At 38.5% G+C, this 116,183-nt stretch overlaps 3 protein-coding genes across 5 annotated transcripts; 2 read left to right on the top strand and 1 right to left on the bottom strand.

Annotated features, from left to right (window-relative positions):
- The first annotated feature begins 13,803 nt into the window (after nt 1–13,803).
- Nucleotides 13,804–26,411, top strand: TMEM33 (transmembrane protein 33). Of its 2 annotated transcripts, none has more exons than XM_036381793.1 (8): nt 13,804–13,883; nt 13,975–14,039; nt 15,360–15,454; nt 15,904–16,091; nt 17,048–17,115; nt 17,834–17,967; nt 19,902–19,985; nt 21,365–26,411. In XM_036381793.1, the coding sequence occupies exons 2-8, from the start codon at nt 13,983–13,985 to the stop codon at nt 21,492–21,494; spliced, it is 756 nt and encodes a 251-aa protein (XP_036237686.1). In that variant the 5' UTR covers nt 13,804–13,883; nt 13,975–13,982; the 3' UTR covers nt 21,495–26,411. The 2 variants fall into 2 exon arrangements, with proteins under 2 accessions (XP_036237686.1, XP_036237687.1); XM_036381794.1 differs by having other exon boundaries at nt 13,852–13,869.
- A 6,079-nt stretch (nt 26,412–32,490) lies between these two features.
- SLC30A9 (solute carrier family 30 member 9) lies at nt 32,491–67,673 on the top strand. The gene is made up of 18 exons (XM_036381657.2): nt 32,491–32,669; nt 34,440–34,616; nt 36,968–37,030; nt 39,781–39,880; nt 40,689–40,781; nt 40,998–41,080; nt 42,118–42,176; nt 42,874–42,941; nt 44,251–44,353; nt 45,766–45,821; nt 47,138–47,273; nt 47,710–47,749; nt 48,200–48,271; nt 48,725–48,832; nt 49,765–49,930; nt 55,373–55,502; nt 58,329–58,442; nt 59,907–67,673. Exons 1-18 carry the CDS (start codon nt 32,573–32,575, stop codon nt 59,949–59,951), a joined length of 1,710 nt encoding a protein of 569 aa, XP_036237550.1. The 5' UTR covers nt 32,491–32,572; the 3' UTR covers nt 59,952–67,673.
- Nucleotides 67,674–71,088: 3,415 nt separating this feature from the next.
- On the bottom strand, nt 71,089–102,674 carry BEND4 (BEN domain containing 4). Of its 2 annotated transcripts, none has more exons than XM_036382839.2 (5): nt 102,243–102,674; nt 92,962–93,528; nt 81,540–81,631; nt 77,995–78,235; nt 71,089–74,795 (listed from the first exon to the last, which is right to left on the bottom strand). In XM_036382839.2, the coding sequence occupies exons 1-5, from the start codon at nt 102,604–102,606 to the stop codon at nt 74,578–74,580; spliced, it is 1,482 nt and encodes a 493-aa protein (XP_036238732.1). In that variant the 5' UTR covers nt 102,607–102,674; the 3' UTR covers nt 71,089–74,577. The 2 variants fall into 2 exon arrangements, with proteins under 2 accessions (XP_036238732.1, XP_036238733.1); XM_036382840.2 differs by having other exon boundaries at nt 74,692–74,795; nt 78,066–78,235.
- Nucleotides 102,675–116,183: the final 13,509 nt, after the last annotated feature.

Raw genomic sequence — 116,183 nt, 5'->3', positions numbered from 1 at the left:
ACTGAAATAGCCCATTAGGACAGTTAGCCCAGAACCCTGCCTTGCCAGGTTCATTGCTTACAGTCAGGAGCAGAGGTATAATGCAATTATGTGGCTGTGTATTCTGCAACATCTCAGGAAAATATATCTGATCATAAGCCTGTTTTTCTCTGGTAAAAAGAGCTTGTGGACAGCTTGATGGCAGAATATGGCTGGTCTTTGTGTGTGGCGATAGCCAGACTGATTGCAAGAATTAAAGACAAAACACTGCAATTGCCTGTAATTTTATTTAGTTTTGAGTAACATTTGGAGTAATTTTTATATCTAAGGGGGGCTGTATATTTGCCCAGATCTATTCAGTTTTTACAGTGCTCGTTGGCAGCTTTTTGGCCCATTCCAAGGGATGGACGTTATTTTGGGGGAAAATATGTACCTGGGACTGCTCCTAATAAGTAGTCCTGGCAGGGTATATAGGCAGGGTTTGTGTATTTTATCTGTATGCCCAGAAAAAGACCCAGGTCAATTTTATTTACTTATGTTGACAGCTATTTTCTCATAGTATCTTTTATAAATAGCTGGAAAATGAAGTAATTTCTTCTTATCTGATTGTTTAATTTTGAGGGGATCTTTAGGTAAAGGTGTTGGACCAAGTAATTTCCTGCCATGCAGTTAAACATTCAGGAGGAACTAATTCCATTCTGACAGAATCAGAGTTTAGAGTATGAATAAGTTTTCATTTGCTTATAGCTTTTGTAAAAAAATCTTGCAGCAGAAATGTCTTTAATTAGTACAGCAATTATTAGCTCATTAAGACCAGTTTTGATCTTGAATGAGAATTTCTTTTGTGCTGGGAAATTTCTTTTGAAACTTACAGGAACTGCATAGAATTGATAGTGCTGATTTTCCCAGTTAAAATGTTCCATCAATAAAGCCACCTTGAGCCTTGTGGATGGTATGGATATGGAAAAAAAGGATCAGAATACAGAATTTCTGTTATCTCTACAGCTTCTTAGTGTTTTTAATGGGCAAGAGCCCTGTTTGCTCAGGATAAGTCAGAAGGTGCCTGAGTACCAGTGTCTCTGAAAACCCTCACAGGATAGGTAATCTGTACTGCTAAATTTAAAAGGGCTAGGCAGTATGACTGACTCCAAATGACCAAACAACATTTGTCCACATGAGTTTCTGTCTCCTTTACAGATTCTCTTTGAAGAAAATTTATGGAAGTAATCTAAAGCAGAACAAGGACTGAAAGTGAACGGGTAGTGTGGTCAGTCTATCATAACTGCTCAAATTCACTTTATGAATCTTTTTTATTAAACAGCTTAAATGCCCTCTGCATCATCCTGACTATCCTGGATTTCTGGTGCAATGAGAAATTATGCAGTGGATTCAGCACGTGAATCTTTTAAAACTTGCATTTATACCTTCTATGCTGGTCCAATCCAACCTCATCTAGGGACTGCCAGATGGTTCTGTGGGATGGATTGCAGAGAGAGGCCAGGAGTCCAAACTTCCTGAAATAGATAGGAAAAGTAAGTTTGCAGATAGGCCTTTGAATTAGGACTGCCATCACATTTTGTAAGGATATCCTTCAGCAGCCTCATAACAGATAGTAGACTAAGGCACAGGGTTTCTGTCTTTCTCACCTAATGATTTACAATTGAACCTCCTCACACATAGTTTCTTGTGATAGTTTAAACCATCATCCAAATTCTATTTCGTCTAGAAAAATATTTGTCTTTTCTAGTTGTTTTTACTTTTAGATTGAGTAACACACTGAATTGTGTGGAGACTTGTTACCTGGACAAATATCTACAAGGAACAAGTAGGAAACCACTAAGCTGAATTTCACTACTGGTTTCAAAACCAGTAGATAGTCCAATCAAAGATTAAAACCAAGTAAATGTTTGGTATTAGCCTTAGGAATTTGTTCCTTCACAAAATAAAGCTCTACTGTGATACCAGGTGTTAATGCCTTTACTGAAATTGATCTCAGCTGATAGCATTACTGAAAAAGTTTTCAGCAACTAATAGAAATTGAAACACTGTCTCTATTCATGTATAACTAATACATATGGTAGACATAATTTAAAGTATTTCTCAAACTAGTTGGCTTGATATTCAGTATTCAAATAGGAAAGAAAAACTATTCACACTGATCTCCAGAGGAGAGCAAAATCAGATGACTAGTGACTGAGCAAGCTAGGTTCATGAAAACAATCTTTTAATATTATGGATTGAATATAAAGAATGCACAGAACAGATCAAATCCAGAATGCAATACTGTATTTCTATTCACTGGATATCAATGTGCCCCTTTTATTGGCCTTGCAGAATCTGAGGAAGTCGTGATTAGATGGCATGAGTATTCCATCTGCAAAAGAATAGATAAATAGCATGAAAGTTCTCTTATGACTTTAAGAAGAAATTCCCCCCACACTATTTCTGGTTCCTAGTAAACTTTGCTGTTCTTTGAGAAATACCATTCCTACAAGATATCATGCAATTCAACATCTGCAGATGCCAGAAATACTGGGATGCCAACACCACTGAAAAAGTCCTTCAATATATAAAATTCATCTCCTAACTATCCTTCTTGTAATAAATATTATTCACTATTCATTTCTAGTGACCTTTTTAGCAGTGTTAGATTGTTTTATACTTTAAACAAGAAGAATCTTAGTGTGAGGGTCTCCAGTGAAATTTTATGAGATAATTATACAATAAATGATGAACGTACCATTTGCAGTCATCACTGTTCTGTATTTTAATGCTTTTGTAAGCACTACCTCTAAAGGCCTCAAATGAGGCTAGTGAGACTTTGTTGAATGCTGCACTTACTCAGATTAAAAGAAATCTTGGTGTTTTCTCTTTTGTTCCTGGGCTTTTGCAGTCTGAGGCCCTGACTGAAGTAGGTGGGTCTATATCAACCAAGGTAAGTGCACCTCTAAGTGCTCACTGAAATTGTACAAATGTACTGGTCTACCTAGTTTTCAAAACCAATGAGTAGACATAATCCAGTTTCTGGATAATTAGACATCTGGATTATTATAAATGACCTTACTTAAAAGGCATGGTAGGAGTTAAAATATTTAATTTTTCAGTGCACATAGAATACAAACTGTCAGATCATAATGCTTTAAATCTCCGTTAAACCAAACCCTGAGAAAACTGTAGAAACAAGAAATTCACCCATGTTCATCACCCATTTACTGTGTAAGAGTTCTCTTATTAACTCCAGAATAACCAAATGCATTTCAAAACCAAGGTCACCACTGATTTGCTGTGTTACTGAGGTTCATTCACTGGAGTTTAGTGAGAGGAAGACTTGAATTGTCTGATATGATCTTGTTATCACAACAGAATCAATTGTGAGGTATTCCAGCACTGACAGGGACATAATGAAAACAGATCTGTCTTCTGGCCCTGCTATCTCTTGCTGAGCAAGGTGTGGTATCTTCAGAAGAGATCTGAAAACCCAGCTTATTCTTTTGGCATAAAATAATATATTTGACCACTAACCATGCCTTTCCCTTTACCTGCTATTTGGTCCTCCATTCTTATTTTCATCAGTTTTGCAGCATCTCATCTCTTCTCTGGGCCATGCAGTAGTACACAGGATATCACCCTGACAGGAGGACATAAAAGACATTTGTGCCCTCATGATAGCCATGTATTTGACCAAGTAAAGAGGACAACAATCTATTTATTTTCTTAGGCTGATTTTTTTCATGTATCACAAGGCTATTTTAAATTATATTCTAATTAAAGGTAAAACCACTTTAGGAATAGAAATGTACTAACCTGATGATTCACTCATAATTTTAACATTAATAAAAAGTCACAGTTAGATCTCAAAACCGTTAATTTTATTCTTTTTTGACTCATCCATGTTTTACCTCTGAATTTTCTTTTCCAGTTCTATTGTTACATGATAAATCCTCTGATAAGCATATGTAAAGCCAAGACAAATAAACATTTGATTGACACACGTTTTATTTTGTTGCATGAGCTGATGGTTACGGCTGAAAAGAGTTAAATTTTACAGTTTATGCCTGAGGCACCTCTGGTAGAGAACTGTTGTAAAATACAGATCATGTTTAAGAGTTAGAAGTGTACACTGCCACTATGGCATAGTAAGGTCATTAGACTAGCAAATGTTACCAATGTTCATATTTTTTTCTGGAAAAACATCTTTAGTTGTTTCTTTTGAGCTAAGTCTTCATAAAACCAGACACAGTAGAAAACATTCTTGAAGAAGCAGGTTCTGTGAACAGTCAAGACCTTTACCATGTTTTGAACTCTAGAATTCTGACAGCATCCTCATCTGAGTCATGGGCAACTCCACCATGTTAATTGAATGAATGTTTGGTGTCCTGGCCAAAAGTGTCACATCTTCATTGTGAATTTCAAGAGGACAAGCCCTGTGACCTGCTCACTGTCCATATTTCACATATTTCATCAGTGCCTCAGGTCCAAAGCATCCATGTGCTACTGAGGAGAAGCTGATGAATGAGGTGCTGACTTTCTTGGTGCCCAAAAGAGATCCAAAAGGAAGCCAATGACTAGAAACTCAGTGAAGTTTGGGATATTGATGTTTGGAAATTCAGACAAAAGTCAAGATTTTACCTTGTGCTTGGAGACAGCATTGACAGACTGTTCTCATGCCTTGTGACTTGTTTTTTAGACACTTCTAAGAGGATTCTGTCCCCAGCTTGAAAGCAGGGGGCAAATTTTTAGGGAAATTTTAATTGTTGACTATGGAATCCACTATGCCATCTCATTTTAGTCACAGAACCTCAGAGATGCTTTTTTACAGACATTTTGCAAAATTGTTTTCTCTCAGAAATTGCAGAATTGCAACATTTCTGAGATTATTAAAATAAAATCACAAAAGAATAAATATGCATGATGGAGAAACACTTTTGCTATGAAAAATTAATAATTATTTAGAGTTTTAGCGTGGCAGCACCAGCAGCAGCAGTTCTCAAAGGATGAACAAAACACTGAAATCCTCTTCATTTTGTGGGTTTGTTCATAGTGTCCTTCAAAATGAAACAGTAAAAACAATCATGTTTGATGCTGTTCCAAGCCTCCCAATGAATGGGTGAAATTAATTCCAACCCTTTATGGATGATTCAGAGACTTTCTTCTTAGCATCCCAGAAGGAATCATCCAGAAATTTACTAAACTGCATTTTAAGAATATTTAGATGCTTTTAATTCCACTATTTTCACTGTAAGGATCTTACAGATTCTTCTTGTTTCTACTCTAAATACATGATTAGCAACTTATACTCCTTTATTTTTACATCAACTTCAACCAAATTGCATGCCTGTCCTGCTGCTACCTAATACAGAGCAATTCTCTTCTACTGTCCTCTCATAAAATCTGCTATGCCTCTGAAGAATTCAAATCTTTAAAATCTGTTTCAGTTCCCTATTTTTTAATGTATGTCACCAGCCTACACTCCCTAATATTGAGATTTTTTTTCCCTCCTGGCCATTTTAAGAGACTGGGAAGGGGTTACAGAGATTCTGCTGCAGCATATATAATTTTTTCTTTTCTTATTTTACTTTTAATTAAATTTCTCTGAATGGATGACATCACTGCTAATTTACTTAATTTATTGACGGATATTCTTGTAAAATATAAAAAGCTTAGAGAAATATCTTTTGTTTATTCAATTTATTTTGGACCATGTCAACTTGAAATTGTTTAATCCAGTGTTATTTTCAACAAATAGTTAGAATACAATTTTTTTTTTTTTCCAAACTCAAGATTGGTGCAGCAGCTCAGCTTTTCGATGCAGTATTGATGAGGAAGTTTGTAAGCTGTAGCATTTCAGAATAGCTGTACTGTATGAATACAAATAACTGTATTCTTGTGCCTGTATCTCAGAAATCAACACTTCTCATGATGATGGAATTCATTAAAGCATTTATTCTGTAATTAACCTTCACTGTTACTCATCACTTTATTTCCTATGAATCTTTAAGACTCCTTATCCTTCAGTATCTCTTAACAACGTCTGCTACTCCATGAGGTATTTGCTATCCTGACAAAGGTGGGTGCCACACCCAGCACTAGTTGTTCCACTTTCTTCCTTTTTGCTGCTTAAGATTCTCACTTTGCACAAAACCAAACAAATATTGATTGGAAGGGATCCCAGGGACTAGGTGGTCCCACTCCCCCCTTGAAGTAGGACTATAGCTGAATCTTGAAAATCTTCAAGGACACAGATTCATATCCTGCTGCATGTAAATTATTCTCTCATTTCTTATTGTTCATCTCTCATTTGTCAAGCACATTCCTGTCACTAAGTCTGCTACAGCTTTCTTCTTACAACTCAGCCTTCTCTAGACTGACATTTCTTTTGCTATTTTAATACCTCTATTTCTCTGGTTTTGGGGGATTTTTTAAAATTGTGTTAAAATTAGTATACAAATTAAAGTTTTCCCTTTTCATCTTCTTCTCCCACCTTCTTTTTTTCCCACATTGTCAATCTTAATCCTAGAATGCTGCCCAAAATCCTTATATTGAATAACTCCTAGTGGCCAAACATCTTCCCCTGTTTCCTACCTCTCTCATCACGAATTTATCTGCTGAGGATATTTTCTCATAGCTTCGGTCTCCTCAATGGGCTGACAGAGAATCATACTGAGAACTGTCTGGGTTTCTTTTCCTTTAAGCATCTTGCCTGGGATATTATCCATGCAGTCATTGAATTTTGTCACATCGGGTGAACTGCCAGAACTTTTTTTCCAGCTTCTGTCAGAATTATTTTAAGCATTGCATCTGCACATTGTTTCTTGCTGCAGATAAAAGACTCTGAAGGAATCACGTGATGAGCTTGCCAGAGTTTTTAATATTTCAAGGTTTTTAATAGACCCTCTTCCTAATGTCATCCATGAAGATTAAAACAAAGGTGAACTATATAGCCATAGCCTGAATTCCTTGTGTTTCTCTTCCCAAGTCACTGACTGATAATAGATTAACTATTAAATTTCAGAAGCTATCGTACATGTCAATAATCTTGCTCTGTGTTTAACTCTTCATTTTACTTGTGACCCTCTCCAGACTGCTTACAATTTTCCTTGTGTAAATGCCAAATATCTCCCTTGAACTCAAACCTCCCTGTATTTTACCTTCCCAATGAAGTAATTTCTACTGGCTCTATATAAACAAGCAAAGATTGCTAAAGAAGAAGTGTTAGGCAGGACATTTCTGCAAAAGTCACAGCATGGAATTCAATAAAAAGTTACAAGCCTCAAAGAATATCCTTCCATTACCAGTCACTCTGGTCAATATATAAATCAGAAGCTTTGTGACTGAGCAAGAAGCTTATCCTTGACTTATCAAGTAGACTATCTGACTAATTGGTATCCTTGAGGATTTTTATATCTCAGTAAGAACATTTTCTGGGCTATGGACAGCTTGATTTCATTCAATTTCATGCCACTTCAGCACATGATTAAATCAGATTTAAATGGATGGACTTTACCTATGAGTGTTTGGAAGGACAAATTAAATTAACCTGATTGTCTTTCCATGTATTCTTTATCTTTTATAAGTTTTAAGCTGTTACTGATTATCAGTAGCTACAAAAACCAGTTGGATAAAATATACATATACCTTTTTTTTGGCAATGATAATAAACTTAAATTAATCTAACTAAATTATATAGAATAAAACTAAAAGTACAGAGAATAATTTTATAAACTGGAACACTTGCCTGCTATGTCTGGAATTGCATATGCTGTGAATGAATAAACACCAATGAATAAAATTACCCCCACCTCCAAAATAAGCAATAAAATATCTGTGGAACATGTCAGTGGACATGTCAGTTGACTGTGCTTTAAATTTAATATCCATTATTGAAGGTTAAAAATACTTCTATGTATTCCTATCATGTAATCACCCATCCAGTTTCTGCCACTGAATTTCTGAATGGGATCTCTCAAAGAATTTAGAAAGTTACTGACTTCTGAGTTTATCTGTATTGCAAAGTGCCTTTGAAAATTCAGCACTCGTAGTATGTATTAAAAGATCAAGAACAATTTATACAATATAATAAATGAGATTACTCAAACCTACCCTGGTTAGTAAAACATACCTGTAAAAAACTGTCCAAAATCTAAAGCTTTTCTCTGAAGCCTCCTCTAATTTTAATAAGGTCTTCTATATATACCTGTATACCTTTACTGCCTAGGACATTTATAATAATGGTTAGAGTACAGATGATGCAGACAGACATGATGAAAGGTCTAAAGATGCTTGTAAATGAATCCAGAGGCAGTTTTGTGGGTGCAGAGAACAAAAAAGTGCAGCCCATTTGTTGCAGTTGTGTGAGAAAACTTTTGTATGTGAATGGAATGGGATTCCCAACATACTGGCTAGTACACTTTCGTCAAAAGAAGTGTTTGGCTTTGTCACCTTCAGATAAAAGCAAAAATATTTCTCAGTGGTTCATTTCTATTCGGTTTATACAGCTTGCAACCCCAATCATTTGTCTGCAAACTTCTGCTTGCACTGAATGAGTGGCAGAATGTAATAATAATATCTCTGCTGAAGAAAACAGGACCACAGATTACAGTGTTATTAGTTTTTAGTTATTAGTGCAGAACCATGTTAAGTGTTGCATCAATCTTGATGGAGTTTTGCTCAGGTCATGTAACAGACAGTATTTTAAAAAGTGACTTACTTCATTTCACATTTCTCTGCATAGATAGAGGTAACATTCTTTGTATTGTAACAGAACTTCTTCTGGGGAAAGCTCATAGGTTTGGGGTTTTGTCCTTTATCCTCTATTGATTCCCTCATTGTAGCCTGTGATCAGTATGAGATAAGGAAGCCATTTACCAGCAACCCAGTACTGAGTTCAGCATTGATCAATACACTTTCAGATACTCTTCTGAACTTGGAAGATGATGCTTATCAATCTCTCCTGCTGTTGTATTTATAATCAAACACTACAGGTAGTCGAAAGTTTACATCTATAATTCACTATAATTCACTATCCCTCCATTTCTTGATATGGTCTCTTGCTGCAGATTTCTAAAATCTTCCTAATCTTCCTTTAATTAATTTTTAAAAGAACACTCGCCCATCTTTCTTTCCATTCTTAAATTTTCAATATTTTTCATGTCATTAATGGGTAGGACATTGCAAATAAAATACACTGGCAAGGCTGCTCTCTGATTCAATCACAATCCTTGTGCCATGCCTTGAATCCTATAAAACACATATAGAAAATTATCATATTTCTTTATGTACTGTCTTAAGCTTACACTTGAAGCTTCTGTGTCATTTATTTTAATAACATAGGGATATAACAAAATGCTGAGAGTTATGAAAATGCTGACACAGAAAGCAACTGTAAGGAATTTTGCACATCTATTTCACACATCTTCAAAAACTGTGGTTTCTCTTTTTCACTGTTTTGGCACACACTCAGTAATTAAAAGAGTAATGCTTCCAGGAAGGGTGAGTAAATGGAAACTCCAGCTGTGAAGGAAAAGAAAAAAGAACATATTTGATATTGCTACAGACCATCCAGCAAAAATCACAATCCAATCTGCTAGAGACAGAAGACTTCTGTTTCTTTTTCTGAAAAATGTAACAGGCATTTACCCAATGTCCTTTATTGTTTCTTGAGATTTGGATAGCCAGCTTGAGATAACCTCAAACAAGAACCAAATTGTTCATTAGAACTTGGCATAAAAACTTATTTTGTCTTTGCATTATACACTACTGATACAAATAATGGAGCTAGTTTGGCTACGAGAAACTATAATCCTATCAATCTTGGAGGAATGTTCTCTCTTTTATTTGAAATAAATGAAAACTGCATAGAGATGTTAGCAACAGTATCTTCTTTCAAATCAAAGACAAAGGAGATAAGTCATCATTTGAACCTCAAGTGCCCCTTGCTGCAAGGTGATGAACACCACCTAAACAATGCTATGCCATCATCTGTTAAAATGATTGAGAACTGATGCCACTGGAGATTGCATACTTGTGATGGTGATGCTATTAAAAAGACAATAAAAAATCAAATTTCAAACAACTTTTAATGCAAAATATCAGTTCTATAAGGTATTTATTTTGGCTTTCAAAATGCATTGACAAAGAATTATTGTTTATAAAGTATTTCCATAGTGTCTGTAATGAGGTTCTCAGTAATTAATTTGAACACCATCAGAGTCTTCTTTGGATCTTCAAACTGGCTTCAAATTGTCTAGGAGTTTTGCATATGATTTCATCTGAAAACACATAGTGACTAAGAAAACTGGCAATGCTGGCTCTGGAGTTATATATTCCATTTCTACCCATATGCTACTGCTTGTGTGCCTACAAGTATATTACTAACTTTTTTGATCTGAAGTCTTCATTGAACTTCATCTAATTAATGGCAATGTGAGCATTAGTAAACTTGCACTGCCTCTGGAGAGTCTCAGCCTTTCAGTCTCAGCCTTGCTAAACAAATGTAAAGCACTGCATTCATATTTTCTTCCATATAATTCTAAAATGTGTGACTTATTTTTCAGACATACTAAGGTGCTTTTTTTTTTCCCCAGGAGATATCAAATGGATTAGTGGAAGTAGGTGTATTCATCTGGGCATAAAAGGTCAAAATATACCCCTTTGCATCCACAAATTTTTAATTAAGAGCAAGCTGCTCCCAGGTATCATTACTGTCAGTAATACTCTGATAGGTGTATAAATTTTTGGGGGGAAAACATGGAAGTGCTAGTTACAATTTCAGCTGTGTCTGTGCTGATTGTGTTGGACTGCCACAGTGGAGAAATGGGACTGTACTGCTAATGAGGTAGATAAGTCCTCAGCAATTACAATGACACTCTTATAAACATCTGAACTATCAATTACCAATGAAAGCAAGCGGGTGCCTTGATGGTATGGAAGAATCCTCTTACAACTGTTGGAAACAAAATCATTCATAACACACAGATCAATTTCTGCTCCTCCTCTTGGCTCAATCAGTAATATCATAGCAGAGGAGAACTGGGAAAAGGAGGAGCCAAGAGCTGACACTTGATTTCTAAAAATATAATTTAATGTCTTCTTGCAAGTTAAACTAAACAGTAGCATGGTCTGAAGTGTTCAACAGAAGAGACTACATCGAACAAGAAGTAACAAGAGGTGCAGAACAAAAGGGCAAAGTCAGAAGAGCAAAGACTGGTATGAAGGAAAAGGGGACTAGTTGCAAAGGGCGTAGAGGGACATTTCGTATTAAATCTTCCAAAGTATGACATTTTTTAATCCATGAACTTTCAGAAATAAATAATGGTTTAACATTCTCTATAAATGAAATTAAGGCAAAATTATGAAAGACAACTTTTGCTGTTATGACCAAGAGACCAAACCAGAATCTAAAAATTAATGCTTTGCATAAAGGTGCATTGAGCACTTCCTAAATTACAAGTGCTAAGAAATGAAAAGGCACTCTTGCTAAAGACATGGAGTTGTCATCCTAGGTTCATTTAAGAAATACAAGTAATCTTGAACACTGGCCAGGTTTTTATCTCCTTGTGACATTTCAGTTAAACATTCAGTGGTTTTCATGTTTCAGTTGCATCTAAACAAATCTCCTGGATATATCAATATTTCAATTTGAAATATAGTAATCTGGAAATGGTTCAACTTGAATTTACTGGGCTATATTTGTAGTCTTAATTTTGGTTTAGCATAAGTGTTTGTCAGTGTTTTTATTACACACCTGAGAATGCCCAGCAGACACACTGAGAGTCCTAATTCTCTACTGCTGTTTAGTAGAGTCTCCTCCACCTGCAGAAAAATCAACTCAAAGTAGGAGGCAGTTCTTGAGTCTACTTCTCAGTCACCTAAATGAGAGATGAATGGTTGGGAGAGAAATGGGAAATCAGGTTCTGCATCTTAAATTTAAAAGTGTTAACTAGCCTAAGACTGCTTAGATTATTTGTAATTGTTATGGTATTAGAATCCCTATCAACTGACTCTTTTGCTCCTTTCTTGTCAACCTACTTCATTAAATATTCTTCCTGAGTGTCTTCCAATCAATCTTCAGGTTTAATTACCATAAGTCAGCGTAGTAAACCCCACAGATTTAGGAAAAGCACCATGGAGAATCTGAATAATAGGGATGATGAAACAGCAAAGGAAATTCCTGTCCTCCGCCCTTAACCTATCTATGTAACCCTATAAGGCAATATCATGTTACCCTTAACTATTGGGTCATTTATGGATACCCCTAAACCTTTACTATTGGTCAAGTTTGGATCCTATCCAACCCTATAGAAGAAGCATGCTGTAGCCCATTAGTCAGAAGAAGAGCTGTCGCTGGGACCCTTCCCGGACCTCCCCAAATAAAGCCATCTCCGTGGAACAGCCTGTGCCTCTCCTTCCCCTCTCTCTCTGTCTGCTGCAGCCTCAAGCCAAGGGCAAACTTACCTAGCAAGCAGGGCTGATATCCTAAGAGCTTGCCTTCACTATAAGAGCTGAGAATCACTGAGCTTGCTAGGGGTTTGACCCGCGGCGTTGGCATGAGCGAACGAGCTTCGGGCACCCGGTCCCCACTCGGGGACTGAGCTCCTGAGCCCTACTGCTCTGCCTTATGATAAGGCCAGAACAGAGGCTTTATTAAGTCAGAAATAAGGATGATTGCAGATGTTGATTCCCAGCATCCTTGGTGACAGGAATATGTCTTTCTTGCTGTTAAAGAGTAATTGAATTGAAAGCCTCTGGGAACGACTATTAGAGCCTGGAGTAGACGGCTTGCTGTCCTGAACCCCGTGCTGCCAGGAGGGGGAACCTGCTGCACATCCTTGAGAGAAAGCCAGAAGCACAACTACATGAAGCCACAGCAGCCCAAAGTCAAAGGTGTCGGTCACCAGGCTTGCATTTTGTTTTGATGCCACTTCAGACGAGTTACAGACTTCCAGCTGAGAACAGAAACATGTTCACATAGCTATCCGGCATAAATAATTTAAAAAACCCATCAATATTAAAGGCAAGGGGAAGATTAACGAAGGGAGGATTAAACCTTTCCAAGACCTTGCAAATTACATAAGCTACATGTTGGAGAGCGAACAGAAGGCTGCTTCTGCTTTGTGCCATCCTTCTGTCAGAGGTGGCTGATATACCTGTACCTGAGTAAAGCTCCCTAATTTATGATTTGATGATTATTGACCAAAGATTTCAGAAACTTGTTTCAAAAATCCTGCTTTTTAACATAATACCATTGACAGTGTTTAGGCCTACGTGGCTTTGAAGAGGTGCGTGTTTGGGTTTTTTCTCCCATCTTTTTACATTATAGGGAAGCAATGACACTAAAACACAGGGGCACAGCCTTGCACCATTTTTGTTTGACGCCACCGGGCCACCGCAGCACCAGGAACTGCGGAGCGCCCTACACGGGTCCTGTGACGCTACGATTCCCATTTATTTCGCTGATGCTCAGCACTGAGCCTTGCCAGGCTGCTGTGGAAATCCAGAGCCCTGGAAATCCAGCTGGCCCTCAGTGAGCAAACACTCCCCAACCGGGGCCGAAGCGAGCATTAATACTGTTGCTGTAGCTGTCACCACACACAAGTGCCCCTGAACAGACCCTACAGACGGAGCCAAGCACTGACGTCCGGGCTGCTGTACACAGCGGAGCAGGGATCAGCGTCCCGCCCGGCGGGCTCGCCCGCAATCGCAGCCCCGCGCCCGCCGCGCTCCCGCCGGGCCATCCCCGCGCTGCCTCCCAGCGCCGGCCCGCGACGCCGCCAGGCGCCGTCGGGAGCATCCCAGACACCGCCTACATTGCCCGGCAGCCCCGCGGCCCGCGGGAAGTGGCGTCCGGCCGCATCCGGGAGTACGGATCTGCCGGAGCGTGTTCCGTGCCCGGTGCGGCGCTTGCGGTGGGTCGCGGCCGGGCCGGGAGCGGGAGCTCGGGAGGCGGCGGCTGCGGTCGCCCGTGTCCCACGAACTGAGGCGCTTCTCTCCCCGCAGGTGCGGCCATGGCGGACTCCACGCAGAACGGGCCCATGCCAGGCGGGGCCGGCGGCGGGGCCGTGGTAAGGAGCTGCCGGAGCTGCCGGGCCTGGGGGCCCGGGCCGGCCGCGGTGCTGCTCCGGCGGCGGGCGGGGGGTCCTGCTGGGGGGACGGCAGCGGGCACCGCTCGCCCGGGTGCGGGCAGGGGCGAGCAGCTTTCGCTTTCCGATCGAAAGCGTGCTGTTGGTGTGCGCCGCTCTAGAAAATGGCTGAATTGAAAGTAATTCAGTGTGCTAGCATCTGTATTTCACAGATTCATAGAATATGTTGAGTTGAAAGGGACCCACAAGAATCATCGAGTCCAACTCGTTGGCCCTGCACAGGACACCCCAGAAGTCACACTGTGTGCCTGAGAGCATTGTCCAAAGGCTTGTACTCTGTCAGGCTTGGTGCTGTGACCACTTCCCCGGAGAGCCAGTTCCAGTGCCCAAACACCCTGTGGGTGAAAAACCTTTCCTGATAATCTAACCTAGCCTTGACACAGCTTCATGCCATTTCTGTAGTTATATTGTGCAAGTAAGATACGAAATCGTATTATGAAGATGCTGTCGGTTTCTGGTTATTTCCATAGAGGTGCACTAGAATTATAGAGAAAAAGAGGAATCTTCAAACGCTAGTCCAAAAAAAATGGAAAAAAATATGAACTCTATCAGAAGGAAGGAAGCTCTTGTTTAGACTGGTGCACATAGAGCCAAAAGCATTCTGTGTTTCATTAGAGCCTTTAGGGCACTTTGGCTATATCAAGACTGAGGAGGGCAGTGGTTAGGGAAGAGAGCTGCAGGATTACTGTGAAAAGTTTTCTGCTTTTTCAAGGTCAGGAATATGTAAGCCAAAACGATTTCACTTTCCTTGTAATGTGGTTTTGCTAGCTTTACCTGACCCTGTATTTTTCCCCCTTAAATTGGAAGAATTGTGGAGATTTAGCCCCAGGTTTGTGCATTGAATTATAAAAGAAACCTTGAAGCAAAAGTCAGTCAGGTCTAGAGACCCTACATGATAACATTTGTGAAGCTGACGGTTTAGTGAGGCATATTTGGATAGAAAAACAATTTTTTTTTAAGTTTTTACCACTGTATTTGATTGTAATGTACAAAGGAAACTCTTGGTTTTGAGGAAGCTAAGCTATTTTTGATCTGGCTAGTAACATCATATGAGCCAAGTATTATAGAACTAAAAAAAAAGCTTTCTGCCTCAGGCTATAATTTGCTTATATTTGAGGTTGGAGAAAGATTTGAAATTTAATAGAGTTGGGAAGAATGTTCATTGTATGCAAGTATTAAAATACCAACTTCTGGTGGGGCTGGTCTTTTTTTTTCTTTTTTTTTTTTTCTTTTCCAATATAGCAATTTCTGATGGCTAACAAGTTGGATACAGCAATGTGGATTTCCCGCTTGTTCACGGTTTACTGCTCAGCTTTATTTGTCCTGCCTCTTCTAGGGTATGTACTCTAATAAAAATATAAATATTACATACTGAAATATAAATGTAAATATTTACAAACAACTAGATTCTCTTTGCACAGAATTGTTTTTTCATGTAAGGTAAATTGCTGTTATTTGGGTTACTTAGATGCTTTTTGTCAGGATAGCTTACAGATTTTAGATTGGTTTAAAACACTAATAGATGTGTTTGGAAAATGTATTGAAAAAATGTAAAGTAGTGGTAAATGCATGTTTTTGTGTATAAATGGAGTATTATATTGAGTTGTCTTAGGCACCTGCAGTAAAGTCAGTGTTAAACAGCCTTTGAGTTATTTTCTGGGAATAGTGCTTATGTACAATAATATAAATAAATACTTCAGGCATTGTTCAGTTGTGATGCAATTCTCGAAGGTAGAAGACTTCTGAGCTTGGTTCACATGGTAACATCTCCTCTGATGATTTGCAGGTTGCACGAAGCAGCAAGCTTTTACCAGCGTGCCTTGCTGGCAAACGCTCTTACCAGTGCCCTCCGACTACACCAAAGGCTACCACACTTCCAGCTGAGCAGGGCTTTTCTGGCTCAGGCTTTGCTGGAGGACAGCTGCCATTACCTGTTGTACTCCCTTATCTTTGTGAATTCCTACCCTGTTACGAGTATCCTTTTCTTGTATCATCCTGCTAATGTTTTTAAATATGTTAAAAACATGATTCTTTCATCACCTTTGCCATGATTTGAAAAGCTAGTTGAACTACTTTGATATGTTTGCTATTTATAGAACATACTCTGTCTAAAATATGAGAGGCTTATGTTGATTGATCCATATTCAGTTTAATCAGCTCTATAATTAGAGCACTGCATTCTCTGTCTACTTAGATTTTCTTTTTTTGAGGCTTAAGTTAGTGGATTTTATGACCAGCCTCCAGTGATATTTGGAGAAGATGGTATTTCATTTATTGCCAGTGCAGGGTTTATATGTCTTCTCACTGTAGTAGACATTCATCGTGTAGAGAGATAATTATTTAGTAGTAACTTTCTCAGATAAGTTATTAAACTGATAAAAGTCTGCAAAATTTGCTCTGTGGATTGTCAAAGTGACATGTCAGAGCTGACATTTCTTAATGCCACATGATATATGCTTAATGTCCTACTCTTAAAATCCTTCTGGCAGAGTAATGCCCACATTCTTGATCTGTAAAATCAGAATGGCTGGCAACTGCATGTTCTTTGGTAAAGAAATTAATTTTGTAGCATCTTTTAACCAAAGATATGACTACACATATTTCAGAGGTTTTCAGTAGTAAGCTCAGGTGTGCCTTCTGTACAGAGAGAACACATTTCAGTAGAAGTGCACTGCTGTCTAATGGTGTGTGTTATACTTTTGCATACTTGCAGACACCCATATTTTGAAGGTAATAAAAGTGCATAGCAAAAAAGTGTAAGAAGCAGAAGGAAGAGCTATAAATATAGGTCATAGACTTAGACATATCTTCATCCAGTATAGGCCATTCCAGCCAAACTTTTGCAAAGATCATCAAGCTGTCACTGGTGTAACATCATGGAGAAATGAAGCACTTGCACAGCCTGTAATTTTCCTTATGGCTTGCTTCAGTGAGTATTTTTCCAGTTCTGCTGTTCTCTTTGCTTCATGCTGCCACATACACAAAGAAGGTTCTTGATGTAAGTATGATATGTATGTGTTACAACGAATACAGTTAGTATTCTTGGGGTTTATAAACAGGTTTGAGTTGCTGCTCTGGTTTGGTTTTCTTTGGCTGCATTGGAGGAATTAGAATGAAACTGTAATATAGAATCTCAGCTAATTATTTATCTCAGCTAATTATTTTTCTCACTAATTATTTTTCTTCAAATGCTTTTCTTTGAAGAAACAAAATCTGTGGAACAATTAAGTTGAAACTTACAACATGTCTTTTTCAAGCTAAACCATAGCCTCTGAATTTTATTGTTCTATTTCAGTAATAAAGTAACAAACTGCAGGATGAGACTAGCAAGCAAAATACTTGCCAGTTGGACTTGCTGCTCAATGCCTTGTGCATGTTAACATAACTCCAGGCTTTGGTGTTCCTGTGGGCTGTCTTGCTACCATGGGCACTTCCTCCTAGTGGACTGAACAAGGCTCGTGGCTGTCTCTGTGCAGTTGAACCTAAAATTGGTGGGTGAGGGAATTGCAACATCTGATGCTTTTAATTGAACTCTATAAATTATGGAGTTCCAAGCCTGCAGTAGTTTTCCTTAGGATATTAATCTCAAAACTGATGAGGTCTTAAAATGTTGAAACGGGTGGTAAATAGCAATTGTTTGCATTTTGTTTTCTCTGTACTAATGGAGATAGATGTAACTTTTATGTTTTCTGTAAATAAATTTTTCTTCTTTAAAGGCACGAAGTTCAAATAGTTTGCCCTTTTTGAGAAATCTCTTAGAGAAACTGAGTGCTAATCAACAGAATATTCTAAAATTCATTGCTTGCAATGAAATTTTCCTGATGCCAGCTACAGTTTTTATGCTCTTCAGGTAAGAATAATGGTAAATATTTCAATAATTAGAAACTTGCTACACAAGACTGCTTTTTGCAAATGAGTTCTATGTGGCTCATAGTACTCCATTTGTACAGTTCTGGCTGACAGAGGCTTGAACTTCAAATAAAATTTAAGTGATTCTTAGGCTTCTTAAGTTGGTGCATCCTGACATCAAAAGGCATTCACTATGATGTAACTGAGCACCAAAAAACCTTCCCTTTCATAGTGTGGGTGATGTGTCACATGGGAGTTTTTCAGGCTTGACACTTGAATTCGCCTACATTTCTATCAGTACATTGTTCAGTAAGTTCAATTTTGGTTCGTTTAGTAGAATATTAAGATCTTCAGCTTCACTTAAAGTGAACTCTTATTTTTGACAATTAGATTCCTGAAATTTAAATGGCAAAGTTTCATTATGCAAAAAGTGTGCAAGCAGGAGTAGGTTGCATTCTCTCCTATGCTGCTTCTGAGCATTGACCCTTCTGGGTTTTTTTATTCCGTTTGATTGAGCTTGTTGTGTTGCCTGTTGAAGTCATTTTAGGGATCTCAAACATGTTGGAATCCTACTGAAGTTGTACAGGCATAATGACCTGCCAGTCACAGAAGTTTGGGTCATTGCCTTTTAATATTTGGAAGGGGAATGCAGCCTTTGTTATAGCATAGTGGGAACATTTCTCATGAGTGGTCTCATAAACAGTAGAAAGGAGGCTTTACCTTCTTGGATAGGATGCATAATTTGTCTTTATCTTTTTGATATATCAGCTGAAATTTCAGTGCTTCAGCCCTCAAGGACTGCATTCCATCTGAGACCACTTCCCAGCTGACAGATACACTCTGTCCAGTATCTGAAACTTTCAAGTGCTTTGAACTTAGTACAGCTTTTTTTTTTTCCTTTTCCCTCTCTGTGGAGAATGTTGTATGTGAAATATTGCTGCTTGATATGTCATCTGGTAGATACTGAACCTTGTAAAAGGTCATATGCCAAACTTAAAAATAATTGAATTGCTAAATGCAGCTATTGTGAGATTTTGTTCTCTAAATGTTGTAGCATATTAAATTGTTTGTCAGTACTGTATAAGTTTCAAGATTTCCTCTTTCTTTCCTCCTGTAGTTCACTTTCACTTTATATTTTTCTTTTGGCTAAAGATGCTGCTAATACTTGAAGGAATTCTACTTACTGGAACTTACTTATCATCATGCTTAAATTCAAACAGAATTTTTCAATAATGTGTTATTTAAAGTGACTTCAGTCACTAAAACTTAGGGCATTTCTGAGCTTCACTGTGTATGGTTTGTGTGCTATGTTTCCACTATTTCACAGCACAGCCATGTCAAACAGCAGTTTTGTGAACTACCAAAGCCTAATTTCACTGTGACTGAAATAACTGGATATTAGCTTGGCATTATAGACTCATTATACATCTGTAATTGTCTGCAGTGTGTTCTGAAGAGTTTTGCAAAAGATGCTAGAAATATGGTTCAGATATTCAAAGTGCTGCAATTAGATTGAACAGGGTCACTGAAACTGGAGTGCTTATGTCAGCCAGTTTCTGGGCTTACCAGCAAGTGTTTTCTTGCTATGGAACACGTGTCCACCGTCATTCCTGTAATTCTTTGCACACCACCAGAAATGAGGCATATAAAAACGCTTCATAAATATAAAATCAATACAAGAACAGCACTTCTTTAACTGCTTCGTTGAGCAGTTTTATTCTATAATGTTTGTGCATTTGTAAGTGTATAGTTAAGTACTTTTGCTTGTCAGATCTAGATTTTCTGATCCAATGTGACCCAAATCTTAACTTGTTTTGGAGACCAAGTAGTTTACTTGCTTTTCTTTAAAAATTTTCATAAAATTTCCTGGGTTTGGTGTTCTATTTTGGTTTTTTGTTTGTCACTAGTAAGCTCTACTGAACTATTCTCTTTCAGTGGACAAGGGAGTCTGCTGCAGCCATTCATTTACTACAGGTTTCTTACATTACGCTACTCCTCTCGGCGAAATCCGTACTGTCGGTAAGTGCTAAATTGATTTTGGAAGTTTGTGCTTAACTGCATGGTGCTTAGGCATTCAGAAACTTCTCATTCTAAAATGAATGCAGAACTCATAATACTACATCTGCAAATGGCAGTTGTAGAATGTGATATACACCTGGATGCTAAATAAAACCCTGGCTGGTTAAAGGTTAGATTTATTTAATGTAAGTGATCAGCAAAGTACCACCATTCTTGAATGGGAGCTTTCAGAACATGCTTGTGTAATTAAAACTACACTTTAGGAATAGAAAGTCTTTCTTATCAGAGAGATATCCTTATTTTTAGATTCTAGGTACATCTGAGACTAAGCCCAAATATGAATAGGCACTTAAAAACTTGTGTAATAATGAGAGAAAAAAGTTTCTATGGATGATCTTAAACATGTTCATTACCTTCTTTAGTTAAATTCAAAATAAAGCCAATTCTATTTGAAATAGAACCTTACTGATTTTGAAAGTTGGTCAAGCCAATATTATTGCTTTAGACTTTGAAATCCTAAATATTCCTATAAGTGTTTTCTCAGGTGAGTGCTTTTTAGAAATTTTCTTATGAGCATGGCATAGCATAAGATTTTGTGAACAGACTTTCCAGTCTACTTGATCAGGAAATGGCTTGCTAGAGTGCCAAGAAAGTGGCTTTGGCTGCCATGATATGCAAGGACAGGTGTGAGAATCATAAGCTTAATTCTCTTCTATTCCCTATTTTTGTAAGAAATCAATTGTTCCATCCTACTACATGTATTTTTTTTTTAACAACACCAACAACATCTATGAAGTTGCTTTACTACTTTGGTATCTAAAAATAATTTAAGCTGTACAATACTAAAATTGACATTCAGTAGAACTAGTTTATCCAAAATGTTCTGCTGGCATTTTTGTAGTTTTAAGGGAAATTGGTGATGAGAGTTTTATTTCTCATATCTGTCTTCTAATAGTTGCTTCTGCAGTGCAGGGTTCTTGCATATTGCCAAGAAGTAGCACAAGCACAATAGCCTCCCAGCTCCTTACACTATTTGTGATAAAGCATTATTCCTTTTTTTAATAGTGCTTGTGTAGCCTTTATAGTCTTTCTTTTTTTTTTCTTTTGTTTTTTCGCTTGAAGCTGGAATTTTTCTGCTGTCTCTAGCTCAGTAACTTCCAGCTGGGGATAGAGTTAGTTGAAATGTTAATGTTTAAAAGTCAAGAATTCTGAAGCTCTTGGAAGCAGTACCGAGTTGGTCTAAAGAATTTAACTTAAAATGTGTATGTGAGTGTGATATGGAGAAAAGAAGTTAATGAAAAAGATATATGTGGATAATACTTCTGATAAATGCTGTAGGATTTTAAAACTGATTTTTATCTTTAAATCTGATTTTTCAGGACTCTCTTCACTGAGCTCAGGATTGTTGTTGAACACTTAATAACGAAGCCCTCGTGCCCTGTTTTTGTAAGAAGACTATGCCTCAGTGGCATTTCCTTTATAAGCAGATTGGCACCAACTGTTGCATAGCCAAATTCAGGCACTCATGTTTTGTGAACATTATGAGCAGCTGGCACTTCTGCTGATGATTGGAAATTCCTGGTTTTACACTGCTTTCACTCCAGGCTGTATAAAAATACATGAATGCTTTTCTTGGAGATAATATGAAATTTAGCATATCAAAAACAAATAATAGAAACTTAAATTAACCGTGCTGTATTGTTAATTGATGAAAAAAAGTAGCTGCATCCTACCTAAAGATGCCCTATCATATGAGTTTGTTGTTTTGTTTTGTTTTTTTAAATCAAGGATTGTTTGAGATTGATTGAAAATTATTATAAGAGATCTGTACTCTCTAGGTTTATGTTAGTTGGAACTATAGCTACTTTAGGATGTCTCCAGTGGATAGCAGTTGATCCATATACCTATGCAGTACACTTTGGACAGTATTCTTCTGCTTACTAAATGTATCTGTAGAACTATTTTGTCCAATTTGCTATAGTCAGTGTGGAAATATGGCTCACTTTGAAGTTAACACAAGGGATTAAAATCTATCAAGCTGACAGAGATAACACTCCTTTCTGAAGGAGAGGCTATTTTTATTAATAATACTTCAAAAGAACTCTCCCATGTTTCTACTTTGTAACATAATCTTACGTTACGCTGTTGGAAGAAATACCAAGACTGATCACAGGAAACTGTGCAGTTTTCTTGTCATAACAAGTTGTTTTACCAAGCCAAACTGCTGACCTGTAGGATTTTAAGACTAAGATGCAATGCTTAAACTTTTAACCATGTCTCAAATGAACTAATCAATGTTAATGAAGTAACTTTTGCAGAGTCATTGCAGATTTGATCCCGTGTCCACACAAATGTGAGACTGCAGTAATTCAAGCATGTTAGCTTTTTAGAAAATTAATCTGTAGGTAGCTCTGTATAAATTGTTATTCCAGTTTCTGAGACCCTCATTGTGATGAGAGATTTTCGTAAAGAATTGCACCTCTTTAGGCAGCTTCTGAAACAAATGGGTGTAGGATTTCTTGGCATAAATCCATCTGATGACTGATCTGAAGCCAGTGCCATGACTACAGAAGTGAATATTAAATTAAGTGCATAAATTAATTACACTGGTTATGCATTCACCCAGCAGCTGAAGGGTAGGTCATGGAAAAATAATACTGCGTGAACACAACTTCTTTCCAGAAATTCAAGGCAAAATATTTGCCAAATTTTCTGTAGTTAGTGTTAGTATTCTAATTGCATAAGTAAGAGCTTTCATTGGCCTTTTGTAAAATTCTGTAGCACTCAAATATTCTTCCACAGTCAGAGAAACTTTATGAGAAAACAGTTTCAAAAACAGTCTCGAAGCAAAGTATTTTCCTGTAACTATTGAGTTATCTTGTTTGTGATATGGATATCATTCCGACTTTCCAGTTGTATTAGTTTTTAGATCAGAGCTATGTATTTATAAACTTATTTAATTTTTTTTTTGCTCAACCTCTTGGTACTGATGAACCAGTTGGTAATTGAATATGATATTCTTTGACTACTTGTCTTGCTCTCTGGACGTGATTAGCTATTTATAGAATACTTGCACACTGCAGAAGCAACTGCATGCAGTTAATGCTCTACAGCTGCTAAAGACTTGCAATGAGATTGATTATGTGTATATCCTGTAATTTGAGGATTTGATAAAAACTAAAATTTCTACTGCAATAAAAGGAGTGTTAAATGTAACTCGCTAGGCTCTTCAGGCTCATTTTCTCTCTTTAACACAACTTACTGATGCTTGAACCTGGAAGTTGAGCAGAATGCTGTCCTGTGTGTATGTGTGCATGTTCTTATATTCCCACTGCTGCTTCTGAATTGGGATATAATGTCTTATGCATTTCTAAATTATTTTATAGGGAATTTTTGCCTTCTAAAGTGCAAAAATGTATGACTTTTTCTTCAAAATCTAACCCAAGAATAAGCACTGCAACAATGGTATCTAATCAGAGAAAAATCCAGACCTACTTACTACTGTTTCAGTTTCTCAGCATGATTCTAGACCCTCTGTCATGTTGCATGATGTGTTTTCTGAATGGTGACATCAGATTCTCTTCAGCTGTTGGCACCACTGCGATGTAAAAATGAATTTGGTCATCTAAGTTGATCCCCCATCCTGGGAGTGGAAAGCAAATAAATCTGTAATTACAGTAAGCAAAATAACATGTTACTTCTGAGCAAATTTTTGTGGTCTGACTGCTGTTATGGGTGCATTCTACTGTTCCCTAATTGTATGATGGTACTAAATTAGAGAGGAGTCTAAACTGGATCCAATGTAATGCAGCTGTAACTGAAGGATGCTAAATAGAGATCCAGCTCAATGAATGCAGGAGAAGGATTAAAAGGAGTAAGTGAATGACAATGCTGTGAGTAAAGAGTTGGAAGACAGTCCTGTGAAGTAGAACTTAGATGTGAATACTGAATTTATCTCTTTCTGTTAAGTCTTGAAAATGGACCAAGAGGAGGAAATTCCATAAAAGGGATTTGATTTGGTTATGCTAGTAGCATATTCTTATCTTTCTTAGTAGCATATTCTTAGCCTGACAAATGAGCAGCTTGTGGCCTGGTAAAACTTACTTCTCTGATGTGCCGAGAAAACATGGAACAGTGTTGTAAGAATAATGTTTAAGCCAAATAAGCAGGGCAACTGACCTGTGCTCTGCATCAACTTTGATTTTTACTGTAGCCTTTCAGCTGCCTAAGTGATAACATCGAGTTTCCTCAGTGCTGGCAAAAGCATTCTATCCTTGACCCTGCTTCCTCACCACAGTTTGTGACTGTTTCTATTCTAATGATTAAATTGAATGTAAAATGCTGGTAGTATCCTGATAGCTTGAGGGTTTTTTTTTGATGAAGAGAGCTGTATGTTCATGCTGCTAATGCTGTCAACAGCTAGCTGTGATGGAGAGGCTGTGACAGAAGTCTGTGATTGTAGAGAAATTTTGCAACTGACCATAAAGTGCCTGCCAATCCCAAAATGAAGCAGAAGAGTTTTTGTATTACTGAAAGGTTTCCTACCTAATGTGATAACTGTTTCCACTGGCATAAATCATACTGCTCATTGCTTTTTGTCGTCTTAGCTTTTGTATATTAACAGCATTGCACAGATTCTGTGGGTAGACCAACCCCTTGCTCTGTACAAGCTTTCTGTAGAAGTGATGCTCCAGCTTAACACTTGTCTGTTTTCATCTGTAGATAAAGTATCAGGAGCCATTGGGTCTGTTGGAGCAGCTAATGCCAGCTAGGAATTCTTACACACAAAGTAATTCACCAATACATCCATCCTCTCCTTTATTGCCTTTTATTTGATTTTGTACATATATTGTCATTTCTGTGCAGCCAGTTTTATGTTTTGCTCCTTTCTTTGATGAGTGTTTAAGTGGAGCAATATCTGTGAATGTTCTAAGGATTTAAATAAAAATTATTATAATTATGAGCCACTATTTCTTCCAACAGTTTTGGAGCTGCTAACTATGTATGTGATTGTACTGTCCAAACAAATAACAAAGCCAATTATTTTTTACAGTCTGTGTTAGACCCTTTTACCATTAAGCACCTGTATTCTAACATTTGCTGTACAGATGCTGTGTTTATTAAGGAAGTTCTTACCCATTTGAAAGACAAGAATGGAGACATGGAAGGAAAGAGCACTTGATGTAAGAGTTTTGGCAGAGCAGGAAATAGAAAAGAGTTGGAGAGGTGCTCAGATGAAACTGATTTGTTCCTGCTCTACATAAAACTTGTTAGTCCTGCTCCTAAAACTATTGTAACTGTGGTCTTAAATACTTTAAAAAGTACTGTACCTTACCTTGCTCAGATAAAAAGTGCTGTACTTTACAGTACTCAGATTAAGGGGAAAGAAGATAGTGTGCTAGAACAACACGTTCTTTTAAAGTCAAAATTGATTTTCACGTGCAGTGCTAGGTATGGCCCTTGTATCATCATCTCTGACAAAAAATTAGCATTAGCAGCAAAGTAAGATCCCGAACCCTTAATGTGCTAGATGGTAGTAGGGTATGCTAATCTGTTTTAATTGTCTATCATTTTTAATCGCTGTCATACATCTATTTGTGATTAAACTATATATACACTGAAATTGGTTAGTGTATCTTTGTATTGTAACTTCTGTAGTGCTATAATTTTCTTAAAGTCACAGGAACAGTCAGGCCTTGCTGTTTTAAATCACCTTTTAAGGACAGAACCTTAAGCAATTCTTTATTCCAAGTTGGAAAGATATCAGTATGGATAGTGTAATAGAATTTAATCTTGAATGTGGATTCAAAAATCTTTTTCATAAAATCTCAGCATTACTTTTTAACTTCTCTGCAGAAGCTAGCTCTGTGATAATGGCAGATGTTGTGGAGGTAACGGAGTTTCATCGCTTAGTTCTGTGCCATCCAGATGGTATAAACTTTTAAAATTAATTGAAAAATTCATCTTTTACTTGTATTCAAGGACTGAGGCACAAAATGCTAATGTAAGGGCTCAGAGGGGAAATATAGTTCTCCTGCATATTTGAGAAAATGTGAAGCCCTTTCAAGAAAATCTAATAAACATAATAATCGCAGGCTGCTGACACTAAGGAAAAAGCACCTCATTCGCTCTTTCTTTTATGCAGCGATTTACTGGTCCCTACTGATTTTCAAATTGGATCACTGCAGTAAATTGTCCATACCAGTACCTGTGAAAGAAAGCACTGGGATCCATATTTGTTCAGTGCTGTGCTTAAATCAGCAAGAATGATAAATTTGATGGTATGAAATTGGAAATACCAAGGGCTTCTCTCAGTGAATGAGCAAGTAGTTCCATTTGTAATTTATTGTGACCCTTTTTCGCTGTATGTGCTTTGTATGTCAAATATTTATTTTGAAACAAATTAAATAGTTTTCTGTATTGATACCTATTGTTTTGTTGATGTTCTTGAAATCAAACTGTGTATTGCTTCTGGATTTTAAATATTACCAGTGTGTGTTGCAAAACAGCACTTAAGTTCAAATCTCTGAGTGAGTTTGAGTTACTGACCAACAGCTTCGTGTTAAGTGTTCCAGGTGCATGTTGGGTGTTGTTTTTTTGTGTATGGGTTTAGAATAGTGCAGAATGCAGTGAGCTACTGCAGCACCTCATTTACTATTTCTAGAGAAACAGGAAGATTAAGGTGTATACCAAAACAAAAAAAAAAAAAAAAAAAAAAAGAGCTGATCTTTGCCTTTTGTCTTGGAACTATTCTGCTTTATATCTGGCATAGATAATACCAAGTCCTGTGGGAAAAAATCTTACCTATGTGCCCAGTCTACTGCCATATTTTCAGTGCAGGTGTTAGCAGAGAAATTTGTATACCTGTGTTTTGGCTTGAGGAAACTGCTTTCCCTGAACAAGTGCAGATCATGGTATTTTCATTTGTTATGTGTGCCCCTATGAATATTCACTCATGTTACTTTGCCAGTGTTAAAAGTATGTTAGATGAAGATGATGCATCAGTTCAGATATTTCACAGGAAAATGAAGCTGAAGTTCAGATATTGTAAAAGATGCAGGACTAGACTATCTGTAGGATTTAAAGCAGTATCAACTACAGTTTTCATGAAAGTAGAAATGCAATAGAAAAAGAAGGTAGAAGAATGGGGAGAAAAATAATGAGAACACAGAAAATCACAGAATCATAGAATGTACTGAATTGGAAGGGACCAATCAGGACCAATGAGCAAGTCCAGTTCCTGGCCCTATGCAGGACACTCCAAGAGTCACACCAGTTCTCTGATATAAAGATGTCTGGAAATCCTGCTGGATGCTCTGTTGCTTTCACAAACCCTGTTTCACCATTCATGGTTTCATGCCATCAGTATCCTCTGGATAGTACTTAAATTTTCAAGTAAATTATGTATAATTTATTTTCCATTAAAATACTGTTGAAATAGCCACAGTGTACAGGAGCAGACAGTCTAATCTTGATTTACTTAAAATGGAAAACAGCTGCAGTGGAATTGTGTGTGCTTCTCTTATTTTGTTTGAAAGTTCTGCAGAGAAAAAGTAAAGAAAGAAATAATCTGGGCTTCTTGGCCCTTTTTTTTTTTTTTTTTGGCTTTTCTCTTTCCATGTTGCTTTGCTATATTTTTCTTGGCAGTCTGGGGGAAGACCTTGTATGTGCAACTCATGAGTTTTGTCCTGATGTATGTTTGCATAGAACACGATATAACTTAGTTTTAAGTTATAACACGATGTAACTTAGCATTTTAATATTTTGGGATTAATTTGTTTTAAATCTAGAAAATCTGACCAAACGGATGTCTCCATACTATGATCCCTTTCAACATACTTTCTGGTGTAACAACTTCAGTTATGTTCTGACTAAAGCACAGCAAAAATAATTGTGAATCCTTTCAGTGATAAAGTTTAAATCAAAGCCATGGATGAAAAGTTTTTTGTAATGGTAGATGGAAATCTGAGGTTGACTTTCTGAATTTTCATATGTCTAATGGCATTTTCAGCTGTGTAACTGTATAATACAGAGAAACATTGAAGCCTTAGAAAACTACAGGTACAGCAACAAGCATCAAGTTCAGCATGCATTTGAGCATCCAATGGCTCTATTCACATTTCTAATGATCTCAAAATTTTTAACATCACTCTGGGGCAGAGGTAAGATGTTCACTTGTATTAATATGTATGTACTGTGGATGGATGATGTGTATATATACTTACAGCAGTAGATAAATGACTAAATAAAATGTAGTACTTTGGGGTTTTTTTCCCCTTATTAGAAATGGTAATACACTTCACACTTCATGATGAAACAGCCTCTTCCTGTCCTCTGGCATCCTTCTCTCTCTCCCTTACATTTGTAAGGGAAATAGTTGTTAAAGAAGATTGTTGCACTGCACAGGTGTTTCTAATATACTGTCTTTATGCACTTGGAAACTACTAATTGAGGTTATTTCACATTCTTGTAATTCTTTTTTTGCTCCTTACAAGCAAAAGAATCAAGCTGCTTTTAAGCTGGTCCTTGGTTGGTTCATGCAAGAAATTATAGGACAAGGAGCAAGAGACTGGAGCTGATTATAGAAGCTTCCTCCAGTCCTGTGTTCTTATGCATGTCTATATATTACTGTAAAGAATGAGTAGTTGTTTCAGTATTTTATGTATTATGTACCTAGTATTGTTTTAAAGAATTTTAAGCTAGCTTTCTTGCTTTTGGATGAAGTTAAGTGCTGCTAACCTTAAGAGTTCTTTTTCCTTACTCAGAGGCTGGAAATTTTATTTGATTGTATAATTTGTCTATTTGAAATGAAATTGAATTCTTCCTCCATGTGCTAATTTTATTCCAAACCACTGACCTCTAGTGGCTGGTTTGCAACTATGAAGCTAAAAATTTTAGTAATGTAATGTGCTCCTCCTGAGTCTATTGGCTACAGGAAAGTAATTTTCAGTTTAAATTTCTCAGGAGAATAATGCCTCTTCACGATTTACTGTCCTTTGGCAGTTACTAGCTGCTGCTGGGGGGTTGAACTGTCTTGTTGAGGACTCCTGCTCCCAGTTTAAGAAACTGCAGACTGCTGATGTTAAGGTGAATGAACTGCATGTGAATAACTGGAAACACTTATCCATGTGCTGGAAATGAAAATGTTTACTTTTGGTTTATGTAGATCTTTGACCTAATGACCATGAAATAGCTTTACAGAGCTGCATGACTCAGTGGTGCTATGCAAGCTTCTGAAGATGCACCATTCCCTGCTTCAGAAGAGTCATTCCCCTCGTGCACCTGCCTGTCACAAAATATTGTCTCATTTTCTGTGAATTTAAATGGTTTCCCTGAAAAACTTAAAGGCTGTTTGGGATCACTGGACATTACGTATTCACACTTTTTTCTACTATTGGTATGTATCTGCTTTGTGTTAACTGTATATGTGTAGGATCATAAAAGGTACAAAAATCAAAAATCTTTCCCTTTTCCTTTTTTCCCCTTGCTATGCTATATGAGAGACTCACAAGGCAGGATATGATGGGAGTCCTGAAGGGTAATTTAAACTATATTAAGTCAATATCATCAGCTCTTCCAGTGGATCTGGGGACATTGCAAATATCTCTCCACTGTATGAACTTGAAATTGTTAATGAATTTCAGATTAAAAAATATTCAAATTTGCTTTATATTACTTCATTTTTCATACAAGGAACACTAAAAATCCTTCATTTCTTGTTAGGCTTTACATATCACATATTTCTTGCTAGATAATAATACTGGAGAACCATGATGGACTGTTGTAGCTAGAGTAGTACAGTCAGTTACTGAGTTATTTTAAATAAACAGGGATGAGGAAAAAAGATTTCAAAGACCTATATTTCAATCCAGTCACCTGTCTTTCCTGGTCTGCAACCGGTTCTATGCAAACTTTTCTAGTGTCTCCGTAAAACAGGTTCTAAATCTTAAAACGTTGTAATCATAGTCCCTGTTCTTCCTGAAGACCTGGTAAGGCAACTTAACCCTGTAATTTTTTGTAGGCAAGGTAATATGCTGTATAAAAAAGGGTTCTAGAGTTTTTGCAAAAGGAGGCCTGAGGAAATGACTGATATGGTAGCAAGTCTCCCCCCTCTTATGAGCAACACACCAAGATCTTCACACAACTGTCCCCTAGACAGAGGTTCAGGTGGCACAAAAGCCCATATACAAGCATGGTATATAGAAATAATATTTTTTATCAGTTTAGCATTTAGCAACTTGAATGTAAATGAGACTTTTTTTTTTTACTAACTTGATTTTATGAAATACAGGCTTAAAGTAGCCAGTTTGGATGTCCTGAAATACCATGCAATTTAGGATGTTTCTCTGTTCATTGCTAGTGATTGATAACTAATGGTTGAGATGCTCATAAATAAGGTTCATTTTTTTTTTCTTAGGATGCTGCAGCTGCATGCCAGGAGTCTTGGTACTTCATTAACAATTGCTTTATGTACTTGGCTGTCCCGTGCAGAGTAGGCTGTTATTGATGCTCTTTTATTTGCTGTTTGTCTCCATTAGTTTTCAGTGTTTGCCAATATAAAGGGTCATGCACAGCAGCTGATTGTGTAAATCCTGGTTGACCACCACACTTAGTATCTATTAATCTGTCTATGATATTCCAGTTTTATTCTTTTCCTTCCTGTTTCGTACTTACAGTGCCAAAACCAGACACAAATTCAGTTATTCAGATGGATAAAAGAGTATGAAATAGTTAGTGGTTCCATTTGGTTTTAGAGAGGAAACAATAAACCTAAACTTAGCATCTCTTCTGGAGTATAGCAGTGACTCTTCAGGTACAAATGTTTCAAGAATTTCTCTATGCTTTCAAACATCTTTATGTGGGGGAAAAAATAGGGACCCTTAACCTCCTTTTTCTTGTTTAACTGTTAGGCTCTTGCCAAAATAACAAGCAGCCAGCAAATATATCAGCTGCATGTTAGACTCCATTGACCTCACCTGTGCTACTTTACAACTTGCAGTCAATTTAGTATCTAACTCCAGTGCTGTACATCTGGTATTTAATGACACAGCATCTGTTGCAACACTTCTGATTCATTTGGTATGGCTGCAATTGTACTTCTGGGAAGATAGGTGTTAATTATTCTGTGGAAGTATGTTCTACGTCAATCTGCCTCCCCTGGGCTTCTAGGAAAACTTGTTTTGGCAATGCTGCTCACTAGGCAGCCAGTAAAGATGTGCCAACAAACTTTGTTTTAAAATCTAATTGTGTATGTTAAAGACAGGCACCGTAATAGCCCTCCTCAGTGATCAAATGCTTTGTGGATTATCAGGTACATTCATTATCCAAATTCCCTGTCAACCTAACTTCTGGTGAGCTCCCATGTTCCTCCCAGTGTGCAAATGAAGACAAGGAAGCCTGAGACATTTTCTCAGTCATGTAAACCAATATCAAAGCTATACTGGAAAAAACCCTTTTATAAAAAAGAGTGTAATACAGTGGCAGTGGGGCTGATTACAGGCATGGTCCTGAGTCAGGCTGTAGGGTCAGCAGGGCAGGAGGTGTCACAGCTGGGCACAGCAGCCCTTACAACCCTGGAGTACAGGATCAGCCACATGGCACTCTCCCTGGAGGAAGACATCATTTTAAAACTTATTTTATCAGCACTGATCTGGGAAGTGTATTTTAGGGGATGGCTTAGGCTAGGGGACCACATTTTCATCTAGAAATCATGCAAACATATTTAGTGTACATGCTTTAATGTTCATGTCCAGGGAAAGGCAGTGACGCTGGTGAAGGGTCTGGACCACAAGTCTTGTGGGGAGTTTTTGAGGGGACTGGGGGTATTTATCCAGGAGAAAAGGAGGCTCAGGGGAAACCTTACCATTCTCTACAACTGTCTGAAAGGAGGTTGTAGCCAGGTAGGAGTCAGGCTCTTCTTTCAGGTAGCAAGTGACAGGACGAGAAGACAGTCTGAAGCTGGGCCAGGGAAGACGTAGATTGGACATCAGGAAGAATTTCTTTATAGAAAGGTCATTAAACATTGGAATGGGCTGTCCAGGGAGGTGGTGCAGCCACCGTCCTGGAGATGTTCGAGAAAAGACTGGCTGTGGCTCTTATTGACATGGTCTAGTCGACAAGGTGGTGTTCGATCATAGGTTGAACTCAATGATCTCGGAGGTCCTCTCAACCTAATTATTTTAATAGTGTGACCCTATTAAAAAAATTCTCTAATGTGTGTTTCACCTTTGCTAAGAAATTAAAGGCCCGTACGTTTGTTACTCGTAGCCGTATGTGTTACCCTCCACCAGGCACGGTAACAGAGCAGGGGCTGCTCCCGAGGTGCTGCAGCCGGGGCCGAGCCCCTTCCCAGGGCCGGCCCGGCAGACGCGGCCCCGCTCCCCGGGCCAGGCGCAGGCGCGGCGGGCGGGGCGGGTGAGTCAGCGGCGGCCCCGCGGTGCCCCCGCACATCCGGGTGCCGCGGCGCCGCCCACCGCCGGCCTCCGGCCACCGCCGCCGCCCGGGGCCAGCGGGGCTCCGCCGCAGCCGCGCCGGCCTCCGCCGATGCGAATCGCGCGCCTGCCGGCCGCTGCCGAGCGGCCGCCGCCATGATGCCGGCCCTGGCCGCCCAGCGGCGGGGCTGCCGCGGCCTCTACCGCCTGTACCTGCGGTGCCAGGCGGCGCCGCGGCCCCGCGCCTGCCACGGTGAGTCCTGCGGGGCCCGGGCCGCTGCGCCGCGCCGCGCCGGCCGGGGCTCGTCGGGAGCTGCGACGGAGCTCCGCCTTCGCCTGGGGCGCAGCGAGTGCCGGCGCTCGCAGGCGGCGGCGGCCGCCGGGGTCCCTCCCGAGGCGGTAGCACTGCTCCCGGCCGCGGGCCCCCGCGGTCCGGGGAGCCCCGGCTGCTGCCTGAGGGTCGGCTGTAAAAAGAAGGAAAACGTGCAGGCGTTTTGCGAGCGCGGTGCGGAGCCGGGCTGTGCCGGCCCGTCTGACGTACAGCGGGCGCGTCATGCCCGTGCCGGGCCGAAGTTTGCAGGAATTACATAAATTATAGCACGGGTTTACAGGGCTTGTGTTGGTACGAGGAGGCCACACATCTCATGGAATTTCAATTCCGAGCAGTTTTTCCCCTTTTGCGTAGTCACGGTTAAATTGCAGCAAATGTTCTTTTTCTTTAGCTGTTTCTTATGTGTGCATGAATTAGTAAAAAAATGCCCCCTAAATATGCTGATTAAGTTTCCCCTTTTTAACTGCTCCAGCATCACCAAAGCAGAGGAAACAACAATGCTAATCTTGTGCCACGTATTTATTGTAGGGTTTTAAAAATTCGTAATCAGTGAGTTCAGTGAACTGCGTCGAGTTCAGTATTAAAGGCTTTTGTCACATTGTGACAACTGTCAGTAAGAGCTGTCCTTTTTTTGGGAAAATTTTCCTTCAGTAAGGTTTAGGTCAGTGCATGTAGACATGCAGGTGTGCAGAAGACTAAAACAAAAAAGGAAAGCTGTTGAGACTTTTACAGAATGGACAGTTCTGTAAAATGTTTTATTTTTTTGTGAGAGCTGTGTTATTCATGGTTAAGTGGTCATGCTTTGTATGACTTTATTTACTGGCACCTCTTAATTATTTTTAAAAATGTATTTATTTTTTAGTGAGTGTTTTCCAAAGCACTCACAGCAGTTTCCCTGCTGCATTACTGGTTGGAGGTGTTATTTACCCTCTCTACAGAAGTATTGTGCTCCCTAAAAGAAACTGATTGCTAATACAGGTTGGTCTGTACTGCAGCTCTGCTTTTGGCTAATTTTTTGAGATGGAAGATTGCCTACCCAGGGTGGTTTCTCAATGGACTTTTTACATATTTGTATTGTAATTTGTCTCTTGTGAATGCTGCAAAATTTAAGACACTTCCCTGTAAAATGTTTTGTACAATGTTGTCTGCTTTTCTATGTGATTTCTGTAGCAACTGTATAATTTGCACACAGTTCAGTTTCTCTTCATTGGTAAGCTGTGATTTGTACAGAGTGTGCACAGAGTGAAATGAAATGGCAACCCTGGCTAATGGTTTTGTAGTGATCTGTATTTGTTCTTTTGTCAATATATGGTTTTTAAAGACTTTGAGGCAGTATGACTAGAATGAGACAACGTATCACAAAGCCGATCTTGTCAAATAGCTTTGGGTTTGTTTTTTTTTTTAACCCTTAAGATTATCCAGAGGTCTCTGGGAAAAAATGCATACTGGAGTGTGGGAAAAACTTTCTAGTGTTAGAATGAAATTTAAAAGTGGATGTTTGAAGGGAGGTAGTGAAAGCATGCTATGTACTCTCATTTTGTAGTTTTACCCATAAACATGGGTAAAATGAGCACGGGTCAGTACTTAAAAGCTCACTTTCCATAACTTTTGCTGCCAGAGCAGGACCACTTTTCCTTCTTTTTCCTTCCAAAATGGCTGCCTGAAATAGCTTTTTTTTCTTCCCCTTGTTAGGATGGAAAGTTTCAATGAAAAGTGGGAGCCTGTCTTATATTCTGCCATGTAATCGCCTGCCTGTGCAGTTGATGAGTCAAGTGAGAGTTTATACCTCCAATGGTCAGAAGAAAGATCTTGGATCACAAGATACAAATGGATCAGCCCGTGGAGAAACCCTGCATAAAGTTGAAACAGGTAATACTAAGCTACAATAAAGAGTGTTTATAAAAATGTAAAAGCTTAACATATTCACTGATAACAGGGTATTTTTTAATTGTATGATATTACAATTACAGAATTCTTAGTATTTTGGGTTGTAGGCATCTCTATATGAAATTCAAGTGCATAAGCAGGGAGGAATGCTGAAATTTATTTCTTTGTCATTCTGATATTTTAAGGGTTTAAGTTTAGAGTAATCAAATTTAAAGTGGTGGTGGAAAAAATGTGGAGGTTGAAAGGGCTTAAGTAATTTAAGGGATAAGAAATAGAATGTATTACTCATCTTTCACAACTTTGCTTGTTTATTTGATTTATTTTGGTAGCATTTCTGGTGTGTTGTGTCAAAGGAATTAATGATAGCGATTGAATGAGTGCCACTGTTGAGCATTGTGGCATCTCAAGGCCAGGCTATAAATGACTGGTAAAGAGGGTTGAGCTGTCCCATCTGCTCTAGCTTTCTAATCTGACAGTTGTTAGAACTGCAGCATTCACATTAAACATTTGATACAGTGTGCATAACCTGACCCTCCCTGCTGTTTGATTGTCGATCTGGTGCTTGTTAGGTGCTTGTGAAATTCAGAACTGTCTTGTCCTTGCTTCATTGTAACATCCTCTATTTTTGATGCTTGTTAACTGTGGGACTGCACAGATACAGGCTCGGAAGACTGTGCTTAGGAGATAACAGATGCTTTTCAAAATGAAAGCTCTCTTTCTTTGTGCTTTTGTCTACAATGGAGTGGTCTTCTAAAGAGAATTTCCTTTGCCTTGTCAGGATAGCAGATATTTGTTCCTTCTTTAGTAACTTGTAAATTCCTGGGGCTTGCAACAGTCTTTAAAAGCTAGTAACTGTAGCCAGCTAAGAGGATTACATTCTGATGTTTGGAAGTACAAAAGTGACTCTTAAACATTGTTCAGTCTTGAAAGTTCTATTATATCGACCTCTACCTGTCTGAAAAACTGATTGTGAATGGAAGTATTCTGTATCCTTTTCCTCAGTGTTGTACTGTGATTTTGTTCTGACTCTAAACTGAGGCAGTAAACTTTGAAAGGGTACTTGATGTACATAGATCTCTGTGCATGGATATAGTGTTAGTATTTTTATGCTTTCCCAGGTGAGAAAATAAAGGAAAAACAAAGGGGTTTTGTTTCTTTTGTTTTCAAGTGAAAGGGATGACTGTTTAAGGAATGCTAGTTAGTTATGGTGCAACCTTATTTGCTATGTAGTAAGATCAACTTCATAGATTTATAAGTGTTATTTTTCCAAAAAAGTATCCTTGAATTGTTATTAGCTGTAGTTCTCAGTTGCTTTTAGGGCATTAACTAATTGCCTTATTGAAACATAGTTATGTAGTGCAAGCTTTGAGAGAATCTGATCTTGGAATAATTTAAGTACCATGTTAGGCTAGGAGTACCTCATTACTCAACACTAACCTGCTAAAAAATCTTCATTTTAAAAAAGTATATCACTTTGAATAAGGTAATTTTTAATTTTGTGAATGATTATGAATGTCTGGCAAACCTCCAATGTTATAGAGTGGTAGGGCACAAAAGAGTGAATATATTGGTTTGACATGTTAGAACCCTAAGGGTTTTGTTCTGAAAGCTATGTTGAGATGTATGAGACAGGGATGTAATATTTGTTTGAGTTTCCAAGTAGTACTTCTGATTTCTAACTAGAAATATCACTAAAATTACTGGAACTTGTAGTTTTCCAAATATTAAGATTCATTTCACTATTGTAAGTTATATTTTGTTGGGTTTTTTAATAGAATCATATCCTCAGGTTTCAAAACCAGCTAAAAGACTTTGTTTTTTTTTTCTAGCTCCAGCTTGTTACCTATGAGTTGTGGATTTTAGTTTAAATATTCTGTGTTTTAAGGAGCTAACTTTTTGTAAATGAAGAAGCTTCCATCCCTTAAAATTGAATCCCAGCTTGGACGCTCTGAAACACTCTGATACGTAGCAGCCATAAGCCATATAGAATTAATTATATTTACTAACCTAAAGTTTTGCATAAAACTTGTCCCAAACCACAAGTGCACTGTTAGAATATTTATTTTTAAATTTGGGTGAAGTATGTTACAAATTGGTGTTCTTCTGCAAGCTGCTAGAAGTTTATTGATCAATGCTATATTAAATATTTACTTTAGTTATTTTTTTGTTTCTGTCTTTTGAGAGTTTTAAGTGTTGGAAATCTGGCAAATACATTTCCTAATTGTCAGGGTGCAGTGCAATATTGAGATATATTCTAATGTTAGTCAAACTCTTAACTAAAAAGAAAAGTAGGTACTTCCATATTTACAGTGAGCTTTAATTTTATTTTACAGGACAAGATACAACCAATGCAGGCCAAAAGCAGTCTTCACCTAAACAGCCAATCCAAGTAAAAGGTAAAGTATTACTTAGTGTATTGGAATTTTACTGCTGTTGGCTAGTAGTTAAAAAAAGAAAAAAAAGGAAACTGTGGCTCCTCTTCAATTGTGTAAGCAAGTTATGTGAATAGCATTTTAAAACACACTTGTGTGCCAGCTTTGTTTGGTACAGTTTGTTTGAAAATGATTCATAAAAAACCAAGCATAGCAGTATTCCTTCTAATTACTCACTCTTCTGTGTTTCTTTGTAATTTTCATTTAAGCTGCAGAGTTCATCAGGAGAAGACTGATTTGTTTTTTCATGTGTTGATGCAGTCTGTCCTCCTTGCATGTTTTCAGTCATGTCCATTCTCCCTCTCAGACTTAATGGGGCTAAGCTGAATACTTGATCTTCCCCGTTCCTTGTTCTAAGTCTTCCTCTGTTCTTTCTTATTACTGAGTTAATCTAATCAGTGTTGCTTCTAAATATATTTTGACCACATGAACTGCCTAATCTGAGTTCTGCACAATTCCCATTTGTGTGCAGTAATGTGGTGGGCTTGGCACTGGCTGGACACCAGGTGCCCACCCACACTGGTCTATCACTCCCCTCCTTAGCTGGATAGGGTAGCAAAAATGTGGTGAAAGGCTTATGAGTTGAGATAAGGACAGGGAGAGATCACTCACCAATTACTATCATGAGCAAAACAGATCGGACTTGGGCAAAATCAGTTATTTTATTGCCAGTCAAAACAGACTACAGTACTGAGAAATAAAAACTAAATCTTAAAATACCTTCCTCTAACCCTTCACTTCTTCCCAGGCTTAATCTTTTCCTGCTTTCTCTACCTTCTCAACCCCAGTGGTGCAGGGGGATGTCAGTTTCTTTAGATTTATTGTCTCTTAGTGTGTGCATGCAGGGAAAAAATGCAAGGTAGATCAGAGAAATTTCTGTGAAATAATTGTGAAAATAGATATATGTTTCAGTAAGAGTTTCCCCTCTCTTAATTAAAGATGTGCAAGGAGAAATGCTTATGTCAAGGATTTTGCTAGTGTCTAGAAAGTGGAATTCTAGTCTTAAAATGCTGCTCTGGCTTAGAAAATTACCGCTCCAAGTATTACTAAGTATTAGAAAGACAGTAACATTTTTAAATGCTCACTAATCTTAAACGTGCTTTTTAAAATGTTTTATTTACATCATTTTTTGTTGAGCTTGTCTTTCTTTTGAAAACACCAAATAGGGTTTTTTTCCCATATTTACTACAGTTTTATACAGTTATTTGAATGAAGAGTAGGATCGTTGGTATGCTGTGCAATATACAATTACAGTACAATATATGCAATGTACAATATATGATTTATTTTAGTGAAATTTACCTGTATTTCTGAAAGGTGAGTTAGTAAGTTTTGGATAAATCCATAAGTTGTTTTTTAGTGAGGTTAATATGATTTGGGCATATATTTGTTTTAAATAAAAGATGGGAAGTGTTCTTTATTAAAAATGATCAGTTTGTCCTAACCTTAGTAAATTGTGTACTGTTTTTAGGAAATACCCAAAGTTTTTTTCATCACCTTCACTCAGGAGCTTGGTGGGATGAATGTGATTATTCAGGGACTTAAAAAATTCTTCAAGTTCAAATTGGATGAGAGAAATCAGATTATTATGATAAATATTAATACCTGTGCTGTTAGTGTGTCATGGAGAGTCAAACAATATATTTTGCTGTTAAGCATCAAAACACAGAAATAAGGCAGTGTAGAATTCTGGGAAAAATTTTCTCAAACTCTTTAAAAGCATTATCTTTCTGTAAGTATTCTGTGACTTAAAGAGTAGTTCTGGACCAGCTATAGAAATCATATCAATCCTGTGATTTGCAAGAAGTTCATGTGTTCTCTAAGGTCTTCTCACCAGTAGAATCTCAGCTTTTTGTTTTAAGTTGTATTCTGTAATGTTAGTTACATTACAGTGTTAGTTAGTTGTGTTATATTCTTCTGAATGTAACTAGTCTTCCAATAATCATGTTTTAATGCATGTTAGTGTACAGTGACTTACATTTGAGAATAAGATGAAGTTATGTACATACAGACAAGTAGAAAATAATAGCATAAATTTAAAATTCCATTTATAATTTTTCTGAATATGTGTGGTATTCTTTTCCTTGTGCATGAAAATCTGATGTGATAAGAGCACATCTTCCAGACATAAAAAGCATTATAAATAAATCATGTATGTTTTTAATTGTTATAAATGCTCAATGTTAAGAGCACTAAATTTGAACATAATAGTTGAGAAAAATTATGTATACAGTCTGTATGCTCTGCAAAGGTCAAAAGTCTTATCTGCAGAAAGTGGACTTGATTATTGGAAAAAATAGAAATGGAGCAGTCTGTTGCCATTTCAGTTTTTAGACCAAGGGTTTCCAAATGGCAATATTGAATGAAACAACTTTTTTTCAAAGGGTTTCCAAATGGCCATATTTGAATGCTATTTATGTAGCCAAGCACCATCTCTGACATCAAAGCTGGAGAAGTAGCTGACTGTGGCAGTTAGGTTTGAGAAACCTGAACTACAGCTTAGAAAGTAGCAGTTTTGGAGGTAAATCATTCTACCTTACTAATTTCCACAATGAGGAAGATACCTTTCTCTTCACTGGCAATTTTCTGTATCACTGACACTGTTTTTCAGATTCCCTCTAAGAGATATCACAGTATGACACTAGATTGAATTAATTTTTGAAGTTTCTGCTGTAGTTTCTATGAGTGACTTGTGTATCTATTTTTTTTTAAAGTGAAACCAGTCCTCAAAAAAAGAGAGTATGGACCAAAATACACACAGAATAACTTCATCACTGGAGTCAGAGCAATAAATGAGTTTTGTCTTAAATCCAGGTATGATGGGTTTGAGTTGAGATTTAAATTCTGAATATTTGTTCATATGTGCATGAGAAGTAATTGTAATTGTAGAGTGATTTTGCACAGATTTTCTAAATGTTTTTGTGGTGTACATAATTGTAAGTGGCTGAAGCTAGTTCTTGCTTAGTTTTACAGTGGACTAGGAGCTTGCACTTAATATTCATGTTTCAGTACTTGCTTCTTAAAGTAGTTGATTTGTACTTATGAGACCATAAATCTGCTTGGATTTATGGTCTCATAAGTACAAATTACTCTGTTCCTCCTGTTTTTACATAATGGTGTAGATGTCCTAATGTGTAGCTCAGCACAGGAAATTTTATCTGTTTCCCCAAGTAGCTTTGTTATCTTCAGCCTTTTGCAGCTTGTGCTGAGAGTGTAAATTTTGGGATTAAATTTTCTTGTCACATGACTGCTGATTTCCATTTAGGGAGGCTAATTCATAGAGCCTCTTGTTTAGCATATGTGCGCATTATCAGTTACATACAGATCATTCATTGAATGTTTTATTATTTAGTGTTTTAATTCTTTGTCTTCAGTGTGTAGTATTTCATTGTATGAAGACAAGATTTGGACTTCTGGATGTGAAAAACAGTAGTTTTCAATGGCCTGCTAGAGATCACTTGCTTCATGTTGTCTGTCTGTTCTGTTTGAATTAGACAACTCCACTTTTTTTGTATAATAAATTAGTAATATCAAAATGGTGGATGATCACCCAGACATAAAAGTCAAATTAGAACAATGTGATCCTTTTTTTTACACTAAACTCTTTGTCCCCTTTCCTTAGTGATTTAGACCAGCTGAGAAAAATCAAACGACGAAGTCCCCATGATGACACTGAGACTTTCACGGTGTACCTGAGATCGGACGTAGAGGCAAAGTAAGAACGTTTGAAAAGGATGATATGAGAGAGAGAAAAGAGTTTTAAAAGTCAGCTTTGCAATGTGAAAGGGCAGTAAGGTTTTCCATTTTCTATCTGAACATATGTTATATTGTGATTATTATAATTACATTATGTATAAAAAACTCAACAGTATGGTTTTATGCTTGAAAAAAAGTTGCAGAAACATTTTTAAGATACTTTTACTTCATGCAGGTCTCTTGAAGTTTGGGGTAGTCCAGAGGCTCTTGCCAGAGAAAGAAAGCGACGTAAAGAGGCAGAGATCAAGTACAGAGAAAGTGAGTATAGAGTGTTCAAATACCTTCAAATGTCACAAGAAGTGTATCTACAAGATAGCGTTACTTTATTGAAAGCATGTAAATTTGTAACTAGCAATTGCTGACTAGGTTTTGTGGCATAATCTTAGAGTAAAATGTTACTATCTCTGCAGATACAGTCTGTTACTATCTTGCAATTTATCACCTTTGTGATACAGGAAGAACATGCATTTTGTGTTCTGTAGAACAGAGGGGGGGCTTTCAGTTTTTAGATGATAATTTACATTTTCAATGCTTTTGCATTTTATCTAATTGAGAATTTTGAAAAGAGTTAAAACTGATCCAAATCTTTACACCATGCCACTATTCTTTAATTTTTTTCCTCTGAGAAGAATTCAGCTTGCCTTTGTGTTTCAGAAGGGGAGAGGTACCCCCAAATCATATTTTTTTCTTTATGTAATATTATTTTTGTTATCCTTGCTGGCATTATCAATACAGCCAAATCGATAGTTCGTGACGTATTTGGATCAGTCTAGTCAGTTAAAATCACACAAGAGGCAATACTGTTTCAAGATACTTAGTCTAGTTGTGTGCCTTAAAATAAGAGGTCAATTTTTTTTGGAACATTGTGCCACTAGAACACCTTCTGTCAGAAAGGCTAGAACTGCAGACACCTGTTGAGGTATCTATAAGTGTACTGAAAGTGTAGTGAGGAGCCTCAAAATTTTTATTGACCTGAAGAAAAATTTTTGGATATAAATAAAATTTTTGGATATAAACAAAATGAATTTGCAGAAGTATATTTTGAGTTTTTTCTCTGTGCATTATCATTTGTTGGTAGAAATAGTAACAATGTATAGGATCATAACAGATTGTATTTGGCAGTTTGCATGAGTGTATAACAGCATGTGTTTCTGATTAACAACATCAAGGGAGAAATTCTTTCATAGATCATCTAGCTCTTATTAGAAGTTGGCTGCTGCATAAAACAAGTAGACTTCAATTCCTGAAGCTACTAGTTGCTAGTACATATTCACAATGCAAATTTTGTACTGCAGATCTGTTTAGAAACCAAAGGCTGTTGTGGGAATACAAGGAGTTCTTTGGAAATACTAAGGTAAGGTCATTTTCAAGTGTTTGGCTAGAAAAGTGTAGTGAAATGTGTTATGACACCTTTTGAAGGAAAATTTGTGTAACTGAATATTACTGGAAGATTTTTTTTGCCCTGTAATATACCATATCTATATCTGATTGTTATGCAGCAGTAAATGTTGTGATGACAACTTGAATGAGGTCCTACTGTGACAATGTTATCCACCAGAAAGAGGGTTTTCTTTCAGTTGCCTTCTTGTCAAAATTGCAGCTGTACTCATGATTTCAAGTAAAACCTACTACTATGTGTAGCGAATATATTGTTAATTTTAAAAACCTAAGTAAGTTTCTTTAAGAAAAAAGACCCTAGAAGATGATTGCTTTTCTCTAGGCACTGCTGGCCCTTCCTTTTTGCCTAAGTAGACACACACCCTAGATCCTGGTGCTTGGGTGTACAGAATGATTCCTTAGTGGGCTCTGGGCCTTATGGCTGCAGTGGCCTCTGCTGGAGACCTCATTGGAGTTGATCTCATTAATGGCCAACCATTTGTAGACATGCATAAGACCCAACTGCAGTTTGGCTGAACATTTAGTAGTAAATTAGCTGCCTTCCAGAACTTTTGCAATACAGGGCAGTGCAAAGTTTTTTATTTAATTTGTATAGTAGGTGTCTAATGAGATCAAGATTTAATTATTAAATAATCTGTTATTTCTTTATGTAGCCACGCTCCAGTACAGCAACTATGTTTTTCAAGGGACCAGGGAAGGTGGTAATGGTAGCTATTTGCATGTAAGTAAAAAAAAAAAAGTTTTGTTTATGTAATAAAAAGTAATTTATTTATATTATCCTGGAAATAGTAACAGTGTGTGTATTTAAGATAAAGATGCCTGTGTCTGTAACTAAAGTTAATAGATTTATTTGTTTATTGTTGATAGGAGAGAGTTTATGTGAATACATTGATCAATACATAGAGTTCAGGTATTGAATAAATCTCTGATGAGAGAAGAGCAATTTTTTCTGAATGTATCACCCTATATAGTTTCTTAAAGAAAAAACAAAATTTTGAAGGATCTGAAGCAGCAGGTATTTAAAGATGTCCATTTTTCTTGCTCCTTCTTGAGGGGAAGCTTTTCATACATTTTAAAGAATCTTCTATATGGCCAACAGAGAAGAATTCACTTTTCTCTGTAAACTGTTATTTCTTCTCTAATTGAAAGCTGCATTCTCAGAAGCTGCTGGGTTTGTTTCTTCTAACTTGAATATAATTTCTGGCACCTGTTAAAATATGCCACTAGAAGATGTTGTTAATAGTTTCTTATAACACTTAATTTATCTAGATACTTAAAAATTGCCAATAAATGAAACTCATGTTAAAAAATATAGAGGAGGATATTACAATTCTCTAGTCTGATTTTCTGTGCAATAGGTTTGTATCAATTAACCTACTGATTCTGATAATGTTTGAAGTGAGAATGTAGACTTGGACTTTGGTATTAATAGTTACCTCTGTGCAACATAAGACAATGTTTACTCCAGTAAACCTGTAGCTTTACAGTTCACACTGAACATCTTAATGGAGAAGTTCCATAGATAATTTTTACAATATAATATAGTGACAGCCTTGTCTTCCTGTCTGTTGTCTCACATCTGTATCCTACTGAGAATGGCTCAGGCTGAGGATGAAGTAGGGAACCTTGCACTACAGTATTGGTGGAGGATGTGTAGGAGGCAAAGGATTGAAAAAATTGGAAAGGAAGTTGTAAAGACTTGTATTCTTCCACTGGTAGAAAATTAGTTGTTCTGAGTAGTAAGTGTGATGGTAGTTTTCAGGAAGTGTAACTTATTTCGAACCGCTTAGAAGTTAATGATTTCTGAAAAATAAACTGTGTGTCTTTATCAAGTGTAGCTGAAAGGACTTTTTTCACAGTAACCATGCAGAAAATCTCTATCAATTATCTGTTTGCACAGCTCTCTAATTATTAAACTGATATTCAAGTTGATCCCTTTCTGGTAGATAACACATGATTGTACAGCACTTCTGGCTTTGCTGAAAATATTAAACATCAAATATTCTGTTATTTCTTCTCTTTGTTTTCAGAAATGGGTTGAATTTTTTCTTTAAGCTACTTGCTTGGGTTTACACGGGTTCTGCAAGTATGTTTTCAGAAGCCATACATTCTTTAGCAGACACATGTAACCAGGTGAGTATTTTTTTCCATTCTGCTCAAGTTAGTACTTGTAATAAAACTGGGAATAAAGACAGATACTTACAGTAGTTGTAATGCACTTGAATAAAAAAAATAGGATGCTTCTAAATTTGTATTAGTGTAAAAAGGAGAAGTCAGAATGTAGATTTTGAGGATTTTTAGAAATAAGTTGAAAGAGTAGAGTTGCAATAAGAACTGTACTCAGCTACTTCATGGATCATGAGAGGTACTTGAATCTAAAATTATCTTGGTTAGTGTTTTGGTTAAATGTTAACTAGAAATGCTTTTCCTGTCAGTTACTATAATACAATGACAGACTTTGTTACTTATTCATCTCTAGGTAGGATAATGATGAGGATTTGAGCATCTTGTTTTCTTTTTCTATTCCTTGATTACCTATCAGCCTGTCACAGCACAAGTAGCCACATATGTGGCATGTTTACTTTGAGAAGTAGAGTGGCAGGCTCAGAATTGGACATATAATATTAATATGCAAGGATAAAATTAATGTTGTTTTCTCCAGTGTTTTCTAATTCAACTGATAAAGCCAGCCTCCCCATAAATTTAAGTATTAAAGTGTGCATTTTTTCACTTGGTCAAGTGTGTCAATGTACAGGTGAACCAAGTTTGCTAGTGGTATTATATATATTGAAGAGCTATTCTGTTTTTTAAATATCAAAGTTGAAAGTTCCACTGAGGTGGGAGGGTTTGTTTTGTTTTTCCAAATAATTGAGTGTGTGGTTTTGGGAAAAACACAGGAGAAGCCTTGCTTCCTCAAAGCAGCTTGCTGCTGCTAAGACTAATTGTTACTATGTTTCATTATCCATAGTCTTAAACAAAACACATGCTTTGCAAAATTCAGGTCTAGATTTATAACTTCCTGCATCAACAACTTAATACATGCCTAATTAAATATATCCCAGGTAGGCAATTTAGATAGCATAAGGTTATTTCTTCCTTCAAAATATGCTGACAAGTTGCAGTGTAAGTTACTGCTTTAAATGTTGTCCTCACCCTATTACACCACAGTCTCAGTATAGTTTCACTTCAAGAGGGATTTATTTAAATAGCTTTGTTCCCTGAGCAACTTCATTCCTTCACATTGAAGCACAGCAACAACACTTGTGATTGCACGTAATGTTAATTTTAAGTTGTGATTCTAAAATGATAATTAACAGTAATTATATATACACACCATATAATTGCATATATATTATGTATGTAGATATAACTAACAATTTTTTGGGAGTGGTAAATTTAGATGACAAATTTTGAGGATTATATTCCAGCTCTAATAAGATATCAGTACCAAAGCATATATGCAGTTCAACAAATTCATCTTTATCTTTCATGTTCAGTTGATACAGAAAGTTTCTATATTTTTTTTAACTTCTTGTCTTAAATAGGCATTGCTAGCTTTGGGCATCAGTCAGTCTGCGAGGACACCTGACCCCAGTCATCCGTAAGCTTTTTGAGTAAATAAAGATTTTGCTAACTATATATAGCAGTAAGATCAGGCAGTTCTTGTTTGTGCATCACCTTGTTGTTTTGATTTGCTGTTTTGGGCCATTTTTGAGATGTATTGTTTCTGCTTTTACAACAGATAAAATAAGAAAAGGGTTTTCTTTCAAGCTCCAGGAGTTGCAGCTTCAATGGCTTGTTGCATGTGTTGGGGTATTTTTTGTTTGTTCTTTTTTTGCTGGTATGCTTTTGCTATGTTTTATTTTAATTGCCATTATTCCTCTAAGTTGTTCTGGGCTCTTCTGCCTCTTCTAACTAATAGATCTGCTTTGAAAACACTGTTCATGTGAATCACGGGATTTTTTTTTTAATAAAAATTACTTTTTGTAATTTTTGTCCTCTTCCTTTTTCAACAAAGTGCTTTTATGCAAGCTAGTTACTTGTACCATAAGGAGATGTGTTTGATACAAACTGCTCTTTGTTTGTATCTAGCAATAGGAATATTACTTGATAAGTTCTTACAAGTTCATGAAAGTTATAAGCTACACTCTCCATTATATTTTCTCAGTGTTGAGCTGTTTTACTCCTCATATGTTTGGACAAGTCATTCATTCTTTAAGAACTACTTCAAAAATACGTCTAATTTATGGGATTAGTTATGCTTTTTTTCATTAATTGCATCATTAAAATTTGAAAAATTTCAATCTTAAACTTGTGCAAATATTCATCATATCTCATTTCTCCCTCTTGCTCCTTTCCCTTTTTCCTCAATATAGACAAAAGAAGTGCACTGTTTGTAGATGGAGTTAAAACCAAAAAAAGGAATAAACACAAACTTTTAATATTGCTTTAATTCCTCCACTGCACTTAAAAACTGCCAGTGTTGGATGCCTGTAGTTAGCTGAACTACTGAGAGATGTGTAAATTTTATTCCCATTAAGTTAGCTTTATGAATTATGTAGACTGGCTGCTCACAAAACTAGAGTCCATATTTAGAAGTAGCATTTCACTAAAATCTTAAAGTGGTACAAATGTTGTTTATTTTGGGGTTTTTTCAGTTGTAAAATAAAATCCTCAGTCATGGTACAAGAGCGAAAACAGCTGTTTAAAACCAAGTTAGAAAAACATTTATGCTTGATATCCTTTTTCAAGTAGGTTTTTTTTCCCCCTTGCATTAGAATGGATTTAGCAGCTTTGTTTTAAATAGATCTCAAGTCATATGATGATAATTTAAGACATGTAAAAATTAATATGAGGGATCTTTGTAGAGATGTAGAATCTTATATTCCTAAAATAATTTTCTTTTCTTTCTTCTAGGTATGGTTTCACAAATATGCGCTATATTGCCTCCCTGATTAGTGGAGTAGGCATTTTCATGATGGGTGCAGGGCTTTCTTGGTATCATGGGATCATAGGTTTACTCCACCCTCATCCTGTAGAATCTCTTCTCTGGGTAAGCTAATCTTGTTTGCTATTGTATTTAACACCAGTGACTTAATAAAAAATAGTGGCATAGTCTGAAACTCACTTCCTGAGTCAGTCTGAGTTCCAGCACAATTAACTCAAACCATTTTTAATGAAAATGTGTTTTAAGAAACACATTTATTAAAATCTTTAAACTATAGTTGATCCTGCAGCAAAATGAGCTGTTCTCTAAACCCTGCATCTTCCTTTCATATCTTCCCCCTCCAAGAGGTCCTGCTTTCCTGTTTTGGAATATATTGCATGATCCAATTATTATTGGTTTCCTTCTGTTTAGGGACAATTACATGACACTGTGGGTAATGTGGTTCTGGAAGGCTACTTTTGGATAGCCTGTGGTGAAAAGATCTGTAGAAATGTGCATATAATATAATATCATATCTGATTCTTGTTTTTTTTCTGTACAGGCATACTGCATTTTAGCAGGATCATTGGTATCAGAAGGAGGTATGCAGTTTCAAGTTTCTATTTAAGTATTTGTAATCTCTTAAGATAATAGCATTTCACAAATGTCAGTAATTACAGTAATAATTGATCTTTGCTTACACAGTGAAATTTTGAGCTCTGTTGCAAATACTTGTAAACAAACAAAAAGAAACATGTGAAAACTTTTTATATATATATGTCTGTATAGTAAGAAGTTGAAGAACGCAAAATTAGGAAAGTAGACATGGATTGACTTTTTGGTATTAAACTATCAATGAATATAACTGTTCTGATTTGTGTGGGAGACACACTTGTGGAAAAAAAAGTAACTATACTTTGAATAAAGTACCAACAATCAGTGCTTTCTTGATGATCTGTTGCTATGATATTATAACAAAAAGCTGCTCTTTTCAAAATGGAAACAAGTCCTTTTGCCTCTAGCAATTTTCAGCAACAACTTTGTTGTTTCAGCCACCCTGCTTGTTGCTATAAATGAAATTCGGAGGAGTGCTCGAGCCAAGGGTCTTTCATTTTATCAATATGGTAAGTATCATTATAGCAGTAAGGTATGTGGTGTTATTTAAAACACAATCTGTTCGCTAGTATTTCCATAATGATAGAAACAATTTTCTGTTTTCCCTTTTACTTTTCCCTTTATTGATCTGTTTTCTATTCTACTAACAATACATTTTACAAATTAGGTGAGAACTGTTGATTTAAGAGTTCTATTAAACACTTGGCAAAGTGCATGTATTTTTCAGGATAAATGCCCCTTTAATTTTTCTAACATTTTTGAGAAGCTGACATAATTGGGCTTGTTCTGTGTATGTATAAGTGCTTTCAGAAGTGTGAGCATATGCAAAAATTCAGTTTACACCTATATAATTGCATAAATTGTTCTTTTAAATTGCTGTTGTTGGTATAGTTTAAGTACAATGCATAACAGAATAAAGCTAAATTTTCAGAGAATGTAACTTTTTTGTGTTGTGTGTGCAGTTGTGCAGAGTCGTGATCCTAGTACCAACGTGGTGTTACTGGAGGATGCTGCAGCAGTCCTGAGCGTGGCTGTAGCTGCTACCTGTATGGGACTGACTTCTTTAACAGGTAAAATTCTGCATAGAGGTAGGCAGAATGTGGATTTTTTTCCATGTATGGATATGGACACAGAGCATTTAGTTGGTTGATTTAAATATGTCTCTGCTCTTAATTTCTGATACTTGTACTCTGTAAGCAGATTTTTGAGGTGTTTTACCATACAAACTAAGTTATTTTTTTACTAAAGGTAAGATGATATGTGTACCAAGTGGTTCAAAGTGCATCATCTTTGCTGCATAGTCAAATTTTCTAAAGAGGGATGATTACTTATTCATCTCTTTTTAAGTATTGATTTTTTTAAAGAGAATAAATATTGGAATTTTGTTTCTTGTCATTGTCTCAATGACTTAATTGCAAGTTTCACTTTTTATATAGAAAGAATTTTAAAATTTAATTTCTAGTTTCCTTCATCAACTTAAAAGCACAGTACTATTTCTATAGGTCTGAGCATGAATAAGTGTTTGAAACTTATTAAGTACTATATTCCAGAAATAGTTAATATTTGCAAATTTTTGAGTTACTGGTAAAAGAACACTGGATTTTGTGCTGCTACCTATGTTTCAGTGTATATAACTTTGTGTATAAATTTATGTTTACTAATATAGAAACACATACAAACAAGAGTTTACTCATTTATTAGTCCTGCAGGAGACAGGAGTGGTCAAGAGACAGGAGGGACTTAAGGCTTTGTTTTATGATAAATTGTTTTGTTCCAGCTTCATCGTGTTCCTCAATAGGAAAAAATTTCCACTGAATTAAGAAAAGAAAAAAGTAAAATAAATGACTGACTAAAACAAAAAAACCACCAACCAAAAAAATCTCACTAAAAAGCAAAACCCCGAAAACCCCTCAAAACTATGAACTCTTTTCAGTGTGAAATTAGAGTTCTCTGCTATGTTTTAGAAACACTCTGTGAAACTGATTTGCTATATCTCGTTTAGGAAACCCCTATTATGACAGTGTGGGGTCTCTGGGTGTTGGAACTTTGTTAGGAACTGTGTCAGCATTTCTAATCTACACTAACACTGAAGCCCTGCTGGGACGATCCATCGAGCCTGAGCAGCTGCAGCGGCTCACCGAGTTCCTGGAGAGTGATCCTGTAGTAAGGTAAGAACCTCTACAGCTCAGTCTCTACAGCAACAACCACAAACAAGACAGCAACATTTAATGAGAGAAATCTGGTAAGATTATTTTTAGTGTGGAGTCTTCTGTATTGGGATTCTAGAGTCTTTATTATTGCTGATTTCTATTTCTGTGCTAAAACTTTTAATAAAAGAATACTTGTACCTCTTGGGTATTCAACAGCTAAAATAGCATTGCAGATACATTCTAACTGTCACATTAATTACAGGAATTGACAATGACCTAATGAGAAAGCCATCACAAACTTAAAACTATTTTCAAAGTCATGAAATGCAAACACTTAAATTATACTATTATGTTGCTTGAATAGTTTATTAGCACCTAAATATTTAAATTCTGTTACTGTTAATATTCAGTGTGTGGAATTCTGTAGCAGTTGGCAGGACATGCTGCAGTAGTATATGATGCAATGGAGTCTTCATGTTACATGCTTATAAATTAACTCATTGCTAATTTCTCCTTCTTAGCAAGTCTGCAATTTGTAGTAAACTGATAGCTCATAGTATTTCTAAATCTTGCTTAAATGCTTTTCAATGAGCTGTTTTAGCTTTACCCTATTAACCTTGATTTAGAAGCAAACTGCTTTTTGTTTTCTTTTAGATTTTTACTTAAGAATATATTTCTGTGTAAATCAGCTGAAGTATTGTAGTGCTTTTTTAATTTGAAGTAATTTTTGAGCTGTGGAGGTAAAAACTTTAAGTCCATTAGTTAATGATACCAGAGTACTTGAAAGGAATTAAGTGCTGGCACCATCACAGTTCCAAGCAGGAAGTCTGGATGACATGCCCTTCATTCCAGAAACTAAACAAGAAACCTGTTTGGAATAGAATTCTGTTAGAATTTGCACATGTCAGTAAATTAAGCATTTGTGGTGACCCTGGATTAATCTGAATGGTGAAGGATGTGTCAACAGTACTGTGTTAGAGTAGGTGAATTCACATGTACATGACTTCTGTAGTTCTTTTTTCCAAAGTGCACAGATGGCATTTGCTTGTCTCAGGCTGAAATAATAAAATTTTTCCTAGGCCAAGTACCATTTTATAATGTATTCCATCTTGTAGGTGGCTCTAACTTCCCAACAGAGCAGACATAGTTCATGTTCTTCTTGCTGTAAACATTTTTTTAAAAACAAGAAGTACCTTAATTAAAAAAAACCACATAAATAATAAAAGAAATAAAGACTTGTGAGAAACTGTATATTTTGATTTTTTTGAGGTTAGAAGCTGAAACATGTTTAGGTGCTTATCATACTCTCTGTATTCACTTTGTCTTCAGTTATCTCTTTCTTAGATCCATGATGTTACCAGCTTTGATTCCTTTCAGTGCCCAGTTTGTCTTTGACTGAGTTCTTACAACAAGCCTGCTATCTCTAGCTTGGGTAACATACATCTTCTAAGATGACAACTGGTATTAATCTCAGTTCTCTGCAAAGTAAACTTATATTACCCTTGCTCGTTACTAGGTATAGGTAGGTATGATTTGGAGAAAAGGCTGAAAAAAACAAACCTAAGGCTGAAATAAGGAAAAAAAATCATGGCAGCTGAAATGAGGAAGAGGAAGCCTTTTAATATTAAGTATTTCTTCAAAGGGCTACCTGTATATTTTCCTCAACATAAGCTTTGGACTTCTAGGAGTGTCAGCATTTTCTTGAACATTCAAACTCACATTTTCTTAAATGGAGATGTGTAGTAGTGTGTTGTACTCTTACATATCCTTCTGAAACCAAATGTAAAAGAAAAAGCTCCTGATTACTGGCCTGCTTCTAATAGTGACTAATATTTGCTTTTTTATTTCAACCTTTCAGGGCTTTCATTTCTCAATGCATTGTTTTTTGCAGTTGCTGCTCCCAGAATATTCCTCCCTTATTCTTTCAGGCATGGTTTGCAATGTTTACTTTCAGATATGTTTTGCCAAATCAGAAGGAGATCTGTTAGGGAATCATTCAGTATTTCATCAGAAAGTATTTTAGATCCAAATTGACAAAAGGATCCAGGGGCTCTGAGATCTACTCCCTTAGCCCCTGTTAGCAACTTAAGTGTGGTGCTAACAGGGGCTAAGGGAGTAGATCTCAGAGCCCCTGGATCCTTTTGTCAATTTGGATCTAAAATACTGCTTCCAGCAGTAGCTTGCCAGAACATTGTGATCCACTGCTAATTATAAAGTATTTGATTATCAGGCAATACTAACTGCTGTCCTACTAAAATAAGTCTCTCTGGTGATAATATTTTTTCAACTAAATCTTTGATTGATTTTTTTTTTTTTAGTAACAAGATTGTTTGACAAGATCTACATTCCCTAAAATCTTAATGACTGGAATTAGTGTTCTTAATATAGAATTCTTCTCTCCACCTTTCTATTTTCCTTCGGTTGTCAGGTGAAACTGTCCTCACTTAAATAGGTGGACTTACTTACTCTTCTTAAATTTTGACACAGTGTTAATCTGTTTTTTGTTTTAATTCTCATCAGCATTGCTAGATGAAAAATTAATTGGCCTCCACAGTTATTCTTAGTTCTTTTAACTCTTGAATATAAGTTGTGGAACCTGTTGGATTAGAAGCATTTTTTTGGCATTTAACTATCCAGTATGCTTCTCTGCTCTAAGTAGGGGAATGCTTTGTGTACTAATATAATCTTGCTTTTTTAGATTAAGAAGACAATTACTGCATGATTTTTCCCATTCTGTTTCATCAGTAACAATTTTCCATTTCTGTCTAGTAGCAGGCTTGTTTCCATGTTATCCTTTGGTTTTGATATATTTAAAAAAAGTTGGTTTGTATCACACTCTGTGACTTTTTCTTCTGCTTCTCCTTTTAGCTTGTTGGACTTTATAGTTTCTCCTTTCTTTTCATTTTTCTAAGTAATTTCTAGTTGTGTCCCATATTTAACTCATGATCCTGAATGAGCTTTCAGAGTTGTTCTCAGCTGGAAAATGATTTGATTTTATTTTTGCTATACAAACATTCAATTCTTAACTCTCATTGACACCTTTGGTGCATAAATCATTCTTGTGTTCAGCCTAACTGAACTGTGGGAGATTAGCCCTTCATAACTGTGAAATAAAATATGTGATGTGGTACAGATTCTGTCCTGATTCTGTTCTTATGGAATTTAATCACAGATTCCTAGACATAAGCTATTTTTAGTGACAGTTTCATCTTTAATTTTACTCCATTGTAACAGCTGTTGTGTAGTTGTGCTTCTGTTGTGCTGGAAAATCTGTCATTCTGGTTTGAACGAAAACCAAAAATATTACAACCAATTGCTCAAACCCAGTAACTTGATGTTCTCTGACAAATTTTTCATTAATTTGAAACTTGCTCTTTTCCCTAGTTAGAATTTATGGTTTCTACTAACCATCCAGAAGCTTCCATAAGCAACCTTTGTAGCTTAAGATTTACCATACACATCTGTATTTTTGAATGATTAGTGATTTTTTTTCCTTCTGACTCACTGTCTTATCTTTCCTGGGCAGATTATGTGCACTAAGGTAGACTGTTTTCCTTCATATTTATAGAATATGCTTTATTTCACTGAATTTTATCAGGTTACTGCTTAATGAGAATCTCAAATACCACTTGTTATCTTCTTACTTAGTTCTGATAGGCGCTTGATATGTCTTCGACATTTTTGAATCACATGGCTCCAAATTCTCTTTATTAACCCCATCTGTTATCTTAAATACCCTCTTTGGGATAAGGTAGTTTGATGCCATGTAGTTTGCTCCAGTCAATACTCTTTTGATTTGATAACTTCCCATAGAATAGTTGTGTGAATTGGAATGGAGCTGGAAAGCCTTTATTGGTACCAGTAAGCTGATGATTCTTTTCATCTGCTTAAATATTTACTAAGATGTATTTTTTTGTGTCTCTCTATTTAGTTAGTGTTCTGTTTCTTTTTTAATATGCTTACCTCTCCTCCACCCTGAGTATTACAAGAAGTATTCTGTAAAATTTCCTGTGATTATTTATCTTAAAGTTTCTGTCTCCTGCTCTGTTTTGGCTGTTCATTCGAACAGGCTCCTTCCAACATACGTTCCTTCTGCTTTCTTCCTGCATTGCCTGTGAATTTATTTCTGATTTATAAAAATTCAGATACAAAGAAGCATTTCTAGTTGGGAAGAGTAAATTTGCTTAAGACAAAGAGCATGATAAATTTACAGACTCTGTGACGTTCCACAATTCAGTAAAGTTTGGTACTTTCCATCAAGTGAGCTGCATTGCTGAATCTAAATCTTGTGTTAGAATTTACCAAATAGTCGAGAATGCATTTTTCTGTTAATAAAACTAAAAGTCTTTGAAATCTTTTATACGTGTTTTACTTTGAAAATGTTAGAAGCAAGAATTTAAAAAATGTGAACCTGTTGTGATTTGTGTCCCATGTTTTAGTGTCCACTTATTTTTTCTGACTTTGATGGGAATATATGGAAACTTGCTCTGCAGTGGTAATTTAAAATTTTCTTGGCTTTGAAGATAAACTGAATTTTTGTTAATATAATTAGGAAAAAATCAAGTATTTTAATTTGTGTTTATTTCACTCTTGAAATTTATCACAGTATGTCTTGGTCCTGAGTTTGCTTTTTATCCCAGAAAAATTAAGAGCTTGTTTACTACCTGTATGCATGTATTAGAATTTGTCCAACAAGCTGGAACAAAACTCTGCTACAGAAACTCAGAATTTTTCAAGGGACCAAAATATAAACAGAGCTTTCGTGTTCTAGTATTTATTAGGAGCCTTTAAATACAGAGAGATTTTCAGCATTTACAAACAGGTGTATCTTGATAAGCTGTGATTAATAGTTCTGAAGGATCAAAAATGAGTTCCAAACACAATATCCATAACTTTTTCTTGAGTCAAATGTATTTTTGAAAACTCTCCAAAAGATCATGCATTTACCAACTTTAGGAAAGGACACTTCTATAATTGCAATGTGTCCTTTCAATAATTCTCAACAGGTCATTGTTCCTTTCCTCAGAATTGAGGGTACTTAAAGGCTGTTAAATAGTGTCATGTACATGCACAAGAAATTCTCTGCAGTGGAAAATAAGTCGGACTTAAACTTTTAACACAGAATGGGGAAATTGTCACATTTTTAATTGTGGAATTTTTTTAATATACTGTTAGTCTAGTTCTGAATCTGTGATGCTTCTGGTTGTCTGTTCTTCTGTTGCAGTGATTTACAGATATGTTGATGTTGCAGAAATCTGTGGAAGTGATATAACCAGTTAAACATAAATCAGTATTTAATTGAAGTGTGGGTGGGCAAAATGAGGTTATTTTGTCAAAGACTGACCTTTTGAAATTACAGGATCATTTTGTGGTGACAGTATTGTTAACATGAGAAGTCAAACTAGCTAGTGGTTTGTTCTATGTTATTTTACATTGTCTTTAAAAATGTATGTGTTTCAGAGCAATTCATGATGTTAAAGCCACAGACATGGGAATGAGCAAAGTGAGATTTAAGGCAGAAGTAGACTTTGATGGACGTGTTGTTACTCGGTCTTACCTGGAAAAACAAGATATTGAACAGCTGCTACAAGTATGTAGAAAAAATTGCTTTTATAACCCCCAATATTTGATACTTACTTTCCAATTTCAAGTACCTCTAAACCCAAGACTTGAAAGTAGATGAGATACATTTCATTTCTTCTTTTGAAGGGTTGCAGATGTTCTTGCTTTATGTTAGTGTTTTAAATGCACTTAGAGAGATCTGTATTATGTGCTGCTGAAGAAGACCTACTTTTGGCCTGAGAAGGAGGAAGGCAGATGTTTTTTAACTCATTACCCTTGAGATTGGTTCATGTGATCAGAGCCAGGTGCTAATGATGCCAAGGTTGTGCATTTGCTCCCTGCACTGGCCATTCATATAAGTGTTGAAGTCAATAACCTTGGTGTGTCACTTCCACTCTCAATATTCTATGATTCTGTGATTGTTTTGTTAGAAAATACAGATCTGAAAAAAAAATTAATGAGAACATAATTGTTCCAATACATTTTTGAATTACAAGATCTGCTGTTAAAACTAGAAGCTTGTCACCTGCAAATAGGCATCTGTTCTGACAGAGCCATTTGCCCTGGGTGTTGGTGGTGCAGTGCTGGGGTTTACAGGTCCAGCGGTTCAGACTTGGTGTGAATATGGATTGCCTGCATTATAATTTAGCATTTTGATGATGTTTAAGAATTAACCATCTTTGGTAAGTGTCAGTCTCTGATTTCAGTATAGTTCAGAGTAGCTTTCCTTAAGCTCTCTTTTTGAGACAGAACTAATTCTCTGCTGTATTCTATATGGCAAAATTATTAAATATGAAGAAAATAATTATTTATCTAAATTAAAAGGAGAGCTTTAAGTGAGCAGAATGTTTTGACAAGACAATGTTTTTGTTTTCACTGGTAACTTTCTTATGTACATTTGTTTACAAAATTCTTCTACCCTTTCAAAATGAAATACAGGGATCTGCATTTTGTCTGTCTATTAAGCATGCCTTAGAAGTTATGTGTACTTTTAAATTTTACATTATAATTTTTAAAATCATTAAGTCAGTATCCCAGTTTTAAAATCCTGTTAATGTCAAAATAAGAATTAGGAGTGTGTATGCATAGTGCAATATCTGACCTATTCATCTACAGGACTTCAATTTAATACATTTTGAGAGGAAGAGTGCTATCAGCTTTGTACCACTGAGACACTGCAAGTTTGCCTGATTTTATATTGCCAGTTGCTTTGCTGTTGCAGTTTTTAGTACACTAGTCTTCTTTTCATGCCATTGTTAGCTTTTATTCTTTACCTGCTATTCCCTTTGGCAATTGCATGCAACCTCCACTAGTTCTTACAATACCTCGAGTGTTGTTGGGAAAGATCTTCCTGATTGATTCTAGGTTGGCAACTGCTTCTTTCACAGGTCATTGTTGTTACATGTGGTAACCTCACGTCAGCCATAAAAATGTCATTGAAGGATAGCTCCTTTCAGAAGGCTTCAGCCATCTGAAGTTAAAGGCAGACAGCGTGCTTGCCTTTTGACCTATACTTTTTCAAATAAGCAGCTCATTCAACTAGCACTGCTGACAACGTTATTCTTTCTACAGTTGTGAAGTATTTGTTGAAATGCTGTCATTTAGACTACCTTGGTGTTTTTCTTGTTAGACTTGCTGTGATTGTAGCCATGGGTTATTGTGGTTGAGGTATGTTTTAAGCTTGCTCTTGCTTCTTCAGTATTGGAGTAGTGAGAAGGGAAGAGAAGTTGCTGTCATGCACTTGTATGCACAAGAAGAATAAGTTGTTTCATAGTTTGTCTTTTTGCAATAACCTATTTATCCTAAACATACTTCAGCTGAGATAAACTACAGGACAAATGGTTTCCAGACAGGTTGGTGTGAGACCTCTAAGGAAAGCTCATGGCTTTAAACTGAAAGGTGATAGACATAAAGTAGATACAAGAAAAAACTCTACTGTGGTGGCCAGGGTAGTGAGACAGTGGAACAGGTTGCCTAGAGAAGTTGTGGATGCCCCATCCCTGGAGTTGTTTAGAGCTGGGTTGGATAGGGCCCTGAGTAACCTGGTGTAGCAGAAAGTGTCCCTGCCCATGGCAGTGGGGTAACAACTAGGTGATTTTTAAGGACCTTTCTGACCCAAACCATTGTGTCATTCTATGGCAATACTGTAGTACCTGCTTTGGTGCTGCTGCTGTCTATGTGTTTTTGGAGGGTGGAGTTTAAAATCCTGTCTTCCTTAATCCCATTCCTTCCCTTTTTTATGCTGTTGGTCTCTTAGTCTGACTTCCCGTCAACTGTCTTCAAGTTTCTGATATTATGGAGGAGTCATATTTACAGCAGTGTTTGTCATAAATCCTTGTGGACTTTCAGATGGGTTGGTAATGTAATGCCCAGAGAAGACAGTGTGATGGAATAGGAAGAATGTAGAAAATGGAGAAAGAATACACAGCAAGGCAGAGCAGGATATTCTTTCTTCATTTTCTACATTCTTCCTATTCCATGTGAATGTAGAAAATGGAGAAAGAATATCCTGCTCTGCCTTGCTGTGAGGAATACCTCAGAAACTTCTAGAAAATGAATGAAATTCTCTAAACTTATTTGGAAACTTGAAGGAGGAAATCAATTGAAGATAGAAGAAGGTTTTGTATTAAATGCAGGTGTAATGACAGAGCCAGCTGTTTTCATCAACTAGATGCTACTCTTCTGGGTCTTTGAGACACAGGAACAGATGATGTTTTGAGAGTAAATGGCAAAAGCTGAAGTGTTTTGTTTAGGTTTTTTTTCCTCCCTCTTGAAATATGTCAAGACCCTCTGGAGTGTTATTCCTTTATTTTCTTTTCCTCATCTCAATCTCTTAAATTTAATTTCTTCCTAGGAAATTCAGCAAGTGAAAACCCTTGAAGAATTAGAAGCCTTTATGCTTAAGCATGGTGAGAATATCGTTGACACGCTGGGAGCTGAAGTAGACAGACTTGAGAAGGACCTGAAGGTAAATTTAACTGCTTATTAGTGAGTGCTTATTCTGTGATTTATTTTAAACAAAATTTCTGCATCTACTTTCTGGGATTTAATTTGTAAATATGAGAGAGGGAAAGAAGTTGATATTAAAAATGCAGATTTTCTTGCTCTAGTATTATTATCTTAAGTTCTGGCCACCAGCAAATCCTTACTTTTCCACTGATCCATTTATTAAATTTTTTGTTCCATTTTATACCAACATAGAAAAAAATTTTCATTCAATAGACCTGAATGTGTCTTTTTTACTGTATTCTCAGAATGCTAGACTATTTATAGGCTGTTGAAGTCTGTTTTGGCTGTAAAAAGAATTTTTTTTAACTGGTTCTTAGAATTGTATCAAATATTTCTGTGTGATGGGATTGCTACTCAACATCTTTGACTCTTGTTGAAGCTGTCCAGTGTTTATTTTACGTTACAAAAGCCTCTCAGCTGTCTTATATTTTTTTTTTCACTATGCAATTTAAATATCCTCTGGCTGATGCAAGAAAGGGTTGTTCCCATTTTTGATTTTGTAAGTATATTGGGGCTGTCAGTCTTACCTTCCTGGTATGAATTCAAAGCTACAGTATACTGACCCCCAGACAAATGCAGTCCTGCCATGAGACACTACTCAAGAGCATGTCTGTCCTTGCTTGTTATATTTCATGAATATTCTTGTTTAAGTTTCTGTCCCTAGGGTTGCCCTGTTTAAGAATCAAAATATTATGTTTTTTTTTTTAATTGCATCATCTGAATCAGTTCTTCATGCATGTTTTTTGAGGAGCAGGATCGTGGCTAAATTTTTTGTAAACATGGATACTGCTTTTTGGTATAGGCATATGTATATGTAGGGATTTTGTTGGTATTGAATATGCTTTACTAAATATACTAGTCAGGTTCACATGCTGGGTGTCTTTGAAGTCATGACTTTCTCATGGACTGTACAATTCATGTAATGGTGATAACATATTTCTATAATATCAGAAAATGCATATTTATTAATAGAAACAGTGTTCTGAATTTTTATAAATAGCTTCAGTGGCAGAGAACAAATTATATCAGCAATCTTACCCATTGTTCAGGAAAGTATCTGTTAAAACTTTAAGAAAGTGAGATATTTATATACATGTCTGATATCTGAATGTCTACATATCTGAACAGTTTGTATAAAACTCTACTGCCTTACTAAAATGAGAGCACCTCCATACTTTATAAAGCATAAGAACTAATTTATCTGTGATGTTGAAAAATATTTTTCAAATAAAAAGATGACTTAGCCTTCCAAAAATGCCTTATAAAATGGACAATGTTTATTGTTTTAAAATAGTCCCTATGTTACCCAAAAAGGAAATTTGTTATCCAGTTGACAACATCATACCAGAAACACATTACTTGTAACCATGTGCAAAAATGTATTCGAATATTTTCAATTCATTGTTTTTAAATTTTATTTCAGCAACGAAATCCTGATGTTCGTCATGTGGATTTGGAGATACTGTAGACTTGAACAGGAGAAGTCTCCAGGTTGCTGCCCTTGTGGGAAGAAGTGACATAAAGGGCTGCAAAGCTTCTGGGATTGCAGAACCTCAGCACCGTACCTCGCTTCCTTTGCCCTCAGCTTCCTGGACTCTTAGCACTGCTTCTGTTTCTGGAAGAGCGCTAGACTCGCAGACAAAAATTTCCATGGAAAAATCAATTTCAAAAAGCTATTTGAGTTAAATTCCACAGGAGAGTCTGTCCAAGAATATTTACTGTGATTCAGAACTTACAACCTGAGGTTTAGTTAGGCAAATACAGCTGCCTGAAACTATACAACACATGTAGTTTTTCCATTTGTGTCCCTTTGCAGTCTGTTTGCACTTCTTTCGTTTCTTTCAAGATATCATTAAAGGTTCTTGGGAGATATTAAGATTAGATAGGAAGAGTTTGTTCCAGTGGAACCTGCCAACCTTAAATTGTAATATTTCAACTATGTGATTGTTTCACAGTTTTTCTTTTCTATGAGATAAGTTGTTTCATATGGGCGCTGGCCTTATCTCAATGACCATGACCTAGAAACCTGTTTTTTGCCACCATTACTACTGCACTTGAGGAAGATGAGGCTTTTCACCTGAGAGGAGCCAGCTGGGTGGGTTTAGCCAGAGTACATTGAGTTACTGTGAAAAATTACTGCGTACAAATCTTGGTGCATTTCCTCTCTTTAAATTTTGGGGTTTTTTCCCTACTTTAACATTTGTTTTCTTATTTGTAAGTATCTTCAGATGTGATCTGGGAGATATTTATGGTAGTGCTTATTAAAAGTTACCTGGCATTTTTGGCTTTTTATATTTTAATAGACTCTATTGCCAGATATGGGCTTTGCTAGAAGATATGAGAGATGTAGCTGGAATATATAATAGTAAAAAATGATCTATTTATAATTAAACAAATGAATACATTGTATTTTTAATTTATTTGCCTTTAGATATTACCTGAATTCAGAACCACTTCCTCTGAATTTTTGTATAACTTGACCTTGCTTGTTTGGGAAAGTAGAGTAATTCTATCAGTGGTCCTCAACAATCCAGAGATAAGTGATTAGTTTATAACTTGGAAATGTGAAATTCTAGAGCTATGTACAATTGTCTCAAGGCTTTTTGCAGTAGGTACTCAAGTTGTACCAGATTCTTTGAGACCCAGTCTTTATTAATTAGGCCATGAGTACTGAACATGCAAGTTGAAATATGAGTGAAATAACCATATTTAAGTAGCACTGAGGAAAAGTCTTTATGCACTTTAATGTAAAATAAGATTTACTCATGGGTGACAGGTGGCAATAAGACCATCCTAGTAACTCAGTTGCTGAGTAATGGCTGAATTGCTGAAAGAAGAAATGTTGATATGAAACAAAAGTCTTCAAAAATCAATTTAAGATTATAATATAAGCATTACAGCAAATAATTGTGGAGACCAATATGTACAGATTTGACTAAAAGCATTTTAGTATTTTTTTTCATACTAGGTGTCTCTTTACCAGTGAACAATGAGAGTTTAAAATAACATGCCTTTTTGACAACTGCAAAGCACTTTGCATGCTGGTCGTTTTAGGTAGAAAAACATTCCAGAGTTAAGTTACAGATGGGGCTTCACATACAGTAATTGTGGGTGAAAGGATCTTCTTGGTACCCTTTTCCATAATTCCTATTCACTGGTGGCTTCTTTATAGCATATTACCTTATGATGGCTAATTCAAAAGAAGGCTTACTTTATCTGGTTTTCTCCTATTGCAAAACTAGGTAGTATATTTAAGCCTGATGATTTAAAATGCAGTTTAAAGGTAATTTGGAAGTCTCCCATATCAAATAAATAAGGCATATTTTTAGCACATTATAAATAATTTACCTTTCTCCTCACCCTTCTATGTAAAATTCATCTCATCTCAGTGTGCACTCTCCTGGTATTAGTCTTATTCATGAAGAGCACTGGAATCTGGTAATGCATAACCTGTTGTCTTCTCCCTGGAATATTTATATGCATTTTGAATTTGAATAAACACATTAATAAACCAGAGATTTCAGAAATCAAAAACCTGAAGAGAAGTAAAACTGGGAAAATGTTCTTCCTGCAGAGGTTAGTGAAGACAGCCAATGTGATCCAAGTGGTTTGCATGCTGGAGTTACTGATGAATGAGTAGTGTCAGTGTGCAGAACTTTCACAGGGCAGAACTTTCCCTGCAAGCTTAGTAAATGTTATCTCAATAGCAAAGTGTTCCTCTATCATTTTCAAGAGGAGGTATGAGCTTATATTCTTACAAGGCATCTGCTCCAAAAGCCTGTTAAAATGTTTTTTTTTTTTTATTCACTGGAGGTGTAATTCATCTGAATTTTGATCTTAGTGTCCTTATTTGAGTCAGAAGAACACCCATTCACACCTTTTGTTTATATTCAAGAAAGAATTGAGTTAATTGTATCCTAGTTTGCTGATTATAGCATCACAATGTGTTAAATTCAAGATGCCAGGACTTGAGTGGTTTTGGTACATTACTGTTGACCAGTCTGAGGACCCAGTTCCAAAAAGGCAGGCAGACTGGTTTTGGCAGTACCTTGGAAGTTTACATGTCATGCAGTTGGGTGGAAGTACTGATTCATTGAATGGTGGAAGTACTCATTCATTCATACTATTCTTTTCCCAGGTTCGAAAAGAATAGTAATTCCAAGCTGTTACATTTTAATTTATATGTTAAAATTCACAAATTGTTTTTAACAGATATGACATTTTTACTGCTTTTTTTCTTTAACTGCCTTTATAGTCAAAACTTTGAGGTAATGTGGGTCCACTACTTAGTTTACTCTTATTTTAATGTTTTTGAGGAAAATAATTAGCTAATAAATTTACATTTACATTATAGAGTCCTCAGATTAAAGAACTGTACATGTGTGGAGGAGTGAATTTTTCTTTATCACAAATGGAATTACAAAATGGGTTTTTTTACAGAGCTTAAAGAAAATAAGTGAGGATTTACCTAAAAATAAAGTTATATCCTAGGATTTTTTCATTTAAGGTTGTGGTGTTTTAAAATAATTTATTTCTGTAGACTGACCTTGCAGGTTCTATTTTTTCAAATTTTGTTCAAAGTATGGCTGCCCACCCTCTCTGCTTTGTGGAAGATTTCTTACATGCTGTGCAGTGACTCATAGTTCTGTAAAACTTGAAATGTTTTAGAAACTTGTCTTAGTGTTCCAATATTCTGAATGATCTGAATGTATTTGAAGTCCAAGTTGGTTGGATACTAATAATGGATTTTTCTATAGAGTTTTTTTTTTTTCTGTAAAGGATAAAAATTTGAAGTGATTGTCTTTCCCCAAGCAATGAACTTCAAGTATAAATTGTCTCCATTATACACTGGAATTCAGCATTTGATGTGGTGTCCCTTTCCCCCTCCCCTTTTAAAGCATTTATGAAGGATACAGGGCCAGTAGTAAACACCCCAGTGGATTACTGTGTTACAGGGACTGTTTGGTGGTTTGTGTTCTGCTCCAGAAGTACTGGGGGGAGCACATTTTTACAAGGACAAGTTTACATCCTTTATTCCCTGTGACTTATCCTTGACCTGACGACTTTTTAAACTCTATTTTTTTTCCTTCCTTGAATTCCCACACAGATTTTATTGTTTTTTTTAAAGTAACTCTTACTTTTTGAGGAAGAAGCTATTATGAACATCTTATGTTTTTAAAAGCAGGGGCGAATTCTACTCTTGGTCTGTGAATTTTGTACTGTACTTCATGTTCATTAATAGTTAAGAATAGTGATTACTGCTTTGAAAGTTACAAACCATGTTAGCCAAAACCAAGTTTTCTGATTGTGTCAGATTCTTTTTCATCAGTGTCTGGAGACTCATTTTTTGAGAGATTTCTACTGCCCCCTCTTTGATAAAAGGAGAGTACAGGAATATTTTTAGGTATCTTTTGTCTATTATACATTGATTGCAGTCCTGTGTCCTCTTTGTTTGTAATAATTTTAGCTGGTTTTTTTCTGTAACAAAGAAAAAAATATGCATTATAGAAGTAGCTCTAATAGTGATGAGTACATCAAATACAGTCTTCATGCAAAGAGTTTTCATGCCCCTGTCTATTCAAAGTGTGGCAATTTTTGAAAATTATCAATGAAGTAATCCTTTTTCTAAACTTGACTTAGATGTTTTCCTTAGAGAGGAAACCAGAGCACCATATTGTTTAAGATTTGAAAAAAATGTGTTTCCTTTTATGGTCCTATGTTCTTGAGGCATTTTGGCATGGTAGAACAATTGATGAATATTGACTCCTGTACAAAACCTGCCCTTCTGTGCATACCCAAAGGCTTAAAGAAGTGAGTATAAAATGACAATGTGCTTTTTTTCCTTCTAGCTTAAGTATTGTGCTGCTTCTATTCTTATTGTTGTCTCTGAATAGAGAGTACCACTAACATCTCTCTTGCAGTTTACCTGCATAATGTAAATGAGAAGTTGAGATGTACCAAAAAGACTTGTTTTTAATAGAGGGTTTGCATAGCTTAAGTAATTTTTCCTTTCTTGTTAGTGAGACACAAATCATTAAGATCAAAAGTAGACTGTATTACATAAAAAAAGAAATAGGAATCCAGACTCTAAAGCACAGTAGTTCAATTTTTGAAATGTATGTCCTTTGAGGAAAATAAAACAGAAGCTTTAAGTGGATGTATGGTCTATAAAAGCTGCAGTCAGGCAGGCTTTGCTGAAGCAGAAGAAATTAAACTAGAAGTATATGATTAAAAGAAAAGAATCCAAGGAAGGAAAAGACCCAAGTCATTGAGCACCTGGAAACAAGAAAGGATGAAAATCATCTAAAAAACTTATCCAGAAATAAGAAGTAATGATTGGAGAAGAAAAGAATAGTAAGAAATGATATTTTATTAGAATGTATAAAACTAGGTAGAATGATATTTTCTTTCTTTTACCAATATTCTGATAGTTGAGTAATTCCCCCAGCAAAAACTCTTTTTTCCTATACTGAAAATCAGAGCCTCTAACTATGTCCTGTTACGGTGTTCAGCCTTGCAGGTACAAACCTGTTTGTCCACTGAAAGCTGTTGAGGGTGATGTTGTAATCTCAGTTTTTGCTGGTGAGGTATGTGTTTGGTAAGTGGAGGGTGAGTAATGTTATTTGTGGAAGTGGGAGCTGGAGTCAATTAAAGAGAAAATTAATTGATTATTTTAGAAGATGACTGAAGCACCATACTGAGTGTGCTGTGGGAAAAGAAGTGCTCTGTTCTAAGGTCTGCAGAATACCTGCAATGGACTGTAGTCATTGATGAATACGTTAGTCTTTATTTTTCAATTTGCTGAGATGTCTGTGGATAATTAAATCACATTCTGAAGAGGAGATAAAGCATTCAAAATGTAATGTGAAAAGGATGTATGTTTTTTAAATACCACAGACACTATAGTACATTATAATAGATAGGCAGAAAATATTCTGTATTACGTAGCGTGCTTGTGGACATTTTTTTCCTGTGTAAATCAAAGCCACCAATTAAAATGAAAGGTGGTGGTTACTTTTTAGAAGTGTTACACTAACAGCAAGCCCAGTCAAATTTTTGTATGGCCAGCATTCAAAGTTCTGTTCTGGGGAAGAGGTGCCTGTTAAAATAGTGGAATACAGGTCCATAATCTAGCATAAATTTGGGTTTTGTAATCTAAATTTAGACTGTGTTAAAAACTTTTGAGGTTGTGATCAGCTGCTTCAAATCTGAAGTCAGAAGGAAAAAAAAGCAATGATGTGTAAATGATGTAATATAAAAGGGATTTTGTAAGTTTCTCTTCAAATTAAATATGCTGAAGGACTGTGTGAAAAGTGTTCGAAAAATGCCTAAACTGTTTGGAAAGCATTTTGGCTATTGCCAAGATGGTATTAAATTTGAAAGTCAACAGTGAGGATTTTTCACTTGCGGTAGAAGTTTCAAAGGACAATGTCAAAGTCAAAATCCATTTTTCCATTTTGCAGTCTTTTAATCAGATTCACCAGCCCCCTCCCCACTCCATGCCTCGCATTTTGTGTATTGGCTTTTTCATTCTGTGTCTTGGTTACTCCATATTAGTATGGGGAAGTCATTTTGATTTGTGAGGTGTAGACATTGGAATACTTACCTGCATATGTTCTTTGTTTTGTAATTATACTTGAATTCAGTACATTCTGTATCATGGCTGGAAGTTGTAATTACTCAGTAAAATGTTACATAGCCAGTAAGGGTCGTGTTCTGTTAATTTAAGCAATTTTATATGTATTGGAAAAGTAAGCAATAACACTGGCTTTAGGCAGCTGATGATTTGCTGTGTTTCTGAATTCCCATTGCATATAACTATTTTATGGATGCAAAACAAAACACAGGTTCTGTCCATCTATGTGTGCTGGTTATGCACTCTGCCTTCACAACGCTGGCACACACTGTTCAAGAGCATGTGCCCAGTGAGGGAGCAGCATGCCCAGGCTGGCCAAGCTCTGTGTTTGTTCTCTCAACCTCACTGCAGCTCTGCCTTTCATCCTATTCACTCCCTCCCTCAAAGAGGGTGGTTCCTTCCCCAGTGCTGGGAAAACTCTTTTGGCCTGGCTCAGAGGCCCCAGTGGCACTGGCTCCCGTTTGGACTGCCTGTCCTAATGCAGGTGTGAGGATGACGTGAAGAAAGGTAGTACTACAGATGGGTTGCATGTCTGTGTATAGCCAAGGGTGTGAAGAATTCCTTGAAGAGGTTGGATTTATGTGTTAGGCTTGCATAGTAACCATAGCTTCACAATCCCAGCAAAGCTCTCCAAGCCTCTTAAGAAAAAGCTTGAAATTAGTTAGCTTAGAAAGGATTTAATGTACTGTCTGGTACACTTAAGTGCCACTTTTTATCACTAATACAAATAAAACAGCTTATTTATCCATTTATGGGAAGAACTGCTTCTAATTGGGCTAAAAAAATTTATGTGGTTGGAAAGAAGAGTCAAAAATGTCCAAAATCTGGCTGATGAAGTGGAGAAACTTGAAAAATTGGTTTTTGTCTGTATGGTATCAGATATCAGAAATAAAGTGGTCAAGCAACATATTGCAGGAAAGATTTTGGCTATGCACTGTATGTCCATATTGCTAAAGATGTTTCATTTCATAGTTTAGAGACACCCCTTTTCAAGGGAAGTTTGTTGGTTTCCTATGGTTTTGTTGTGCTTGCTTTTTTTTCTCTAATGAAACAAATGGCATAAGATCCACCTGAACAGAGAAGTGACAGACTTCAGGCCTCATCTCTTGTCTATTTGAGGTCAAGTTCAAATACTGGGCTGTCTTTGGGCTCTTGGAATAACCAAGCAAGTGGTCTCAGGCACTTTGAAAGAGGGAGAGAGAGAGCTCTGTCATTTCACATGATGTGACCTGGAATGGTCAAAATCCTTTATTTGCAGTCTGGCATTTATTGAAAGGTCATTCCAAAATAATTGTGTTAAACTGGGGGTAATGGGCTGAAGTGGGACCTTGCAGTCAGCTGGTTGAAAGTGATCTTAAAAATCCTGTTCAAGAATGAGTTTTGTCTGTCTTTGCAAATATTTTTATGAGGGACTTATTAAAAGATCATGAAAAGTAAACCTTCCTTTAGTGTTTGAATTAAACTTTTTTGAAAACCCTAGGAAAAGGGACATAGTTTCTTTTTTCACAGAAGTTGTGACAGCTCAGCTCCCAATAAATTACATGTATTGATTTACCCAAGCTCTTTGTGATTTTATTAATTTTTTTAATTTAGACTTCAGTTCTGATGCTGAATTGGAGCTTAGTAAGATCTTTTCTAGGTTCTCTTTCTACCATCTGAGGTGACTGAAATGTTATTCATTGCTCTAGTGTAAACTGATATTCAGTGTTTTAGAGAAATATTTTTTTACCCCAAATACTGATTCAACAGCAGTTTGCTATTAAATCAGGCTACTCTGGAGACACAAAGCATTAAGTTTAGGTTTAAATTTGGGGGTTTTATTTTTATCCAAGGCAGTCACAAAGAAAATCCATCTTGAATTTGATGCACATAAAAATGCATTCATATATGAACTTCTGTCTCTGCATCTTGTAACTGTACATAGATATCTTTGGCTGCAGATTTGTAGTCACTGATGTTTCTCATGAAAGACAACTTTCTCAGCATCTCAGCAAAAATAAAAATTAAATACTGTGAAAGAAGATGCTAATGAATTTGGACAACTTGGAAACCTTGAGGAAAGAAAGACTTTCCAGTAAGGCTGTGGCTTGAACTCATTCTGCTCCTTTGCCTTTATGCTTTGCACTGATTTCATTGGTTTTGACCTTTACTGTAGAATCTCAGTTTCCAGGTGGTTCAAAACAAGGGTTATAGGTGTAGAAGACTAATTCCAAAATCTGTGTTCTGGGTGCTCCATCTGATGAGTAGGTAATTGGACACTTCTGGATCATTGAGGGAGATGTGCAGTGGTACTCTGGCTAGCATTTGGTGGGTTTAGAACTATGCCAAGGTCAACTTTTCCCATGAAAATGTCTCAGCCTGGAACAATCTTCCTGATGCTGTAGGTGGGAAAGATACCTCAGGTGTTTCCTTGACATTCTGTTTGTCAAGAGACTGTGTTGGAACTTGCTGCTCTGCTTCTTTGGATTATCCTTTAGCAAATAACAATTCCCTCTTTCCATCAATAAGCAGTTCAGGTTTTGGCTCTTTGAGGTTCTCACATAATTTTGGAAGAAGAATTGCAGCTTTTCAATCACATTGCTACCAAGCATTTTTGAAAGGTTTAATTAGACTTTTTCTGCTCTACTATTGACCCTGTTCCCAATGGGAACTAAATTTAATATTAACTTTTCTAATGGGAAACTACTTTGAGTCATTAGCAAAGCTGTTTCTTTCAATTTTCCTACAAAGACAACCTAGGCTGAGGCAATTACATCTGTCAGATGAATGGAGAAGTTTGAAGTGTTTTTAAGGACAAAAGGGTTTTTTAGCTTTTTCCCAACATTGTTGCATAAGTTCATATCAGATTTTTTTTCTCTCAACTTAGCTAATTAATCTGCTGGTGTGGCTTTTTTTTTCTTAGTGTGAGACATTTGCAGTAGAAGCTGCTTTTATGCTTCAGATGTTGAAGGGTCTGTGGAGGAGGGTGTTTACATTTGCAGGGCAAGGTCAGATACTGAGGTCTGCCAAGTATTGCAAGGGGCTCCCTGGTGCAGCAGGGCAGGTTTATCTCTGGAGAGCTGCTTATGTATGAACTCACTAGGAAATGACCAAGACAGAGCCTCTGATTTAAACAGGCCTTAAGGAGTGGTCAGGGCACATCCGTGGTGTTGGCTTGCTCTGTCAATAACTAAGGTTTATGTGATGATTTCCTGCAGCTGTATTCACACTCACCTTGTGCTGAAGCCCTGGGGTACTGTTTGTAGTAACTGATGAGCATAAACCAGGTAGGGAAAGATGAGTTCTTTTTGAGATATGGTGTTCTTTTGGGAATTATGTGCATGTTTCCAAACAGAAACACAGCTTTGCAAGTCAGTAGACATTGTATATTTGTCCATGCTGCCTGAGCTAGTGGCAGTCCACTGGCTGCAGTCAGTGCCTCAGCAGAGGGAAGGAGGCAGACTAAACCCTGCCTAGCTGAACTCTTGAGGACAAGATTTTGCAACGTGAGTAATCTTATTAAAGTAACATTACAAACACTTTAATAATATGAGCTTGCACCTGAGCTTGTTCAAAGCAAATGAGGTAAAAACTGAATACCTTCATATGCATGAGGTTCAATGTCTGACTTGGACCTTAAAGTTCTCTTCAGGGACATCTCATGCCTCAGGAGAGATAGAACTGCCAGCATGGGCATGCTTCTGAGGGCACCAGCACTGCTGCACGGCAGGAGCACAGTTTAGCCATTGCCTAACCAGTATGTTTAACAGGTATTTAGTGGAAGAGTGATAAAATGCAACATTATTGAATTAAACTCCCATCTGTGCTGCTTGTTCCACTGCAGTTACTTCCCAGGCCTGCTTCTTCCCCATCCCAGGTACCTCTTCTGCACCCCTTCTCTCTGCCTGCCCAGCCCCAGGCACTGCCTCTCATGCTGTTAGACTAATCTCTCTTTTCAAGCTTCATAAACCCAATTGCTGCCTTTGGTCCCCTACTTAGGTGCTCTTCTTCCCTGCCATCTTTCCCTGCTGGGTTCCTGCCTGTACTGCTCCTTCACCCTGCTTGGTTTGCACAAAGCCCATCCCTATTCCCTCCTGCCTCCAGATCTACCCTCAGACATTTCCAGCCATTGCCCAAAAGTCTGGGAAGTCAAAGTTTTTCAGAGAGAAGCTAATTATAATTGTTTGCAGATGGATTAATGCAGGTTTTCTACCTCCATTTCTTGGTTACCTGAAAGTACTTTGGTGGGGAGATTAGAAAATGGTTCTCACTTACTGTGATCTTCACCAAAAAAAAAAAAGCAGCAGACTGAAGCCCCTGACCTAGAAAATACTTGCCCAACCCCAGTTAATTTTGCAGCATTACAGGCACCCAAAAGCACTGTTTTATAATGGTACTGTTTGTTACCATTATAAAATGTGTACCATTTATACACATGGTATATATGTGTACATACCATACATATACATGTGAATGGAAATAACCATTTCAGGTGGCTGACACCAGCCTGTGGGCTGGCCCTGGCTTCACAGCCCAGCAGCAGAGGTTTGCCATGGTGAATGTTTGTCACTGTAATTCCTCTACAAATTATCTGGAGCCAGGATTTTCTAAAGCGTTTAAGAGAACAGGATACATTCAGCCATCACTGGATTCTGAATTAAAATGGGATTTAAACGTCACTGCTTGAAAATCCAGGTTTTAAGATTGCAGATGGGTACTTCCTTTTAATAGTCTTTCTATTTAACCAGCACATAAATCTATGTGGCTGTACATTGAGGTGAAAATGATTTATATGATATTCATACTTGAATTCTTCATAATCTTTTCCTGTGCTTTCTGGTGCTTCATACCAAACAAGCATTTAATGCAAAAGAAAATGCTCTAGCCCTTTATATAAATCTAAAACTTTTAATATATATTTATAGTGAGACCCAGGTATCATGGCTGTCACACTGACACAAGATTGCCTCTAGAGAAAGAAAGAGACAGGTTAACCAGAGACTAACTTTTATTGTGCATTTTTTATGCAACAGAACAAATGGAACTGGAGGTATGTAGTAAAACCAATATTCAAATTAGAATTAACACCTGAAATAGTAAACTGTAGGTAACAAATGTCTTTATAATTAAAAATATTGACTGTTTAAAAAATTCTCTAAGATTTTATATTCTTTAAAAGAAATGTGTGTTGCCACATAGAAAACAATTCACACATCCTATAGAAATTGTCACAAAAACCTTACTAGTCTATATTACACTATGCACTTTTTCTTTTGTACAATATCTGATAAAGGTCTATCCCTAACCTGTACTTACTCTACACAGTACAATCATCATAAGAAAGTATTCATAGAATTAACTACACCATAACAATAAAAATATCAGGATTAATGTTTTTTTAATCACAGTTTCTCCACAAATATTTGTCATAGAAAATATAGCGAAGGCATGTTGGCACAGATGGGCGTGCGGTGCTGCTACACAAAGTTTGAGAGAAGGCAGATACATAAATGACAGTAAGATTAAAGCCTATGGAAGGATAAGACAAGCATCTCTGTCCTCCTGGGACTTCCTGGATTGACATGATAGATAGCAGTTTCCTTCTGTTGCTGGGAAGGGATGTGCTGGCTTATAAAGCACACTGCCTAAATATGGATATCTCCCTCTGCAAGGGCTTATGTGCTATCTATTATTTCAGGTCCCATATCTAACATATTGCAGATATTTAGATGCTTCAATGTGTATGAATTTATAACACCTAATGAACAAATTAACTGGAATAAGTTGTTGTGCAAGGTTTGGGATTTTTAAAATGAAATGTGTGGGTCAAGTGGCCACAATGGCAATTGAAAACAGACAACTGACGAAAGTTTTTATACTCTGTTATTTTAAAACAAAACGTGAACAAAAAAATGAGCTGGTGTCTGTTAATGCCTGTCTGTGACCATGATTCATGTCACTGGCCAGTGCACATAAGCAATTGAGGACAAAATTTTGTTCATAAAGAAAGGTCCGAATCTGCAAAGCCATTTCTACTGCCAAAGTGGCTTTCAGGATGAAAATATACTTTTGGTTATTTTGCACAATGAGAGTAGAGGATTGTGAGTGGCTCCAGGATGCTGCTACGCTTTTTACACTAAAAATAAAGCTAGGCTTACTAGTTATTTCAGCAAATCTTTCAGTTATTAAGTGAGAGGTCTGTCCAGTTCAGTAATTCTGTTCTGTGACTGTTAAAAAGTGTTTATATCTTAAACATCATACAATTAAGCATCTGAAAGGAAACCATCACAATGTTTACGAAAATACAGCATGATACATATCGCTGTGGACAAATTTACAGTATAATGTTGACTCACACGTTCTGACATGTTTTACCAAATAGTTCTGGCATGTGTCACCACATTAAACATAGACCAGCAAGACTTACACCATCTGAGCAATGTAACATCTTCTATTAGAGTTCTTTTTAAAAAAGTGTAAGTTCAACACCGAAAAGCTACTATAGGATATCTGTACTGTGACATTTCTATACACTGAATTTCTCCTCCAGAGGCCACCACGTGGTGTGACCGCTCCAAGAAAGTCACCTCCTGCCTGTAATGAAGGAATGCTGTACTAAACCCCTTGGTCTAGTGAGTGACTAAACTTCTAGTTGACTTTAAGAAAATAAATTAATTATATTGGGGCCAGTGAGTACCTTTCAACCCCCTTTCAAAAAAATCACCAAAATTAAAGTGAACTGAGAGGTATTGGACATTTGAGGGCCTAAAGCCCACAGGGACTGAGCAAGGTCCTCTCTATGGCAGTGCATGGTGAGCCCATGTCCAGAGATGCCCCATGGGCCAGGAGAGACCTGTCACAGCCACAGGCAGAGGGGGCAGAGGGCAAGGGGCTCCTGTGTGGGTGAGCTGAACTTGCAGAGACTGCCCCAGCCCTGCAGCCAGGCTGGGTCTCCAGGAGCACTGCACCCCAGAGAGCCCTTCCTGGTCTCTGAGGAAGGGACCAGTGCCTCCTGCCTTGCCTGGTGCAGGGGGAAGGGGAGGAGAAGGCAAAAGGAGCCATGAGTAGCTATGCTTGTGGCTTGCACAAGGCGGTGGGGAAAGCTGGGGGTGTATGAGAGACGCGTTCAGGAGAGCCAACGCTGATGAGGTAGCACTAAGGATGGCCAAAAGTGAAGTGAGCTTTCTTCCCAAAAAACAGCTCCCTCTACCTGCCAGTGGGGAAATGTTGCCTCAGGAAGTGCTGGTTCAGGCTGTGGAGGATGCCAACACCGGCCTGAGTGAGCACACAAAGGTAAGGAGATGGAAACACCCTGATGTGGAAAGGAAAGGGCATCGTTTCTTTGGCATTGCATGTTTCTGGCATGGTTCAATTTAGAAGGACAAGGGACTCCTAAATATTTAAAATTAAACTTTTTTTGTGGATTAACTTTTGTTTTTAAAGCTAGTATCTGCTTCCAATGTTGTGCACCATTGCAAATTCTGCTCCAACAGCTCATTTCTTACAGCTCTCAGTCTGGATCTCATGTCTACCTACTACAGAACACTAAACCAGATTCTTCTAGCCCAACCCCTCCCTGAATGCAACACTGAGCAAAACCAGCACACTGCCTCACCTCTTTCAAGGAACGGATATAAAGCACAAATTAAAGTGAAAACAAGAAAAGGCAATTTAAAGCCTCTAAAGCTACACAATATGGCTGCAGAATAGGAACGGACAAAGGAAAATCTGTCTTCTGAAATGGCAATTTGTTTTTAGCAATCTTCTTTTAATAAAAACTGTCATGATCAACTCTAATCCTCTAGAAATCTAGATAAATATACTGTCTATCTGATATACAATGCAATTTTTATTTGTTAGAAATGCCTGTTATTGTTCTGGGTCTTTGAAGGATTCTGCTGTTGATGAGTGCTGCTGTTTTACTCAGGAAGCTTAATTTCCTGACAGAGTTGGCTAAGAAAGTCTCTGGATTTTCTGTCTTGTGTGGTACTTTAAGGTAGCATTCATAGTTATGTTCTTTTCTGTTAACAAATGGGAAACCACTCCTTTTTTTTTTTTTTGTTTTTTTGTTTTAAGTGTGCAGACTTGTACAAGTCTTCTAGTCAGGGAAAGCAAATAGCACCCAGCTGTTCTGAGTCTGGGCCTGGGATTGTTATCAATGGGCTGAAGAGATAGCAGCTGCTGTTTCTTTTTAAATGACCTTTCCTCTACAACTGGATGAAATGGACTGCACGTTCCCTTTGAGTGTGCTATGAAGGGTTTGGAAATAATAGGCACTGAGAAGTCCCATAAAGCAGGTCTTGAAATGGATTTCTTTCTGTTAACTGGGATATGGTAGGATGGAGAAGCTGAAATGTATGCAGTATGTGTTCAAACATGCTCTGGACTCCTAAATGACAGCAGGGTTAAGTATGTTTAACAAACAGTCTCTCCTAAATTAGGTGGCTGCTACTGCAGTACAATGTGTTTCTCAGTGCCATCAATCTCCAGATCCATCCTGCATACCCCTGTTGAAGACTTCATCCTGTGAGCCTGGGTGCTCAGTCCCCTCGTAGTAGGAGGTGCCGTTGTGCAGGAAGGTGCCCACGGCGCGGCCCTGGCGCGCGTGTCCCACGGCATCGCTGAACACCTTGTTGATCTGCTCCTCAGAGGGCATCCACCAGTCTGGGTTGGAGGTGCAGTGCATCCTAATGAACTCTGCAGGAAAACAGGCAAGCATTAAAAGCAACTTGTCTTTGCAGCATCTGGTATTGCCCAGGTGTCAAAAGCTCATGGGAAATAAGAAAGGAGGCATTGCTGCTCTGCTTAAGCAGAAGTAAAGCCTTATGGGGGATGCCATGATAATGCCACTTGGACCTATTTTATTTCTGCATAAGTGTGCTTCTCCACATGCAGTGTTACACCTGAGCTACCTAGGCGACTCATGGGACCTGGATATAAAATCCTTTCTTGTGGAAATACAAAGAACTAATTCGAAGTGAAGGCTGTGATTCAGCACGTGCAGTATGTGTGGAAGCTAACACGAGCCAGGACACTTTTCATTAGAAACCTGTTGGTATCTATACCTCAAGGTGATTGCTGTTGGATCTTTCTGACCTCCCTCTGCTGGCTTCTTCAGCACCTGCAACCTGCAGGAGCCCCCAGCCTGCTGGAAAATGTCACTGCCATTATTTCAGTTTGGTGCTCCTGTCTGTTTGGGAGATCTTTCTTTTAAGTTCTGCTATTTTCATCTCCCTGTATTTTACACCTATTTTTTCAGAGACTAATTTGGCCTTAGAAATAGCTAAATGAGATCAGAGAGCTGATTTGGGGAGCTTTGCAATAGTTTTCAATGCAGGAGAAAATGAATTGTACTGCATGCATTTTAGCTATTTAAATAGCTGCTGCTGCCACATACAGCTATTTGTATGTGATGATTACATTTTTTTATAATTTATTTTTCACATTCTTTGACGTGCTATATGCTAGACTTGCAGAAGGTGCCCTGCCAAGTCTGGAGTTGTAACTGCTAGACATAGCTCAAATAGGTGTATTTGGACTTTTAAACAACTAAATATGATTTTAAATGTGAGGGCATCTTATTAGAGATACTGGATACAGTGTACCTCATACAGAAATGGAGCTGCTTATTTATTCTGTAACATTAGTTATTCCCTCATGCAGAATTGTGTGTCCCAGGATATTTTTAAATTCTATTTTCTACTGTTGACAAGCCAACAGCACAATAAGTGGCGTAAGGTAACTTCATTACTGTCACCACATCTCCAGACAGGGAATGCTGTGCTTTTACATGAGTTCCCGTGCCTGCAAGGTATCTCATCTGTTAGACAATTAGGATGTGATTTTTGCATACCTCCTCTAGCAGTGTGTCTGCAAAAGTGATAGCAATCTCTGTTTTAAATTCATTTCCCTGGAAATCCACACAGGCAACAGTAATTCCTACCTAGTTATGTTCACATGTTCCCCCACACTCATCTTTTTCTCAGAGAAATGGTTACCACGTAAAGAAGTAATGCTATAATTTAAGCATGCCAGAATGTTTTAAAACTGGTTCCAGACACCAGTCAGTTGTAGGAATATATTAAAAATGTTTATATATATTTAAACTCTGAGTGCAGACAGAGAACCAATTTGCACTCTCTGCTATGGTGGAAAGGCATAATTAGCTGGGTTGAGAATTAGTCAGACACTTGCTACCTTGGCTTGTAAATGAGTAGGAGCTAGTGGCCAACTTTCAGCACTGGAGAAAGTTGTCATGTTCCCACCTACACATGAAGGCCCAAGGGGAGAGCTGTCTACTCTGCTTTCTTAGCTGGTCATTACATACTGCATGTTTTGGCTTCCTCTTCAAGCTTCTGGTAATTAAAGAAATTACCCTTTCTCTTTCTCCCAAGGAGTGCTCCTCATGCTCTGTGTGTTCAGGACCTCAAAAAGAGAGTGGCCGCAAGCAAAATTCCATGTACAGGTGCATTTACTATTAGTCTTGGGAGGCAGGTGAGAGAAAGGGGAAGAAAAGGATATCAACACTGTGTTTGTGCATAAATTATTAGGTGATACTTAAAGTAACTTAGTAAATGCTCAAGTGCTTGTTTCCAGCCTTCATCTTCCAGAAGAACTTCTGGGCCCCTGCTCTCTCTAGACCTCTGCAGCACAGTGTATGATGGATTTGCCCTCCAATTTAGCTCTGATAGAGTTCTGGTAGAGTCTCATACAGCAGCTTAAAAGATTATTTTGTAGTACAAAAAGTGCTCGTTTGCCTAATTTGTCTGTATGTCAAATCTGAGTTCATTACCTGGTTACATCAATATTGTACCCTAACCTCAAGCCTTATCTACTTAGCCTTGTTGGATTCTTCTACCCTAAATGGGAAGAGGCCCACATATCTGATGTGTATAACCATTTGGACTCCAGTTGGATAACTGAAGATATTTTTATCACTGACTGACCACAATATAGCTTTTTACATTGCATTGATTAGTACACATTCTTGAGGTTAGTTCAACCAAAATTTCACGTATGTGCTAAAAAAATACTATAAAGTTAACTATGAGTTAATTAAAGAAATAATAAGCATATGCATTTATACAATGCAGATGTTGAAACTAAAAACATATTTTTACTTTGGTTTTAAAAAGTCCTGTTTTATATGTTTTATTATAAAGCATGCTACCAGCCTTTTCAAACAATTTTAGGAAACCAAAGTACACAACATTCTTTTCAATCTGCTCTCTTTCTGTGCAATATCCTCACTCTCTAACATTGTGAAATGCTTGCAAAACTCCCCTCCCTTTTCAGGCCAAACATGGGGGAAAGTTGTTCCCTAACATTTTCAGGCAATGTTCCATCAGTATGCAAAAAAAAAAGTTAAATTTTGGATAACACGCTTATGTATACTTTGTAATTAACCTGAAGATATTCTTGACCCTAGAAGATGTTTTCACACCTACTCTGAAACTCAGCTTCTAACTCTAATGATGCACTGTGTTCTTGTGCATCATATGCTTATTAGACATCAGACTGTAACTATTCCTTTGGTTAGTTTTGCTGTGTATTGCTGTTAACAAATTACCTAAGCTTATTATAAAAGAGTGTAATCACGAATGTCTGGTTTTGCTTCACTGCTTTTTAAAGTGTATTAGTGTCATGTGCCCTTGCATTTGGGTCTTCTCTTAAATAAGAGGCCTTGTTTTTTCCCATCAAAAACACCCCAAACACATATATTATACATACATACACACTTGTATGTATGTATGAAAAGAAAGTGGAGGGTTTCTGAGTGCTTGTCACCTGCCTGTGAAACCCCTTCTAGTTCAGCCAAAAATGCTTCTACTGAGGCAGAGCCAATGTGGTGAAATGAGATCACATATGGTGGACACTGAGCGAAAAGATGCAGTACCTCTGAGACATGTTACTTTAACTGGATCCAGAGGACGTCTTTCAGGACCTGTCTCTCCTGACTGCACTGACCTTTTCCTTTTCCCAAGGCCGCATGAGTACTTAAGCTCATCGGTTGTGAAAACAAATCTGATGAGATAGCGGAGGAGCCGTCGTCCGTCTTTCTTGGAAGAATTTACAGCCTCATCCCACTGTTTACTAGTGATGTAGACAGGGTAGTTGTTCAGCAACTGCTTACTCCCCTGAAAAAGTGAAATATTTCTGTTGCTTATTTTACAAGGCAAATAAGTGAAGATGTCAGTTGCAACAAAAGATATGTTTTTAACTATTCACGATACTGACAGTGAAACACAACCCAAGGGGAACACTTTGTTACTCTTACAGAGAATAAGTACTTCTAAAATTACATTTCCATTTTCTAGAACTCAGGTTGGGTGAGGTACAATGAATACATTTTGAGAGGTGTAGCTATTGCTAATTTCCACTTTCACCAGCAGGTTAAAAAGAGTTAAGAATCAGCAACTGGGCATACTATTTAAGTGCAATGTTTCTTCTTAATATGGTAAAATGCATAAAAAGGGTCTTTGAAGAGCCTGATCAAATGGATCACTTCATCAACAGCTGATAGTTTCCTTCAGAGGCGACTCTTTTGGTCTATTTTTATAATAAATTTATTACTTCTGTAGAACACACCTGAAACTTGACAGCAATTATGTTACTGTGAAAAATGTAAAGAAAATAAGTAAAGCAACTATGAAAACTAAAAGCTTCATTATTATTAATGAATGCTGTATTAACTCAAATTATAGCTTTAAAGAAATGCCACTGTGTCAGCTGGAAAGAAATTTTGCTTTTAACCTTCATAATTTGTGTGCTTCAATATTCCAACATTAAATGAATGCTGTGGGACTAATTATGGGGATTCCTGTAATCCACACACATTTATAAGCCCTCTTAAGTCAATTGTATCTAAATTGTACTTAATTCTTGTTGCCCATAAAACGCTATAGTTCAGGATTACCCAATTAATGTAAGATGGTACCGTTAATATACTTGAAATAATTGAAGTACACAGTAAAAACCCAAACCACACCCTCCTAGAGACTCCTTCACTTTTACAGCTGCACCTCTTCATCAAAACCCATAAATCTGATAGCCCAATTAGTGAACTCTTTGTGTAGCCCTGAGGTTTGACAGGAGCTTGCAGTGAGCTAGAGAAACCCAGGTCTGATGGTCAGGGAGGTGCTCAGCCACATGCCACACTTGTGGGCAAGTGCTGCAAAGTTCTCACTTCCAGGCCTTTGATATCTGAAAACTATTTTAAGGACTACCCTTGCCTTCTTTCACATATTTATTATAGCAACCTGGAGACAGCTTGAGAGCATCTTTGAAGTTTTTCCTCAGGTGTTTGTTTTTAATTTTTTTGTGAGTTTGATAAAATATGGAAGACTGAATTTAGTGAAGACTGTGCTGAGATTATCATTAGATAATCTCTATGATCTAGAGTCACACCACCTCCCAGTGGGGTTAGCATCACTGAGGGCTCAGCCTGTGTGGCTGTCTGCTACTTGTTTGCCTTGCTATAAGCTGCTGGCAAAGACAGCTGTGGACAAGCCCAAAAAGCTGCAAAGAAAGCCAAAATATAAGGGAAGAGATGGGCTTTGTCTGTCTGAAGGGCCACTCCTCCCCAAACACCTCAACACTTCACTCCCCTGTAGCTGTAAATTCAAGCTTGTAACCCCTAAGAGAAAAACCCTTCACCTAGGGTCTAGCCCTGTTACATTTGTGGCTTTCTCTTTGCACTTCATTTTCTCCTCACATCACCGCAAACAGGTCAGGGTCAATTCCTGCCCCTCCACTCATGACACAGGCAGCTGCTTTAGTTTTTGCCCATACATGGGAAGCCTGAATGTCTGAAGAGCTCTGCCATGGAAGAACATTACAATCCACCCAGTCCAGCTCCCTGTCCTCTTCCAACACTGTGAAGGAGCTGGGGAAGGAAGAAGAGCAGAGGGGCAGCATGGAAAGCTCTTTGGAGGTAATATATTCTTATGCTGAAGTAGCTGTGACCACTCTGTCACAAGGGGAGCTGGCAGGAATACTCCCTTGGCTTGTTCCACTGCGTCAGAACAAAGGACCACGTGATCCTCACGCTGGTACTTAATTGTTTTTCAGCAGGTAGCTTCACATCCCTTTTATATAAAGTAAGTTATTTTCCTACCTTTAATTTCTGAAACCTATTTTTTTCCTATTAAAAAACCCTTTAGTGAAGCAATGACCATTCTTACTGATACCACTGCATAGTATAAGCTGCAGGTGACTGTAGGTGCTGCCTTGCTTTTAAGCTCTGCCAGGCCCGGCTTATGCAATGCAAGCCCATAATGGCACAGGGTTAGGCTCCAGGCTTGCTCATGTGCATTAGGGACAGATGCTCATGGGTGGCTTTGCTAAGCAGCAAGCTATCCTAGAAGATATTTTGTGTTTAGACATATATAGCACTGATGAAAATAGGGTGCAGAAAGGCCCAACATCTAGATTTCGTGAGACCTCACCCTGCTATTAACTGAGGAGAGGGTAATAAATTTTGTGTAACTCCTCAGCCTCAATTTTATAACACTTCTCTCTTGTTCCCCCTGAAATGTTGGATATTTTTCCTCATTCTTCTCCAAGGCATGATATAGTGTTATGCTACTCTGTTAAACAATTACTGGATTCCTGCTACAGATACACTTTCATTGCTTTCTCAGAGAGTAAAGCACTCTGGGCAAAACATTCTCACTAAATATATGATGTGGTTTGGTGTGTCCAGCAGTCATTAAACTAAAACAAACATAAAAACTCCCAGAAATGAAATAAGCAGACTCTGAAGGAAGAACCAAAAATACAAACGTATTTCTGCTTGTATTTGTACATGATGAAATTTATGAATAAAAGATTAATATTTGTGCGTTTAATTGAATAAAAATTCTGTCACACTGTGACAAGCTATTTCTTGTGAGACATTACAGGACAGCCTCAGTTTTTACAGTACTTGAAAATTTTAGTTAAGCAAAAGAGCATTAAAAAAAGGAAAATGAATCCTTGGAATATACTTGAATGATAACAGCTAGTGATAAATATAAATATAAATATGTATATATTCATTTGCACAGGATAAAACTGAATGGAGGAGCAAAGTGATACACACCCTGAACTGCTGCATGCCACGTGCATCCACTCTCAGTCACGTAGCTATAGCTGTCACCAGCTAGGCCTAGCCCAAATTCTACCCACAAATATGGTGTTTTTGAAGAAAGAGGAGAGAAAAACTACCCAAAGCAAGGCAAGCACACCTGGTGCTGATGGAGGGAGTTAGGTGCTGCTCAGTAAAGTAATTCTAGATTATGCTAATGATGTGTTTCCTCCATTTAGGGTATTACTGTACTTAACAATGACAGTTTTTAACCTGTTTTTGCTACTAAACACCTACTGATTTATTTGCCTGCATGTTTGTAATGAATTACCCAGCATAAAGAGATGCAGCTTAGTGTTTTCACTGTACACTACCTCGGTTGGGTGGTCTGTTGGCTGTGGTACCATGAGCTGGTTGTGATGCTGAAGTACAGTCTTCAAATAATCTAAAACCGTCTGGCAGGGCACTGCATGAAACAAATTGCAATTACTGTACATTAGCTATAAAGCACAAAATAGAACAACAACATTAATCAAGCAGTGTTCCTTAGTATCTCTGTTCTATCTCTGTGAGATTTACTTCAAATAGGAAATACTTCTTATTTTGATTTGTGAAGATATTTCATGTAATAAATGTACAAATATCGTATTGCCTATACTGAGATCTCTGAAATTACTTTTATTTTTCTGCCCACTAGTTTTCAAAGGGCCTTTTTTCCAAGTTTGGAAATATAATTACTCCAAATACAAATTAGGTCAGCAGTAATGAGAGTAAGAAAAAAAATATCTGTAAATACTGTAAAAATCCCAAACCATACAAAGGAGGAAACATTTACTGGACCTAAATAATGCATTGATTAACATGTAAATATGCTTAAATGTTTTTGAAACTACAGTCTGATTAAATATACTAAAGAGATTCAATGACCTGTATACTCCAATTTCTACTCCCTCCCTCCTCCCAAATTTATTATAAAACTAGGTGTTAGGCAAATTGCTTTATTTCTCTTTGCCCTCATCCTCCCCCCTTTCCATTCCCATCACTCTTATCCATTTCAGTAGTGGTACCAACATCCTATTCCCTTCTGTTGAGGTGATAGGTTAATTAGGGATGATTCAATTATGGGTCTCTCTTAAGCAGATGCTGCCACATCCCTGATTAACTCTGGAGTATTTTTGAAATACAGCTCTTTTCTCCTGAGCCTGAAACACCATAGGAGAATTAAACAGATATTAATCCAACATTACAACTGACTTGTGCAAGACTAAATAAGCGTAGTTTTTAAGGTACCTTACGACTTTCACATTTTGAATGGGTTGTTTTTGTAAAGTATTCAGATTTAATCATAGCTTCAGCTCAAAACCCGGAAGAAGTACTTACATTCCTTTTTATTTTTAAATTACTATTTCTTGGCATTTTATTATTTCTTTTCTGAAAAAATGTGTTGTTTTGGGCTTTATCTTAAGCTGGCAGTCTGAAATATTTGAGAATGTCTGAAGGTAGGATTTATGGGTATTTTGCCCTCTTTCTTTGGCATTCACACCACACAGCTTACTGTGCCCCTGTCTAGGCAGACAGGGGGCAAAACAAAATTACTCTGTGCAAAACAGACCCTTTAGTGTAGGATAAGAGGAGTTACATCCAGCATTCTGCACACAGAAGTCATGCAAAGTGTCTGATATGATGAATAAATTTCTATGATATTGTACCCCATGTTGACTTCTCTGTAAAGACAACCCATCAGTGTATTTACCCCTGCTTCTGTTTTTTCACACAGTAAGTAATCTCACTGCAGGCTATCCAAGGATGTGTTTACCTATGTTCTTCCAAGGGTTTTGGGCACAATTGAGAAGACAACAGGAAATTACTTAACTTGTTGTGTCCCCAGCAGATGAAGTGCAGCTTTACTTGAACTCTATGCTACTGATAAAATGCCTTCTCATTACCACTGAGAAACATGAAAGTACTAAAAGCTGGCCAAAGCTTATAAAAACTTCTATCCTCATAAAAGCAGCAATGTTTTGAGCAGAACACTGTTTGATTTTTTAAACCATTGTAGTGACTGAAGGATGCTGGTCACTTCTGACTTTAAAACCATGACACAGCACAGTTTGCTGTTAGTACAAACAACCTCAACCTTTCAAACACCAGGTGCTACTTGCAAATCCAGACTTCTTGGGCTGTCATATTAACTGAAGCCTAGAAGAAACCACAAAGAGGGCAGCACGAGGTGGAGAGTCAAAGCTTTGGTTTTGCTGCTGTGTCCCTCTTATGGCTCTGCAGATATTCTCTTTGCTGAGAATGGTTTCCTCCAAACCCTTCAGGAAATGTAGCTCTGTAAGAGCCTGGGGATCCCAGCTGAAAGATGAATCATCATTTAAGTCTACTAGTTTATTTATTCTGTTTATCTTTGATGGGGTCTCTACAGGGTTAACAGGACCATAGCCCCATGGGCTGATACTCTGCATGCCTATGCAGGTATCCACTATCAGGACATCACCAACAGGGATTTGTTCTTATCTAAGTAGTGGGAGAGATACCAACATTGAGATAACACTTGTTATGATTTAGTAGAAAGCCTGTGGGGAGGCAGTAATTTTCCTGCCCATTAGGGAAGAAGTTTCCACAGCCTTTACTTTCTGGAAGTGCCAGAGTCTCAGAATGGACACTGGAGATGGCAAAGTAGCCTGGCCTGCAGAGAATGAAAGAGCAAGGTCTTTGCAGGAGCTAAAGGGCAAGGAGAAGTGGGGCCTACAGGGAACCTGGTGTGCCAGGGAAGGCTGGTCTGGCTAAGATGTTAACCAGGACATATGCAGGAGGTGGCAGGTGTTTGCTGTCATTGATCCAAGTTTAAGACATTGTTGTTATTCTAGGTATCTGTATGTTGTAACAAGTGCTTATTCAGCACAGCTTGTCACAGCTTTCTCTGCAGAGAATCCTAATTTCTAATGAACAGTTGAACAGCGACTGTGGTGGGCATGCCCTGTGCCAATGACAAAATCCAGGCTATGATCTCTCAGCCCAAGCTGCCACACAGCACAGCAACTCCCTGGACTAAATCCTTCCTGCAACAGACAGCATCAGTGGGTAAAACACCATAGAACTCAAGCAGTCATCTCCCAGTGATGCAGTTTCTACCCACAGGTACATAAACCTTATTTCAAGTCTGCATTTTGTTTTCCTTCAAACTGGGGTTTACAAAATTTTTTGGAAAAGAAATGGAAAATGCCTGTTACTTGTTACATACTTAATGGACGTAAAGTAATTTCTCAATTTTTTCTTTGCTAAGCCCAACACTGACCTTCCAGAGGTGCTGGGCTCCTGCTAAAAAGCAGAGTCCCTACACCTCCTTACATCTCCTGTCTGACAGCTGATGGCCATGGGTCTTTTGGCCATGCTGTGCATCAATACCCAAGCAGAAAGTCACTGTGACTTCCCAAAGCCTTTCTCAGGGCACTGAAGGCACTCAGTGCCTTTCCCAGTGCATTTCCCAGGAGCTGAAACCAAGCAGAGCCATGTTCTCTGTGCCCTAATACACAGAGATCAGCCAGGTCTGACACCTCACATCCTCCTCTCTCACAGCTACCTCTGCACCTCTTGCAAGCTGTAAGCAATGACTGTGTGCTCATGGATTAAAGTATTAAAAACACGGGCTGTGAACAGTTTCACAAAAAAACATCCCTCCAGAAATTCAACTGCATCATGGCAGTTTCCCCAAATTTCCTGAATACAAATATATTTGTATTTTTAAATCCTGTTTCGTAATTTAATGTTATGTAACACCCTGAATATCTGCAATACTCATCAACCAAACTTTTCATCTCATCAAAACCATAATTTGGCAAGATGTAGCCTGGTACTAATGCCATTATTCTGGTTTAGCGCTCTATTAATTGAAGCTGGCATCAGCTGTGCAATTAGTTTGTCTGGCTCAGTATCAGGCCAACGAAATCACCATCATCCAGGATATCTCATGTCTTTTTTTAAAAAATCAGATACTATTTCCATCTTTCAGTCTTCTGAAGCATCCAATATATTACAAAGCATAAAGAAAAGTTATGATCAGAATTGTGTTTTTCATGTTGGGTTTAGCTCCTGAAGTGAGCTGTCCAAACCTCCTGGTTTTGAAAACATCACGCTTTGGTAGCAGCTGCCTTGAGCCTCTGGTAGTAAGCTGATGTGCACTTAGAGATGAAAAGCTGTGGTGTGCAAGCAGCTCTTCAGAGTCCCAGCACTGGGAGGCAGCTGGGACAGGCACTGAGGCTGCAGTCCACATGAAGCTGCTGATGAATGTATGGTAACACCCAGAGTTACAATGGAAAGAGAAAATATTTCTACCTGCTTACCATCACATTATATTGGTGTGACTGCATCATGCTACCCTTCACAAGTACCAGAAGAGAAATACTCAAGGAACAGTTCCATATTATTGATAAAATCTATTTCTGTCTGATAATGGTCCAACACTGTTGTTAGGATATCATATTTTTCCTTTATTTTGCCAGGGAAAAGAAGCCTTCTCTAGACAATGCTCCACATTTAATTTTAATCATTAATTTACCACTGACCCTAACTGCTTTTTACACATCACCATTAACTTCCCCTTGAAACCATTTGTTATGTTTCTAACTCTTCCTTTACTTTCCCTCTAAACTGGTTGGTTCTGTAACCAACATTATACTTTTCCTCCTAGATAGCCTTTTGGGGCCTTCAGTGACAGGTTTTTAATGTTTCCCAATTATCACCCACTCTATTTTTTTTCTTTTTAAACCTCTGCCTCTGATAATTGTTTCCAGTGTTATGAAGAGCCAAGAACATCCCTATTATTGGTTAGAGCTGGGTTTTTGCTCATTATAAATGTTACTGGGACACAATCACTTACACTGATATCTGTCAAAATGAGAACTCTCATTTATCCACCCAAAATCCACTGCAGCCTTCAGTGTAAAACATTCCAGAGCTGTTTACATTGCCAAAGCACAGCACTGTGAAGAGATGCTTGGGCTTGCTGTAAATGCGGCACATCTCCAAGGTAAATAAAGTGTCTCTCCAACCTCTCCTGCAGCATCAGACAGTCCCAGTGAGATGGGATGGCTCACCCCAGTTTGGCTGTGTGTGTCTCTGCAGTGGCCTCAGCCCCATAAACAGACAGTAAGAAATCTGGTTATTCTGTAATTAATAAGATTTTGTGCTCTGTAGCTGACACTGGCTTGTATTCCTCTTGGTGCTCTGCAGAAGATGAATCCCTTAGCACTCGAGACCATTTACCTCTGACTCACCAGAGGGGAGGAAAATTGGGAAGGGTGTACATCTATACCCACACTGCTCAGGCCAGCAGCTGTTAGCTCAGACTGGCTCAGCACTGCACTGTGTCCTCCTTCACTTGACCTTGAGCGAGGCTTCTCTCCGAGTTCATTGCAGGGCATTTCTAAATTGATGCTCGACTGTCAAAAAGATGTAACAAATGATAGGGAACGTGCTGACGAACCACAGGGCTGTGTGAATTTCTTATAGCATTAATGGAGAAGCCTTTGCTGCCTGAGATTTGGACAAGTGTGCATGGCTTGGATTATTTTAGCTCATACGGTCATTTATTTCAATAGTCAGCTGAAAGCCAGCAAAAGCTGCATGGATGGTCCAAGAAGACGAGTTTGTTTCGAGTGTGATGGGCTGGAAAAACAGCAAGAGGCAAGGAAAGATAGGGGAGGAACTGATTTCAGTGCTCAAGAGCCTGCAAACTTGGATATTTGTGACTGGATGGTAAAATAAAACCAGCACTCATTTGTAGCGAAAGCATAAAGCAGAAATCAAAAGAATTGACACAATGTGTAGGAGGGTGTTAGAGATTTCCTAAACTGACCTACATGCCAGCTGAAAACAGGGAAGGGAGAAAAATTCAAGCAAATATCCCATTACTTTAAAAATCCCTCTCAGCTGTGTTTTGCAGGCAAATAATTTAATTTCTATAAATCTGCATCTGAAAAGCCATTGTACTTTTAATTTTCTTTTGCAATAAATTTCTTCCAGCAAAAAGAATGTTCCCCTCCCATATGCCCCTGGGATATACACCTCTGCATAAACAACAGATTAAAAGAGATAAAACAAGGCAGTTGTGCATCTCATTTAAGTGATGCTGCCACATGCTCCTGTGGCTTTTATTTTTGTGCTCTCTCACTTTCCATCTACTCATTAGAAGGAGCCTCTTCTTGTGATCCCATTCAGCATTGAAGTCTTCCCTTTGGAAGGGACATCATCTGCAAACCCCTCTACTACACATTTCTACTGCTGGTAACTAACAGGGAAACCAGGAAGTCCCCTGTGAGAAGGGACAGCAGTTTGTGTCACTAAAAACCAAATGTTTACTTGCAAAGGCCAAACCAAAGCTGAGACCTGGGAGTTCACCCTTGACAGGCTGAACTGCAGCTCCCCACAAAACTCTAACCAGCTCTGGTTTCCCAAGTTGGCTGAGAAACCTGATCTCCCAAATTCTTGTGGGTTTGTATCCAGAAACACAGAGAAAACAGATAAAGCAAGCCCTGGTCTGCTGCAATTACATGTTTCAGTAAGTTCTTGTACTCAGGCTGCTTTAGCAAAGTAAGCTGTCACCCCCAGCAGCAAGCAAAGCTGTGCTACAAATTCAAAGGGGTTCTTGCACCAAACACTGGGTGACCATGCTCGAGGCTCTCTCTTCTCACTGTGACTTCACACTTTGAAGCTGAAGAGCAGAACGAGGCCACAGATCAGACCAAAACATCTGAACATCAAGGGAAACCAAAGAAGTGGTTAAATGTGAACATCAAGAAAAAGGACAAAAAAAAAAAGGACATGAAAAAGTGTTCATCATAACCCTTGATGGCTGCTTTATCTACACTGTGGCTGTGGTAGGCTGTCTGGAAACATGAGGCTCTGAAAGTATAAAGGAGACAGGATTTGTAGGGAAAAGTAATATCTTTTATTATATCACCCAATAGTCAGGAAGAAGAGTCAAGCTTTGGGCATACAAAACCTCCTGGAAAAACTGGTCTGACTTTTCAATTACACTGATATTAACTTTACCTGCAACTCCCATTTTGCCTTGGCTACTTCCAGCCACCATGAATGCAGCCTCTATAGGTGACCAGGACTCAACATTTGAGGGGGTTTTCCTTCCCCATCCCTCTGCTATTTGCTGGAGTATTTTTTGCTGCTGGGCTAACAAAGTAAGAATAATCATTGTATTTGTCACACACTGCTTCATATACTTACTAAATCACAACTTTTTTTTGCTTTCAGATTGGTTTATCCAAACCACGCAGCAAAGCTGGGAGCACCAGGAGATAAACCCTAACTCATGATTATAGACTTTTGCTTTAATTACCTGGAAATACTTTCCCCCTTTCAGATAAAAAAAGTGTGAGAAAATCATGCTGATAATAATGAACTGTTTAATATCCTCATGGTTAAAATCCATGTCTTGTATGCTGCTCCACAAATATGTCTTTAGATTTACTACTGGGAAATATCACAGCCACAGTCATTTCTATACAGAGGAAAGAAACTAGGAGACACTTCTCATGTGGATGGATTACTTTGTTTTGTTCTTAATGATCTCAAAACCTTAAAGAATCAATGATGAGTTTGCCAAACTCCTTCCAGGAATTACCTAAACTTCAATTATTTTTCAGAAGAAGACACAATAACACACCGAATGAAAATGCTTCTCTTCTGTTCAGTTGAATTGAAAACTGAAAATGCTTGGTTAATATTTTGCCCTAAATATTGGGAAAACTGGACAAGTTGAAAGAAGTTGCACTGCTTTAAACACCAAGCACTAAAATACAATTTTTTCTTCATTCATTCTACAGCTGGAACAATTAATTTTTCACACAAATTTAAGTATTGTTTCAGTCAAATCAAATGGGGTTTCTTTGAGAAAAAAAATCTACCCATCCAGCAACCAAAATATATGGGGTATTTTATCCATGTAATCGTTTCTCTCCAGTGGTAATCTGCCAAAGAGTGATGCTAGGCTACAGGCAAAAAGATCCTACAGAACTGAAGGGCTCTACAGCAACAGGGCAGAGTCCTGAAAACTGAAAAATCTTATTTTCCGTGTCCAAAAGCTACAGGAGGATATGTCTTCTGTAATATTTGTTAAAAAAAGAAAAAAGTGTCATTGCCTTTACATCTGCAGAGAAAACACTCTTTTTTGTGGTAGCCTCTTTGTGAGCCTTGCTTTGCAAAGCTTGAGGCAGAGATGTATAGCGGCAACTATTTTTAGATCGCAAACTCTCATGGATTTTAAAAGGGCTTTTGCATATGGAAAGTAAAAAAAAGAAATGCAAAGTATTTCAGGAGAAGGATAGAATGATTCATATTATACAGCAGAAGGGAGGGGTTGGTGCTTTTATATTCTGCTGGCAGAGTTGCTAGTGGGAGCCTCAGCGACTGTGGGGAGGGCATGGTGCACACTGCCATCGCCCCACAGGGTCCCCTGCCAGCCTCAGCCAGCACCTCTGCACTCGCTCCCCCAAGCATGGGAAGAGAAACCACGAGGTAAAAAAAAAGTCCTGCCCCTTCAGTGGCTCGATGGAGACAGTATGGCAACGTTCACACTCACCCAGCTGCCCCCTTGGCTGCCTCTCCACCACGCTCAGGGCCTCCCCTGGCCCAGCGGATGGCCTGCAGGAGGTGGATGAACACGCAGGGAAGAAAGTTTGTGCTCTGAGATTACTTTGATGTGATAGATGGTGGCACACAACACTGACACTCTGCAGAGGGCTTTCTGTCTCCTTCCGGTTTACATACAGAGCTGGGCACCACAGAAAAAATTCTGCCAGCTTTTTTGGTAGTAGAAGCTCACAAGAGCAAAATGAACACTAGAGACAAAAATAATTAGACATTGCCTTTAGTTGATTTTTGATTAACTTTGCTCAGTGGTGGCTGTGTGACTGCCTGAGGATTTCTGTTCTACCATGTAGCAAAATCTGAGGGACCTTCTGTGGCTCTTAACACTTCTGCAAACACATGGGTCACTTCAGATCTATTTGGATATGTCACCAGAAAGCAGCAGATGTATCTGATGATGATTTTATGCTGGCAGATGAAGTCCTACCTCCTTGCACATCTTTTATGTTTGTCTGCTTCCTTTGATACTCTGTAAACAAGGAGTTTCATGACTCCTGGGGGGGTGTAAAATGACTATGATTATGCATGTTTATCACCTTTAAAGGGAGATGAAGGGTAAGTGTGATGACCTAGGTAAATACTTGCTGTTTAACCCAGCATTAAAACTAGCAAAATACAGGTAATCACAAACAGGATTCAAATGACAAAGAACTAAAGAATATGAATATAATTAATGCCAGTTAAAATGGTCTTATGGAAAGTAGATTTTGCCAGACTAACCTGATTGTCATTCTTAGATAAGCGTATAGATTAGCCTGAAAAAGCTGGGCTGAACAATGTAAGATACCCAGACTCCTGAAGGGCATGTCGCTTCCTACCATGAGTTAGTTGATTGCAAAAGTAACAACACAACACCAGCAGACCAAACCAAATATATATTAGGAACCTGCTATTGACATCTCAAATATCTGTCATTGCAGGAATCATCATTAATAGGCATGTTTCTATTCTGAGAGGCCCAGCAAGGACTAACAATACCCTCAAAATACCTTCAAGGACTAACAATACCTTCAAAACTATTCAACATTCCTAACCAGTATCACAAAGTTAATTTAAAAACAATTTGAAAAATTCTGGATGATACAGAAACTGACAAATCAGTGGGCAAGTGGGACAGTCAGAGCAATCTGGAACACTTAGTACATGAACACACACAAAGTGTGTACTTTTAGGAAGAAATGTGCACAGAATGAGAAGCTCAGCTGCACAACCCACCAGGAAAACCATGGGTACAAGTGAAGAGTCTATTCACCTTTGATCAGGCTCATAGGAACATATTGCATGCATTTCCAGTGCCCAGATTTTAAAGAAATTAGCAGAAGGGGAGGAAAAAAACTGCAAAGAAGGATTCAAGTAATTTGAGGAGTTTCAAACAGTACTGTTTGCTTTGTTTATTTAAAATGGGAATTAAGTCAGCTTTCAGTCTGTAAGTACCTTCAATCAGAAGTACCAAGACCTATAGAGCACTTCATTTAGTGGAGCAAAGCATAGAAGTCAATGGCTAAAAGCTGACTTCAGGTAGTCAGGCAGGGAACAAGGCACATATTTTCACCAGTGTAATTAAGCACTGGAACCAAATGTCAGGTAAGGGATACAGCCACTGCTCACCAGAAACTGGAGGCTGTATGAGATACTACTTGAGTCAAATACAAGTTATGCATTAGTGAAAGTCAAAAAAATATTACTGTGTTCAGTACAGATGACTGAATGAAAGTTGTCAGTCAGGTTACAGACCCTACAGGATCATTTCTGGTCCTACACCTGAAGGTAGGACTCCCCAGGAATTGAAGTCCACACAATTCCCTTTGTCAGGCAGTACCAGGTGATGTACTAACCCCTGCTGAAACCAGTGAGAGTGCATGAGTTATAGTAACTATGTTTTTGGGAGAGGTGAGGGAGTTACTCTAAATTTTGTGTTTTCTTTGCACTGAACAATGCTGCTTATGGGACTTGCCAGCATCCCTATGGACCATTGCACAAAAGAAAAACAGGATGTGCTATAAATAATGCATAGTACATCACTGATAGCTGGGGAGAAGAATGATGAAGACTACTGCTTGCATTTTGCTCAGATTTTGCAACAGCCTCTACATGTTGGGGCAGTAGTTGGTTACTGCCTTCTTCCTTTCTGCATAGTTAGCATCTTTGAAGTATTTTGTCTCTTGCAGCTCATACTGTACTAGACATGCTTTTCTGCCATTCAGAGATCAGTTCAATCAACTTTTTATGGATCTACCCTAAGCACCTTGAGTTCAGGTAAAAAAGGTGCAGTTCCCTAGTGTTTATATGTGTCAAAAGCATGATGTATGCTTCTTTCTTTGCTAAATTGCAATTTGCTTTTAGCATTACTATTTGAGGTGTATTTTTGCCTGTGCTGAAAGTTTAGAAAATACAGGTCCAAGAAACTTTGCTCTTATCCTATACTACTCTTCAAGTATCTTGGCTCACCTGGACAGCGAGAGGTCCTAGGTTTAAAGAGCAAGAGAAGCTTTTCACAGAAGGGGTTTCTATTTGATTTCTTTCTCTCTCCCAGTGGCTTCTAGGTATTGCTGAACTGGAAAAATTGATGTTAGGTTTTTGTTGTTGTTGGTTTTTGTTGGTTTTTTTTTTTTCAGATTTATTTGAAGATGAATGGGAGGAGATGTAGTAATGCTTCTCACTAAGCTAGCAGCAATTTAAGAGAAACTGTTCAAAGTAAAAGCCAAAATTATTTCAGGTAAAACCATGGATGTAACTTTGAATAGTTCCCTTAAGTAACCAAAAAAAGGAGCCCCAAAAGGGAATTAGGTTTATAAGCTGCAATGTCAATTAAAGAACAAGACAGATAAAGAGTTATGAAAGCATATGTTTGAAATTACTATGACAAACCACCTGATATTCGGAATTCGGGATTGCAAGCACATCCCCACCTGAACACACCTTACTAGTGTAGGACCCAATATTCATAGAGATGAGTATCAGGAGGTAATTTTCCACTGGGCACAGATGTAGGAATTTTGGCTGGAGACAAAATCCAATGTTTGATTATTATGATTGTAACCTTTAAAAAATACTAGAACTTGAAATAAACCATCACCCACATTATTTTTATCATTCAATGGCAACATTTCATGGCAGGAGATTATTTACCTGGAATGCTCTCCAACTTTCTACGAAGCTCTTCATTTTCTTGTTGCAATGAAATTACCTCCTGCTCTAGCTCTTGACACCGAGGGCAGTAACCTTCTTCCTCTTCCTCTTCTTCCTCCTCTGGAAGTGTAGAAGATGATGGATGACCATGAGATTCTGATGTTGCTGGAGATGTCCATCCACCTAAAGTGTGTACTGGAGAGGCTGAAAGTGGATCCACATCTGCCAAATGGCTAAAATCATTTATTGATGAGGTGTTCTGAGAAGGGAAGCTCCCAGAAAGCAAATAGTTCTGAAGGGAATCAGTAAAAACTCTCAGAAAGGCTGAGGTTTGTTGTTTCTTTTGCATATACTGCATCTCTATGTCTAAAATGTCTGACGTCTGACTATGGACCATTTTCCCAAGCTGACATTGCTCTTGTCTTTCACTATAATTTGGGTTTTCCTGCTTTATACAAGAAATCATGGACTGAGAGTGATTGTTGTCCAGTAGTTTTCCACCACAATTTAAGAGACTTAGAACCCGGCTGCATTGTTGAGCAAAGGCATCCAGAATCATTCGACTCTCTGCAACAAAAGAAAAGATGAATCACAGAAACCTAATGCAAGAGGTTATGCCAGACAGTAGCAGTTAGATGAATGTACACAACTGTTTACAGTAGCATGCATTTTATTTCTGAACATATTAAAATTATGGCTTCTGCTTTAATACTTCTGCAACACTGTGATTTAAAACAATCCTGACTCTGTTTCTATTTTGAGAGTGCCCTTGTGACCTTGCTGTTAATCAGAAATGCATTGTGATGATAGACACTGCTTACTGACATCTTCTTTCAGAGGGATTAAGTCAGGAAAATGGGGAAGAAAATACAAATTACATCCAATGTGCTACAAGTTCAAGTAAGTATTGCCCAGAAAGCCTATTTCAAGGTGTTGGAGGGCATCAACTGTACGTATTTGTAGGACTTTGCACCATACCTTTGTCCTATGCCCAGTTCCTCTCCAACAAGGCTTCCAAGCTTTGTTATTTCCCCTTTTTGTCTTTGATGCACTTGTTTGACATTGGGCACAGGACATTCCACACAACTGATGCTAAATTCAATGGACTTTGCTTCTGTTCCTTTTGCTCTAGGTTCCAGATATGCCCAGGAACTACCCAGAGTGATAAGCACAAACCCCTCTTCTTAAACCACACAAAGGCATCCTACAGGTTTGCAGGCAGGCCAGTATGGCACAGTGGAGAGTGGAGTTCTTCAAGATGCTCAGCATACAATCAGGAAACTACACAGGATTATGCAGCAGCTTCTGGAGACAGCAGCTCAGCTCTGGAATTAGGATAGGGATGCCATGCAGCACCTAGTCAGCTTTCCTCTCATGACAGGAGGTGTCATGTCTCAAGGAGCAATAGCAGCTACAAGCTAAACCTACAGAGTAGGATGGCTCATTTCTGCCATGTCTACATGTATAGCTCAAGCTGCTATAACACTTCCTGGGCCCAGATAGAAAATGACCAAGATATTTATGATACGACCTGTTAGGCTTCCCAGCAAAAATAGTGCCTTTTAAATCTTTTTTACCTTATTCAAAGCTAAGTTCCTCTAGGTATCTAAACAGATGTAACTAACATTTTGCAAAAGAAAAAAAAGACTGGTAGGTTAAAGCACTGCCAATTTTGGAGAGCACTTCTCAGGCAGGCTTGACTTTTAGAAAGTGACAAACGCATTTTTTCTTTTGAAAAGGCAACCTGCTACAGATACATGAGAATAAGCACCCCAGACCTTCATTTACCCTAACTTCATCAGTAGACTCATCACAGTCATAACACATAAAAACCAGAAATGTTCAGAATTCAGGCTTTTAAGGGGTGGCACTTTGTCACTGTCATATTTTCTGAAAAATCCCTTCACCAGGATTTCTTCTCCTGGGAAGCTGAGAAGCCTCAGAGAAAAATGAAAACAATAAATACCTGATTCGCTTCTCCTGTGTTTTGCTGCTTTGGAATGTGGTTTGGACATTGTTTACCAACTGGTCATTGTTTCATTGGTTTCATGTGAATTGTTTTAACTTAATGACCAATCACTGTCAAGCTGTGTCGGACTCTGAGGAGAGAGTCACGAGTTTTTCATTATTCTTCTTTTAGCCTTTTGTATCCTTTCTCTGTTCTTTAGTAGTTTTAGTATAGTATTCTTTAATATGATGTAAGATAATAAAATAATAAATTAGCCTTCTAAGATCATGGAGTCAGATTCATCATTTCCTCCCTATGACGGGGGACCCTGAAAATAGCACAGCACTTTTCACAGCACTTCTTCAAGATCTACCACTGTCTGGTGGAAAATCTACTTTACACTGAGGTCACTACAGCTGACCTGAAGAATATTTGAACCAACACTAATTTGCATTTGTACCATCCTCCAGATCTCTGAAAGAGGGCAGGGCTGAAGCAGCATACAAATACTTTCAGCCTCAAATGCAGCCAGAGGAGACCTCCCTGGCACAAAACCCAAGGATGTGACCTCTTGAGGACTTAACTGAAAAAACAGGAACCTGAGGGTCCTGGGCAGAGCAAGCCCAAGCCCAGTGCTTGGTCATGAGGCTGCCTGGGGCCATGCAGGGATTGCCCAGGGGCTCCATGGGAAGGACTGGAGTAGCCCTAAGATCACTGCAAGCATCCTCAGCATCAGCCTCCTGTGTTTATGAGCCATATCACACTCCTGGAGACAAGTTCAGACTAATGAAGGCAGATTTCTACAACACTTCTTTGATCCAAAGCTTTATGCAATACCCTCTGTCCATACTACAACTGCAAAGGGCAGAAATGCACAGGCACTGCTGCCCCCTTTGCAAGTGGGTGCCAAAGAGGTGCCAGGTCCATTACCCACTGCCTCTCCTTCTCTTTTTCTACACTAACCTAAGGCCAGCTGTCTTTAACCCTTACAATCAATGCAACTGCAAAACAACACAGGAGATGTAACATGAATTAGAAGAACAGAATACTGGTGACATGGCAGCTTTCCAGCTGAGACCTGATAAACCAAAAGGAAATCAGGAAATTCAAGCAACACTAACAACCCCAAGATGTGCTTTCTTTGTTTTACTTCTTTCCACATTCGCCCTTTAAAATTATTACAGGATGATATTGACTTTGCAATCCTACTACAGAATGGTTTTTTCATTCATTTTAATCCTATAATCTGATTCCAGACCTGAATTCATCTATACTGTTTGTATTTTAATCATTATTGTCTCTGTTCACAAACAGTTACGTATTCTTTGCATATCCTTGTTGCATGGGGACAAGATATGAATGAAACAACCGAAAAGGGATTAGACTCTTGTAAGAGATGTTACTCCAATATTATGGTTTATTCTAAAAACAGCAAAAAGTAACCTGACATTCAAATTACTAGTTTTGAAGAATACCAAAATACACATTAACAGCAGTAAAGATTAAATTAATTATTAGTTTTGTTTTAAAATTTAATGCATTAGGCATATTCACTGTGATAATGGTTTAAAATGTAACTGAAATTTTATACAGAAATGACATTATTGATTTAATCTTCAGTATCAGATCTATTACAAAGACACAATAACAGCAATTACTGGTTTTTTTCTTAACTTCAACCCATACTCAAAGACATAAAAATGAGCCATGACAAAGCAGGGCTCATTTGAGAGGCTAACCCAGAGATCACAAATGTTTTTTTTCTGGGTACTGCTGGACAGCAATAGTGAGGGATGCCCTCAGAACATATTCTGGAAATATCTGTCTCTGTGCTGAAGTAGGTTCTACTTTGAAGAGACTTCTACACCAGTAATAGTGCACACACCCACAGTCTGAACAACCCTAAATGAGAATGATAACTGCAGTTATTTCTTATGATGGAGAAAAAAAAAATGTTGCCCATTTAGCATATATTGTAGAAATTGGGATTTCAGCTTTTACAGACTGTCTATAATTAGAAATGCAAGCACTGTGCAATGTCTAATCACTTAAGAAATGACAAAAAGTTGGTTTTATGTGATTACTACTGAATAAACACCAATCTATGATTCTTAATTGATTTAACATAATGTATGTATTTTCTATGAAAGTAGGATTCCAGTGAAATCACTGCACTGGACTCAAACAGTGTAAGCAGTTTATTAAAGTCTTATTGTGATATTCCTTTTCCTTATTACCTTGCTCACCAACCATGTAATTCTAATGTCTCAGACCCCAGAGTCTTTAGTCTTACAGAACTTATATTGACTTTAACTAGACATTTGCCTGGAGGTGGACTTGCTGCCTAAGACCCATGAAGTGCCAAGAGAACAGAATTAAACTGCTAAAAGCATAAGTATTCCTAAGTAGATTGTTAGGGACCGCAAGCAACCAGAAGACACTATCATATGGCAAATCAGGTACCAACTCCAGACACAGCATTCATCTTTACATAATTTTCTCATTGACTCTGGGACTAGGGGAGGTTCTTAGCTATTCAACTGCCAGACTGAAAACAGGGTTTAATATGTCTGAAACTCACTCTGATAATTTACACTAACTAATGCATCAAAAAAGATGTCTGGAAAATTTGGCAGGTATAACTTCAGCTTTTCCCACACCTAAGGATCTTTTCAATACTTAGATCAGACAGCTTTAGTTAAAAGCATTGTGTTGGGTCTCAGTGGCTCTGGATTCAGGTTGTGGATTTTCCAAAGTTTCCTTTGTATTCTTGGGCAGCTGGTTTAAAAAGTCATCTTTGTAAGTATTGAGTGGGTCTGAACACCATACATTCTCCCCTGCAGGGAATGTATTAATAGGTATTTAATTTTCAGCAAGATTGTGATGTTCAGGTTCCTTAGCAATTCCAATCGTCTCACTCTTCACCTTGCAGTGACTCAGCCCTCTCACCTGATTATTTGTATTTCTTCATTTGTTTATTACAATAGTTTTATTAATTGAGACCCTGGGGCAGCAGCCTTGTATCCTTCAAACTGGCCTTTATCCAAGCATAGAGACTTGGCCATTATATTTTTAGATATGACCATTGCTGTAAATATCGTGCTTAGGTCACAAAATTGAGAGTATGTGACACCTCCTATGACTACACAACGTTTTCTTGGGCATTTTGCATACAGATCATCAAGACAGTCCAGTGGATTAAGACTACAAGTGTCTGGCCATTTCAGTACTTTATCTGAGAGATCTGCTTCCAGATGAGGGCTCACAATTTCCAAGTTCCAAAACACTAATCTTCATTTTAGCTGTTCATGGAACAAACTGTTTTTCTGTCTGGGCATAACAGAGCTTAATTAACTGGTCATTTTAAATATGCCATGCTTTTGGCACTGCTAACAGGTGTTACCAGTTCTGCTCTTCTTCCTCTGCTTTCCATGAAATCCCACCCTAAATTTTAAGCTGCACTGTAAGGTCTATACCATGTTTTCCTAAGGAAAAGGACTTTCTTTGGTGGATTATGGTGCTGTTCAATGCACATACTACCAAAGACAGATAGTTTTCATGCCAGGAAAATAACCTGAATAGATTAATAAAGAGTTTATATTTTACAGAAGAAAACGGGTATCTGCTGGTGCTTTGAATGAATCCATCTGTGTGGCTCACAGCAGCAACAGCAGTCAGAGTAACCTCTAGAGAAGAGAGAAGGATTGTGTTGCAGTGCAGCTTTACATTTCTCATTGTAAGATGACATTTCTCAAGCAGGATCTTTCAATGCATGATGGGATCTCAAACTAAATTTTTCTTCACCATGGCACTGGGTGGAGAATTCCTGTTTTTCCTTCCTTTCCCTAGCCCCTCTTCCTGCAATTCTGTTGGAGTCTGGAGGTGAGAGTGGTCTCTTAGAGAGCAACTGAGGGAAAATCTGGTTACCCTTGGGAAGCGTTCTAACCATTAGAAAAAGCTGCAAAACTATGGAAGCATCTTTAGTTGTGACTGTGTTTGAGGTGCCCACTTGCAAAAGCAAACTTGGAGCTGTGAATCCTAAGGGGCCAGAAATGCCATGCCTGAAGTTTAAGAATCAACTGCATTAGGTGTTTAAGTTGTTGGCACAGAGTTAGGCATCCCAGGAGTGGTGTTTTACTAGCTATTTGGTCACTGTTGCCTGCACAAATGAAAAGGTATCAGCAAAAACAGGGGTATCTCTGAACTTAGGAAGTGGGTATCCCTACAAAACTGCCCTACAGCACTCCACCCCTTTATTCAAGTAAGCACCTGCCAAGAGCTGAGGATAAGCTAAGTGGGAGAAACTGTACACATCATGGATGGTGACTGCCTTGTGGAGAATGCACATGCAGCTGGACACCTAAGGGGATGATCTGTCCCTCCCTACAACACCTACCACTTGAGATCCACTTGAGATGAACCTCTGGCTGAGAGGTGCTCTGGGCTTGCTTCTCATGCTGCTGTGAGGAACCCAGAGACCTCACAGGTGCTGGCCAAAGTACAGGGTGACTGTGCATGGAGAACATGTAAATGCTCTCACTCTCCAGGGGCAAAACCCCAACTCTGCTTCCCCAGAGGTGGCCTGTGCTATTAAGTTGGGTCACACATTAGTTAAGAGGATTTCAAGCTTCTGGACAATGGGACTTCTTCACATGCATACAGCACTGGGGTCCCAAATAGCTTCCTGCTCATCTTAGGGCTACAGCTCCCAGGAACAAGCTGCATGGTGTTACTCCACCAGCAAGCAGGAAGGATGGGCACACAGCTCAGCAAAGCATGCCTACCTATGGGATTAAAATACCCAGGAGATCTAAGCCTTGCCTATTGCTTTATAAAATCACAGAATGTTTTTGCTTGAAAGGGACCTTAAAGTTCATCTAGTTCCTCACCCCTTGCTGTGGGCAGAGATACCTTCCACTAGACCAGGTTACTCAAAGACCCACCCAGCCTGGCCTTAAGCACTGCCAGGGATGGGGCATCCACAGCTTCTCTGGGCAACCTGTTCCAGTGCCTCATCAGCCTCACAGTAAATTTTTTTCCCACATATCAAACCTAAATTTCCCATCTTTCAATTTGAACCCATTACTCCTTGTCCTGCTTCAGTTCCTCTTGAAGAGTCCCTCTACAGCTTCCTTGTGAGCCCTCCTAAGATACTGGAAGGTTCCTATGAGGTGTCCAAGCAGCCTTCTCTTATCCAGGCTGAGCAGCCTGTCTTTCTCAGCCTGTCTTCATAGGGACCTGCTCCAGTCCCCTTTCCAACTTTGTGGGCCACCTCTGGTAACAACTTGTGCAAAATACTACTTGTACACACTGTAGCAAGTTTCTGGTTTGTTTTCTCCTGTTCTGTTTCTCTTGGTACTTAACCTGAGCAAAGGGTGAGTTGGGACTCATACAGGAACCTAAAGTAAAGCCTGAATGTGCAGTTGAAGGGACAGGGACCTCAAAGAACTTTGGGGCACACATGGCAGTTCCTTCACTCTCTTTAGCATAGAACTGAATCAAAGACAAGCTCTGAAGCCTGCTCTAGTGCCTGGTTAGCACAATGTATCAGGAAAAAGAAAGTCCAAACTTCTGCTCATCGAAGCCCAGAGGGCTTTGCTGTGAATATGGTGTCATATATCATCTACCAGACAGCTGAATGCTTTCCATGGCGTAATCTGCTTCTGTAAAGAAATGTAGGTGTCACATTTATCATCAGTGTTTTGATTGTGGGCCACAAAGAATACTTAAATATCACCATTTGGGCATTTCATATAAGAAGCAATTTCATGAAGAAAGATGACCTTCTGCCATGGATCACAGAACTATGCCCCAGAGATGTGAATTCTCTGGCTAATCTATTCAAGTGTTAAACTTTTTTGATAAAGTACTTGAATTATTTGTAACAAGACATGCTAAATTCATCCACTACAAGGCTACTTCTAAGCATAAACAGGCATTAGAACATAGCCATATATCCTATTAACTAGAGTATCTCCCTGTTTAGTAAGGAAATGTCATCACATTTGTTACAAAGGCAAACAGCAACATACCAAAACAGGATCCAATTTTTCTAAATAAATAAATCAATGATGTGTCAAAAATTAACAGATGAGTTAATATACCCGATGATATCAAAACCAGATGGTGCTTCATAATATTCATCCTGTTCAGTCAAACCCTGAATATATTCTGGACTATCAGTATATAAAATAGGATGCTGCTATTTGTGATGGCAAACAAAAGCAATCATGCCTGCCAAGCACATACTATAACAGGCAGCATTTCAGCTCTGCTAGACAGAAAGTAATTAGAATGCTTTTAATGTCCAAAAGAATGATGCTGATAGGCTGCCACAGATGTGTAGATTTATGAATATTTATATGGTGGTTTATAGCTGACACTTTTATCAGTTGAAGAAGATAAAATATCTGCCTGACTCAAAAGCTTGACAGTCAGGTTAATAAAATCTCATTAAAGAGAATGACCTATGCAATTATATAGGATTTATTGTAATTCATTTTTGATTGTACTCTGCTTAAAGATGCAATTTCCCATTTCCTGATGCCAAATTTAGGTTGCATATCAAGATCTACGTGGTTTTTTAACTCCAACCCATCACTAGAGGAAAGATATGTGTTCAGCATCTCGGTATCTTACACCTTTAAAGAAAAAAAAAAAATTTGATCTCCTGTTTGTCACTGCATCTTATGAAAACGGTGCAGGCAAGCAGCCGATCTATTTTCTTTCTGTTAAAATCACCACCGCTCTATCAGCAGCCTCTCCATTACCAGCAGTTCCTCCGGTAGCCGGCCCCAGCCTGCCGCCCTCCCCGGCGGAGCGGAGCGGGGCTGAGCGGAGCGGCCGGCCCGGGGCTCCCCCCGTCCGCCCCCGCCCCGCCGGCAGCAGCGGCAGCAGCACCGGCAACAGCAACAGCAGCAGCAGCAGCAGCAGCAGCAGCAGCTCTCTCTCCCTCTCTCTCTCCCTCTCCCTCCCTCCCGCAGGTGCGCACCGGCCGGCAGCGCCTGCCCCGCCAAGTCCTGCGCGGCTGCGGGCACAGCCTCCGCCGCCGCCACCCCTGCCCACCGCCCCGGGGCGCCGCCGGCCGGGCAGCGGCCCCGCGCGCCGCGGCAACTTCGGCGGTGCCCGAGCACCGGACAGAGCCCGCCGCCCGCCCCGTCCCCGCCCGCCGCCAGCCCCGAGCGGGGCCACCCCGCGGGCGTCGCGCCCTCCGCCAGCCGCCCGGCGAGAGGGGTGCGCGCCTCGGCGGCGGAGCCCGCAGCCCCATCCCGCTCCCGCCTGCCGCAAAGTGCCCCGCGAAGTTGCGCGGAGGAGAGAGAGGAGTTGCGGGTACCTGCGCTCAGCTCCGCGCCGCCGCCCCCCGCCACCGGCGGGCAGGGGCCGTAGCGGCCCGAGGAGCTCGGGGCCGGCGGCGGCGGCCGGGGGTGGCCCTGGGCAGCGCCGGGGGCAGCGCCGGGGCGGGCGGGCCCGTTGGGAAAGGCGCCGTGCGGCGCGTAGGGCAGCGGCTCGGCGGCGTGCGGGAAGGGCTGCCCCGCTCCGCGCCCGCGGGGCACCTCCACCATGGTGGGTCTCTCGTAGCGCTTGGCCAGCGCCGCCCGCTTCCCGGGGAAGGTCTTCAGGACGCTGTAGGGACCCCGCTGCTTGTAGATTTTGGGGGTGCTGGGCCCCTCCTCCGCCGGCTGCATCTCCTCCTCCATCCTCCGCCGCCTCCCCCGGCGCGGCGCGGCCCCGCTCCGGGGCTGTGTCTGCCGCCGCCGCGGCTCGTCTCTGTGGCACGGCGGAGCCCCGGCGCGGCGGGGCGCCGGCCTGATTGACAGGCGGCCGCGCCAATGCCTGGAGGGAGACGGGCGGCGACCGGCAAGTGTTTAGGGTAATCTCCGCTAATGGCAGCGGGGCGGGGAGGCGGGCGCTGGCGGGGCCGCCGCCGCCCCCGGCACCCGCCGCGGGGCAGGTGAGCTGCGGCGGGGGACGAGCGGCTCCGGGGCCCCCCCGCCTCCGCCCGGCCCCGTCCGGCCCTGCCCGGCCCGAGGGCTGCCAGACCATCCCGCCCCGCCGAGCGACGGCCGCCGCGAAAACTTTGTGTCCCCTCGGCCGGGCGCGGAGCCCCGCCGCCCGCCGGGCATCCCTCCATCCCTCCCTCCCTCCCTCCCCTCCTCTCCCCGCACGGAGCGAGCCGCGGGCTCGCCTCCCCGGTTATTAGGGGTGAAATAAATAATGCCATAAATAAAAGTATTTTGGAGTCCAGGACCTGTCAGAGTTGATTAGGGCACAGAGGACATTTTCTTTCTCATTATGCAAAAGCATTTCATGGCGAAATAAAAGAGGTTTCGCTGTAACTCATGCATGTCAGATTTCCAGGAATCCGGGAGATTAATCACATTTAACATTATTTGCAACGCCCCCCGCCCGCTTTTTGCAAACTGCTTAAATGCGGCGGACGCGTGGGGCGCAGGCTGGTCCCGCGTCCCCTGCTCACTTTCCCCCTGTCGCCTGCCCGGGCCCTTTCAGGGACAGTTAAGAAATAATGAAGCGATGGTGAAAGACAGGAGGAGAATGAGATGCCATCGAAAGACGTTTCTGAGAAATGGTGGAGATCTGGGTGAGATGGGAGACAGCTGAAATCGAATGATATGTTGAAGAAAAATAAATGATAACAAACTGCTCACTGGCTCTCTCCATTCTTTTCTGCATTACCATTATATTTTGCATTACCATTTCCCTTCTTCTGTCCCACTTCTCGCCTGCTTCTGTTACTATAATTTATCAGGATTACAATAAACCCTCTGGCTTGTGGAAGTAAAATTGCAGAACACCTTAGTTGTATTTAAGTGTCGGCAGTGGGAAATCATTCCTCTCATCACGTGGAATTTTGGCCACTTATTGTGATCATTGCTCTCCCATTCCAGCTTTTTTTATTTAGTCAGAGTCAGGCTCACTGGTAATGAAATGCAACCCTTTGCTGAAGGTAATTAACTCCTGCCCATCTACTGCAGAAAAGTGGAGTTAAGTTCTGCAAGCCAGGCGTTCTTTTCATGCAGGTTGTACCAGGAGCTGGGCTGGTTTTGGTTTTGATTTTTATGACAAGTAGAGTAAATCGATTCCTTGTAGCAGCCAAAAGCATCAAGTAAAGGCTAGTGTGATAGAAATCGCTGTTTTACCTAAGCAAAATCAATCATAAGTCTCTTTGTTTCCTGCCTGAGTCTGATCACTTGTGCTTTTTAAAAAAAAGGAAATTGTACTGTAATGCAAAATAAAGACTGGAGATATGTGTGAGAGAAACTGTTCCCACTCAGAAATTAAATATGTCCTCTACCTTGTCTCATCTGACTGGCCTCTGCCACAGCAGCTATTGGAGGTCAGTACTAAAATTGTATAAGGTTAGTATTAAGCTCCTACAAGTTAGATTCAAATAAACAGCCCAAAATTACTTTCTCAGGTGTCAACTACATTCATAGAGTTCACTACTCTTTGGTGTAGATGCCTACCCCGGAGCTCCTTGTGGAAGAAACAGTCCCTGCCTAACATGACCCTCATACAGACAGAGAAATCAGGGGTGACAGGTCATGTCCTCCAAGCTGCCCTCTCTGCCAGGGTCCAGGCAGATCACTGGGCAGATGCTGGCTCTCCATGGACAGGGAGAGAGAAGCAGGTTTGGAGGTAATGGGGCTCAAAGCCACTGTAATGATGTGGGGACCTCATCTGTAAGGAAAATGGAATATGCACTGAATTTCTTTCTGTTGAGGTTTTTGACAGTGCCCATCACTGCCAAAATATCACTTTAGTTGCTTTTCGGAAAGCTCGGCTTTTCCCCTAGTTTGCTCTCAGTGATTCTTTTGGGCACATATACCTAAAAAATCTGTGGATGTCTCCCCACCTTTCCTTTTGTTTCAGATGAGGGACTCCGGTGTTGTGGCCAAAAGACTGTGTTTTGTGCCCAATCTGATGGGTTCCTGCAGGTCAGTCCTGTGATATAAAAAAAGGGTTTAAGCCTGGTGGTCCCACCTTTTCCTTTGTGGAATGCCCTTTTATTAGGAAATCCCATTTTGCTCCTGAGCTCTGTGCAGGTATGCAGCCACTCTTGCAGGAGGACTGTGTGCCTTTGTCAGGGAGGAGCATGGCCCTAGACTGGCAAAGAGGCAGGCTGGGTGAAGTGGTGGTCTCCAAGTATGGGAAGATGGGGCCGTATCTGCTGTGAGCAGTTTTGGGCTGCCCTTTTCCATGGCTGCTCCCTGTGGCACAGTCTACTGCTACTCTGTGGTATCAGCACGAAGTCATGAAATTATTATTAACCAAACATTGAACTCTGAATTACAGACCCAGATTGGTTGCACACTGGATGAAAACAGTTAACACATAGCTTTTACCTTGATAAACTAAAAAAACCCCAACAACCCTTAGCTGATACCAGCAGTTCATTTTCAGAAAGCCAAACACCTTCATTTCCCTTAGACTGTGCCATGACTTGGGAGTTGACCCTGAAGAGAAGGTTGTGTCTTTCCCTACCTGTTTACTGATTCCAGTTTTCACTGTTTCACTGACACTAAGGGCTGAAGATCTGTAACAGGATTATTGCAGAGCACTCTAAGTGGAAAAATAATGGGGAGTAACTGACCCTCGGTAAAAAACCTAATCAAAACAAAGACAACAGGCACAATGAAAAATAAGAAACCCAACCTTGCTGCAGTATACACTCCTCTGCTCCTAGAAATCATGGCAAAGAGAATATTTGTCAGTATATAGAAAAATACCCAATCTAGACACAGACCATCAATCACTGAACATGTCTGTGTTGAAGGTACTGTGAGGTACTCAAAGAATAAAAGTGTGATTCATCCCTATCTTCTGAGCAGGGGCTAAATCTTGCTCCACTTATTCATGGGAGCAGTGCTCCTGTGATAGCTAAAGCATGCAGGATTTGGCCATGAACTGCCAATATTGCTCTGCACATTTGGAGTGTATGATGAGAGCTGAGATTGGCAACTCTCCTCTGTAATCTAAACCACTCTGCAGGCAGGCTAGCCATAATTTGCTGCCCCAAACATTTAACCCTGGCTAGTTAATTTAAGCTTAGCTCAGTTGCTCATGTTTATGGATAAAGAAACAAAAGGGAAAGCATCAAAAGGAAAAGATGACTGTGGAATTCAATATTTCGGCAGCTGTTGATAGGTAAATCTTATTGAAGTGTAGCATTCAAAACCAAAGGCCCGCATTTATGATAATGAGCCTAACAAGGAAATGAGATTGACACAGCAATTCTCTGTTTTTGTTGTCCCCTGAGGTTAGAGATTATGCAGTGCACGGTGCTGTTTTTAGCCTCTTTGGTGATTCCAACTGTGAGAGACAACGCTGTGCATATTTGTCAAGGTTGCACTTTAATCAGGTGACTCAGGGGCTTTTTGAGGGAGAATGTGAACTGCTGGTCTCACTTAAACCTTAATCCACATCCTATGTCAGAGATTCATCAGCCAAGCAGTGCAGCTTTCAGCCTCTTCTTTTCCCTTATGCTTACTCAGTGCTCTGAGAACATGCTTTGAAATAATTGAAATGTATCTATCATGGTTACATTGTATTTTGAGAATTACTGGAATGTTTCTTAGTGACATTAATTAGTTTTAAAATATTTTTGTCTTTCTAATTAGTAAAAGATTGACGAGCAGTGGAAAGGGCATTTATACACAGGCAGCCACATATTTCCATGCTACATTTGTGTCTTAATAAAATGGTTGCTAACTGGTCTCTTATGCCTAGTAAACACTGGAAAAATAGAAAAGATCCTATAACTTTAGGAAGAGGAAATAACCTCTGTTTTAAATGGGATCACATGGTGTAAAAGAAACCCCAAGTCTCCCCGAGGGCTGGAAAATGGATAAATGAATTATTTAAACATAGTTAAAGGATACACAGGAAAAAGTAATGGCTCTGATACCCAATGTAGGGAAAAATATTAATATTTTAAGGAATCAATTGTGGACACATGAAAAAGCTTGTTTTAATTAAAGATAGCTTACATAAAGCAGTTTCGAGTGGGGAGAAACAGTATAGGATACTTGTTGCTGAGCATTTTTTAGAAATACATCATGAATAAAATGAATGACATAACACAGTTCAAACTTCCATCTGCCCTAAAAAAATCTTCGCTGTCTGTGTTGGAGCATTTCAGAATAGCTTTACCTCCCTGGAGCATTAGCTCTTTCCCCAGCCCTTGCCCAAGCTGGCTGGTGCTTTCTCTTGGTCTTGGCCATCACTGTGTAACGTAGGGTTGCTCTATATTGCATAGCTGCTCTTTGCAATGCTTAGATTTGCAATGCTTCTCATTTTGCACACTTGGCATTTTGAGACCAGCATTTTGAGAGGTCTGCTGGCTGTGCCCCCAAAGGCAGAGCTGCTGTTCCACAGTCTGGGACCCAGCTTCATGGACTTTCCAATCTCTGTTGTCCAGGCTTGAAAAAGGTGGTCCTAGCAGGTCAGAAGTCACACTGAGCTAGAACTCAATTAGTGTAGAAAATGCTGATTTCCCCAAGCAGAGACTTCACTGATATTGTACACTGAAGTGTTACACTTGGGCGCAGCACTCACACAGCTTGGTGGCTGTTCAAAAATATGGTCAAATTTTGTCAAGCAAGCTGTGCACATCAGTTACAATGAAAACACAGATGGGATGGACAGAGGAAAACAGCTGGAAGCAGAATCTTCCTGAAACTGATCAAGATGGGAACCCGACTGTGGTTTGAGCACAACAGGATACACATGATCAGCCTTGTGGTGTCTACTGAGCAGAGAGTCAACTCAGCTTAATCTGACAAAAAACACAGCCTGAAGACACCAACAGTGATGGAGGCATGGGAATGACAGATTCTTTGCTGAAATAAGGCTTCAGCCCATATTAGATGTCTTTTCCAGCTTTAAAGAGAGCCTAGGAACAGAAGGGTGCAAATTCTTCCCTGCATTTCCCTTCATCACTATCCCATTCTCAGGCAGCCCCTAAAACTTACATGAAATAATGACAACAGCTTCTCTGCATCCTTAAATGCAGAGCTCAACCACTTCATGGAACTGAAATGAAGAACTTCCTCCACATTAGTAATCATGTAGAAGCAGAACCAGTAATCCTGTGGGAGGTCCAAAAAGCTGGGGGCAAAATAATTTCTTAGAAGTCCAGAAAAGAAGAAAGTGATGGGCAAAACCTGGAGTTTCCTGAGACCTCAATTGCACACTGAATGGTGCACCACAAAATGGCTCAGTTGTAAGAGGTTCCAAAAACTTAGAAACATAAACTGAGTTGAATTCCACATTAATAGAAATGGGGGGGAAAAAAGGCAACAGCACATACAGGCAAAATTTTCTGGAAGCAGAGCCAGGAGACTGCTTTAGTTTCATGTGAGATGGAATTCTATCACCATGTAAGTCTTTATGCCTGGGAATGTGTTCACAACAAGCTACATTTGCTTAGGGGAAAAAAAATAGGTGAAACCATGTTTGCTGAAGGGTAAATGCACAGATACTGTATTTGCAGAGGCTGGAGTTCTTCTGATGCATCACCCACCTCTGGCTCTCCAGACACAGATCAGTTGCTACCAAAAGTCATCCAGAGCTGATCTCAGAACAGCACTTCAAATAAGTAATGTTCTATGAAAGTGTATGCTTTTATTTGTTTCAATATAAAGGATCTGGGGAAAAAAAGAAAAGGGATGTGTGAGGTTGTCTCAGAAAATAATATGAGACTATCCTGAGTGTCCATCAACTTTACTTTTGTGATTACTCTGTCATAAGAATCTCTTTACATCCTGAGCATCCTCATTATTATATTCTTGTTTCTTTGCTATGTGGCAGTGAGTTTGTGGCCTACAACAGAGGAACCTGCCCATTGATACCAAGAGAGAGGTGAGAGTTAACTTTAGCTAATGTTCTTTCTCTGAATCCTAATTTAAAACTGAGGAAGTCTTCTATTGGCCTCTTTCCTTGAAAGTATCTACTGGGTTTGATGCTGGTTCTGCTATCCTTAGATAGACTAGATGAGATCAGAATTTAGATAATTTACATTATTTTGATTTGGAATAGTGTTTAAAAATTTATTGAAATCTTCCAAGCTGGTAGAAGAGTGTCTGTTCAAGGAAGCATTTCTTGCTGTCCCCCTACAAACAACCATTGCACTTACGTAGAATTTAGCTTGTGAAGAAAAACAAAGTTGGTGGGGTTTTGTTTCTTTTTTTTTGTCTCTGTGCTTCTTCAATCACTTTTATTTTTTAATACTATGGTTACTGTAATTTTCTTTTGCTGGGAAAAAATCCTCTCTGGTCAGCTCTATTAATGATGGAGTAGACCATGTTTTCCAAAAAAAATTGTTGTTTTCTAGCCATAAATGTATGAAAGCAAGATGCTGTGGCTCCTGGAAAACCCAAGTATCAAAAAAGGCAGCTGTATTGGCCCACTACATCTAACCACAGCATGAGCACAGATATAGCCTTTCTTTCTTTACAATTGCAGACTTGCAGACATATATACTTGCCTCCAGAAAACTGGAAAGCTAAATATTAAAACCTGACACACATTTAAGATTTCACATGTTCACTTACATAGATTAAAAATGCAAATGAAGCTGGCTTCAATGAGATGCTGACCTGAGATCAAGCTTTCTGAAGACAAGCTCTTTCCACTTTCTTCAGAAGAAAAAAAAAAGAGCTGAGAGTTTTTATTCACCTGGATAAAAAAAAAGCGTAAGAACTATTTATAAATATGTATGAATAAATATTTAATTATATATGTGCTGAATGGTTTAGCTGTTGTTCGGCAAATACATAATTTGTTAATTTTGCCTTCTTCCACTGAATAATTTATTCATCAGATCAGCTCTTTTAATATTCACTAGATGATCGGCTGATCAAATCCTGTTAGCTGAATATGTTATTTGATTTTTTTTGCCCTTTTCAAAAATCACTTAGTCTATTGGAAGAACATTGCTGTGATTTATTAGTGGTATATTCCATCCAGTCCATGGTGACATTCTTCAAGAGTAACCTCCAAAGACAGTAGATATCTTGCTCTTGTCATATGATATTAAACTTTTGTAATCCTGACATGTATTAGGTGTCTTTGACCAGGGAAATATGACCCTGTTTCCAATGGTACACTTTCATGTCACAAATTCATGACAATACATGTATGGTATGTTTTATTTTTTATTTGATGATTGAATATTGAATTATTTAGATGAGCAACATCAATCATTCCTATATTCTGGTTTATCCAAGTGTCTACCCTGCAGTTTTTTCAATACTCTGTCTTTGCAAAGGATTTCTTCTAACCTCTAAAATTGCCATATAGCTTCAGAGACACCCTGACATTACAGTGTGGAACAAGATGGAGAAAGGACAGTGTCTAATCCTTTACAAGTCAGCCTTGAAGTCAGTCATCTTATATAGCCCTTTGTAGCTAGAAAAGGACTTTTTACACTTACAACTTGAAAGGGGAAATTCTTAGCTTTCGATTGTACTGTCTTCATACCCAGGGAGGTCTGCAGAGATCAGGAAGTAAAGCCATGGTGTCATTCTGTTTGGAAAATTATTTTATGTTTTTATAGTATTCTCTGACATTTTCATAATTATTAAAGCTTCTGAAGACATACTTTTTCTCTTAAGCTGCTGAAGCCTAAATATTCAAATAAGGCTAGCTTTGTAAAAAGGAGGTTGTGAAAATTATCATCAATCCATTTAAAAAAAAATACTTCTCAAGCTACTTCTCTGTAATACTACTGTGTAAGACTTACAGAAATACCAAATAAACAACAGGGCAGTGACACTCAAAAGCATTGAGACCACCACTCTGAAATGACCTGTGTAATTTTGGGCTGCTGCCAGTCAAGACTAGTGCTGACATCTAGTACACAGATGTGTGTGCCACAGTCTGTGTGCTACAGCCTAATGTATTCCAGATTTCAAGATGCATGCATATGTAATAGCCTATATAATATTCCATACAAAAATTGCATTAAGAAAATGTTAAAGTTGCCTAGTTCGGCATTTAAAAGTCAGGAAATAAAATTAAGGTTGTACATGCAACATTAACTCTGTTCCCTAGAGCATTTGCCTATGATACAGTCTAATTACATGATCAAATATTATTTCTCAGATTATACAGTATAATATCTACATTTTTTTTCATTTTTCAAAGTGTGAGGTGCATTAGGGAGGCTTCAGCTTCACCTTCATACAAAAAGGCTTCAAATAAACATGGACTTGCCAGTCTGGAGAAGGGATACCTGGAAAGAGTTATAAGAAGGGGTTATAAAAGAATGAGTGGTGTAGGAAAGGTGAGTGAAGAATGATGACTCAGTATTCCTTCAACTGTAAAAGCTGGGGAACATTCATTCAACTAGCGAGTTTAAAACACGTTTATTTTACATGCCATACACATGGACTCAGCACTGGAGACTCCGAGAAGGTCCCAACTACAATGCATCCAAAAGAGAAATGTATAGACCACAGGGCTGTTGCTGACTGTTACATGAGAGCTAGAGGTACACTGCCCATGCCAAGAAGTCATTAATTGTTGGTGACCAGGGTCTGGGAGGATCTACCTGTGAAGGGCTCATTTAATTTTTCTTCTGTTCTATCTCCAAACAACGACTGCTAGCCACGCTTTCAAAGCACCGCAGTTAGCAGTGTTTGCATACAAACTAATGAGGACAATGATGACAGTAATACCCAACATTTGGGATCCCTGCCACAAGGAAAGGAGAGGTGGGTGTGACTCCTTGGTCTGTTTACCAGCTGCAAACCCCATCCTCAGAACTGCTCCTTACTGTAGATGCTCCTGTGCACAACAATAACCCAGCCTAAAATTTTTGCAGAACTGTCCTTGTAAGATTCCATTCCTGTTCACTGCTCCATACTCAAGCAGGATCTTACCTTAGAACTGGGTGTTTTAAGCATTGAGCAGAGGACAGCTGAATCCTCCACAACGTTTCTCAGCTGTTTGAAGCATATATATCTGCACCTCAGAATCTTCTCTCCCTGACTCTAGTGACAGGTACTGATTGTGAGATTGTTACAGTCCACTGCTGGATGGGATGGACTGCCCTTGGGCCAGCCAGTGATAGTGACCTACCCTGGGAGCTCTGGAGCAGAGATGCCCAAAGGGACACAGGAGTTGACACACTCTCCAGGTACAGGCTGTGTTCCCACACCAAGCACAAAACTGAAATGGGGCTGTTTTCCTATGACATGGAAGTGAATGTCAGAAATCAGGTGGAGATGACAGCCATGTGATCGACCATATTCACAATCTATTCCATTTACCTTGCATACATTATCTGCCTCCTTCACCTGCACTGCAACTGCTAATTCATTTTTACCAAGAGCCTTTTTCTTATGCTAATGAGGTTCTTTAAACAATTGTTTCTAAAAACTCACTGGGTTGCAAAAAAAATGGTCCTTTCTTTTCCCAAAGTGCAGAGCGGTCCTTCCTTTACTCCCTGACAGGCCTGAAATGAGAGTGTTGCTCCACTGAAGATTTAAAGTTTGTTATTTCACTCTTCATTGGGTCTCGAAGTCAGTATTTTACATAATTGAAGATCATGAAATATTAGTTCTGGGAATTATATTTTGATGAAATCTTGACAGATAGCAAGGTATTATGTATAATTAACACAAAACAATCTACAATTAGAAGATTTAGCGTATACAAATGTTATTTTTAGGAAACTAATGATACTTTACCAAACATTTGAGTGATGATTTTTACACCCTCTGGAGTCTAAGGCTCTCCATGCCTTTGCAGATAAAGCAACATAAAAACAGTGCCAATTTTCACTTTGAAAGACCTGAATTCTTCATTTTGTATTTTGTAAAATGTCTGTAACTTTCTGTAAGGCAGATCTATATATAACACCTCAAGATTATATTTGGGTGAGGCAAAATAAAAAAAAGCTGTTCAGTTTTTATTGAGGTAGGAGCTTTCTGTATGTGGGGAAAACCAAGCTTGATGTTTACATCTGCCATGCGACACTGACTTGTACAATAGGATTTTCAAGCAGAGAGGGGGAAATCAAGTGTGAGAGGAATTACAATCTCATTGTAAGGACATAAACTAAAGTGCTGACCATATACAGCTGCCCCCTTACTTACCTGTATTCTGAAAAAAGGTCATTACTTATTTGGGGAGGGGGCTCTTTTGCCAATTATGTGTGGGGATATAAAATACAAACATTGTATAAACACTCTGCACGACAACAAATAACTGCACAATACCCTCAGCACTGGGGAAGGTATCTCTTCATCCCATTGCACATCTTTAATGCAGAGATTGTAAACAATCCTTGTCTCTCTGTTTAATTTTCTACAATATTGCTCTTTTTTTCTTCCAAACTGGGGACTGACCATTCCACTAATGGATAGAGAAGAAGCCATCAATCTTTTCATCTCTGTGGCAGACCCAACTACCAGCAGCTGCCGTCTCTGGAGAGCGTGGCAGCCTTGCTCTGCTCACAGTCCATCCATGGGGACCTCTATGAGTTCTCCGTGGACTCTTCCCATCTCGTAAAGAGAATTTCTCTCCAAAATAATCCTGGAGGTATTAAAAACTCATCTCTGCTGGCTGATATTCCATCCAGGGCCAGGTTTGTGGAGGACAGCTGTCCTGAAGGGCTGACATAGTTGCAAGCAGCTCTGTTTTCCAAGATTTGTCTCCAGTGCCTGTCCCCATTGCACTTGTGCCTTGCCACATGCAGGATTTTGCTCCTGCCTTGCAGATGACAATATCACAGGAATACAGCACAGAGACACTTGGGCTAGAAGAGCTGCTGTGATGGCAAATCCAAGGGTGGAGCAAGCTTAAAGGCATCTGCAGAGGGGATCTTTCACAGCTGTGTGACTTCCCAGCACTCTGAAAAGTCTACACACACCTGAGCCAGCAGTCTGATAGGGCAGGGCAGATCCTTTTCAGAGCTGCTTGTGGAAGATGGGGTACAGGCAATATGATGAAACCTTGGCCATGCTTGGGCACAAATAGAAGAGCATTGGAGATGTGTTTTGAACCTTCTTATTGAAGTGTCAGGGTTTTTTTGGATGGTATAATCCACTTTTAGGTCAGCAAGTCTGCAAAAAACCTGTCCAAAAAAAACCTTTATAAAGAAGATGTTCGAATGCCCGAGACCTCACAATCTCCCAACTGCAGGAAAAAGCAATCAGACACTGCTTCTTTTGAATATCTGGGGAAAAAATAACATATTTAGAGAGGCACAAGCTTATGGATCAACTTTTTCAGTTTCAAAGAAGCCATTAAATATTTGCAAAGCAGTTTTTTTCTGTAACATTAGATTTAATGGGAATAAATCAGCTGAAAGACATGATTGCAAGAATGGTAACAGCAGGATTCTGTATGAACTTTGAGTTTAGGGAGCATTTTTTCTACTCTTCCATAAAGGAAAAAGCTCTTAATATATAACTTCTGAGGCATTGTAAGCAAATAAAAGGTGACATAATTATTTGCCATTTAAACTGACATAAGTTAGATGATGCACAGATACAGATGAGATAACTCGGAACTATGACATTCTTCAGGGCTGACAAAATTCTTGTAAACTAAGACTTTTTAAATCAACAGAATGGACCTGGTTATAACAAGTTAGCAGAGGTTACATGACCTGAATTCTGATTTCAATTGGTCAAATGTTGGTAACGGGTAAGAGAATATAAAAATATGCTATGGAGAGAATATTAATGACATTCACAGGAAGAACCAGGTGAAACTGTATCCAAACTTTAAAGGGAACCTTAGGGTTATGGGATAGTTGTCAGAACTGATACTCAGTAAGGCCTTGTGACTTCATGTGAGAAGACAAACATCTCAGACCCTAAGTGCTAAAGATCCCCATCAGAACGTGCACTGACGTGCAGCTCCATGCTGTAAGGCAAATGGAATTGCTCTGATACTTAGTTCCTCAATGCTGCATTTCTAAATTTGCTGTGTTAAATAGATTCCTACTATTCCTAACAACAGACCCCAATCCTATAACGGCAAAGAAACAGCAGAAGATATATGATTCCAAAACCACTGTCTGATCTTGTGTAGTCAATAAATGTTGTGGGCTCATATGGTGCTCAGCTCTTCCAAAAAGTAAGGTTTGCCCCAGACCACATAATAAAGCTTGCAGAGCAGAATATGATTTAGGATCAACCACCTGCCATATGGCACTTCTCCATCCTTTGCTGCTTCTTGATCATGCTAAGTTAGTCACACTCCAGCAGCAGAAATAGGAGGAGTTGTTTATTATCCTCAGCACAGTAATGATACCTCAGGCCACAGTGATAAGTAATTGAAACAACAGGGGTCTTAGAGAGACTTAAAAACAGAGATCTTAAAATACACAGAAACTGGTGTATTAAATGGAATGTGTAACTAATAAATTGCCAGCTATTTGCAGTATAATACAGCATCCCAAATTCAGGCATTCTAGAGACTTCAACTTCCACAATGCCACTTGATACTCTTCAGAAGGTAAAACCCCATCAAGATGAGGTTAAAATAATAACAATAATAATAATCATGGTAACAACAAAACCAACAATAACAATGTTATTCACACTTACTTTTCTTCAAAGGGATTTCCACTTGTAAATGCAGGTAGAAAATAAATAATTTTAACACGGAGGTGTGACAACAATCACATGCAATTAAGGACCTACTGTTATGCAGTGTTGAATATCTATGATCTAAATCTGATAAGGATTTAATGGAGTAAATAACAATATTTATAAATATTGTTGGTTTATTGTATCATGTTCTTCTGGCCTGAAAATATATTATGTCATACTGATTTAGGTATCAAAAACAAAACAAAGTGATTTCTCTTCAATTGTAATTGCCCTAAACAGATGTCATGGAGCCCTCCTCTGAGGATGGAAGGATACAACCTTCAAAGCAAGTCTTATGCCATCAGACCTACTGATATGTATTTCTCTGTGTTCTTTATTAAAGGAAATTGCATTTGATATTTTTCATTTGTCTTTATGATCTATTAATAATGCTTTACCTACCCATCAGTCTGTATTTTCTGCATCATTTTATCAAGTTCTTCTGCTTTTAAGATGGTCCTAGAATTTTTAGTGCTATTCCATGTACTGTATGAATTTTGAGCATATACTTTATGCAGCTGAGATAGATCATACTTAACAGAAAGTTTTCCAAAACCATTGTCTCACATTGCAATGAGATACAGAGAGATTAAGAATAGTTTAGTACTTTGGCTACTGGATGGCACATGAAGGGCAATATGATT

The sequence above is a fragment of the Molothrus ater genome, chromosome 4, assembly GCF_012460135.2.
Source record: "Molothrus ater isolate BHLD 08-10-18 breed brown headed cowbird chromosome 4, BPBGC_Mater_1.1, whole genome shotgun sequence".
Lineage (NCBI taxonomy): Eukaryota > Metazoa > Chordata > Aves > Passeriformes > Icteridae > Molothrus > Molothrus ater.
This window is presented reverse-complemented; position numbering and strand designations above follow the sequence as displayed.

Coding starts and splice junctions, on each gene's coding strand:
- TMEM33 (XM_036381793.1), top strand. CDS start 13,983: ATGGCGGACTCCACGCAGAACGGGCCCATGCCAGGCGGGGCCGGCGGC. Junction 15,455..15,903: donor TTTGTCCTGCCTCTTCTAGG/GTATGTACTCTA, acceptor GATGATTTGCAG/GTTGCACGAAGCAGCAAGCT. Junction 16,092..17,047: donor GAATTCCTACCCTGTTACGA/GTATCCTTTTCT, acceptor GGCTTGCTTCAG/TGAGTATTTTTCCAGTTCTG.
- SLC30A9 (XM_036381657.2), top strand. CDS start 32,573: ATGATGCCGGCCCTGGCCGCCCAGCGGCGGGGCTGCCGCGGCCTCTAC. Junction 37,031..39,780: donor ACAGCCAATCCAAGTAAAAG/GTAAAGTATTAC, acceptor TTTTTTTTAAAG/TGAAACCAGTCCTCAAAAAA. Junction 48,272..48,724: donor TCTTTCATTTTATCAATATG/GTAAGTATCATT, acceptor TTGTGTGTGCAG/TTGTGCAGAGTCGTGATCCT.
- BEND4 (XM_036382839.2), bottom strand. CDS start 102,606: ATGGAGGAGGAGATGCAGCCGGCGGAGGAGGGGCCCAGCACCCCCAAA. Junction 93,529..102,242: donor CGGCGCGGAGCTGAGCGCAG/GTACCCGCAACT, acceptor CTTTTGTTGCAG/AGAGTCGAATGATTCTGGAT. Junction 81,632..92,961: donor AAAGTTGGAGAGCATTCCAG/GTAAATAATCTC, acceptor TGTTTCATGCAG/TGCCCTGCCAGACGGTTTTA.